The sequence below is a fragment of the Magnolia sinica genome, chromosome 9, assembly GCF_029962835.1.
Source record: "Magnolia sinica isolate HGM2019 chromosome 9, MsV1, whole genome shotgun sequence".
NCBI lineage: Eukaryota > Viridiplantae > Streptophyta > Magnoliopsida > Magnoliales > Magnoliaceae > Magnolia > Magnolia sinica.
Genome location: NC_080581.1, coordinates 85,119,276 through 85,263,454, shown reverse-complemented (window position 1 = coordinate 85,263,454; position 144,179 = coordinate 85,119,276). Strand labels below are relative to the sequence as shown.

The 144,179-nt window shown below is 40.0% G+C and overlaps 6 protein-coding genes and 1 long non-coding RNA gene across 15 annotated transcripts; 2 read left to right on the top strand and 5 right to left on the bottom strand.

Moving 5' to 3' along the window:
- Positions 1-3,161: 3,161 nt before the first annotated feature.
- LOC131255921 (uncharacterized) lies at positions 3,162-14,322 on the bottom strand. The gene is made up of 6 exons (XR_009176517.1): positions 13,408-14,322; positions 10,764-12,492; positions 5,472-5,773; positions 3,540-3,790; positions 3,370-3,435; positions 3,162-3,256 (listed from the first exon to the last, which is right to left on the bottom strand). It is a non-coding gene; the product is annotated as an uncharacterized LOC131255921 (long non-coding RNA).
- Positions 14,323-32,894: 18,572 nt separating this feature from the next.
- On the bottom strand, positions 32,895-129,424 carry LOC131255917 (disease resistance protein RPM1-like). 3 transcript variants are annotated; one of them, XM_058256860.1, is made up of 3 exons: positions 129,179-129,424; positions 108,128-110,975; positions 32,895-33,114 (listed from the first exon to the last, which is right to left on the bottom strand). In XM_058256860.1, the coding sequence occupies exon 2, from the start codon at positions 110,914-110,916 to the stop codon at positions 108,148-108,150; it is 2,769 nt and encodes a 922-aa protein (XP_058112843.1). In that variant the 5' UTR covers positions 110,917-110,975; positions 129,179-129,424; the 3' UTR covers positions 32,895-33,114; positions 108,128-108,147. The 3 variants fall into 3 exon arrangements, with proteins under 3 accessions (XP_058112843.1, XP_058112845.1, XP_058112844.1); XM_058256862.1 differs by lacking the exon at positions 32,895-33,114 and adding an exon at positions 107,692-108,033; XM_058256861.1 differs by lacking the exon at positions 32,895-33,114 and adding an exon at positions 107,692-108,023.
- On the bottom strand, positions 34,873-67,790 carry LOC131255918 (disease resistance protein RPM1-like). 2 transcript variants are annotated; one of them, XM_058256864.1, is made up of 4 exons: positions 67,403-67,790; positions 67,199-67,305; positions 66,979-67,118; positions 34,873-38,079 (listed from the first exon to the last, which is right to left on the bottom strand). In XM_058256864.1, exon 4 carries the CDS (start codon positions 38,021-38,023, stop codon positions 35,267-35,269), a length of 2,757 nt encoding a protein of 918 aa, XP_058112847.1. In that variant the 5' UTR covers positions 38,024-38,079; positions 66,979-67,118; positions 67,199-67,305; positions 67,403-67,790; the 3' UTR covers positions 34,873-35,266. The 2 variants fall into 2 exon arrangements, with proteins under 2 accessions (XP_058112847.1, XP_058112846.1); XM_058256863.1 differs by having other exon boundaries at positions 67,232-67,305.
- LOC131255300 (protein transport protein sft2-like) lies at positions 77,084-80,613 on the bottom strand. The gene is made up of 4 exons (XM_058255998.1): positions 80,494-80,613; positions 78,998-79,105; positions 78,589-78,885; positions 77,084-77,487 (listed from the first exon to the last, which is right to left on the bottom strand). The coding sequence occupies exons 1-4, from the start codon at positions 80,611-80,613 to the stop codon at positions 77,308-77,310; spliced, it is 705 nt and encodes a 234-aa protein (XP_058111981.1). The 3' UTR covers positions 77,084-77,307.
- LOC131255920 (uncharacterized) lies at positions 88,708-96,804 on the bottom strand. Of its 6 annotated transcripts, none has more exons than XM_058256866.1 (5): positions 96,295-96,804; positions 95,969-96,189; positions 92,605-92,687; positions 92,379-92,455; positions 90,238-91,235 (listed from the first exon to the last, which is right to left on the bottom strand). In XM_058256866.1, the coding sequence occupies exons 2-5, from the start codon at positions 96,011-96,013 to the stop codon at positions 91,102-91,104; spliced, it is 339 nt and encodes a 112-aa protein (XP_058112849.1). In that variant the 5' UTR covers positions 96,014-96,189; positions 96,295-96,804; the 3' UTR covers positions 90,238-91,101. The 6 variants fall into 6 exon arrangements, with proteins under 6 accessions (XP_058112855.1, XP_058112849.1, XP_058112852.1 ...); XM_058256869.1 differs by lacking the exon at positions 96,295-96,804 and adding an exon at positions 93,843-93,951 and having other exon boundaries at positions 95,323-96,276; XM_058256871.1 differs by lacking the exon at positions 96,295-96,804 and having other exon boundaries at positions 90,238-90,754; positions 91,201-91,235; positions 95,969-96,276.
- LOC131255299 (disease resistance protein RPM1-like) lies at positions 96,836-97,444 on the top strand. The gene has a single exon (XM_058255996.1). It carries the CDS (start codon positions 96,836-96,838, stop codon positions 97,442-97,444), a length of 609 nt encoding a protein of 202 aa, XP_058111979.1.
- Positions 97,793-98,976, top strand: LOC131255298 (disease resistance protein RPM1-like). Its single transcript, XM_058255995.1, has 2 exons — positions 97,793-98,014; positions 98,134-98,976. Exons 1-2 carry the CDS (start codon positions 97,793-97,795, stop codon positions 98,974-98,976), a joined length of 1,065 nt encoding a protein of 354 aa, XP_058111978.1.
- Positions 129,425-144,179: the final 14,755 nt, after the last annotated feature.

Genomic DNA, 144,179 nt, shown 5'->3' with positions numbered 1-144,179 from the left:
AGGATACTCAGCTTCAATTAGTAGGTAACGCCACGGGCACAGCAAAGTCATACATGAATGACAGTAGGGAGACTCGCTCCTACAAGTGACCTCATCACGTTTTGTGGGCCCTACTATGATGGATGTATTGTATCCACACCGTCCACCCATTTTGAGAGCTCAGTCTAGGGCATGAGACAAAGAATGAGGCAGATCCAAATCTTAAGCAAACCCCACTGCAGAAAACAGTGGGCATTGAACGACTACCCTTAAAAACTTCTTGGGGCCACAGAAGTTTTCGATCAAGCTGATGTTTATGTTTTCCCTTATTCCATATCTGTGTTAACTTATAAACAGTTTGGATCTCAAATAAACGTCATGGAGGGTCAATGAACAGGACGGATGACAAATAAACATCAATTGGGGCTCTAGGAAGGTTTCAACCATAGATGCCATTTTAATCATTTCCTGTGGTGTGGTGCACTTGAGCTTTGGATATGCGTAAATTTTGAGATCATGTACTAAAATGTATGGAAAAATGAATGGACGGTATGGATAATAACACATCGCAGCAGGCCCATGGAATTTATTCAGCACGCTATTGCATATTGAGTTACCCGGTGTACAATCGGCGTCTGTACCACGGGAGCCAAGTAGCCGACAAAGAATCTTATTATATCTTCAATTACTCAAGGGAAAAGGGATAGGTATTTTTTATTTTTTATTTACTACATAACCTTGTATGTGATTACATGAGACCCCGGATCTTACAGTGCCGTATGTGCCTTAAATTCACACCGTCCAACCGTTTTCCAAAGCTCATTTTAGGGCATGACCCTATAGGGACCCGCTTATTAAGCTTCAGTAGGATTGAACTGCCGACGGAAAGTATTAATTACTGGACGACAAAAGGATGAAAGAAATGAGGGGAAAATGATGGGCACGTTCTCACCAACAACCTATGAATAGATGAGGCAAGCAATCCAGTTCCCTCACACTATCAACCTACTTTCGACTAAGTGACGGCCTATAGCTCCTCTTATCTTAATTTTTCTTCTATAAATTCCCACCCTTATCGACCAAACAAAGGGAGTAATGGCAAGGAACCAAGAAGTGTTCAGAGAGTGAAAGCCAAAGGTTTTCCTAAGTTAATTGGTGAATCTATTAGCAATTTTTACAATGGTTGATCATCAAAGCAGCTCAAATGAAGAGGAGTATGATCAGAAGCATCTGACCATCTCTTTTCAAATAAAAATGTCTGATTTTCCCCTTCTTTCCGCCCATTCAAGCAGATCAATTCCAACTCTATACATTCTCAGTGGTTCTCTTTATTTATTATTATTTTTACTCATTTATTTTCTTTAATTTTATCCATTAGACAAATTATTACAGAATCCCTAAAGAAATTAATAAAATCATGCCAAGTAAAGACCATACAGGTGTATATGCGGAAAATGGTGTCTAATCCCCTTTCCTTTACATAACCATGACCCTCGCTTAGTATTTATGGTGCAGATCGGTATAAGAGTCATTCTAATAGAGGGTTCCTTGGACCTCTCGTCGATTCGATAATTCTATGGATTCTAGCCTACCATAGTTAAGCCACATTTTGGCTAGTAGCCACTCCAAAACATTCTAACACGCCGGATGTACCATTCTATCTCCCTTAGAAATAGCCAAGGAGGTAAAGACAAATCAAACTAATTACTCATACTTGAGCATCATTCCAAAAGTAACACGGCCCGTGAACTTCCATTCATTCTGTCCTCATCACGGACAGGACGAATGAGAAATCCGCGGGGTGGTGCACACAGAATGTGTATCAATTGGGGACGTGCTAGCCCCACTAGTCTAGGCTGATTTGAAGCATGGGGTTTTTCTAATTTCTTTAAGGTTTCATAACTTAGTTCATTCCAGTATAATAGTATTGGTCCTTGCTAACTTCCTAACATACTAACCAACTGACAATTCCAACTCACACTAGTCCCATTTCTTTTTTGTTATTCCAATATCTACTAGTCCAAATACAATTAGTTACTTTCTGCATTCTAGTAATTACTAGTCCTGTTTCATTTCCCACAATTCTTGTACTCATTTGCATTTGCATTTGATTATATTCTATAATCCAGCATATATTAGTCCCTTCATCTGCTTGCCACTTAATTTCTGTATTTGACTCTATAAAAAAAACTTCAAAATTTTTTTTAAAAAAATCAGTAAAATAAAAAAGAATGAAAAAAAACACACAAAAAAGAGAGCAAAAAAGATAACCAATTATAATAAAGTAGTGGGTCACTCTGCAACTATTGTGCCTAGAAATCAGTTGTGGGTTCGCTGCCCTGCGCAATTATTACATACTTACCAAAGAATCATTGGAATCCGCATGCAAGCATTTATATCAACCCAGAGTGACGATCATTCAGACCCACCCGACTTATCAAGACTATAAGACTTTCAACCAGCCGCATCCATTGTAACACCCCAAACTTTTCATTGACAAAAAAATAGGGCAACGCTGACGGCTAAAACCCGTCAGCAATGACCTTCCCCGACGGCTTTTCGTCGCGTCGGCGTTGCTTGCCAACGGCTTTTAGCCGTCGGTGTCTTCGACGGCTAAGGGCAACGCCCAAAACCGTCAGCGTTTTTGAAAGTTTTAGCCATCGGCCTTTTCTCATTAATTAAAAAAATTAATAATGAAAATTAATTTTTCATTGCCTAATCAACGCACACATCCAATACTAGATATACCCATTTCTCCAAAACACTAAACCAACCAACCTATTTGAGAAGTTTACAAAAGAAAATGATGAAATCAAAATCAGATTTATCATCCAAATTCTAAACATACAAAATTTGTATTTCCTTAAAAAAATGATTAGTTTCAAGTTAAAGATGAAAATGCATTTTGGCCCAAGAATACCAAAGTTTCTCTCTATTTTACAGACATTAACTATCTGTTCATATATTGGGCAATATTGTATGTGCATTCGCCCAAAACAGACGAATCTAATTGACATTCAGATCATGTTTATGAGAGTAATGCACTGCCCAAAACAAAATCAAACTGACTAATACATGCTTTGAGCAATGCATTTTTAAAATAATAATTGATGGAATCAGCAAGAGTGGAAAAACTCACAAAACCGAATCCCCTACTCAAATCCTTCATCATTAAGCATCACTTTGCTGAACTTGTTTTGCCGAAGTACCAAAAATTTCACATAATTTGTTGTCATCAATAGAGTCAACGAGGTTTTTTCACATACACGTTCAAACCCTGCAAAGTACAATATGTTTAAGATTACGACTTCACCATAAGTTTGACAACAATCACAGATCAATACAAAAAGAAATTACTCGAAACTTTAGAAACTGTTGGCTATGCCTTACCTTGAAATCGCAACTTAGCATCTGCTCTCGTTCAGCCTTCTTTTGAGCCCTTCCTACATGGAGATTCTTTAATCTTGGCCAACAAACAAAGATCCTACTGTAAGTATTCATTTGAACAAATGATCTTGCAAATTAGACAAACAGAAATAACTACAATGAACATAACTTACCCAGTTGTGCACCATTCATGGCCTACATAGCCTTCTTAGTGTCTTTTGGCAACTCGAAGCTAACAAACCCAAAGCCCTGGGATTTCCCATAATCATCCTTCATTACAATAGCATTGATTATATTCCCAAATACACAACTTTTCCCAAAGAGATCATCAGTCAACCCATTTTCCAGATTCTTTACATATAGATTAGTGAACTCAGGTTCTTGATAGGCTGATTGCTTCTCAGTCTTCATGAAAACCCAAATGCTATCATGCAAACCAAACCCTATTTTAGAAAGACAAATAAATGAAGGAAAATCTTCAAGCCCAGTTCAAACAGGAAAAATAGAATAAAATTAAATAATATAGCATCTCTTGTCATTGGTACCACACCCAGATTCATAGCTTCAATTATAAGTGTAAATGCTGTACTTTTGACATACCATTGTTATAACTGGGAAAGTGAAAAATAATTTTCTGCTTGTTGAAGGTGATGAAGGCACCACCTTTTCTTGCCTTCACATCTAGAGTCGTTTGTTTCAATTTGTGGGTGAATGAATGTGTAAAGAATTTTTTTGTAGTGATTTATTTCGTATCAATTCCTTCCTTGTCACTGGCTGATCTTGCGAAGAATGTACACACCCAAAACAACACTTTGTTGAGCCATTTCATTAAACACTTGGCAAACAACATCAATATCAAAATAATTGAGTCACCGAGCTGATTCAATTCGAGTTGAGGTTCGATCCAAGTTGAGTCGAGCTCGGGCAAGCTCAAATTCGACTCAAAATTTTTTCAAGCTCAAAAAACTAACCTAACTAGATCCGAATCCAATTTCGAGCCGAGGCGAGTTGAGCAAGCTAACCGAGCTAACTCGACTCGTGTACAACTCTAATGGCAGGCCCAAGCTTGATGTATATATTTTATATCTGCCTACTCTTTCTATTATTCCATATCATTTTAGGACACTATACCAAAAATGAAGTAGATCCAATTAACAGGTAGACGATACTGTAGTAAAAGTGGTGATTGACGATTAAGGAGCCACAAAATTTTTAGATGAAGCTGATATTTGTACCTTCATCCAGGCTTCTGTGACCTTAACAACAGATTCGTTGGCAAAGAAAAACACGGCAGAAAATGTTGAGGCATTCAGTACAACTCTTTCCTAGAGCTGGGTCTACCCAAGATTTGTATTTCTTCATTTTTGGGATCATGCCCTAAAATAATATGAAAAATACACATGCACAATTAGAATACAGAATACATACATCAAGGCGGGCCCACAATAAGGGTTGCGCTGTCCTGGGTGAGGCTGTGTTCTCACCTGATTTGATCCTCTCTATAATGCCTACCCTGATATATGTGTTTTACCACGCGGTTCATCCATTTTGCTGAATCATGTTAGGTTATAAGCTAAAAAATAAAGCAGATCTAAGGCCCATAGTGGGGGTTGAACGCCCACCATTGAAAACTTTTTGATCAAGGTCTCCTTTGTGCTGGTTTATGGGACCTTATGGACGGTGGGATCTAAAAAGGTTTGAACAATGAGTGTCATTATCAGCACTGCTACCTGGAGAAGATCCATACCCTTCTTTAGCAAAGATAGACCAATAACCAAACTGATAAGAAATTTTCTATACAGTTGGCAGATTTCTATACATATTTGGTAGAACAACTTTCTTGCATGCCATTAGTAGGAACAATTGATGTGATTAACATCAAAGCTCATGGAAGAGACATTGAAGCATAAAAGCTATAACAACATAACTTATAAGTTAAAACAACATAACTTCTTTTACATCAAGCCATTTATCTTGGAGATTCTATGCCTTGACAGCTAAGAATTCTGAGCAGGAAATATACGCCCAAAAATAACCAGTAAAATGTGATCTATGGATAACTGACAAATGAATCTAGCTTAGAAACTTTTAAATATCGTACTTACTTGAAATGTTCCTTGTGCAACACCTAATGGGCGGACCATCAATGAAGAGATTTCAAAAATAATTTGTTCACTAAGTTCACTTGGCACATAACCAGGAGCAACTTCTGATGCATTTTCAACAGAATTTTGGTCATTTGCAACTTCAACATCTTGGTAACCCATCGATTCCTGCATAGATTGCTTGGCAGCAGCTGAAAGTGTCTGCTGATTCACCCCTTTCTGTTCCATACTCGATGTACCATCCTCAAAATGACTGTTTTCCATCCGCTCATCATCGTCTTTTCTTTCTTCCATTGAGATTCCTGCCATCATGATTGTAGGAAGGCCAGCTCATGAGAGTACAATTCTCAGAAAAAAAAAAAAAGGACATGGACCAACACAAATGGTTGAGATGAATGTTAAGTGCAGCTTTCAGGCCATGCAACATCGGCATGTGGATGAGTAGACGAAATTCAGAAAATTTTGCAAAAAATGAACAGTAGCCTGGCTTATGAAAAGGATGATAACAAGGGGTTGAATTAATCTACAATAAAATGTGATTATCAGCTTATTTCCAAAACTTACATATTTTCTCCAGTTTGATAGTCAAGGTATTTGCTTGCAAGCAGAAGCACCCAATTTTTCATTAATGAATTCCTGCACATGAATAAAATTTCGGATTTAGATGTTCTCATCATAGGCATTGTCCAGACCCTTTCATGAGCTTGTCATTTCTAAGGTTGATCTTACAACAGTCAACAGTTTTATAAGCTGGATTGCTGATGGAACTTAAGCATCCATGAATCTGGCAAAATAATCAAAACATTTATGGCCTAACAGATATCAAACTTCCTAACTGATTTTGAACTACAGAATATTGATTATGACAGACAACCTGTAACGCCCTAAACTCTTCGATGCTCGAGTATCGAAAGTTCTCGCGCGTTACCATGAGAGTCAATGTAAAACGTATATGAGAATGATACCAAAATCAAGGCATCTGACCCTTGAGTTGAAAATAAGACCATGCACACGTGAACCGACACAAACTTTCCCTTAAATAAACTAGTAGATAACTCTCCATTCATAACTATTTAGACATAAGTTCTTTTATAAAAATTGTCTAGAAACATGTCTACAATCATGTGGAACCATTGGATCTCCCAAAACTCCTATATCAGAAGTAATTACGAAAACCCCATCACCCTAGACCCTTGAATTCCAAATCACATGGGTCCCATGATCCGGTTCATGTAAAATCTTATATCAAGCCTAATCATCATAAATTGAACGTACATACCAAGAGTCAGCCATTGGATCATCAAGATCGATGACTAAACATAACAATTGATGATATGGCCCACATAGGACCAGCCCTAGTTCCCCATTTCTGACACGGACCTTAATGTCAGCCCGCTAAGACTAATGAACGGAGCCAATTTACTCTAAACCACATGTGGACCCCACAGTAGGAGCAATGTACGCACATGGACTCCGCATAGCCGCGGTACACCGTAACTATAAGAGGTCAAAGTCACCTTGACCCGATTGACTCTACAAAACCTCTTCTCGCAGCGGACAATCATCCGCTGGAAGATTCGTGGGCCACCAACATCACCTTTATGGATGATCAGGACCATTCATTGCAACCAGAGGGAAAAACCAATTGGACTCTAGGTTTCTCCGCATGCCGTCCAGACCTCCACGTACGAACACAGTCTGTCGCAGATCACCATGCATCAAGAGATCTGCAAATCGGCAATCTAGGTGGGCCACCATTTCGGCAGATTTGAGTAATCTGAACCGTCTATCGAGTCTAGCTCTCAACCCCAACCAAGAACACAAGATCTAGTAGGACCCATGCAAGCCGTTGTGTGCGCAACAGCAGGTACAAAGGGGAGCCTTTTCTGTTTGAAATCTGCAAAACCCAACGCACAGGGATCAGCAACCCAACCAATGGCGAAATCAAGGTCGTTTAAACCCATCCCTAAGCGATTCCGACCACTCCAATGAAGGTCGTTCGGAAAAAGATCCCGCACCAGGGTCGCTAGACAAACCGTTTCTTTAGGCATGATCCGCGACCAACTCTCTACGTAGAAAGAGAGGCTCCGTAAACAGATCACACAGGCGGCACCTTGCGTAAGGAATATGCGCAGGAATTCCGAGCATTCCCATGCCTATAAAAACCCATCTCCCCACAGTCGTGAGAACATAGCAAAGGAGAGAGAGAGAGAGAGAGAGAGAGAGAGAGAGAGAGAGAGACTCCGTTCACCCAGACTGGCAGTCGTCCAGCAAGGAGAGGAGTGAGAAAAAAGAAGAGGAGAGAGAGAAGGAAAGAAGGAAAAGAAATTAAAGAAAGAAGGAAAGAAAAGAAAAAAAAAGAAGAAGAGGGAAACCGGCAACACTCGACGTCCGAGGTAGGTCACGTCCAATTTTCCCTTCTAAACCCCTTCTTCCCCTTCTTGCCAAATCTTGATTAGACCAGCTAACGAGTAATAACCATTCACAAGTTGTTAAACACTAGGTTAAGGGTTTAATACCTCGACACAAACCCACCTTCAAGGAGAAAACAACACTAGAGGCGAGGGTTTTATCCTTTAAGCTTACATTAATTTAAGTAGTTATATTTATCCTGCCTTTTTATGCCTTCATGTTATTTTATCCCGCCTTTTATGTAACTTTTGTCTTAATTGAGTTAATGCATTTATCTTGTTCCTGCCTTTTATCTTTTATGTTCCTTTTTATCTGTTCTCAAATTTTCATTACTTTCCCTCTGTTTTCATTTTAAATTGTCATAACAATTATTAGCCTTTTGGGATTTTAACATGATATCCATTTCAAGGAATCTTCCTGAATTTATGTGAGGCTAGGGATACGAGCCTTGCACTTGCCTTTAATCTTCTTTGAGATGGTCATTGCCACTCGTCTCTTATTTACCTTAAAGGCTCGAGCAGGTGTCTTGATATTCCTAAACTCTCATGGTTCAAGGGTTTCTCTCTTGGTGCAAGTACTATGTCGCGAATCCCTCCTCTAGCGATCGAATCAATATCGTGGGCATAATGCATTTTCGGTAGCGGCCCTATGGCAACATATAATTTCATATTTCACGGGTGATGGTGCAACAACTGGTGCATGTAAATCATTATATATGCGTGATACATCAGTTCTTTCTTTTGGGGGTTGGATGTCGCATTTAGTCGCTCCAATCCGGTCTTTCTTTTGGGGGTTGGATTTTGCATTTAGTCGCTCCAATCCAGTCTTTTAAGGGTTGGATGTCGCAATTAGTCACTCCAATCCGGGTTGCGTGATTCACCTGGTCATGTGTGGTGTTCGTCTTGGGATAACCGCATAAATCCATATTAAATGTGGGACACGCCAGTGAATCTCCGTAGTATGAGATGTAGGGCGAGTCGAACAACTATAATCGTATTCCAAATTATGGCGATCGCTAAGTGAGATAAACCGCATATACTTTGCTAGGCATGCATCTCATATAGATTGCTTGTGCATTGATACCTCTTATAGATGTGGAGTACAGGACGTATCAAAACCTTTACACTGTTAATCTTAAAGGGTAACCATCACTATGAGTAGGGCATTGACCCTCTCCCAACCGTACAGATATTGTAGGTGACGTACAAGTCAAGGACCCAGAAGACCCGACCCTGGCAGAAAACTTTACTGAATAGACTAGGAAGATTAATTTATGGTTTACTTTCTTTATAATTCCGTTGCGCAACTCAGAACTTGTATTAAGCTCCCATTGTGAGAGCATTTGATGATTTATTTGACCTTGGAATAAAGAATATAGTTAATTTTATTCTTGTGAATGTTACCTTCTTGAATTTATCTGGATGTAGTCTATAACAAATATAAGATGCGATCTCTAAAGTATCCAAGTTTTACATTATTAACACCCGGTTTTCTCGGACTTGAGTATAAACTCTGGCCATGAAAATTCAGGATGTTAAACAACCCAAGCAGGATATTTTGATGCCTATAAAATGAAAAAAAAAAAAAAAAACCTTCTGTTGTATTTGCCCAAGAGGTATTTGCAAGCTCCTTTGCATGCTAAGGAGCTTAGCTCTACAATAGTATCCTAAAAAAGAAACAGCATGACATTGCAGATGATCCGGTGCAATCCATGTAAATAACAGCTCAAGCTGCTTTCTCACAAACAGTGAAACTCCCTAGGTTGATGGTAATGCTATTTGTGCAGTTATCAGTTTTGTAATTGCCAACTAGCCAATTCGCCAACTCAAACATGCATGTTATTTCATGGGTTGCAAGTAACATGAACAAATACCAACAAGAAATTGAACATTAATGCTGAAGGAAAATTTGAAACTGCAATAAGAATATATACAGGATCTACTAAAATTGACATAGATTGACAAATTCTTCCATGAGTCCTATATTGATAATTGCAATACATGTGGAAAATTGCTGAATGGGCCATTACTAAACATGGGAGAAGTTCAACATAAGATGATCTAGCCAACATGAATGCAATAGGAAATAGATAAGCTCTCCATTTCCTCTGTGTAGCTTATCTTTAGAAACATTTGTGGACGGAAACATATACCAATACCACTGAGTTCGCCCCTCAGATAGAATGGATGAATTGATGCATGTTTCTGAATTTCAATCCACCAATACCAGATGGGCCCTCTGAATGCACATGTATCCCTTCAAAAATAATTATAGAATCACTTTCCACCTGCAGATTTCTAAGACCCAAGCTATAACAGGTACAAAGCCCATCCACTATTGCACACACCTCTGCTATACAATCTAAAAGCCCTACGGTAATGGTGGACTAAAACCTTCCAAGGTAAATTTTGAGAGTTAAAAAGTTAATTTCTGTTGTTGGATCCTTCAAGATATGCCAACAATTATATTTGCAATCTTCAAAACCTTGCCATTTGCAAACTGTCTACAACTGAGTACAAGGTACTACATGAATATATGTCAAAATGTCCAAGATAAGAACCTGTGTATGATTAAACCATACCTTAAGTTATAATTGAATTTGACCTTCAAAGACTTGTGAGAAATTTCTTAGACAAACCAAGTTCATGCATCGTGAAAGAAATTGTGAAGCTAAAAACAGAAATTAAGATAAACCTTTTGCCCTAATTAAGCACTAGAGATTCAAAAGAAGATTTAAAAAAATGCCTTGCAATAATTCCTTTTTTTCTGCCATGAAACCAAAGCATTACAATCCATGAATTCTGCAATGAAACCAAGTTCATCCATCATATATCCTAAAAAGCAAAAAGGAACAAAAAGGGGGGAAAATAAAAGGCATACGACATCCTGTGGCCCTCAAGCCGGCCATTCCTACTAACGGAATAGCAAACCCCTGCTCCCCCGTAAGCCAGGATTGGAAGCAGAAACCTCAGAGATGAACAACCCACTCCTCGTCTTGGGAGCTAAGAAACCCAGAAAACACATCAAGCAACCCCAAGGCCATAAAGCCAGCACAACAAGCATTAATAAATACTCTCTTCTCGCATGCAATAGAAAGACAATGCAAGCAAGAATGAATGCAGCAAAGAATTATCTGAGACAATGAGAGTTATTTTCAGATGGAAGGGAAGTGGCATTAGAGCTAGTGGTGCAAATGACCCACGGCTTGAGTTATTCAACTGATAGTTCCATTTTGTTGCTAATGGCGGTAGTTCACAGTTGATGCATGTGGTGATAGGTACTTCTCTGGATACAGAAATTAAATGACCAACTTTATAGAAGCGAAGACTTGAATGAGGTAGCATCTCTGTATTCAAAGCTGAACGGACAAGCTAAAAAGGAGATGATGGTTGGCGAATCCGGTGTGGTCCAGTCAATTAGGAGAGGCTAGAAAGGGGCAGCGAATGACTGGCACACTAGTAACGGAAGCAAATAAATGAGGCTGGCCATACAGCAGAGATCGTAAGAAGTTCAATGTTCAATCACCCCTGTACCAGCAATCTGCCAGTTTGAATGGGATCATGGCCCCAGTGGCATCTGCAGCTATCATGACAACCTGTTTGCATGTGCCCCAAGTTGATTCGGGTCGGTTATTCCAGCAGCCAGCAGGACTGGCCACTGTGCACTTGGGAAGGGTCAGAGGACAGAAGCTGTGGTAGGTGGGCTCCATTTTCCACCCAAAAAGAGAACATTAGTGACATGAGAATGGGACCTACTGGTTCTTCTCTTCTTTTCTTTTTTCTTGATTTTTTTTTTTCAAGTAAACTTGACACCGTTCTAGTTCTTAACCCAATATCGATTTGTGCTGCGTCCAAATGCACCCTAGTCTGGTACAACTCATCAACAAAATCTCTTTGATAAATAGCAGCCATAACTTCCAACCAAAGAGTCGTGAGATAAATACCTCTTCGATTCAATCTTCAAAAACAAAATAAATAAATAAATAAATACCACTTAGAAACTCTAGTGCTTCATCAAGCACTAGGTTAAGTAACTGATCGTATCCTTTCAGAGTCCCTGTCACTATCGGAACAAAAAGATTAGTCAGTCATGCACTTTACGTTGGATTAAGAGTAACCACATGTCATTTAAATCATATAGAGAAACCAAAAATTAAAATTTTATGCAAGCTAACCTTCTACATACCTTTCAATAAGGGTGGGTGTAAGATGTAAATAGTGGTTCCCTGTCTGAACTTGTCCTTTCAACTCTCCTTTCAAATAATATTCCTATTTGTATTGGCACATCTAATTGAAGTGTTTTGACTGTTCAGACTTTAAAGGAATTTCTTGTTGTTGCTGAAGCTGAAGTGAGGTCATTAACTTCACTTATTCTGGGGTGGTATGTATCAGTTCTTCACTTAGATGATACTAGTTAAAATTTACGAAATGTTTATGCTGTTGACAAAAATATTTGGTACCGAACATGATTTCTGGGCTGGATGTTTGACAGGGTTGAAATGCAGATGCACTGGCCATTTATTTTGGAGAAGATCCTGCTCGCTGCCCATTGGAGCAAGGTCTTTCTCATTCCAGTAGTCTTTTTATTCCCCTATTCTGCTTTTGTAAATCTGAAATCAAAAGGAGAAAAAACTTTTTACCGGTTCCTTGTGCCATCACATACAGTTTTACTTGCGTTAATAGTGCCACTAAATCATTTCCTAGCTTGGAATCATGAATTTATCTGCTGATATTTTTGAAAAAAATGATTATCAGAGTCTTTCTTGTTGCCCAAAATGCAATACATTGATCTGATGTGATATATTCTCTCGAAAATCTCTCTGGTGAAAAATTGATCCCATTGTTATTTCTAATTCAGCCATCGGTAGATGGATGGAAATTTTAAAATTGACAGACACCAGTATTGTGGTTTAGTTAGTCTCTGATGCAGCCTTGGTGAATATTTGGTGATACTCAATGATGTTGGTTCCTGGTTAAAGGTAGATATCCCAGAAATCTCTGCCATTGGAATACACTGGCCATCCACTTGGCACCACATCAGATGTGGACTGTGGGTTGTAATTCCCCACAATTATCAGATTGATAGTATCATCCGATAGGGAGTTTTTGAGGCATGCCCATCAGATGATTGGACCCACCAGATGAATGGATTAGGTTGCCAAAGACAGCCCCAGCCTGTACAATTGCCAGGTCAAAAAAAAAAAAAAACATTTCTTTCAATCGAGCATCATCTGATACTTCATTCAATTAAACATGGTGAAATACAAAGGGGCGAAAATTATTAAAAAACAAAGGTGAATGGAAAAGAAACCGAAGAAAAAGAAAAAGAGAAGAGGACCCTATCCATTAATGTCTACTTATCAATCAATCAATCAATCAATCATCATCTAAACCTTATCCCAACTAATTGGGTCAGCTGCATGAATCCTTTTCCACTATTCCACTCTATCACATAACTTCAGTTGTTTGGGTTAAAAGAAAGAAAGTAGAGTGAAGAAAAAGGACACAAATTGACAATGTGATACCTGTAAAACAGAGAAGAAAACAGAGAGAACGTAGCTGTGAAGCACCATTGACACATATATGGTACCCACCATGCTGCCAATAAATCCCACTGTGAATGGAAGCCTCCGCGAAAAAACAGCCAGAGAAGATTTCATATTAACTACTTAAAGAGAATTCAAATGGGTTTCAATTTGCAAAGGGACATGCTCCATAAAGAATGTTTTTGACTGCCATCCTAGGACAAATGGATAAATAGATGGTTGAAATTAAAGATGAATTATATGGGCCCTGCTCATCAAAAGAAATGTACATACAGGATTCCCTGAATGCAGGGCCTATGATTCAGTGATGCAAACCATTGATGTGATGACCCTAAATACGGATGAGGGATGCACCAGAAATCTGCCAGACATGGAGATCCTAGTCCATTGATCTTTGCCCTTTTCAGATTGAATGTGGACTATAGCTGCACTTTTCACCAAACCATGTATTTCTTGTTTACTGGTACATGGGTTGAGCTCATTCAAAACAGAAGATTCTTGGGCATCCATCATCCAAAGGGCCACCATATCAATGGTTTGGATCAACAGAAAAGTGCCTGACATGCAGGGACACTCCTCTAGTACCAAACTGTAAGAATGCTGATGAGCAAGACCATATAATTCCTCAAAACCCAAGCATATCGTGATTCCCTTTTCTTTTTCACCTCATCCAATGCACAAGATTCCTACAATTTTAACTGACTGTTCTCATCAACTGCAATAAGGTGGACCTAAAACCCCCTTCTTTTTTCTAAATTCACCCACGTCTTAAGTTTGCAGATAATTCAAATGAGGCCAGATCCAATACAAAGCTTTCTACATTCATATTAACGTACAAAATGCATCTAACTGAATCTAAGTCATCTAAGAACATTTTAAGTGCATCTACATAGGGACTTATATGGACATGGATGCATGTAGAGAGTGTTTTTTTTTTTTTTTGGTTTTAAATGTTAACCTTAACATACAAAGCTTTGTATTGGATACAGGCTCTATACAAACATATAGATCGATCAGTCCAACTGGACCTAGACTATTGCAGATTTTGGATAACTATTAAATAATTATTGCAATAGATTAATTAAGATGTTAGGAGGTGAGATACCTCTCTTGAGAACACGTGCAAAAGCTGATTCTTCGAGCCTTTGAGTGAGAAGAACGATCCTACGATAAAGGCACAACCGACGGTAAAATAAAGAGCAAATTTTTGAGGCATCAGCACCATGACTGGAAGGAACATGGTGAATGCGATGAAAATGAAGAAAATTCTGGCTGCCAGGAACAGCCCAAAGTACATGAGAGATTTTGCAGAAGGAATGCTGCTAGTAGCTGACTGGAAGTTGCCTGGTAGTCCCCAAACTCCTTTTGAAACCCTAGTAATATCACACTGACATACAGAAAACTAAGAAAATACTTCCACGCGGAAAACATTATATGCAGCAATTAGGGGTGTGTTTGGATGAACTATCTAATTAAATTGCATTAATAAAGTGGAACGGCCAAAGTATGATTACCATCCTTAGACAAGAAACATAGAAATACACAAGGGGGAATGAAGAGGCCCTTCTAGATAACACATTGGCTATCTCATGTGCCTCCCTACCTACATCAGCAGACGATATGTTTAATTTTGAAGGAATAAGGCAAATTTCATCAAAAGCATATTAGAGCAGGCTCTGAATGACCCTTGCTCATTTGCTCCCCAATTTATGACGTTTGAGGAGTCTCTTTCAATGATCACTAGCCTGGACCACGCTCTATTAACTTCAGCCTTTCTTTCAAAAGAAGGGCTTCCCCCTTACATTGCATCTCCCAATCTAGCTGGTCGAGAGAAACTGAAAATAATAATGTATGTTCAGAAGGCCTTGGGAGGAGACTTCAAAATTTACCTTCAGCTATCCTTCCGAAGGACACTTCCAATGTGGCACAAAATTGGGGAACGATGCTTCACTATTCACCACCAGTGACCATTTGAAATAGAAGTCCAAAGTCAATATCCCTGTAAATTCGGTGCAGCATGTGGCCTGATATGCTAGGTTGCTTTTGATTTGACAGTAATTCTCTCCACTGGTGCCTCTTTATAGTTGAATATACAGTTATTCCTGTACTACTGGATTTCCCAACACAAAGCCAACATAAGCGTTCTCCAAAATGTCCTACCCCTTTCTTTAAATAGGCCTCCTTCACAGCTAGATAGAGCAAGGCAAAGGTCCTCTCACATACCCAATTCATGTTGAAAGTATTTAGGAAGTGGTCCCATATCTTCATCGCTTGGGTCCAATGGATGAACAAGGTGGGTTGTTTCACTCCTTTCACAAGAAGGGGATGCTAGGAAGCCCTAACCCCTGATGTGTACAAATTGAGAATTGTCTGCCATTGCCATCCGAGGAAGGTTTCTTTGGGGATAAGAAGACCAAGCGCAGGGCGTGAGGAAACCTCCAAATTTTGTCAACAATAAAGAGGAATGAGCTTGAGATCTATTTCCAAATTCAAAAGCATCCTCCCTTTGGCTTTGGGGCTTGAAAATCTCACTAACCTCAAAATGCTCTATCTGGTGGATTTGCCATTTGCTTTTCTGAGAGGGCTAACAAAGGATGGGTTTAATGAATTAGTCAATTCCATTCAGCACATTCCACTCATAAGATATATAGATACTAAAAAAAGGAGTTATAGGGACTTTTCATGACTCTGAGAGAACCTTCAGTTGATAATTTTGTTCTCTGTTTTTTTTTTTTTTTTTTCTCATGTATTTTTTTTTTTTTTTTAGCATTTTTATAGTTGTACAAAGGATGGTCCCTCTTTGGGAAGAGGACCCAGCTGGTCTGGATGGTGGCCTAGGCCTATGTAGGTTAGGAGGTTATTTGTGGCAGAAAATTAAGGGCTGTTACAACTGAATCAGTGGCATGTATTAACACAAATGGACTGCCTCCTTGCCAGTTTTTTTTTTCTTTTTTTCTTTTTCCTGGTTTTATAATAGTTTATACAATAGACGAGGCCTGCCGCTTTTCGTGGAGCTTGTCTAAATGAGATTTATATCTTTCCAAATTTTCAAAGTGGTGTGCTCCTAATTTTCTAAAAAGCAAAGTCCCAGTTACAAGTGGTGTGCTCCCACTTTTCTGAAAGTTGGTAGGAAGCTGTTTAATATATAACACTATGGAGTAAGCTTATTTCATAACAACAACGTATCACGGCTCTTTTTTGGTATACCTTATCATGAAAGTCAGATGACCTGAAAGCCAGTCAAATGCAGCTGTTATTTGAGCTGTCATGTGACTTTGGAGGCTTGTGGGTAATAGCCAGTCAAATACAGCCATTATGTGAGCTGTCATGTGAATTTGGAGGCTTGTGGGTGGTGGTCGCCCGGTGAAAAGGCAGGCTACCTTGGTGACAGGTGTATCCTCTCTACCATTCTTTATTGTATGGCCCACATGAACAGTGGATTAGACTATCTTTGATCTCATGTCCTAACCCTGATGACTGCATTTGATGGACAAATATATGTTATATCCACACCGTGCATCCATTTTATGAGATTATTTTACAGCATGAGCCTAAAAACGAGGCAGATCCAATGCTGAAGTGGACCACACCACATAAAGAAATAAGAATTGAATGCCTACTATTGAAAACTTATTCGTATCAACGGAAGCTTTGGATCAAGATGATAGTTGTGTTTTCTCTTTGTCCAGGTCTTTGTGACCTTATGAACAGGAATTATTGTGCAAAATAGATGAATGGTGTGGATATAAAACATACATCATGGTGGACCCACAAAAGTTGGCAACATCCACACACCACCCAGGTCCCACATCTGCGTGACGCAGATCCAATACTCAATTAAACACATCAAATAACATAAGCTATTAGGAGTTTTGGATCAAGCTTTAGATCTACCTCGAGCTCATGTCTTCAAAATAAGTTGGCAAAATGGATGGACAGTGTAGATATAACAAATTCATCATGGTAGGCCCCACAAAGTCTGCCAGCAATCCTTCTTAGATATGAAGTAGCCACTCACCATATATTGTCAACAAGTGCCAAAGTTGTCTCCTCCCAAGGATTTGATGTGATTGCATTAAAATAGAATATAGATGACTGTATTGGTACAGGACACATACGGACTGCCATGGATACCATATCGGTCGGATATGGGTCATGGACGTCAGCGGCCTCTGTGACAATGTGAGGCCAACCCTGATATTCATGTGAAATCCACTCCGTTTATCAGGTTCACCAGATCATGTTAGCTCATGAGTCCCAAAGTGAAGGAGATCCAAATCTGAAGTGGGGCTGGCCTTAGGAAACAATAGAGATTTAAAGCCTACCGTTGAAACCTTTGAGGGACCATATAAATTTTGTATCAGTCTAACATTTGTACTGTGAGTTCATCCCTTGGAAATAAACTTATGAACGGTTTAGATGGAATATAAACATCACAGTGGGCCCACAAAGGTTTTGACATTGGGTGTTTCCATCCCTAATTTTCCTGTTGTGTAGCCAGTTTCAGTTTTGGATCGGCCTCACTTTCCGGCTCAAGTACTTTTGTGATCTGTAAAAACCGATGGACGGAGTGGATGGCCCCACATAGCTTCCACGTACTAGAACTTCCGGCAGGCAGTGAGTTACGTTCCGTGATCAAAACGGTTCACAAGTGTGTTTTTTCAAGAAGTCTCCAGAAAGAGAGAGAATCAGAATGGTAGCTCTGTATTGCAATATGAATGTACGGCTCTGGAGAACTGGCTGAAGTTTTATAACCAACTCATCTGTTTTAAATATTGGGACCCACATGCTGAGTGGACCAGATTTATTTTTGGAAAACATACAGAATGTTGGACCAATCTTATGAAGGGATTGGATGTTGCACGTGTGTGACATTCTGTCACATGTGTTGCCTTTACATTAACTTTTATTGCAGGCGTGTACGTTTACATGCCATCCATACCGTTCATTAAGGTCATTTCTACTCGGATGAATTGAAAACACAAATATTAGCATGATTCAAAACTTACGTGCCACACGAATATTTCAACTGTGGAACGTTCATTTCTCATGTTTTCGGCTCATTTGAGTATTGAATTGGCTCATTTTCCTAAAATGAACTCAGAATACGGATGAACGGTATGGATTTCTTAAAAACATCACAGTGGACCCATTTGGTTCCCGGCGAAGAAACTTCGTGCGAAAGGTTTTTTTTGCATAAATTCCGCGTCCGCATGTTCCCAAGATCCAAACCGAACGCCGGTTGCCTTCCCAGTAATTCCCGCGAAGAGAAATAATGAGGATTGAACATCCACCATTGAAACATCCATGGGCGCACAGAAATTTTGGATCAGACTAACTTTTTTCGTTTTCTGTTTATCCCACCAGGATTAACGTTATGAACGGTATGGATGGCGTAAAACATCACAGTTGAACTCAGGGTAGTTTCGACGGTGGACGTTGAATCTTCACTGTTCCTGTGGTGCGGCCCACTTGAGTTTTGGATCTGCCTCATTGTTCGGTTCATGTACTAAAATGACCTGAAAAAACGGATGGAGGGGGCAGATTTCTCACAAATATCATGGTGGGCCCCATCAAGAGCTTCAGTCGCAAGGAAGTTCCCAGGAGAGAAGCTATCGCAGACAATCCACGTCCAAGATATAAAACCCTTTTCTTAGCTTTAAAAAAAAAAAGAGGAGAAGAAAGAAGCAAGAAGAAAAGGCGTGAAAGATCAAATAGTTAGGAAAATTCGAGCCAAGACCCTCGAGAGCGTATCCAATCCTCTCAAGAAATCCGGTAAAGTCTATAATAAGAATGAGGTTAGTATGCAAGCTTTGGTTCTCTTTAATCGCCTGTCCTTTTTTCCTTCATTTTTTTTCTCTTCGATTGTAATCTCATCAAGTACTGGTTGTAAGAATTCTATAAGGTGGGCCTATTCATCAACGGTCTGAATTTTTCTAAGGGTTAGATAATGTGATCGACAATACCAGGGGACCCCACAAAATTGTGATTAATCTAGAATTATATAAGGAGTGGTGCACTACAAATATGTCACATTCACAATGTTCTCGTTGGACCCTCTAAACTAAGCCTACATATGAAGCTTCTATTCCCATCTCCCGAATTCTCTAAAGGGTGTAAGGTGTTGTATACTTGGCAATCACATACGGCTATGTAGGGGTGTACACGAACCGAGCTAACCGCTCGGTTAGCTCACTCGACTCGACTTGAAAAAGCTCGATTCGTCTCGGTTTTGGTTTTACATCCTAAAATGATCTCAAAAAAATGGATAGATGGTGTGGATTTCTCACAAACATCACATCAGCCCCACCTATGTTTCTAGTGCAGGCAGGAAATCGCCATCCATGCGGGTTTATCACAGGGCCAACTTGATGGGAAAAGGATTCGTTACTCCCTGCCACTAGACACGCTGCGAGAGGTTTTCACGGGAAGTTCCTGCGCTGGAAACCAGGTGGGTCTCACTGTTATGTTTGTGAGAAATACTTCCCATCCATCCATTTTGTGAGTTCATTTTAGGACATGAGGCCAAAAATGAACCGCATCCAATGCTCAAGTGGGCTATACTAAAGGAAAAGATGGTAAGGGAAATTCCTACAGTTGAAACCTCCCTGGGTTCGTTGGTGATGTTTACGTACCATCCATACCGTTAATAATGTCATTCCTTCTAGAATGAACTTAAAACACAAATGTTAACATGATTCAAAACTTATGTGGCCCCATGAATATTTCAACTGTGGAAGCTTAATTATAACACTTTCAGCCAACTTGAGCATTGGATAGGTTCATTTTAGCCTCATGTCCTAAAATGAACTCTCAAAATGGATGGACATGAAAGATTTCTTACAAATTGCATAGTAGGCCCCACCTGGGTTCCCAGTGCATGAACTTCATGCGAAAGGCTATTATTGCAGGGAATCCCTGTCCCCTGCTGCTAGCCAATGGCTAGTGGTTGATTCTTTGTGGACCCCAACATGATGTATGTGTCTCATCCATGCTGTCCATCCATTTTTCTAGATAATTTTACAGTATGAACCCAAAAATGAGGTAGATCAAACTCTCAAGTGGGCCACATAGTGTTTATTGAATTCTCACCATTAAAAACTTCTTGGGGCTACAAAAGTTTTGAATCAATCTAATATTTTCTTTTTTCCTTCATCCAGGTCTGTATGACATAATCTACTGGTTGGATGCCAAATAAATATTACAGTGGGCGTATGAGGTTTTTAATAGTAGACGTTCAATCACTACTGTTTTCCCATGGTGTGGTCCACCTAAGATTTTGATCTACCTCATTTATGGGATAGAGTATTAAAATGATGTGTAAAAATGGATGAATAGTGTGGATAAAACACATAGATCATGGTGGGCCCACGGGGCACTGACCACTAGCCAGCATAGCTAGCCAAACCGAATCCACCTTGATGCATATATGCTATATCTATGCCCTAGAATGAAGTACATCCAAATCTCAAGTGACCCTACCATAGGAAAAATGGGTGATTGACCATTAATAACCTCATGATCTTCCTTAAGAAATAATTACTTTGATCATGGGGAATATAATTACTCTGATCATGGGGCTCTCCGTGTTTCGAACCTAACTCTATGTATCTCATACCCACAAGGGATTTTTTTAAAAAGAAGAAGAAGAAGAAGAAGAAGAAATTACAGCTATTTAAATAAAGAACTCAAACCAAGGTGCAGTTTTAGACATAGGCTCCAACTCAAACACTCTAAAAACGTAACTTATTATAAATAGTAAACTATGTTACTTATATAGAGGAATTCTATCCCTATTGGATTGCGGTTTTTGGTAAAAAATAATAAATATCCAATTTGACCTAACTATGTTCTCCTAACTTTTTAAACCCATTTTCATATTGTACACAACTTCTATAACTCAAACTCAAAAGGATGAAAAGTTATTCTAGAACTAAAACTTACTATTTATAAAAAAGCGGAACTAAATGGACTTTTGACTATTGATACAATGGAATCTTGCATATTTGGTGTAGGCAACGTGGTGTGGCGGGGTTAGTTGTCTTAAAAAGTTCCTATCGGCCCAAAATACTATTTAATATGTTGAAAAACTCATTCCAATTTGCAAGGTACAACTGATTTAAGGTTCTGATGGTCTGGATCGTTTTTAACTCCAATTGGGCCTTCTTTGGTTCTATCTTCAATAGGAAAGTGTCTACGACCCGCTTTACATAATCTTACCAATAACTTGGATAGCAAATAAACACCACCAAACATTATGATGGGCCGTAGAATGTTTTTAATGGTGCAACATTACATCACCACTTTTTCCTTTAGTATGGTCCACCTAAGGGTTGGATATGCCTCATTTTTGGGCTCAAGCCCTAAAATAATATGGAAAAAGTAATGGCCGAGGTGGATATAGAATACATATATTAAGGTGGGCCCCACGGTAAGGCCACACCATCTTAGGTGGACAAAAATTTCCTGCCAAAGCCTTTCTGGAAGTTCTTGCACTTGAACCTGGGTGGGGCCCACCATGATGTTTGTGAGTAATCAATCCCTCCAATGGTGCATGTTCAATCCTCACTGTTCTTATTTTGCGGCCTACTTAAGTTTTGGACCTGTCTCATTGTTAGACTCACATACTAAAATGATTTGAAAAAATGGATGGACAGGACATATTTCTCACAAATATCACAGTGTGACCCATTGAGAGCTTTAGTTGCAAAAACCACCACACAAAGTGAAAGTAATGCATTATAAAAGCAGAAAATTACAAGAGATAGACATTATCAACAAGCCTCGAATCAACTCAAGCTATGCCCTTAAGACCCCATAATTAATGAATTAGAAAGCTCTGAAATACCATAAATCCCGATTACACACAGATATATAGCATATGCAAGAATCACAATTGAAATCGGAAACAAATCACGCATTTAAGCAATTTTGCATGCACGCTTAATGGCACATTTGATGGCATCAAACCCCTTCCATGGCATCGAGAAAATATCAAAACGTTTTAGCAAGAAAAGTTTTTCAATATTTTCCGATGGCATCGAGCACCTGTTTAATGGCATCGAACTCTGCTGGACAACATTGAGCAGTCTGTTGATGGTCAATTTACAGATTTAAGACATCAACAACAAAAGATAATACTATGGTATCATGTTTCCTCCATTAGGATATAACAGGCAGAGGAATGAGGGACCAATCAAAGACACATCATACAATTTGGCAAAATATAAAGAATCTAAGAGAAAGCCCACCTCATGGCATGTACAAATCCTTGTTAAGTAGTCCTTTGAATTATGGGAATCTTCTCTTACCTTTTGTGGTTGACATTGTAATTTGGGTTTAATGAAGGAAATTTCGCATGTTGAATTAGTTAGTCTGATCTAAGATATGTTCTTTATCATCATGAGACTACTGGGCAGATTTCTATTGTTGGGTTTAAAAAAAGGAAGCATTTTTCTCGGGACAACTGTGGGTCCATGTGATCACTCGTCTAGAATCTCTATTTCTCCAACCGTGGGCCTACTCATACAACCGTGGGCCCAATTGTACCCACGATGCGGAGCTGGCTTGATTCCATATTCAATAATTAAACTTGTAATATTTGAATAAGTAATAACTACTTACAACATGGCAAAAAATAAAATATTATGGGGAGTGATGACATCCGTTTTAACAAATGATAATTACCATACATTCAAAGTTATGAAGGGCCCACCTGTGATGTTTACGTGGAATCCAAACCATGCACCTGGGGTGCCTCATGTTCACCCTAGTTGCCTAGAGTCATTCAAATCCAATACCCATGTGGGACATCCCATGTTGAGCAATGTAGTACAATGAGGCCTCAAACATATTTATTTATTCAGGGAGGCCGCTATCTGAGCTTTGGAATGGCTCGTGTTTTATTAGACCCCTTCGTCTTGGTGGGGCACCCCTAATGATAACTGGTTCAGATGGTATATAAAGAATATTGTGTACCCCACATTCCATCTAGAAGTCTCTATAATCTGTCCATGTGTCTTTAACAGCCCGCACGAGGTTGGCCCGTGTGTCCACTTGGGTTGGATACCTGTTAACTTGCATATAAATAAATTCACATAATCGGCTCATCTCCTAGAACCAAGAGTAGTGCGATGGTAAGAATCAATCCTCTAACTTCTCCCAAATCTAAGAGTGGCTTTATCTAATGGTTAAGTGATTTGTTTTGCTTATTAACACAAAAATTAAAATTTTAACCATTTTAAATTTATGTTTTATGTGTCTACTTACAATACCAAAATCAAGAACATTACAGTTATTGAATGCCCACCATTAAAAAATTCCTAGGGCCCACCATGATGTTTATTTTTCCATCCATCTTGTTGATAAGGTTACGCAGGTCGGGACAAAGGGAAAATAAAAGTATCAGCTTGATCCAAAAATTTTAAGGCCCCCGATAAGTTTTTAATAGTCAAGAGATTTGGATCTGCTTCATTTTTGGTACCATGCCCTAAAATCAGCTGAAAGAATTGATGGACTGAGTTGATATATAACACATATATCAAGGTGGGCCCCACGGTTAGCGATTCACCCACTAAGCTATTACCTGGACTACCCTAATCCGTGCCCATTAAAATCTCATATGAACATTCACCAACGTAGCAATGTAAAATTGCACCTAAAAGAAGGTGCTGGGTAAGTTCGGGTTCAGTGATAGATGTATTGGTGTCTTAGAGAATTGTTGGGCTTTCAACTGGTTCTCAGTGTTAATTAATTGTGAATCAACAGGTTTCTTTTAAGTCCTCCAGAGGTTTGCGTCAGGGGGACCCTCTATCCCCAACCCTTTTCATCCTGGCTGCGGATGCATTCTCCACGAACTTCAGGAACTTGATGCTGGGAGGGTGGTGCCAGCCCTTCCAGTTGAGAACGGGCTGCCCCCTTGCATCCCATCTCATATTCGCTGATGATACCCTGCTCTTACTGAACGGGAGCAGGTCCTCTCTCCAAGCTGTTAAGGCTTTCCAGGACTTCTTCTAGCAAGCCTTGGGTCAAAAGACTAACCGCAGGAAGAGCAATTTCATTTGTTCCAAAAAACTGTCGGAGGGCAGGATTAGAAGCATTGAGCAGACCCTAGAAATTTGGAGGTCGAATGGGGTATTCACATACTTAGGCGTCCCCTTCAGTAGAGGCAGAGCTCGTGTGGCTGATTTCAACTTCTTGTTGGACAAAGTCCAGGCTACAATCAGTGGCTAGAAAGCTAGACAATTTTCCCAGGCCAGGAGAGCTACCCTTATTAGGCATGTGTTGAGTAGTCTCTCCCTCCATGTCATGGCAGCGTCAGTAGTCCTTGTTCAAACTCTTGCAGAGATGGAAAGAAGCTTTGCTAGGTTCTTTTGGGGGTGGTTGGAAGGTATACAGAAACTACAGTGGATCGCTTGGAAGAAGATTTCTTTCCCAATCGAGGAGGGAGGCCAAGGTATTAGAAAACTTAAGAAGGTAGTCAAAGCTATAAGGCTCAAAATGGCTTGGGAAGTGAAGTGTGGGGAAGAGATGGGGCCATTGGTGGGCCTAATGAAAGCTAAATACAGTGCAGACCTTCAGCCGGGGAGTGGGGCCTCCACGTCCGCTTTTGCTTCGCCGTTGTGGAAGAAAATCAGCAGGTTTTTCCCCCAGGTGGAGGAGAACAGTCTTTGGTTAGTTGGTGAAGGGGCTAGAAATCTCTAGGTGGAGAATTGGTCGGGTCTTGGCCCTTTGCTGCCGAGAACGGTCAGGCCGGTGCCTGATTCCCACCTCAACCTTAAGATACATGAGTTCCTCGGCCCCAATGGTCTTTGCCTCCGTCGGTATTTTCCTTCCTCTCGCAACCAGATACCGATCTGATTTTCCAGGGGGGTTCGCTACTTTTGAGGGTCTAGACCGCTGTATCTGGCCCACGACCTAATCAGGAAAGTTAACTATTAAAGCTGTGTGGGAATTTAATAGGCAAAGATCGGTATTAACTATTAAAGCTGTGTGGGAATTTAATAGGCAAAGATCGGTAGACAGAGCCTGGCATTTCCAGACTGGGCAATAGAATTGGCCCCCAAAAATTATTGCCAATTTCATTTGGAAGCTTCTGCAGGGGGCAGTTCTAGTTGACACTTGCGTCTAGGAGAAGGGGGTTCACCTTGCATCTAGGTGTCAATGCAGCCCAGAAAGTTCCCAGTCCAGCCCCTGTGTCGAGTCCATCATCCATCTATTCCTCCTCAGCGAGCTGGCGGCTGCAGTTTGTGCGCATTTCAACTGTATTTTTAACATTCCTCCTCTCCCCTGCCTTTCCGTTCTCGCCAGACTGAGCCAATGGAAGGCTGCCACACCTGCTGGGAGAGGATCGGTTCAACTTCGCGTTTTCTCTGCTTGTTGCATTTTGTGGGAAATCTAGCTGGCAAGAAACCGTGCTAGATTTGACCACAAGCCGGTGAGTGCAACTGCAATCGTTTCCAGGGTGAAATGGTGGGGCGCATGGTTGTTTAAGAGGCTGTTTCCTGCAGGTCCAAGGATCCAGGGTGTTTCATCTCATGCTAGGTCTCAGGAGGGTCCTCCTATTCGTAGGATGGCTATAGTCAAATGGATCATACCAAAGATGAACTGGGTTAAGCTTAATGTGGATGGGTCTGCTAGAGGCAACCCAGGGCCGTCGGGGGGCGGGGGCTTAGTAAGAAGTGCTAGCAGCGAGTTCCTTGTTGGTTTTTGGGCGTCCTATGAGATGGGATCTAACAACAAGGCATAGTTGAGAGCCGTGCATGATGGCCTGGCATTGTCCCTCAGCTCAGGCTTCTCGAATATAGAGATTGAATCAGACTCTAAAATCATGGTGGTTATTATCTCTGGGAAAGCGGCATTTGGGTGGAAATATGCTTACTGGTTAACAGAATTAAGGCCCTCATGACTAGAGGGAACATCTCCATCCAGCTCATTTGTAGAGAAGGCAATGGCCCAACAGACGGTATGGCCCAGGTGGCAAGCAAGAGTCAATCGTCCTGTGTCTTCCGCCTCTTTCGTGACCTTCCTGCCCAGATTAGGGGCCTTGTTTGTCTGGATAAAGCGGGTCTAGGGTCAGTTCGGCTAATGTAGGTGGACCCCTAAGGGCCGCTGTTATATCCTTTTGCCTTTTGTTTTGTGGGGTTCTCCCTCTCCTGTACAGTTTATGATAGGTGGGCTGCCTTTTGTTGCAAGTGGCCTCGCCCGAATGTATTCCTCTCTGCAGATCAATGGAGCGGGGAGGCCCTATGAACAAGGTCGTGCCCCTTTTTATAAAAAAAATAATAAAAAAAAATTGCACCTATAACCAAGTTTGCTTGTCAGGAGAACATGTGGCCATAGAAGAACCTATACGTTTTACTTGTTCCGCCATTGTAGAGGGACTTCAGTCACTCCAATCCAACTCCCGTGGAGCTTTAAAAAAAAATAATACAACAGAGGGGGATTTCCTCTGAATATAAGGAGTTCCTGCAACACGAAGCTCTGTGGGGCCCACTGATGTCCATTTGAAAATCCACTCTGTCCATCACAACAACAACATGAAGCACTGTGGTGCCCACTGATGTCCGTTTGAAAATCCACTTTGTCCATCACAACAAATCATGTTACCTCAAGAGCACAAAAATAAACTAGTTCCAAGACAAATCATGAGAAACAATGGGGACTGAAAGCCCACCATTGAAACTTTATCGGAGCCCATGGAATTTTTTGATAAGCCTGATATATGTGTTTTCCTTTCATTCTAGTCGGAATCATTTTTTGAATGGATTGGATGGCTTATAAACATCATGAATGTGTGGGTGTTTGCATTCTACTTTTTGGTGTGGTGTGACCCACTTGCGTCTTCTCCCTTCTACCTTCGCACTCGAGGGGCAATCTCCATCCGGCCTAAGGAAACCTTTGCACACCTCCGTTACCTTTTGAGATGCCTACATCCCATAGAAACTGTCTACCTGATATTATCCCTTGGCCCATAAGTCCCCCCTTGGAAGGAGGCCTTCACCCTCCACCTAAGCTTTGCAGGAAAGGCCCAAAGCCAATCCTAGGGAACATTAAAGCATCATAAGGTCTTTTTGTCTACGTGTGGTTGGCCCGCATCTTCATAAACATGTCTATTTCACCGACCCTCTCTCCGAGATAGTGCCCAGATCATTTTGCTTTTCGTGCGGGTCGAAACTTACCCGAGAACGAATTTTGATACCTTAGGACTGTTATAGTTATGTATAGCCACCGTTCACCGAGATTTCGGTCGGATGTCTCTCATCATAACATGAGTTTGTTAAACTAATGGACGAAGTAGATTTTACATGAAAATCGTTGTAAGCCCCGCATGGCTTGGTGTTGGAAGAAACTCACGTCAAGTAACTTATAAGGAGATGGAAAACAAACAAGGATTTCTGAATTAGAAAAAGAAGAAAAGGAAGAACTAAAGATCTCTCAATTACAAGTAGAAGAAAAATAATAGATGAAAAATTATATATGCATTACTCAAGTTATCCCTATCCACAAATTCCAGCTCCATCTCTAGAAAATAAAAAATAAAAATACTCTCATGATGCTTCAGGAGCCTACATGTATCAGACTACAATGAACTACGACCAATACGAGCAACAACATTTTTAAAACTCGAAATAAGGAATGTCATAGTGACAATGTCACTTATTGAGTTCTAAAATAGTAACTGGAGAGCTAGAATGAGAGTCAAAGAGATATGACGCTTTCGATCTTGGTGTCCATCACTAAACCACCATCTTTGTTTGCAGGTCCTACAAAAAATACAATCATATAAGAGAATGTTTCAATGGAATGCATCCATGATTCCTTGTTGGACGCAATCCTCTTCCAATAAATGTATGCTTGAAAGTAATCATGAACCAAAACATAAATGCATGAACTTAGAGGCACAACGTGTATCCCACCAACGCTTTGGACTGCACTCATTTCTGGGCAGAAGTGGATCTTGTCCGAACAATATGGTGGGCTCTTATAGAATTTTCGTGTTTTACCTTGTGCGTGTAACGGGATTTGCGGAGGATCTCTAAAGGAAGCGGATTGTGTACTGGGTAAACTTTGTGGGGTCTACCATGATTTATATCTATTTTATCCACTCCGTCCATCCATTTTAACAGATAATTTTAGTTCTTAAGACTAAAAATCAAGTATATACAAAGCTCAAGTGGACTACACCACATGAAATAGTGTGAATTGAACATCTACCGTTGAAAATTTCTTGGGGGCCACTGAAGTTTTGGATCAAGCTTGTATTTTTGTTTTCCCTTCATCCATGTCTGTGTAGTCTTATGAACAGGTTGGATGATAAATAAACATCACTGTGGGCCCTAGAAAGGTTTCAATGGTGGAAATCATTAATTATTCCAACTGTTTCCTATGGTATGGTCCACTTGATCTTTGGATATACTTAAATTTTAGGCTCAACCCCTCAAATAAGCTAGAAAAGTGGATGGACGTACGGCGTGGATAAACCACATACACCCATGTTGTAAAGCATGGACCCAAAACTGAAGCAGATCCAAAGCTTAAGTGGACCACAACATAGGATAGTGGGGATTGAAAGCCAACCGTTGACACCTTCCTAGAGTCCACGTAATGTTTATTTACCATCTAATCGCGTTGATAAGGTCAATAGGACCTGAAGTAAGGAAAAAGACAAATATGAGATTGATCCTAAACTTTTTTGTGGCATGCAAGAAGTATTTAAGTATTTTAATGGTGAGCATTCAATCACCACTGTTTGCATCCTACTTTTTGGTGTGGTGTGACACACATGTGTCTTCTCCCTTTGCCTTTGCACAATCTCCATCCGGCCCAAGGAAACCTTTGTAGGCCTCCATTACCGCCCCATAGAAACTATCTACTTGAGATTGTTTTTTTTTTTTTTTTTTTTCAAAAGGATGATTGTATTTCACAAAAGAGGAATTTACAGGGCCTTTGGGCGGGCATCACAAAAAGGATGATACCTCACCTATCATATAGGGAGCATGAGCTAAATCCCTCTCAATTATCCTAAGCCTACTCTATCCAAAAAGAGAAGGCCTATAGCAATATCTGGAAGATCGGTTTTGGCTGAAAAGGTGGAGTTGGCTTGTGAGGCACTACTTCTCCTAGCCAGGTGGTCGGCTACCGCATTCGGCTCCCTAGGAGTACGTGAAAAGGAAATGTGTAAGAGGCCATATAAAGCTTTGACCCTCGCGCACCAATACCACACGGACCACGCAGGACTAGAGTTGGCTGACAGGATTTGAATAGTTGATTTGGAGTCGCTCTCCACCTCGATCCTAAAAAAACCCAGCTAAGCACATCTCATTAGACCTTCCCAGATGGCCCATAGCTCAGCCCGAGGGCTTGAGCCATTACCATAACCCAACAGGCAAAAATAAATTTGCCTTCCCAATCTCTACCCAGATCACCTCTGCCCGATGGCCCTAGGTTACCCAGCGCCGACCCGTCGACATTGATCTTGATCCAGCCACTTCTAGGCCTCTGTTGAGGGTCAAATATTACATATTAGACCCCATTTATTACCTGGATTTACGGGTATGATACTGTTTAACGCTCGGTTTTAATTGTGTTTTGTTGCAGGATGCAATCAGGAGCTTAAACTGAAATTGGGTATTAAAAGCGTGGATTCGGCACTCCGATGTCACAAAAACAGGGGACGGACTCCTGGGGATTGGGATCGACGATTTTACACAGCCGAGATCCGAAAAAATCAAGAAACTGAAGCTCAAGTGGCCCGAAAGTCAACCAGAATGCAAGATCATAGGTTTCTCACCATCCGTTTGTCCCGAAATTTCATACACGGCCTGAAGAACATAAATTAACCGTACATGTAGAATTTCGGCCGTTGTATCCTGGTGGAAGTGGCCTAATGGATAGATCATCCCTCAGAATCATGATTCTGGGCCCACCTGCTGTTTGGATATGCTTCATCTCCGGTCTCCACGGTCTAAATGATGTGACAGAATGGATGGACGGAGCGGATTTCATATATACATCATGATGGACCCCACAAGGAGCATGCGAGTGCATAGACGGTGCACTCCTGTGGTGCACCGAATTCCTACAAAGGGTCAGCCACCGCTGACCCGCGTCCTCTTCAAAAACGCAACAGCGTTTACACGGCCAACTCCGGTTTTTGACTGTGGGACCCATCCATCATATATGCTGAAAATCTGGACCGTCCAAGGTGATAAAAGGGGGGTAATTACCCTCGCCTAGGTGTCAGAAACTCAGAAGAAAGTGAGAATTGCAATCCAACTGTCCAAACGGAAGATGGACGGCAGTGAGAAAACTCTTGTGGGCCACGCATAAAACAACCAAAACCGTCCATCTCCAACCAGAATTCCGAGGAGAATCCAACTGACGGAGTGGATTTCCTCTCCAGCATCGTTCATGGCCTCCACCAACATCCCAGCGCAAGCCCTGTTGCGCGCAGCCGGGACTTCCGGGCCGTTCCCTGATCAAGACAGTGATCGGATCAGCAATCCAAACCGTTCATTCTCATCAACAGGGAGCCATGACCACCACCAAGAAGGCCGATTTTGATTTTGGACGATCAGTCGTCCAAAATCTCAAGCCAAACGCGGGTTGATCACGAGTCCTCCGCCTGTCGCTGCGAAAACCGTTTCAGTCCGACTCCAACACGGTCTCTGGTGCGTAAGACTTCCGCATGGAGGACGGAAATTGGGCTCGGACGACAGTTCTGTATAAGAGGACGGAAGAAAGAAGAGAAGGGGGTGCTCGGTTTGGTTTTGAACGTGAGAAAAACAGAGGTCGGCTGGAGTTGGGGTCGGTTGTGGGTTTTCTGCTGGAGTTGGGCTCGGTCGTGGGTTTTCTGCTGTAACAGAGAGAGAGCTGCCGGAGCGTCAGGGCTGAAAACGAGAGAGAGGAAAGATGAGAGGTTAAAGATAAGAAGTTTTTTTTCCTTTATTTTTCTTCTCTTTTTCGTTTTCTTTTTCTTTCTATTTGTTTGGGGTTTAGGCCAATCATGAGTGGCTAAACCTCTTAGCTAGGGCTAAGAGGTGAAGCTTGTGGCGAGATGGGAGATACTATTTCCTGCTTTTCATTCAACTGAAGTTGATTTGTATTAATGGAATATTTTTTTAGTCTTTAAATGGTCTGTTGTGACTGAAATTACAATGGGTCTGCAACGGCTTTGAATATCTCTTTTTCTTTCTTTTTTGGATGTTTATGACGTCAGGAAGCCCTGTTGTTCACCATCGTCTCCTGGGCATGGTTGGATGATTGTACCCTTCCTAACTTTCATGTACTTTTGATTGGTTGGTAATTAGTTTAATCCTGTTATTTGCTTCGTCCCCTGGGCATGGTTAGATGATGGAATCCATTCTAATTCATATACCTTTCATCTCTTGAAAACCAGATCAAGTAAGTTCAGTTTAATTTCCATAATCCTTAATGCAGGCATAAGATCTCCCTGATCTCTACAAGTGGATCCTCTGAATCCCTAGTCTCTTCCTCTGAATTCCTTAAAGTTTTAGATAATTATTCCACAACTATTCCTTAAATTTCTATTTGGTTAGATCATATCTTAGTCTAGTTCTATTTCTACCTAGTTTCAGGAAACGTACAAGTTTCAGTTCCTGTGGATTCGACCTCGGTCTTACCGAGTTTATTACTATATCACAACCCTATACTTGGGGAGTGAACAGCCTCAGCCATTTAACCACTCGAGGGGAGGGAAGCTTGGAAGGAGTGATCATACACAGCTGCGCGAGGAGCGAAGAAGATAATTGATTGAGGGACCTATGGAGGGGAAGCGATGGGCTGATCATCTACTTGAGATTGTCCCTTGGCCCGTAGGTCCTAACACAAGGTTAGAATTCTAACTCTTCTAGAGTGGTATCTTATTGATGGCTCAGGCTACTCGGAAGGAGGCCTTCTTCGCCCTCCACCTAAGCTGTGCAGGAAAGGCCCAAAGCCAATCCTAGGGAATAGTAAAGCTTCTTAGGGTCTTTTTGTCTAGGTGTGGTTAGCCCGCATCTTCATAGACATGCCTATTTTATCGAGCCTCTCTCCAAGATAGTGCCCAGATCATTATGCCTTTCATGCGGGTCAGAACTTACTCGATAAAGAATTTCGGTACCTTAGAACTGCTATAGTTACGTTCGCCGTTCATCGAGATTTCGGCCAGATGTCTCTCATCATAACATGAGCTTGTAAAACTATAATAGATGAAGTAGATTTTACATGAAAATCACTGTGAGCCCCACATGGCTTCATGTTGTTGTAGGAAACTCATGTCAAGTAACTTAATTACAAGGAGATGGAAAACAAACAAGGATTTCTAATTAGGAAAAGAAGAAAAAGAAGAACTAAAGATCTTCCCGTTACAAGGAGAAGAAAAATAATAGATGAAAAAGTATGCATTACTCAAGTTACCCCATCCACGATTTCCAACTCCATCTCTTAAAAAATAAAATAAAATAAATACTCCCATGGTGCTTTAGGAGCCTACAAGTCTCATGCCACAATGAACTACAACCAATACAAGCAACAACATTTTTAAAACTAGAAATAAGGAATGCCAAAGTGACAATGTCACTTATTGAGTTCTAAAATAGTAGCTAGAGAGCTAGAATGAGAGTCAAAGAGATATGACGCTTGCTCTTGATGTCCATCACTATCCACCTTCTTTGTTTGCGGGTCCTACAAAAAAAATAAAAATACAATCATATAAGAGAAAGTTTCAATGGAATGCATCCAATCCATTGTTGGACGCAATTCTCTTCCAATAAATGTATGCTTGAAAGTAATCATGAACCAAAACATAAATGTAGGGGTGTACATCGAGTAAAACCCTCAACTCGACTCGGCTCGGCCACTAGCTGACCTTAGCTCAAACTTGGCTCGTCTCAGTCCTTGAGCCTGACTGGCCAGCTCAGCTTGGTTCGGTCAGTAGCTCAGGCCAATTCCAGCCGATTTTGATCCAAGGTCAAGCCGACTTTGCCTGTGCAGCATTTCCACAAACACCTGGACTGCACCTTCAAAATCCCATTGTTTGTAAAACAACAAAAATGGTTTTACAGGTATTTTATCAAACACCTTTTAGACAACATAAAATCCAGGAAAAAATGGGTATTTGTTTCATGTACATACCTTCCTTGCCACCAGCCACACTTCGTTGAGTCATTTCATCAAACAGTTGATGAGCAACATCAATATCAAAGTAACCGAATCACTGAACCGGTTCGATCCGATTTCAATTCGAGCTGGGTTCAATCCAAGTTGAGTCGAGCATGGGCCAGGTCGAACTTGGCTCAAACTCATTTTCACGCTAAAAAAATCAGCTCGACTTGGCTCGAACTTAGCTTCGAACTGAGTCGAATCAAGCCTTTTCAAGTCGAGTGAGCTAACCGGGCTAGCTTGGTTCGTGTGGACCTCTGCATAAATGCATGAACTTAGAGGCACAAGGTGTGGCCCACCAACGCTTTGGACTGCACTCATTTTTGGGCACACAAGAAGGTGCACCTGTTAAAGAAGTGGATCTTGTCCGAACAATATGGTCGGCTCTATAGAATTTTGACGTTTTACCTTCCGCATGTAACAGGATCTGCAAAGGATCTCTGAAGGAAGCGGATTGCGTACCGAGTAAACTCTGTGGGGTCCATGATTAATGCATTTTATCCACTCTGTCCATCCAGTTTACTAGATAATTTTAGGTCTTAAGACTAAAAATGAAGGTATATGCAAAGCTCAAGTAGACTACACCACAGGAAACAGTGTGAATTGAACGTTTGCCTTCCAAAATTTCTTGGAGGCCACAGTAGTTTTGGATCAAGCTTGTATTTGTGTTTTCCATTCTTCCATGTCTGTGTGATCTTATGAACAGGTTGGATGAGTTTTCCCATCATCTATATCTGTGTGATCTTATGAACAGGTTGGATGAGAAATAAACATCACTGTGGGCCCTAGAAAGGCTTCAACGGTGGAAATTATTATTTCAACTGTTTGGTATTGTATGGTCCACTTGATCTTTGGGTATTCTTAAATTTTGGACTCAATCCTTAAAATAAGCTGGAAAAGTAGATGGACGGCATGGATAAGCCACCTACATCCACTTTGTCGAGCATGACCCAAAAATGAAGCAGATCCCAAGCTTAAGTGACCATAACAGAAGAGAGGAAATAGTGGTGATTGAAAGCCAACCGTTGAGACCTTCTTAGGGTCCACGTAATGTTTATTTATTATCTAACGTGTTGATAAGGTCACATAAATCTGAACGAAGGGAGAAGACAAATATCAGATTGATCCAAAACTTTTTTGTAGCTTGCAAGAAGTATTTTAATGGTGGGCATTCAATCACCACTGTTTACTGTGTGTGGTCCAACTAAACTCTTGATCTACTTAATTTTTTGGCTCATGCCTTAAAATGAGCTGGCAAAACGGATGAACGCAATCGATAGAACACACAAATCAGGTGGACCCCACAGCGCCCAACACCACCCAATCCGCTTCCATGTTAAATGTGCATACCATCTGACCTGTGCATCAAGTAAAAGAAACCCATGGTGATGGGATGCCCCAGGATCATGCCTATCTAATCACCTGGAGGGGCCATGCCCTAAAATGAATGGTCAAAACGGATGAATAGCTTAGATATAAGGAACATACAAAGCTTACTCCTTGTAATTTTAGAGGAACCGGCCTCCCTGAAACAACAGTAAAAATTTCATTTAAAAAAGAAAAGATAAAGAAATGCAATTAAAAAAAAAAAAGAAAAAAGAAGAAAGAAAAGCAACAGACAGAACAAAAATATAAAGTGTAAATAGGAAGGAGGGAATCCACTAACTCTTCAGAATCATGACAAATCCCGATAAGTATTTGTCTGAGTGTCTATATATCGTATGAGTGGGATGTGGCGAATGGAATCCACTAACTCTTCAGCTCCATCCTTTCTGAGCCCCTTCAAGAAAGCCTCCGACATACCACACAGGTAGAGTTCTTTGAGGTTAGTGACGTGTTCGAGCCACAACGGCGCCTCCACTAATTCTTCGCAACGTCTAATATATAGCTCTTCAAGGCTAGACATTGCTCCCTTCTCCACCCTCACATTCTTCAACCCGCTCAACTCAAAGAGCCATAATTTCTTAAGTCTTGGATATCCCCTACCCTCGCAACATAACTCTTTTCCATCATAAGCTCGATCTAGATAGAGTTCCACCAAATTGGGCAGAGATTGAAGGGCTTTGAGTGGATCATCCCTCAATTCGGACCATCTCAGACAAACTATTACCAGATTATGAAGCGAGGCAATCCATTCAGGCAACTTCTCCAAACGCCCTTTCAAATATAGACGTTGAAGAGGTAGCGGAGGATGCGATAAAGAATGCAGGTTGATAACCTCTTCCTCATCCATTGATGTCACAGAAAAGGATTGAAGGTGATTCATTTTCTCAATGGAAGTGCATAAATCATTCCCATCTTCCACTCTTAGCTTGTTAATGCATAACCTCCTCAGTTGGGTGAGATTCCCCAGCTCTCTAATGATGCCACTCTCTGCCTCTATGAATGCCAATTTCTGTAGGGATCTCATGCTCCCGATTCCAGCAGGCACCTTAATTCCATCTACAGTATTATATGGCAAATAAAACCCGTGACAATAGCGGTAAACCAGAAGGTGGCATAGGCGCTTGAGCTTGAGAACCTCAATGGGCAATTCACGTATGAAAGTGCCCTTAAGATTCAATGTCTCTAAGTTCTTTAGCCTCCCCAACGAACTAGGAAGCTTCTTGATCTTTGTATTCTTCAAGCTTAAGTATCTCAAATGCAACAAGCTCGTGAGATCATCAGGAAAGATTTCCATGGACGTGTTTTCAAGATCAACCACCTTCAACAACCTTAAGCCGGAAAATGAAGTGATTGCAGGGGCATTAGATAGTCCTTCCGCACCAAAAATGAACAACGAGCGAAGGCAGGAGAAGGCATCAAATTTTGGAAATTTCTCATCTTTATAAATGGACAGACGCCGGATTCTGTTATATGGCATTGTGTTCTCTTCAACAGAAGATGCAAAGAAATGCTCCTCCCTGAATTTTGGAATAATCATCTCCCGCACAAGATCATGGATGCGACAAGTGACCACCTTCCCATATAATTTCCGTTTTGCCACTTGAATGAGATTTCTAGCGATGAGCTCATTGAGGTAACCTTCAGCAACCTCTTCCTTTGACCTGCCTACTTTTCTTTCTACAAAACCTTCGGCTATCCATAGGCGAATTAGTTTCATACGCTTAATCGGATAGTCTTCGGGGAAAATACTCAAATACAAGAAGCATGATTTCAGGTAGTAAGGCAAGTCATTGAAACTGAGCAATAATATTTTCATCATTCTTCTAAGACTGTTATCGCTTTCAAACTCTGGCGCAAGGCTACGGTAAATCTTCTCCCACGCAACATACGTCTTGTCCTGCATTGACAGAAGACTACCCAATGAAACAAGCGCAAGAGGCAGTCCTCGGCATTTTTTGACGAAACTTTGAGAAAGCTTCTCCAATTCCTGAGGACAGCTGTTCTCCTCGTTTGATTGGAACGCCTTCCTGCAAAAGAGGGACCAGGCATTTTCTGGATGCAGTGGCTGAAGGTTGTAGATGTGATTGGAGGGTCCGATGGAAGAAGATGATGCAACGTCACCTTTGCGTGTGGTGATCATTCCCCAGCTACCATATTCGCCAGTGGGCAATGCATTGCTTACGAAATTCCATACATGTGCATCCCATACATCATCAAGAACAAGCACATACCTTTTTTTCTGCAAGTAGCTCCGTAGCACTTGTATGAGCTCGACCTGTGTCATCGCGTCTAATCCTTGTGGAGATGGATCTTTCTTCCCCTCGAAGAATTGCTTTATCATTCTTCGAAGCAGTTCCTCCGGTTTGAACGATTGGGAGACGGTGATCCAAGCATATGTGTCAAAACGTTGTTTCACCTGTTGGCTATCATAGACTTTCTTTACTAGAGTGGTCTTACCTAGGCCACCCATCCCGACCACTGAAATCGTTGAGAGTCTCGAATCTCCATTCATTAACCATCTGATCAACTGACTCCTTGGCATGTCGATGCCCACAAGATCAGCTTCCTCAATGAAAAGCGCATTCAATCTAGGATCATACCATTGATCACTCATGTTGTTTGAGCTTGAACCTTGCTCTATTCCATTGAGAGTGTAAGCATCTTTTCTTTCTTTAATCTTACTAACTCGGGTTTTGATATCTCGTATCGATGATGCAGTCTTATGGCGCACCATAGGCTGCCTGATGAGGATATGAAGAAAATCGATGCATCTCCGAGCACCCTGCTGCTCTTGTGCTTGGCCGAGCATGAACTCGTCAAGAACATCCTCAACGTCATAAGCCACTTCTCTTATTTGTTTCACCCATGTCTTGAGGCCTTCATCGGTATCTTGTCTTGCATCGGCATCCCTTAAGACGGATCTGATGCTTTCAAACTCATTTATGAGTTCACGGACTTCTCCGCGGACCCCCTTCAACGACTGCACTTCATTCACCAGCAAAGGCCCCAAGTATTCTATTAAGAAGTTCACAGCACTCTCTGCCATTTCTTTTTCTTCTCTCTGATACTTCACGTTTCCTTAGCTTTCAAAGTCCATCACACCTATTGGACAAGGAAAAGGAAAACTATCTTCAATTATTTAACAGGATGGCATCGTCCTCTCAATCTCTACTTTTTCTTTTATTAACATTTAATACTGGCTCATGAATAGTATGGAAAACCTAATGGATGGTCAAGATTGATGAATATTTGACTAGACTATCATGTACGGAAACGGATTGGCTACTCCCCATGCCACCAGCCAATGGCTGGTGGTCGGTACTTTGTTGGCCCCACCATGATGTATGTGTTTCATCCATGCCGTCCATATATTTTTATATATCATTTTATGGTATGAATCCAAAAATTAGGTATATCCCAATCTCAATTGGACCACATTACAGGAAACAGTGTTGAATGAACATCGACCATTAAAAACTTTTTGGGGGCCATAAAAGTCTTGGATCAAGCTGATCTTTGTTTTATCCCTTCATCTGGTTCTATATGACCTAAACAACAGATTGGATATCAAATAAACAGTACATTGGGCCATATGAGGATTTTAATGGTGGATATCCAATCATCATTGTTTTCCTGCCGTGTGGTCCACCTGAGATTTATATCTCTCTCATTTTTGGCATACAGCCCTAAAATGATCTGTAAAAATGGATGAAATTCATATATCATGGTGGGTCCCACAGAGCACCGACCATCAGCCACGGGAGATCTGCTCCCATCATGTACGCTGCTGGCGCACATTAGTGTTCCTGCTTTTCACAATATATTGCCATACGTTGACATAATCAAATGTATCCGGATCCTCTGCTTGCCAGCTTGCCACCAATAGGAAATCTGATTGAACCAAGTCATCACATACTGCGTTTAATGCAGCAGTGCTGATCATGTAAGCGATGATGTGGAACAATCGGGATGAAGGACAACAGAAATTTACGGTCCGTGACAAGCAGGAGAACCTGACTGTTATCCAATACGTGTTAAATAATCAATGTGCTGAAGGCACAGTAAGTCCTAAGCAGCCACTTCTGATTGATCCACGTAGTTCTCAAGAAATTCGGTGGCTTGAGTACCTCCAATGCTCAAATGCGCCACACTAGAGTAAATAGTGAGAATTAGATGCTACTGTTGAAAACTTCTTCAGCCACGTAAGCTTTGATCAAGCTGATATTTGTGTTTCCTGGTATTTGTAACCTTAGGAAGAATTTAGATGGAAAATAAATTTCATGGATTTGATATTTTGCCACTACAATGGTGTAACAAAAAGGCATGAGCAATCCAATCCTAAGACTTTATAGTACAATGGTGTACTAGAAATAATGAATCTCACTATTTTACATAGAATCAGGTATATGCTTTAGCATGTCAAATTACCAAAATTATTTTAGAAAGAAGCTGTGTTTCGCTTGATACTTAATTAATCTATTTCTTTCAGCTCTTTTAAATAGAGATGTTGCAAAAAGCATATAGATCATAAAATATGTTTCCTATGAACACTTAAAAGGCGTTTAGTTGCCTATCATTTGTGCATGTTCTAAAATATAAGCGGTCCAAACTTGATGACAAGGCAAAACAGTGTATCTTCTTGAAATATACAAATGAAAATTTTGGCTAAAAAAGGTTATGGGATCCAATTGACAAGAATGATCAGAAGCAAGGGACATGGTTGTAACGTTCTGTAAAATTTTGCATAGAAACTCTAGTACATAAGCAAGTGAAGCCGTCAGATGGTCGTAGTAGTCCAACTTAGTTCCTTAATTATACTATAAATGATGGATTTAAGGAAATTGGAGTCTAACAATCGTTCCTGCACATCACAAATAGGTGGGTGGGTGAATTTAGACAATTCCTCCACTTGTTGACACCCACAAGGAGTCTCGGGAGTTAATATACTCCATAAAGACCCAAGTTAACTAAATTAGGGCTACAACACATGTTCTAATCTATTGGTCTCAAAATTATAAATTAGCATTTGTTTTACCATACTTAATGTCCATTGCGAATATTGAGCCAATGAGACACCTCGGATCGCTCAACTTCAGCCTACAAGTCAGGCGTATGAGTTGTGCGGTTACCTTAGTTAATTGCCTAGATTTAAGTGAAATGATCACCTGACCCATTTTATCAAAGTTGTGAACTTTGGACCGTCAGATCATGGCCAAACATGGAGCGTCGACTTAAGATATTCCCCTACGCATATCTGTATAGCTGCGCCCTCGATCAACCTATGGTGATTGTTGAACTGATTTTGGGACCTTATCCATTGATCAGCATGTCCGATCGTCAGATGACTATGTCCAAACATAGATCCCCTAATGGGGCACCTGTCCCCTGATTTGGATCGACTTGCGCACTTTCCTGTAGGCTCTCATGGTTCGAAACCACCCCCATAGGGTTAGTATAATGAAGACTTAGCATTTGGAGCCATTTGTGTACATTCCGGTATTATAAATACCCTTTTTATTCACACCCCCTCTCCTCATACGAATTTTCATACCCTAGCCTTGGGGAGGAGAGAGAGAGAGAGAGAGAGAGAGAGAGAGAGAGAGAGAGAGAGAGAGAGGAGAAAGGAAAATTGCATGTGAGAGGGAGACTGATTGTGAAGGTTGCTTCTTTCCCGTCCGATTAGTGATCTAGCCATGACCAAATCTACGTTGGATCTCTGTTCGCAATCATTGAAGGTAAACTTCGAACCTAGATCCCCAAATCATGATGTTAGGGTTGAGTTTTTCTAAACAGTACAAGGCTTGTTCAAATCATTTAGGTTTCGATGACTCTTTTCAAAATCCTACCTTCAGGAACAAATCCAAGTCGGGCGAGCTCACGCAAGGTGCAAATTATTTTCCTAGGTTTCTATTTATCAACCCTTGAGGGTGATAGACTATGATCCCTTTTGATTTTGTAGAAATCCTTAAGTCAAGTATGCCTTAAATGCTTTGCTATAGAAATCATTGTCTGTGTTTATAACAGCTCGTACATTTCAGTACTCGGGTGTTACCGTGTGAGCTAACTTAGTATAAATACCAACCTAACTTACTTGGACACTCACATTCATTCCAATCTAAATTTGACCATTGAAAGTAATCTCCATCCATATATTAAGTCATTCATCCATTGATCTTCAAGATAGATCATCGAGTCATCAAAGAAACCTAATTTAGGATTTGAACCACCCTGTAGGCAATTTAACTGCATAGTGTCTATCACAGGCATTAGATCATGTGGTCCACTATTTGTTCATCTTATATCATGGTCATTAACAATCTACTTAAATTTGTACAAATCCAACAATACAATTATAAGACCAATCACTAATTTAGATTAGGAACCTATTTAATCGCGAGCTCAACCATCAAATCATTCGTCCTAGATTTAAGAGTCTAAACAACGAGATCTACAATGTTTCGTCGATCATTCCCACACTTGATTTCCCTAATTCAACCACCAGGTTATAAAATCAACCTTTAGGTCGCAATTAGACAGCCCTAGAAACCATTGAAATTGTTCAATGTGGACTATAAAATGCCTTAACCTTAGATCAACTTAAATTAAGATCCAAATCACTAGATCCACCGTTTATCAAGCCATGTCATTCAATGTTGAAATCCATTACATAGGCAGATAATCCAACCATCTGATTATAGTAACAACCATTAGATTTCTTCTAGGATCGACTAAGAACCCTTAGGCACCGTGAAGGTTGGATCTGAAGATGACTCGATCGTCGGATTGACGAGAATCTGCAAATGGGGCCAAAATCAAGTCACGGGGCCCACCTAAGTTTTGGATCTGCCTGGTTTTTGGTCAGAGGCCCTGGTGGGGACCCTTAAAGCAAATAGATGGAGTGAATTTCGTCCAACATCATTGTGGAGCCCACAATTGGCTGTGTAACATAGTGAGTGTGCACCTGTGGTACACCAGACTATAGGCATGGTCAAACCGGGTTTGACCCATGGTTTCCCGTGAAGAGAAAGAATTCCTCCCTCTTTCGTGTTTTCGCCAGCAAGCGAACGAATGTTGTTCAATCGTTAAATGGGCCACTTTCAAGGATAAAGAGGATGATCCAAACCGTTCATCTTGTTGGCCATTCAAATCCGACCAAACCCTCGCCCTTCCTGCACATCGAAACCCATGTGCATGCACACGATTTTCAGCCCAAACCAGACTTGCGTGTGGTCGTATTTTTGAAACTGGAAATCTTGTTTCGTCTGCTGCCAGCTATTGCGATCTGCATGCCTCTACTCCTTTCCATCTCAACCTTCCATTTTAGACCATCCCAGCCCCCCATTCACTCCGCACTATGGGGTTTCCATTGCAATAAGAGAGTCACCGTAGAATGTTGAAACCAAGATCCATTAAGTGAAAATGCTAATAACTGCACATTTGGTGGGTCCCACAATGATCATGGGACAAATCCACACCATCTATACGTTACTAATTATAAGATCAACCACTCGATGATGACCCACCATTAACAGTTAGGTCATCTTCTTCGTTTGATCAGGAAACCCATTAGCTGTTGGTAAGGCCCATTCATTGATTTAAGACGTTCGTTAGGGTGGCCATGGTCTTAGAAATTCCTCCCTGGTGACTAATAGGGGCCACGCAATCAGAAGCCACAATCATTGTCTCAAATTCGATCGGTTGAGAGCCGTTGGCTCATAGCTAATCTGACGATTAAGGGCATCTAGAAATGGATTAGTATAGCCTATATAGGCTACCCTTTTAGGGATTTCCTTCTCAGAAATAGAAACCAGAGAGAGAGAGAGAGAGGGTCATCGCTGCGTCGCATTAGGGCAAGACAAGTCGTGGTCCGAGTTGGGCCGAGCCTAGCTCCGTCCTGGTTCATTGACAGGGTGAGAAAAGGGAAGGAGCAGGAAGGAAATAGATGCGAGTGAGAGAGAGAGAGGGCAAGAAGAGGAAGATAGGGAAGGTGGTGAGACACAGAGAGAGAGAGAGAGAGAGAGAGAGAGAGAGAGTGTGTGTGTGTGTGTGTGTGTGTGTGTGTATGTGTGTGCGCGCGCGTCACCACACCAGCTCAACTCGAACTAAGTCATGAACTCACTCAGACTCAGCTGGGTCAAGTCCGAACCTTGTTGGTCGTTATAACAAAAGAAGAGGAAGAGAGGAAGGAGAAAGAAAGAAGAGGGAGAGGGAGAGAAACGAGAGAGTAAGGAGAGTGGATCGAGCTGCTAAGTGGGGTGCAATTCACATCGAGTCGAGTCGAGTCAATAGTTGTATGGCTGACTTGCTCAACTCAGTTGAGTCGAGTTAAGATGTTGGATATGGGTTGGGCCTAATCTAGCCCATCCACTCTATTGGGCATAGTAGGAAAGAAAAGAAAAGAAAATGAAATGAAGAAAATAGAAGGAAAGAGAAAGAGAGGAAGAAAAAGTAGAATCGAAGAAGAAGATGAGAGAAGATGTTGGCTTCGGCTCCTAACTGAGTCGAACCGATTCCAATCCTTGTATAACTGAGTTAGTAAGTTACGGACTCAATTTTGAGTGTGTTTTGCTTTAGGTCTGGATCATCAAACTCAATAGTTAGCAGGGTGTTTCTCCCTCAAACCCAATAGACCGATGTTGTGATTGTCGGGTCGATCCGAGTTGGGGGAGCATGAGGTGAGTTGACCCGGTGGGCTAGCTGAGTTCAATGACATTGGAGTATGGATATCAAATTGAGGTCAAGTCAAGTTACAAATTGGATTAACGCGGTTGATTTGATTCTAAGGGTGTGCACACTTCCTAGCGATAATGTAGGCGATTCAAAACATAAAGTGATGAATTTTTCCCTTAAGCTTTCATCTTCAATGTTATTGGGTATTAAATGTGGACACATGTAAATTCTGACCTACAATTGCATATACATTTATTATTTGAGATAAGTTTGAAACCCTGTTGATGTCAAATAAATATTATATTACTGATTTCATCATATTAAGCTATGATAGGAAGAGGTCGAGCCCTTCTTAACCTTGAAAACAAGGGATGATCAACGAATCTACCCACCCCGACTCATGTAGCTGACTAAGGCAGAACTTAGACAATTGACAGTAGTTGGAGCTACATGGCTTACTTGCACCCAATGTCGGTTTATCTAGGGTTCTTCTTGGACAATCAGATTAGTCCCTTGCATGGCCCGATCGCATGTATGATTAATGTTTGAGACACATTGTGGAATCTGGGATACCATGTCGGCCGTCACCAAAGAGTGAGGTCATTCATGACCATTAGTGTGATATGGTTCGTTGAGACTTGGGGGCCAGACAGTGGTATGACACACTGTACTTGGGCTGTCGGCATACACTAGGGCGATGAGGTTGCCACATTGGTTAAACATTGGGTGACGAGCCTCCCTGTAGTGACCGGCTGGCACGTAAGAAGTACACGACCCTGTTATGATATTGATGATACGAGTGGTGTGCCTTCTACACATTGAGGTCAGGTGACGACCTTTACCCTAGTCGTGGCCGTCTCCGAACGATTAACCCTACTAAAAATCCGATTTAAGTATATAGAATTGATATAATGGAAACCCAAAATGGATTAAGTGATACTGGTGAGGAGCTGCGTAGTGCCGCAATGACCCATGTAATTCGGATAGAAACCTGAGATTCGACGGTGGTATCCTAGCTTCATCAACTTGCTATTTGAACTAAACATTAATAAACACTCGACTAATCATGCACTCCATAACATTTGTTGGGTTGTGCTTCGGGCCAACCATTACGCATATGTTGACGTCCTCACTAGTGATGGTGTTGACGTGGTTCTATATTGGTATAATTAAACCTCAGGTCATGCATACGCATTTCATGTTATTCATGTATTTAAATAACCAAATATAGGACTTTCATGTCATTCCTGTATCTATTTGATAACATATGAAACTTAAGTAAATAATAGCATTGAATTGATCACTCACCCCAACTCGGGACAATGTTTTAAAACACCAACCAAACGATTTCGTTGATGCAGGTGCCCTAAAAGAGGATACGCACGTTGAGTATATGGACTATACCGAGGAGTTCTTATACTTCCTGTGTGCGGACAACCAAATGTAAAGTGACGTTTTAGGACTACTAGTTTGGTTTCCTTTTGAGGACAAGGTCGCTTATTGCATTTTATGTTTGGACATGTATATTGAGTCTCTAGCTGGGTGCACTCTATAACTTAGTTGGATGTATGTATGCATGTATGGGACTTTTTTTTTCCTCGTACACTTGTGATAACCATGATATGCATTGTTTAGTTTACTTCTTACGCATGATCATGATACAATTGGTAGATGCTTAACCAAATGACATTTGTGAAAGGCTTAAGTGATACTCGAAATATCAGGGATCAAGTATGAACTCAACTCCTGAAATTTGGAACATCACAAGTTGATATCAAATTATGAGTTTGAGATTAAACTGAATCGTGGGCTAAGGCCTTACCATAATGAATACGCTGACATAGATATGATTTTAAAAATTAGTTATATTGAACCCTAGGAACCAACCCTAGATAATTGACTAGTGTGAACTCATGTGTAGAAAATTTAAACTTGGGACTTCCCTAAATTGATGTAATCTGGCCCGTAGGAGCATTAGTTGCTAGAGACCAATCATGGACTAGTACTGGAGTGAGTGGACTGAGGGGAATGAGGAAAGAGATTTCAAGTCAGAGAAATCCGGTGAGAGGTTGTTTGGTGCAAATTGATTGGGTAGGATGAAAAGTACGTTTAATCCATGAGTAATTCACGTGGGCTTTTTGTTAAATGCACCACACATGGGCCCACATTGATGCATGTGTTTATCCAAGCTACCTAATCGTGTTTCACCTTTCACGTGACATTCTGATCATATACATTTGTTAGTAACCGAAAATCAATTAAGATTAGGTAGTTAATTCCAACTATGTGGCACACTAAGCAAACAAAATAATATTAATAATAAATAATAAATTAAAATAAATGTCTGAAATTGAGACAGTGGATCATCTGGTTGACCCCAAGTCACTAGGGATGACCTGTTGACCTCAAGTTACTGACCAATGGGGGACCAGGGTGACCGGGTCAACCTTGTTACCACCCCGTCCAACTCGGGTTGCTGACCAATGGAGGACTAGGGTGACTCGGTCAACCCTGTCACCGTCTGAGTCGACCCTGGATGGCTGGCCAAGAAAGTGGGACAGGGCAACCCGGTCAACCCTTGCTTGACTTGGTCGAGTGGGTCCACATTAAAAATAAAAATAAAAAATTCTTTAAAAAGGGAAAGAAAGATGAGAAGGGAGGTCTTACATGCGGGGGCTGGTGTACCGCACACCAGCTATTTAGCTGGTGTATTGACGTCAGCAAGTTATGTGGGTCCCATCATGAGGTATGTATTATATCTGAACTGCCCATCTATTTTGCGAGCTCGTCTTAAGTTTTAAGACTAAAAATAAGACAGATCTAACGATCAAGTGGACTACATTGCAAAAAGAAGTGGAGGATTGAACGTCTACCATTGAAACCCTTTCAAGGTTCCTGATGTTTCAGATCAATATGAAATTTATTTTTCCTCTTATCTTTGTGACCTTATGAACATATTGGATGGAAAATAAAAGTTACGGTGGGCCCTATGAAAATTTTAACGGTAAAAATCATTATCTCCGCTGCTATTTGTGGTGGGTCCATTTGATCTTTGGATATGATTATTTTTTGTATTTACTATAAAATGACCTTGACAAATGGATGAACGGTGGATATAATAAATACATCACCGTGGGGCCATGTAACTTTGATCTCCTTTGAACGAAAACGGATTGGCTACTCCCCCTGCCACCAGCCGGCTGATGGTCGTGCTCTGTGGGCCGCAACATGATGTATGTGCTTCATCCATGCTGTCCATCTATATTTATAGATCATTTTATAGTATGAAAGAAAAAATGAGGTATATCTCAATCTCAAGTGGACAACATTACAGGAAACAGTGTTGAATGAACGTTGACTACTAAAATTGTTTTGGAGGCTATAAAAGTTTTGGATCAAGCGGATATTTATTTATTTTCCCATCATCTGGGTCTTTATGACCTAATCAACAGATTGGATGTTAAATAAACAGTACAGTGAGCCTTAGGAGGATTTTAGTGGTACATATCCAATCATTATTTGTTTCCTGTCGTGTGGTCCACCTAAAATTTATGTCCCTATCATGTTTTCTATCAAGCCTAAAATGATCTGTAAAAATGGATGAATGGAATGGATGAAACACATAAATCATGGTGGGGCCCACAGAGCACCAACCACCAGCCACAGGGCTAGTGTCAGGGGAGTAGCCAATCCGTCTCCCCTCTTAACCATTCGTACAACTCGGAGCTCGGGGAGCGTCACCGCTCGTCTTCGCACGACACGTACCTACACCAGCTATACAGCTGGTGTGCGGTACACCAGCTAATCCGTTTCCTTTGCAAAAGGGGTTTAAGACCCCTTCCTTGCCATTTTCCTTCACCATTCACACCCTTCCTCTTCCCAAATCAAAGCCCACCTTCCCCAAAAGCTCTCCAAAACTCCCAATCTGATGTAGAGCGGGTCGCGGATAGTTTCATGTGCAAGATGGATCAGAAAAGGCCTAGTCGACGACATAAGTGATCCGAGCCGTCGAACCCTAGATCGGGCGTATCTCACAATCCGGAATGAGTTATCTGACGTAAAATATAGGATTTTAGGGTAGAACAAGCTACTTTAGCCAACCAACCCAGCTATGCCAGGTTGCGCAGCCTGGAATTGCGAAAAGCCCCTGGATCGACGGTCGTTTCCCTGTTTTAATTTCGTTTTTACTATAAATAGTAAGTTTTAGTTTGATTATAACTCTTCATCCGTCGGGCTTTAGGAGTTGCGCCCAACGTGAAAATAGCTTAGAATAATTAGAAGAACGATTTGGTGAAGCCAAATAGGACACTTACTATTTTTGGCCAAAAACCTTGCGCACTAGTAGACATCATGATCGTTTATAAATAGTAAGTTTACTATCTATAGTAAGTCGTGGATTCTAGGAGTTTTAGTTGTAGTTTGATTCTGATTTCTTTTTCATTGGTTCGTACCCCTATTTAAAGGGTTGTGAACTCGCTTTTATTCATTCATTAATCAAATTCGAATTTATTAGAATTTAATTCTATTTCCTGCTTTCTTTCCTCGTGGATTCGAGAAGTCTCTGTGAGGAGTCTAGAGAAGTTCCGTGGATTCGGAATAGTTATCCTCTTGAGGAAGATGGTGCTCGACCTCATGTCCTCCCCTGTGTCAAAATCCCTTGGAGGATTGCAACTCCTCTTCCACTGGCAATACCATTCAAATCGGTGGATAACATATGATCTACCTGACCATGTTCACAGGAAGTAAACCGTTTTATGAGAAAGTTCACATCCTGTGTTGTATGTGAACGTTTAGATATTAGGAGTCTATGGTATGGACAAAGATAATTGTGGTAATTACTTTTATGAGAAAATTAGAATGTTCACCTATGAATGTTATTCGGTGGATTCCAATATGAAAATCTTGTGTTGAATCATGAAGAAGGAAAAAAAAAAGCCGCACCTTAGCTGTCAGCCATTGAAGTTATCTTAAGCTTTGTTGGATGAAGAAGATGAATGTCTCTGCGTAATTCATTAGTTCATAATGAGGTATTCATGCTTCCTCTCTCTGTTTCATTCCACGCTGCTACTTTAGGTACGCGGAAAGCAAAGGATAGGATACTCAGCTTCAATTAGTAGGTAACGCCACGGGCACGACAAAGACATACATGAATGACAGTAGGGAGACTCGCTCCTACTGAAGTGACGTCATCACGTTTTGTGGGCCCCACTATGATGGATCTATTGTATCCACACCGTCCATCCATTTGGAGAGCTCAGTTTAGGGCATGAGACAAAAAATGAGGCAGATCCAAATCTTAAGCGAACCCCACCACAGAAAACAGTGGGGATTGAACGACTACCCTTTAAAACTTCTTGGGGCTACAGAAGTTTTCGATCAAGCTGATGTTTATGTTATCCCTTATTCCATATCTGTGTTAACTTATAAGCAATTTGGATCTCAAATAAACGTCATGGAGGGCCAATGAACAGGACGGATGACAAATAAACATCACTTGGGGCTCTAGGAAGGTTTCAACCGCAGATGCCATTTTAATCATGTTTCCTGTGGTGTGGTCCACTTGAGCTTTGGATATGCTTCAGTTTTGGGATCATGTACTAAAATGTGTAGAAAAATGAATGGACGGTATACATAATAACACATCGCAGTGGACCCATGGAATTTATTCAGCACGCTATTGCATACTGAGTTACCCGGTGTACAACCGGCGCCTGTACCACGAGAGCCAAGTAGCCGACAAAGAATCTTATTATATCTTCAATTACTCAAAGGAAAGCGAAGGAGCAAAGGATAGGTTTTTTTTTTTTTTTTTTTTCTTTACTTCTACGATGGAACCTTTTATGTGCAGAAAATTGACGGTACTCACCTCGAAGTTTGGGTTAATTACCTCGATAGCTACAACACTTTATATGTTTCAATGGCTATACCTTTTTTACGCGTGGGCAAGGAATAAACTCATGGGGCCATATTGATTTATTGTATAATCCATGCCGTCCATCCTTTTTACCGTGTCATTTTAGGGCCAAGGCCTAAATATTAGCCTGATCCAGAACTCGTGTGGGTCAGATAATAGAAAATAATGGTGACAATGGAACCCGTTGTTGAAACTTTCCAGGCTCACCGTGATATTTGTTAGAAGTGGACACTGCCTAAGTCAGGACTTTTTGGGCTCACGCCGAGCTGGGCGATAAGATGGACGGAACGGATCTCCCTATTGTTGGCCTCAGACTATTGTACCAATGACTATCCTTTCATTTGGTAGTAAAGGAAGTGAATATGTAACAACTGCGACCTGGGAAAACTACGACCCATATAACATGATAACTATGACCCTTACTATATTACATTCACGACCCTTACCACATTACAACCACGACCCAGGTATGGGTCGTGGTTGCCATGTTATATAGGTCGTGGTTTTCATGAGGAAAGGGTCGTAGTTGTTATGAGGTAGGAGTGTGGTTGGCCTGTTTTTCTTTCTTTCCCAATGTAAGTTGCGCACGAGAGAGGAAATCGGATTACTCGGTTGGGCCTACCTTAAATGTATGTGGTCTATCCACACCATCCATCCATTTTTCCATCTAATTTAAGGGGTTTAGCCCAAAATTGAAGCATATCAAAATATCAATTGGAGTATACCATGACCTTAATCTGTAGCCTTCGATCCATTTACACTACCAAAAATGGATCGTGGTTGTCATGGGTCGTAGTTGTCATGTTATATGGGTCATGGTTGTTATGTTATATAGGTCGTAGTTATCATAGGTCATGGTTGTCATGTTATATGGGTTGTGGTCGTCATGGTTGTGGTTGTCATGTTATATGGGTCGTGGTTGTTATGTGGTAAGGGTCGTAGTTGTCATGGGTTGTGGTTGTCATGCTATATGGGTTGTGATTGTCATGTTAAATGGGTCGTAGTTATCATATTATATGGGTCATGGTTCTCATGTTATATGGGTCGTGGTTGTCATGTTATATGTTAGATCTGTCTTATTTTTCATATTAAGCCTTAAGATGAACTCACCAAATGGATAAACAGTTTGGATATAACATATACCTCATGACTAGACACACATAACTTGCTGACTTCAATACAACAGCTATATAGCTGGTGTGAGGTACACCAGCCAATTCGCTTCCTCTGATCCACGTCCGTATTCAGGACGAAAACGGATTGGCTACTCCCCGCTGGTAACAACCCCGTGGCTGGTGGTCGGTGCTCTGTGGGCCCACTACGATGTATGTGTTACATTCATTCTGTGTTACATCCATTCCGTTTATCCATTTTTACAGATTATTTTAGAGTTTTATGCCAAAAATGAGAGGGATATATATCTCAAGTGGACCACACCATAGGAAAACAGTGCTAATTAGATAACCACTACCCATGACAACCACAACCCATATAACAGGATAACTACGACCTATATAATATGAAACCTGCGATCCATATAACCGCGACCCATATAACATGAAACCTGCGATCCATATAACCGCGACCCATATAACAGGATAACTATGACCTAAATAACAGGACAACTGCGACCGCGACCCATATAACAGGATAACTACAACCCATATATTAGGATAACTGTGATCCATACAACTGTGAACCATATAAAAGGACAACCGCGACCACGACCCATATAACAGGATAACTGTGACCCATATAACAAGACAACTGTGATCCATACAACTGAGACCCATATAACATGAAAACCACGATCCATACAACTGTGGCCCATTTGGGTCATGGTTTGCATGGATCGTAGTTGCCATGTTATATGGGTCATGGTTGTCATGGATCATGGTTTTCAACGTGTTCAATTTCTTTTATATCAAACCATTGTTATCATAGCTTAAGGCCCACAATGGGGTGATCTGATCCATCCACCTTGTCGGCCAGCTCAGCGTGGGCCCAAAAAGTCCTAACTTGGGCAATTTCCACTTCTAATAGACATCATAATGAGCCTAAAAACTTTCAACAGTCACCATTATTTTTTATCGTGGGGCCCACATTAATGTATATGTATAATCTATGCTGCCCATCCTTCTTGTCGTGTCATTTTAGAACTAGGGCCCAAATATCAGCCTGATCTAGAGCTAGTTTAGGTCACATAATAGAAAATAATGGTGACAATGGAACCCACTGTTGAAACTTTCCAGGCTCATTGTGATGTTGGTTAGAAGTGGACACTGTCCAAGTTAGGACTTTTTGGGCCCACGATGAGCAGACCGATAAGGTGGACGGAACAGATCACCCCATTGTAGGCCTTAGGCTATTGTACCAATGGCTATCCGTTCATTTTGTATTAAAGGAAGTAACATGTAACAACCGCGACCCATATAACATGAGAACCACGACCCACATAACATGATAACTACGACCCACGACAACCACAATCCATGAGAACCACGACCCATATAACATGAGAACCATGACCCATATAACATGAAAACTATGACCCACGACAACTACGACTCATGACAACTACGACTTATATAACATGACAACCACGATCTATGATAACTTTTGAACATACATCGAGGCCCACATTGATGTATGTGTATAATCCATGCCGCCCATCCTTTTTGCCGTGTCATTTTAGGGCTAGGGCCGAAATATCAGCCTGATCCAATGCTCATGTGAGCCACATAATAGAAAATAATGGTGACAGTGGCACCCAAGTCAGGACTTTTTAGGCCCACAACGAGCAGGCCGACAAGGTGGACGGAACGGATCACCCCATTGTGGGCCTTAGGCTATGATACTAATGGTTATCATTTCGTTTGGTAGTAAAAGAAGTGAACATATAACAACTGCGACCTATATCACATGAGAACTACGACCCATATAACATGATAACCAAGACCCACGACAACCACGACGCATATAACATAATAACCACGACCCTTACCATATTACAACCACGACCCATATAACATGACAACCACAACCCATGATAATTATGACCCATATAACACAACAACCACGACCTATGAAAACCACGACCCTTGTAACTTGACAAACACGACCCATATAACATGACAACCTCGACTCTTACTACATGACACCCACGATCCATTCCTAAGGCCCACTGTACTGTTTACTTGACATCTAATTGGTTGATTAGGTCATAAAAATACAGATGAAGGGAAAAAATAAAAATCAGCTTGATCCAAAACTTTTATGGCCCCCAAAAAGTTTTAAATGGTCTATGACACTCATTCAACAGTGTTTCCTGTAGTGTGGTCCACTTGAAATTGAGATATACCTCATTTTTGGTCTCATACAGTAAAATGATCTGAAAAAAATATATAAACGACATAGATGAAACACAAGCATGATGGTGGGGCCCACAAACCACCAAGCATGGTGGTCCATTTGCCCATTCGGGCTAGAGACTGGCGGGTGGTAGGACGCAATCTGCGTCCGTCCCGGAGACGGACGCGGGTTAGATGGAAGCGGATTGGCTGGTGTACCTCACACCGGCTATACAGCTACGGTATTGGCGTTGGCATATTTTGTGGGTCTCGTCATAAGGTATGTGTTATATCCAAGCCGTCCATTCATTTGATGAGCTCGTTTTAAGAACTTGGACTAAAAATAAGAAATATTTAATTGTCAAGTGGACCACACTGCAAAAATCAGTAAGGGATTGAACTTCTACCATTGGAACCTTTTCGGTCCCGAAGTCTTGAATCAATATGAAATTTGTTTTTCCTCTTTATTCAGGTCTTTGTGACCTTACGAGTAGATTGGATTGAAAATAAACGTTATGGTGGGCCCTATGAATTGCTTTTCCTCTTTAACGGTGAAAATCATTATCTCAGCTGTTATTTGTGGTGTGGTACATATGATCTTTTTATATGATTCATTTTTAAAATAATAATCTAAAATGATCTCTAAAAATAGATGAACGGTGTAGATATAATAAATACATCAGTGTAGGCCACGTAGCTTTGATCTACCTTGAACCATTCGTACAACTCAGGAGCTCGAGTAGCGTCTCTGCGTCAGACTCCTCGCACGGCGAAATCGGATTGCGTACTGAGTTACTCAGTACACTTTTATCGTACTGAGTAAACTCAGTTGGACCCACTGTAAATGCATGTGGTTTATCCACACCGTCCATCCATTTTTCCTTCTAATTTGAACTGTTGATCCCAAAATCGAAGTAAATCTAAAGCTCAAGTGGACCATACCACAGGAAACATTGTGGAATAATGATTTCCACCGTTGAAACCTTCCTAGGGCCCACAGTAATGTTTATTTGTCATCCAACCTGTTCATAAGATCACAAAGAAATGGATGAAGAGAAAGAACAATCATCAGCTTGATCGAAAACTTCTGTGGCCTCCAAGAATTTTTCAATGGTAGAGGTTCAATCGCACTGTTTCCTGTGGTGTGGTCCACTTGAGCTTTTTATACGCTCCTTTTTTGTGCTAAACCCCTAATATTATCTGTTAATATCGATTAATGGAGTGGATAAAATAAATAAATAAGGGTGGATCCCACAGGGTTTACTCAGTACGCTACGGGTACTGAGTTACTCAGTACGCAATCCGCTTCCCTCGCACGGCACGTCTCTGCAGCAGTAGAGACGTATGGGCTACTCCCCCAAGACTGGTCGGTCTCTGTGGGCCCCACTATGATGTATTTGTTTCATCCATGCCGTTCATCCATTTTTACATATCATTTTTTGGATAATGGTCAAAATGATCTCTAAAAATAGATTAACGGTGTAGATATAATACATCACTGTGGGGCCATGTAACTTTGATATACTTTGAACCGCTCGTACAACTCGGAGCTGAAGGAGCGTCAGTGCTCGTCCTCGCACGACACGCACCTATTGTCCTCGCACGACACGTACTTACAGCAGTTATATATAGCTAGTGTGGTACACCAGCCAATCCGGTTACGCGTCCCTCGCGTATTATATGGACGCTGGGAACCCAGGTGGGGCCCACTGTGATGTTTATGAGAAATCATCACCTTCCATCCGTTTTGTGAGTTAATTTCAGTACATGATGCAAAAAATGAACCTTATCCAAATCTCAAGTGGGCCGTACTAAAGGAAAATGTGATTAGGGAAATTCTTACCGTTGAAACCTATCTGGGTTCGACAGTTATGTATACATGCCATCCATACCGTTAATAACTTCATTCCTACTGAGATGAACTGAAGTCGCAAATATTAGCATAATTCAAAACACTTTTGGCCCACGAATACTTCAACTGTAGATGCTCAATTATCACGTTTTCGGCTTACTTGAGCTTTTGAAACGTTTAATTTTTGGCAACATGTCCTAAAATAAACTTACAAAATGGATAGACGGGGAGGATTTCTCACAAACATCACAGTGGGCCCCACCTGAGTTACCAGTGCAGGAACTTCACGTGAAAGTCTTTAGCAGCATATGCAGAGACAGGTTGAGTAGCGAGACTGGCTGCGGAAGTGATGTCACCAATTTCCGTGGGACCCACCATGATGTATGTGTTGTATCCATACCATCCATCCGTTTGGAGATATCATTTTAGGGCACGAGACAAAGAATGAGTCAGATCTAATCTATAGTAGACCCCACCACATAAAACAATAGGAAGAGTGACTCTCACCGTTGAAACCTTCCTAAGGTTTACTATGATGTTTATATGAGATCCAACGTGTTCATAAGTTAAGACAAACATGAAAGAAGGTAAAACACAATTTTGACTGAAAACTTTTGTGGCCCTTATAAATTTTTAATGGTGGACGATACTCTCTCCACTGTTTTCTGTTGTGGGGTCCACTCCAGCTTTGGATCTGACTCATTATTTGGTTCATACCCTAAATTTATATTACCAAATGGATGGACGGTGTGGATACAATACATACATCATGGTATGTCCCACATAACTTGGTGACATCATGATCGTTGCTGCATGACAACCACGATCCATTCCAAGGGTCGTGGTTCACATGTACAATGGACTGTGGTTTTCATCGACAAATGGTCATAGTTGACAACAATGATCCATAGTGAATGTGAACCACTACTATTCGAATGGATCCTGGTTGTCGACGAGTAAGGGTAGTTTAGTACATGGTTATCAGGTTGATGTAATCAATAACTTGTTTATTTTTAAATATTAGGAGTCGAGGCCCACTAGTGTGACTTTATTTCCCTTGGTGCGGTCCACTCTGGACTCGGATTTATCTTATAGCATGAAATAATATGGAAAAGGTGGTGAACGGCGTGGATTAAACATATACATCAAGGTGGGGTCCACATCACATGGCAAGCTCGACCCTTATGAACTGCACATGTCACATTACAACCATGACCCTTATGAACTGCACAAGTTACAGTACAACCACGACCCATATAACATGATAACCACGACTAATATAACATGATAACCATGACCCATGACAATCACGACCCGTATAACAAGATAACAACGACCCATATAATAGGACAACTGTGATCCATACAATCGCGACCCATATAACAGGACAATTACGACCCATATAACATGACAACTGTGACCTTACATCAACTAGCCCTAAAATGACACGGCAAAAAGGATGGGCGGCATGGATTATACACATACATCAATGTGGGTCGTAGTTTGCATGGGTCGTAGTTGTCATATAACATGCAACCATGACCTATATAATATGACAACCACGACCCATGTAACATGACAATCACAACTCATATTACATGAGAACCACGACCCATATAATATGATAACTATGACCCATTTAACATGACAATCACGACCTATATATATAACATAACAACCACAACCCATGACAACTACGACCCTTACCACATAACAACCAAGGCTCATATAACATGACAACCACAACTATTACGACCACGACTCATATAACATGACAACCATGACCCATGATAACTACGACCTATATAACATAACAACCATGACCTATATAACATGACAGCTACGACCCATGACAACCACGATCCATTTTTAGTAGTGTAAATGGATCGAAGGCTACAAATGAAGGTCATGGTATACTCCAATTGATCTTTGGATATGCTTCAATTTTGGGCTAAACCCCTTAAATTAAATGGAAAAATGGATGGATTGTTGCCAGATGTCTTAAATTTGGGGTTTTTTTTTTGCGTGCACGACTGGTTGAGGGTCTGGCTCGACCGGTCGTGGGAGCGGTTCGACTAGTCGAGCGCTGCTCGACTCAAAGTCCAGCAAGATCAATTCTTTAGTGTCCGGGCTGCTCGACTGGTCATAGGGCTTGCTTGACCGATCGTAGAGGTCCTCGACCGGTCGTGCAATCGGCACGACCAGTCGTGGTTACACAGATTCGTTCCGCGATTTTGTACGGATTGCGGATTTGAGTCGTTTCGCAACAAGGATGTAGAAGGGAGTTTCCTAAAACTATAAATAAGGGTCCCTGGGGCTATTCTAAATTATTAAAAAAAGCTTTCAAAAGGGTTCTAGGGTTATCAAAGGGTGTAGCAAGGGTGAGATTCGAGGTTGTTCGAATCAGGTAAGTCCTTTCTCTTGTAATTTCTATTTCATAGTGGATTTCTGTCGCTTTGTGCCGTGGTTTTTTCCCGCAAGGATTTTTCACGTTAAATCTGTGTGTTCTCTTGTGTTTGCTTAGTGCCATTGTATTGCTATCCTAGATCTAGATGTGTGTGATTCTGCAGCACAAATCCCCAACAAGTGGTATCAGAGCAATCGTTGGGGCACAGATCTGAATCTGTAGGATTAGTAATAATGGGAAACGAGAAGTTTGATATTGAGAAGTACTCGGGCAAAAATAACTTTGAGTTATGGAAGAATAAGATGATTAGTCTGTTAACCAAGCAAGGCGAGATTATGGCTCTTGAGGAGTGAAAATCTACCATGAAAGATGATGAATGGGAAAACCTTGATAGTAATGCTTTAGCCTCTATCCATTTATATCTCACGGATGAGGTTCTCTACAACGTCATGAGGGAGAAAACTGCAGCTAAGTTATGGGTGAAGTTTAGAGGATGTCTATGCGAAAAAATCCTCTGAAAAACGCCTGCACTTGAAGCGGCAGTGGTATAACTTCAAGATGGCAGAGGGTGGAGATTTGGAGGCTCACATCAGCAACTTTAATAAATTGGTTTGCAAATTACTAGATATAGAGGAAGTGATAAAAGATGAAGAACAAGCATGTATGTTGCTGAATTCTCTTCCGGCGTCTTATGAGTCATTTAAGGACACAATGTGCTTAGCGAATAAAACCCAGAGTGTCGACACCGTTATCTCGGCCCTTCAAGGGAAGGCCATAAGAAAGCTCAACGTCGACATGAGGATATCTTCTGATGCACTATTTACAGGGGGTAGAAATTCTAAAAAAGGTACAAGTCCTTCAGGTTCTAGATCCAAATCTAAAGGCATGATCAAAGGAAAGGTAAAGTGTTGGAATTATGGGAAGGAAGGACATGTGAAGAAGGATTATGAAAATCTTAAATCGAAGAGAGAAGATTCTGAGGCTTCATACAGGGAGGCCAATGCTGCCACATCAGATGGATCGAGTGGATGTAATGGTAATGTTTTGTCTGTGTCTACTATCAGGCAACCATACGATGATCGTAAGGATGAGTGGATGCTAGACACAGGGGCATCTTTTCATAAGACTAGGTTAGTTTGCTTGATGTCGTTCTAGGTTAGTTGGTTTTATGCCATTAGGTTAGTTTGTTTTCCTGTTGTTTTATGATAGTACTTTACTCTTGTGCTGACCCGCTCACACGCTGCGATCTTTTTGGTAAAAGCTTCTTAATTCCTTCGTCCAGGTACCATCTTCCCATCACTTCTCATTTACTTTCATTGTCTCATGTGCATTGCAAGCTCATATCTTTTACATTGAGGACAATGTAGATTTTTGGTTGGGGGTGGGAGATTAGGATACCTAATCAGTGTTTGCTTGGTCTTGAGCGAAAGTTGTGAAAAATTTTCAAATTTTTCTAGACTTTCTTGTGAATTCGAAGTGATTTTGAAGGATAGTCATGATTTGAGAAGTATAAGATACAGAATGTTAGTGATTTACTACTCGTGGATTTAGTTATCTGTTAGATTTCACAGTTACATTCAAATTATTAATCCATGATTAGAAGCTGTAAACATTGATTGAATCATGATTTCACACGTCACATCTCACTTACACATTGAAGTCTCAGTTCGATATTGAAGGAATAATCTGGTAGTCCTTAAGCATGAAAGGGTTGGGCGAATGGTCTTCACCATAGGTTTGCTCCTTATAAGTGAAGGTTCGATTTCCCAAGGTTGACATTCGGAAAGGGATGGGCGATTGGTTTTCACCATCGGTTTGCTCCTTATAGGTGAAGATTTGATTCCCCTCTTTAGCGTTATTTTTAATGGAAAAATCAAAAGATGATAAGAATGAAAGGATGATCTATGAGGAAAGTTTTGGTTATCATGAATTCTCTTGTTGGTTACCAATGATATCCTGAAATAGAGAAGTGAATTTTAATAATGATAAGTCGAGATTAGACTATACACCCATGGAACTCAATGTCTAGAATTGTTTTAATTGATGGATTAATACTTTGAACTTGACTATGAAGTTTATCGTGCGCTTGAGGCCAGGAGAAAATAATGGCCAACATTCATGATTCTTAGCATTCTAGTATCTAGATTGTTTTTTCAAAAATTACTCTAGCTTATAGAAATTATCCTGTAATTCTCAACTTACTTTTCGCATACTTTGCTCAGGACTAGCAAGATGCTGGTTGGGGGTTGTGTTGAGGGTCAAATATTACTTATTAGACCCCAGTTATTACCGGATTTTACGAACATTAGTTTAACGGCCTATTTTAATCATATTTATGTTGTAAGGTGGATTTATAAGTGTGGACCGAAAAAGATGCTAAATGCATGGAATTGACGCTCTAGAATCACCAAGGTAATGGATGGACTCCAAAGGACCAAGATCGACGGATTTACACGCCAAAGATCTGAGAAAATCGAGAAACTGAAGCTCAAGTGGCCAGAAAGTCAGCCAGAATGCAAGATCACAGGATTTCCACTATCCTTTCGGCTCGAAACTTCATACATGGCCTGAGGACCATAAATTAACTGTACATGTTAAAATTCAACCATCGGATCCCTACAGAAGTGGCCCAACAGACAGATTAACCCTGAGAATCATGATTCTGGGCCCCCCTGATATCTGGATGTGCTTCAATTTTGATCTCAACAGCTTAAGTGAGGTGAACAAATGGATGGACGGATTGGATTTTGCATATACATCAAGGAGAGGCCTACTTTACGTAAGAGGATTGCACAGAAGTTGTGCACTCGTGGTGCACCAAACGGACCAAGTCGGTCAGCAGGTGCTGACCCGACTTCCTTCATCAAAACGAAAATCTCCGTTTCCTGCGGCTTAAAAACTGCAACAGAGAGTTGTGGTTGACATCAGGTGGGCCACCATCATCATACATCTTGCTGATCTGAACTGTCCATTCATTCCAGAGGGCCAAAACGACCGTACAAATGAAGCTTTTCCAGACCCATGCTTGCGCACACAGGAAAATCTTGATCAAACGCAGGTCGGACAGTAGAATAGGAACTCTGGTGGGACACATCAAATTCAATCCAAAAACATCCATAGCCGAATGGTTTTTCGACACGAATTCAGTGGACGGACTGGATTTTCCATCTGACGCTGATCAGGGGCCCACCGACTTCAACAGCGAACCCATCTTAAGCAGGCCCTGTTTTTCGCGTACGGGATTTGCGGGCACTAGTGGGTCACGATCGTTAATCAGATTCATGATCCAAACCGTTCACATGATGGAAAAGGGGGTCTAGACCACACTCAAGAAGTCGGACCACATCGATGGACGGTCAACAACTCCAAAACAAGGGTCCAACGCAAGGCTGCTAACAGTTTTCTTGCGCACGCGGCTGTTCCTACGGAAGTTTTCCTCCGCACCGACTCCAGCTGCGCACTGACTTCTGTATGCACTCCTCTGCACCGCCCTTGGCACCTATAAAACAGAGGGAGAGAGAATCTTCTGACGTGAGAGAGAGAGAGAGAATTGATTAAGAGTTTTTATTTCTTATTTGTTTGTTTTTATGATTTTTTGGAAATTTATCCCACTCATGTCGGGCTAAACCTCTTAGCTAGGGCTAAGAGATGAAGCTTATGGCGTGATGGGACTGATTCTACGACTTTGATTCATGCCATGAACTATGTTGATTCTAGTTTTGAATAATAGGAATATTTCCAGTTTTTAATGGTTTGTTGTGACTGAAATTACAATAGATCTGTGATGGCTTTAAGTATTCCTGTTCTATTGTTGTGATTACGCAGTTAGGAAGTCTTGTTGTTCACCATCGTCTCCTAGGCATGGTTAGATGACGGCATCCTTCCTACTGTTCATACATCACTCAGATTGACTGTAAATTTGTTTAATTCTATTGTTTGCTTTGTCTCATGGGCATGGTTTTGTGATGGAATCCATTCTAATTTACACCCGTCTGATCTCTTGAAAACTAGATTAGATGAAGTTCAAAATTGGTTTTCAGGTTATATCTTCCAACTGGATAAAGATGGGACTCGAAGTCCAGTTGAGTTCATGAATCGGCCGTAGATCTCCTTGATCTCTACAAGTGAATCCTCTGAATCCTTAGTTTTCTTCCTCTGAATCCCTTAAGTTTTAGATTAATATTTCACTATTATTCCTTAAAATCATTCGATTTAGATTTCATCTTAATTTAGTTCTAGTTCTACTTAGTTTCAGATAATGTACAGGTGGCAGTCCCTTGGGATTCGACCTCGGTTTCACCGAGTTTATTACTACATCACAACCCTATACTTGGGGAGTGAATACATGACTTCTCATCGGAGTTGGTTCATCAGCTACAGGAGAGTGCGATGGTAGACAGGTATTTATGGGCAATGATATTGCCTGTAATGTTGTGGCTGTTGGTACGGTGCGTATCAAGATGTTTGATGGGGTGGAGCGTACCTTGATTGATGTCAGGCACGTTCCTTATTTGAAGCGGAATCTAATTGCTCTTGATGTCCTTGAGGTAAAAGGATGTAAGTACACAGGTATTGATGGTGCTCTTAAGGCACCAGTAATCATGAAAACGCAATGACTCAGTAACATGTACAGGTTGATCGGGAGCACTACAAAAGGTAGAGTTGCAGTGGATGTAGCGGATTTTACTTCTGCACGTGCGTGGCATGCTGGGCATGGCCACATGAGCGGGCAGGGTAGAAAAACTGAAACGTGCGGACAGGGATATAGAGCAGGTGGAGCAGACACCTGTGAGAAGAATCACACGGCATGATCGTAGGATATCGGCGAGGTACATAGATGACTCTAATATCGTAGGGGATTCATCTTCTATTCAGATGGCTCTAGGTGAGCCTGATGCTGAGAAATAAAAGATGATTATGGGCGATGTGATGCATTCGTTGTACCAGACCGACATATGGGAGGGGGTGGAGCTTCCAATGGGCCAGAGAGCAGTTGGATGCAGGTAGATCTTCAGTAGGATACAACATAGATACAGGGCGAGGTTGGTAGGAAAGGGTTATGCTCAGAGAGAAGGGATTAGCTTCTCAGAGATATTCGCACCGACGGTATAACAGGTGTCTACTAGATCCGTGATTGACACTAGTTGGCCAATGTGATCTTGAGCTGGAAGGATGGATGTGGAGTCTGCACTTCTGCAATGAAAAGTAAAGAGCAGATCTACATGAAGCAACCAGAGCAGTTCAAAGTTAAAGGGGCTGAGAAAAGACTTTGCAAGAAGTCGTGGTTCGACCTGTCGCATAGGCAGTGGTTTTGATTCCTTCTTGATGAGTCAGGAATTGATGACATGTATATTGCCAATTATGACATGTTTGAAATCAATGTACTGAAGATTTGGTTAAGTGGGACATTCAGGATGTAGGATCGGGGGCTGCAAAGATGGTTCTTGGCGTTGAGACTGAAAGAGGAGTAGACTTTGGTAATCGCAGGAGGAATATCTTGTATGTAGGTATTGATCAAGGAAATGATAGACCATGTAAAGCCGGAGAGCGTTCTCTACGCATCTCTCCTCAAGTTTTCCTCAGGACATGTCCCATAACAGATGAGGAAAAGCAGGATATCTCATGAGCCTTATTCGAATGCGGTTGACAGTGTATGCCATGGTCTAGAATATTAGACCGGTTATTTCACAGGCTATCAGTATTGTGAGCAAGTACCCCGGCAAGCAATATTGGGTAGTGGTGAGATGGTAAGAAGACTACGTTTTTCCTTTTGAAGAAGACATGAGCAAATGTGGTTGAGCACGTGGATTTTGATCCGGCAGACATGCTCACCTAGATCGTTCCTGCAGAGAAGTTCAAGTTCTGTGTAACTTCTCTAGGCTTGGCGATAACATAAAAGAAGGACGGAGTGTGCACAAGAAGCTATGATGTGATGTAGAGATAAGAGAAGAGGTCAAGAAGCTACACAGTTGAAGATTGAAGACATGGTGGAGATTGTTGCCAGATGTCTTAAATCTAGGATTTTTTTTTTGCGTGCACGACCGGTCAAGGGTCTGGCTCGACCGGTCGTGGGAGCGGTTCAACTAGTCGAGCGCTGCTCGACTAAAAGTCTAGCGAGCTCAATTCTTTAGTATCAGGGCCGCTCGACCAATCGTAGGGCTTGCTCGACCGATTGTGCAATTGGCACGACCAGTCGTGGTTACGCAGATTCATTTCGCGATTTTGTGCGGATTGCAGATTTGAGTCCTTTCGCAACATGGATGCGAAAGGGAGTTTCCTAAAACTATAAATAAGGGTCCTTAGGGTTATTCTAAATGATTAAAAAAAGCTTTTAAAAGGGTTCTCGGGTTATCAAAGGGTGTAATAAGGGTGAGATTCGAGGTTGTTCGAATCGGGTAAGTCCTTTCTCTTGTAATTTCTATTTCATAGTAGATTTCTGTCGCTTTGTACCGTGATTTTTTTCCGCAAGGGTTTTTCACGTTAAATCTGTGTGTTCTCTTGTGTTTGCTTAGTGCCATTGTATTGCTATCCTAGATCTAGATCTGTTTGATTCCACAGCACAAATCCCCAACATGGATGGCGTGGATAGACCACATACATTTAAGGTGGGCCCAACCAAGTACTCAATCCGATTTCCTCTCTCGTGCGTAACTTACACTAGGAAAGAAAAAAAAATAGGCTAACCACATTCTTACCTCATGACAACCACGACCCTTTCCTCATGAAAACCATGACCCATATAACATGGTAACCAGGACCTATACCTAGGTCATGGTTGTAATGTGGTAAGGGTCATGATTGTAATGTAGTAAGGGTTGTAGTTCTCATGTTATATGGATCGTAGTTTTCTTAGGTCGTGGTTGTTACATGTTCACTTCTTTTACTACCAAATGAAAGGATAGTCATTGGTACAATAGTCTGAGGCCAACAATGGGGAGATCCGTTCCGTCCATCTTGTCGACCAGCTCGGCGTGGGCCTAAAAAGTCCTGACTTGGGCAGTGTCTACTTCTAACAAACATCACGGTAAGTTTGGAAAGTTTTAAGAGGTTCCATTGTCACCATTATTTTCTATTATGTGACCGACACAAGCTCTGGATCAGGTTGATATTTAGGCCCAAGCGCTAAAATGACACGGTAAAAAGGATGGACGGCATGGATTATACACATACATCAATATGGGCCCCACGAGTTTAGTCCTTGCCCACGCACAAAAAGGTTCCACACACATCACTTTACTGGCATTAAATACTACGTAACTTCTTAGTCCCTAGAAAACCGTGCAACCACTGAACCAAGGTCAGTGGTATTTTTGTTTGAAACGAAGTTCAAAAGCTATCAAAAGGCCCTTTAGGGAATATATGGAGTGTCGTAGCGATCGAGGTAAATGACCGAAACTTCGAGGCGAGTACGGTCAATTTCCCTTTATGTGCCGAAGAGGATTACGTGAGACCCCGGATCTTACAGTGATGTATGTGCCTTAAATTCACACTGTCCAACCATTTTCCAAAGCTCATTTTAGGGCATGACCCTATAGGACCCGCTTATTAAGCTTTAGTAGGATTGAACTGCCGACGGAAAGTATTAACTACCGGATGACAAAAGGATGAAAGAAGTGAGGGGAAACCATTAATAAATAAATGTTGGGCACGTTTTCACCAACAACAACCTATAAATAAATGAGGTAAGCAATGCACTACCCTCCTACTAGTAATCTAGTTCCCTCACACTATCAACCTAGTTTCGTCTGATGGCCAATAGCTTCTCTTATCTTAATTTTTCTTCTATAAATTCACACCCTTGTTGAACAAACAAAGGGAGTAATGGCAAGGAACCAAAGTGTTCAGAGAGTGAAAGCAAAAGATTTCCCCAAGTTAATTGGTGAATCCATTAGCAATTTCTATAATGATTGATCATCAAAGTAGCTCAAATGAAAAGTAGGAGTAATTTCAGAAGCGTCCGACCATCTCTGATTTTCCCCTTCTTTCCGCTTGTTCAAGCAAATCAATTCCAACTCTATACATTCCAAGCGGTTCTCTTTATTGATTATTAGTTTTACTCATTTATTTTCTTTAATTTTATCTATTTGATAAGTTATTATAGAATCCCTAAAGAAATTAATAAAATCATGCCAAGTAAAGACCATACAGGTGTATAGTCGGAAAATGGTGTACGTCTAATCCCTTTCTTTTCCATAACCATGACCCTCACTAAGTATTTATGGTGCAGATTGGCATGAGAGTCATTCTAATAGAGGGTTCCTTGGAGTTCTCGTCGATTCGACAATTCTACGGATTCTGTCCGACCGTAGTTAAGCCACAATTTGGCTAGTGGCTACTCCACAACATTCTAACACGTCGGATGTGCCATTCTATCTCCCTTAGAAAGGTATTGCATAGCCAAGGAGGTAAAGAAAATTCAAACTAATTACCCATACTTGAGCATCATCCCAAAAGTGACACGGTATGCAAACTTCCATTCATTCTTTCCTCATCACAGACAGGACGATTGAGAAACCTGCCAGGCGGCGCACACAGAATGTATATCTACTGGGGACGTGCTAGCCCCACTAGTCTAGGCTGATTTGAAACATGGGGTTTTTTCTAATTTCTTTAGGGTTTCATAACTTAGTTCATCCCAATATAATAGTATTCGTCCTTGCTAACTTCCTAATGTACTAACCAACTGACAATTCCAGTTCACACTGGTCCCATTTTCTTTTCTGTTATTCCAGTATCTACTAGTCCAAGTACAATTAGTTACTTTCTGCATTCTACTAATTACTAGTCCTGTTTCATTTCCAACAATTCTTGAACTCATGTGTCTTTGCATTTGATTATATTCTATAATCTAGTATATATTGGTCCCTTCATCTGCTTCCCACTTAATTTCTGTGTTTGACACTAAAAAAAACTTTAAAAAATAATAATATTAAAAAAAAAATCAGAAAAATAAAAAAGAGTGAAAAAAAAAAAACACACACAAAAAAGAGCAAAAAAGATAACCAATTATGATAAAGCAGTGGGTCACTATGCAACTATTGCGCCTAGAAATCAGTTGTGGGCTCGCCGCCCTGCGCAACTATTACATACCAAAGAATCATTTGAATCCGCATGCAAGCATTAATGTCAGCCCAGGGTGACGATCATTCAAACCCACCCGATTTACGAAGACTATAAGACTCTCAACCAGCCGCATCTGTTGTAACACCCCGAACATTTACTACCAAAAAAAAAAAACATGGCAACGCCGACGGCTAAAAACCGTCGGCAATAACCTTCCCTGACGGCTAAGAGCCGTCGGACAGTCCGTCGGGAAAGGGGGTGACGGCATTTTCGGCAGCTTTCTCATTAATTTAAAAAAATTACAATGAAAATTATTTGTTTATTGCCTAATCAACACAAACATCGAAAACTAGATATACCCATTTCTCCAAAACACTAGACCAACCAACCTATTTGAGAAGTCTACAAAAGAAAATGATGAAATCAAAATCAGATTCACCATCCAAATTCTAAACATACAAATTTTGTATTTCCATAAAAAGGAGATTAGTTTCAAGGTAAGGATGAAAACACATTTTGGTGTGAGAATATTCTCTCTCTATTTTACAGACATCAACTATCTGTTCATATATTGGGCAATATTGTATGTGCATTCGCCCAAAACAGACGAATCTAATCGACATTCAGGTCATGTTTATGAAAACAATGCACTGCCTAAAACAAAATCAAACTGACTAATACATGCTTTGAGCAATGCATTTTTAAAATAATAATTGATGGAATCAACAAGAGTGGAAAAACTCACAAAACCGAATCCCCTACTCAAATCCTTCATCATTGAGCATCACTTTTGATGAACTTATTTTACTGGAAGTACTGAAAAGTTCACATAATTCGTTGTCATCAACAGAGTCAACGAGGTTTTTTCATGTACACGTTCAAACCCTGCAGAGTACAATATGTTTAAGATTACGACTTCACCATAAGTTTGACAACAATCACAGATCAATACAAAAAGAAATTACCTTAAATTTTAGAAACCGTTGGCTATGCCTTACCTTGAACTGGCAACTTAGCATCTGCTCTCTTTCAGCCTTTTTTTGAGCCCTTCCTACATGGAGATTGTTTGATCCTGGCCAACAAACAAAGATCCTGCTGTTAAGTATTCATTTGAACAAATGATCCTGCAAATTAGACAAACAGAAATAACTACAATGAACACAACTTACCCAGTTGTGCACCATTCATGGCCTACATAGCCTTCTTAACATCTTTTGGCAACTCGAAGCTAACAAACCCAAAGCCCCAAGATCTCCCATAATCATCCTTCATTACAATAGCATTGATTATCTTCCCAAATACAGAGAACTTTTCCGAAAGAGATCATCAGTCAACCCATTTTCCAGATTCTTTACATATAGATTAGTGAACTTAGGTTCTTCATAGGCTGATTGCTTCTGTCTTCATGAAAACACAAATGCTATCATGCAAACCAAAACCTATTTTAGAAAGATAAATAAATGAAGCAAAATCTTCAAGCCCAGTTCAAATAGGAAAAATAGAATAAAATTAAATAATATAGCATCTCGTCATTGGTACCCATGCTGTAAGTGTAAATGCTGTACTTGTGACATACCCTTGCTGTAACTGGGAAAGTGAAAAATAAGTTTCTGCTTGTCGAAGGTGATCAAGGCATCGCTTTTTTTTGCCTTCACATCTAGAGTCATTTGTTTCAATTTGTAGGTGAATGAATGTGTAAAGAATTTTTTTTTGTAGTGATTTATTTCATATCAATTCCTTCCTTGTCACTGGCTGATCTTGCGAAGAATGTACACACCCGACACAACACTCTGTTGAGTTATTTCATTAAACACTTGGCGAACAACATCAATATCAAAATAATTGAGTCACCAAGCTGATTCGATTCGAGTTGAGATTCAATCCAAGTTGAGTTGAGCTTGGGCAAGTCAAATTCGACTCAAAATTTTTTCAAGCTCAAAAAACTAACCTAACTAGATTCGAATCTAATTTCGAGCCAAGGCGAGTTGAGCAAGCTAACCGAGCTAAGTCAACTCGTTTACAACTCTAATGGTAGGACCGAGCTTGATGTATATATTTTATATCTGCCTACTCTTTCTATTATTCCATATCATTTTAGGACACTATCCCAAAAATGAAGTAGATCCAATTAACAGGTAGACAACACTGTAGGACCAGTGGTGATTGACGATTAAGGAGCCACAAAATTTTTAGATGAAGCTGATATTTGTACCTTCATCCAGGCTTCTATGACCTTATCAACAGACTGGATGGCGAAAAAAACACAGCAGAAAATGGTACGGCATTCAGTACTATTTCCTAGAGCTGGGTCCACCCAAGATTTGTATTTCTTCATTTTTGGGATCATGCCCTAAAATAATATCAAAAATACAGATGCACAATTAGAATACAGAATACATACATCAAGGTGGGCCCACAATAAGGGCTGCACTGTCCTGGGTGAGGCTGTGTTCTCACCTGATTTGATCCTCTCTATAATGCCTACCCTGATATATGTGTTTTACCACACGGTTCATCCATTTTGCTGAATCATGTTAGGTTATAAGCTAAAAATTAAAGCAGATCTAAGGCTAAGGTGGGCCCATAGTGGGGGTTGAACGCCCGCCATTGAAAACTTTTTGATCAAGGTCTCCTTTGTGCTGGTTTATGGGACCTTATGGACGGTGGGATCTAAAAAGGTATGAACAATGAGTATCAATATCAGCACTGCTACCTGGTGTTATTTTACCCAGGTTATACCCTTTTCCTCCTCTTTTCCTCCTGACTCTATCCGTAAGGAATCTGGAGATGATCCATACACTTCTTTAGCAAAGATAGACTAATAACCAAACTGATAAGAAAATTTCTAAACAGTTCGCAGATTTCTATACATATTTGGTAGAACGACTTTCTTGCATGCCATTAGTAGAAACAATTGATGTGATTAACATCAAAGCTCATGGAAGAGACGTTGAAGCATAAAAGTTATAACAACATAACTTATAAGTTAAAACAACATAACTTGTAAGTTAAAACAAAACTTCTTTTCCATCAAGCCATTTATCTTGGAGATTCTATGCCTTGACAGCTAAGAATTCTGAGCAGGAAATATATGCCTAAAAATAACCAGTAAAATGTGATCTATGGATAACTGACAAATGAATCTAGCTTACGAACTTTTAAATATCGTACTTACTTGAAATGTTCCTTGTGCAACACCTAATGGGCGGACCATCAATGAAGAGATTTCAAAAAAAATTTGTTCACTAAGTTCACCTGGCACATAACCAGGAGCAACTTTGATGCATTTTCAACAGAATTTTGGTCATTTGCAACTTCAACCTCTTGGTAATCCATCGTTTCCTGCATAGATTGCTTGGCAGCAGCTGAGAGTGTCTGCTGATTCACCCCACTCTGTTCCATACTCGATGTACCATCCTCAAAATGACTGTTTTCCATCCGCTCATCATCGTCTTTTCTTTCTTCCATTGAGACTCCTGCCATCATGATTGTAGTAGGAAGGCCAGCTCATGAGAGTACAATTCTCAGAAAAAAAAAAAAAAAGACGAATGGACCAACACAAATGGTTGAGATGAATGGTAAGTGCAGCTTTTGGCCATGCAACATCGGCATGTGGATCAGTTTACGAAATTCAGAAAATTTTGCAAAAAATGAACAGTAGCCTGGCTTATGAAAAGAAAAATGATAACAAGGGTTTGAATTAATCTACAATAAAATGTGATTATCAGCTTATTTCCAAAACTTACATATTTTCTCTAGTTTGATAGTCAAGGTGATTTGCTTGCAAGCAGAAGCACCCAATTTTTCATTAATGAATTTCTGCACATGAATAAAATTTCAGATTTAGATGTTCTCATCATAGGCATTGTCCAGACCCTTTCATGAGCTTGTCATTTCTAAGGCTGATCTTACAACAGTCAACAGTTTCATAAGCTGGATTGCTGATGGAACATAAACATCCATGAATCAGGCAAAATAATCAAAACATTTATGGCCTAACAGACATCAAACTTCCAAAGTGATTTTGAACTTCAGAATATTGATTATGACAGGCAACCTGTAACGCCCCGAACTCTTCAATGCTCGAGTATCAAAAGTTCTCGAGCATTACCGTGAGAGTCAATGTAAAACGCATATGAGAAGGATACCAAAATCAAGGCATCTGACCCTTGAGTTGAAAATAAGACCATGCACACATGAACCGAAACATAAACTTCCCCTTAAATAAACTAGTAGATAACTCTCCGTTCATAACTATTTAGACACAAGTTCTTTTATAAAAATTGTCTAGAAACATGTCTACAATCATGTGGAACCATTGGATCTCCTGAAACGCCTATATCAGAAATAATTACGAAAACGCCATCACCCTAGACCCCTAAATTCTAAATCACATGGTTCCCATGATCCGGTTCATATAAAACCTTATGTCAAGCCTAATCATCATAAATTGACCATACACACCAAGATTCAGCTGTTGGATCATCAAGATCGATGGCTAAACATAACAATCAATGATATGGCCCACACCCTAGTTCCCCATTTATGACACGGATCTTAATGTCAGCCCACTAAGACTAATGAACAGAGCCGATTTACTCCAAACCACACGTGGACCCCACAGTAGGAGCAACGCACACACATGGACTCCGCATAGCCGCGGTACACTGTAACTATAGGAGGGTCAAAGTTACCTTGACCCGACCGACTCTACGAAACCTCTTCTCACAGCGGTCGATCATCGGTGGATGATTCGTGGGCCACCAACATCGCCTTAATGGATGATCGGGACCGTTCATTGCAACCAAAGGGAAAAACCAATCGGACCTTAGGTTTCTCCGCACACCGTCCAAACCTCCATGTACGAACGCAGTCCATTGCAAATCACCATGCATGGAGAGATCCACGAACCGACAATCCAGGTGGGCCACCATTTTGACAGATTTGAGTAATCTGAACCGTCTATCAAGTCTAGCTCTCGACCTCGACCAAGAACATAAGATCCAGTAGGACCCATGCAAGCTGTTGCGTGTGCAACAACAGGCACAAAGGGGAGCCTTTTCTGTTTGAAATTTGCAAAACCGAACGCACAGGGATCAGCAACCCAACCGATGGCGAAATCAAAGCTGTTCAAACCCATCCCTAAGGGATTCCGACCACTCCCATGAAGGCCGTTCGGAAAAAGATCCCGCAGTAGGGTCGCTAGATGAACCATTTCTTCAGGCGCGATCCGCGACCAACTCTCTACGCAGAAAGAGAGGTTGCGTAAACAAATCATGTAGGTGGTACCTTGTGTAGGGAATACTCATAGGAATTCCAGGCATTCCCATGCTTATAAAAACCCATCTCCCCAGAGTCGTGAGAACATAGCGAGAGAGAGAGAGAGAGAGAGAGAGAGAGAGAGAGAGAGAGAGACTTCAGCCGAGCGGCAGCAGAGAGAGAAAGAGACTCCATTCGCCTAGACTGGCAGCTATCCAGCAAGGAGAGAAGAGGGAGAAAAGAGGAGAAGAGAGAAAGAAGGAAGGAAAAGAAATTAAAGAAAGAAGGAAAAGAAATTAACGAAAAAAAAAGAGGGAAACTAGCAACACCCGACGTCCAAGGTAGGTCACGTCCAATTTTCCCTTCTAAACCCCTTCTTCCCCTTCTTGCCAAATCTTGATTAGACCAGCTAACGAGTAATAACCATTCACAATTTGTTAAACACTAGGTTAAGGGTTTAATACCTCGACACAAACCCACCTTCGAAGAGAAAATAACACTAGAGGTGAAGGTTTTATCTTTTAAGCTTACATTAATTTAAGTAGTATTTATCCTGTCTTTTTATGCATTCATGTTATTTTATCCCGCCTTTTACATACCTTTTGTCTTAATTGAGTTGATGCATTTTATCTTGCCTTTTACGTTCCTTTTTATCTATTCTCAGATTTCCATTACTTTTCCTCTGTTTTCATTTTAAATTGTCATCAACAATTATTGGCCTTTTGGGATTTTAACATGATTTCCATTTCAAGGAATCTTCCTGAATTTATGTGAGGCTAGGGATATGAGCCTTGCCCTTGCCTTTAATCTTATTTGAAATGGTCATTGTCACTTGTCTCTTATTTAACTTAAAGGCTTGGGCAGGTGTCGTGATATTCATAAACTCTCATGGTTCAAGGGTTTCTCTCTTGGTGCAAGTACTATGTTGGGAATTCCTCCTCTAGCGATCCAATCAATATCATGGGCATAATGCATTTTCGGTAGCGGCCCTGGGGCAACACGTAATTCCATGTTTCACGGGTGATGGTGCAACAACTGGTGTATGTAAATTGTTATATATGTGTGATACATCAGTTCTTTCTTTTGGGGGTTAGATGTCGCATTTAGTCGCTCTAATCCGGTCTTTTTTTTTTTTTAAGGTTGGATATCGCATTTAGTCACTCCAATCTAATCTTTTGGGGGTTGGATGTCGCAATTAGTCGCTCTAATCCGGGTTGCGTGATTCATCTGGTCATGTGTGGTGTTCGTCTTGGGATAACCGCATAAATCTATGTTAAACGTGGGATACGCCAGCGAATCTCCGTAGTATGGGATGCAGGGCGAGTCGGACAACTATAATCGTATTCCACATTGTGGCAATCCCTAAGTGAGATAAACCGCATATACTTTGCTAGGCATGCATCTCATATAAATTGCTTGTGCATTGATACCTCTTGTAGATGTGGAGTACAGGACGTATCAAAACTTTTACACTGTTGTTATAAATCTCTTGAATTACTGTTAATTTTAAAGGGTAACTATCACTATGAGTAGGGCATTGACCCTCTATCAACCGTACAAATATTGTAGGTGACATATAGGTAGAGGACCCAAAAGACCCGACCCTGGCAGAAGACTTTACTGAATAGACTAGGAAGATTAATTTATGGTTTACTTTCTTTATAATTCCGTTGCGCAACTCAGAACTTGTATTAAGCTCTCATTGTGAGAGCATTTGACGATTTATTTGACCTTGGAATAAAGAATATAGTTAATTTTATTCTTGTGAATGTTACCTTCTCGAATGTATCTGGATGTGGTCTATAACAAATATAAGATGCGATCTCTAAAGCATCCAAGTTTTACATTATTAACACTCGGTTTTCTCGAACTCGAGTATAAACTCTGGCCATAAAAATTCGGGATGTTAAACAACCCAAGCAGGATATTTTGATGCCTATAAAATGAAAAATAAAAAATCTTCTGTGGTATTTGCCAAAGAGGTATTTGCAAGCTCCTTTGCATGCTAAGGAGCTTAGCTCTACAATAGTATCCTAACAAAGAAACAGCATGACATTTCAGATGGTCCGGTGCAATCCATGTAAATAACAGCTCGAGCTGCTTTCTCACAAATAGTGAAACTCCCTGGCTTGATGGTAATGCTATTTGTGCAGTTATCAGTTTTGTAATTGCCAACTAGCCGATTCGCCAACTCAAACACGTTATTTCATAGGTTGCAAGTAACATGAACAAATACCAACAAGAAATTGAACATTAATGCTGAAGGAGAATTTGAAACTGCAACAAGAAAATATACAGGATCTACTAAAATTGACATAGATTGACAAATTCTACCATGAGTCATATATTGATAATTGCAATACATGTGGAAAATTGCTGAATGGGCCATTGCTAAACATGGGAGAAGGTCAACATAAGATGATCTAGCCAACATGAATGCAACAGGAAATAGATAAGCTCTCCATTTCCTCTGTGTAGCTTATCTTTAGAAACATTTGTGGATGGAAACATATACCAATACCACTGAGTTCACCCCTCAGATAGAATGGATGAATTGATGCATGTTTCTGAATTTCAATCCACCAATACCAGATGGGCCCTTTGAATGCACATGTATCCCTTCAAAAATAATTATAGAATCACTTTCCACCTGCAGATTTCTAAGACCCAAGCTATAACAGTTACAAAGCCCATCCACTATTGCACACACCTCTGCTATACAATCTAAAAGCCCTACAGTAATGGTGGACTAAAACCTTCCAAGGCAAATTTTGAGAGTTAAAAAGTTAATTTCTGTTGTTGGATCCTTCAAGATATGCCAACAATTATATTTGCAATCTTCAAAACCTTGCCATTTGCAAACTCTCTACAACTAAGTACAAGGTACTTCATGAATATATGTCAAAATGTCTAAGATAAGAACCTGTATATGATTAAAACATACCATAAATTATAATTGAATTTGACCTTCAAGGACTTGTCAGAAATTTCTAAGACAAACCAAGTTCATGCATCGTGAAAGAAATTGTGAAGCTAAAAACAGAAATTAAGATAAACCTTTTGCGCTAATTAAGCACTAGAGATCCAAAAGAAGATTTTTTTTAAAAAAAAATGCCTTGCAATAATTCCTTTTTTTCTGCCATGAAACCAAAGCATTACAGTCCATGAGTTTTGCAATGAAACCAAGTTCATCCATCATATATCCTAAAAAGCAAAGAGGAACAAAAAGGGGGAAAAGAAAAGGCATACAACATCCTATGGCCCTCAAGCCGGCCATTCCTACTAACAGAATAGCAAACCCCTGCTCCCCCGCAAGCTGGGATTGGAAGCAGAAACCTCAGAGATGAACCACCCACTCCTCGTCCTGAGAGCTAAGAAACCTAGAAAACACATCAAGCAACCCCAAGGCCATAAAGCCAGCACAACAAGCATTAATAAATACTCTCTTCTCGCATGCAATAGAAAGACAATGCAAGCAAGAATGAATGCAGCAAAGAATTATCTGAGACAATGAGAGTTATTTTCAGATGGAAGGGGAGTGGCATTAGAGCTAGTGGCGCAAATGACCCACAGCTTGAGTTATTCAACCAATAGTTCCATTTTGTTGCTAATGGCGGTAGTTCACAGTTGATGCATGTGATGATAGGTACTTCTCTCGATACAGAAATTAAATGACCACCTTTATAGAAGCAAAGACTTGAATGAGCCAGCATCTCTATATTCAAAGCTGAATAGACAAGCTGAAAAGGAGATTATGGTTGGCGAATCCAGTGTGGTCCAGTCAATTAGGAGAGGCTACAAAGGGGCAGTGAATGACTGGCACACTAGTAATGGAAGCAAATAAATGAGGCTGGCCATACAGCAGAGATCATAAGAAGTTCAATGTTCAATCACCCCTGTACCAGCAATCTGCCAGTTTGAATGGGATCATGGCCCCAGTGGCATCTGCAGCTACCTGTTTGGATGCGCCCCAAGTTGATATGGGTTGGTTATTCCAGCAGCCAGCAGGACTGGCCACTGTGCATTTGGGAGGGGTCAGAGGACAGAAGTTGTGGTAGGTGGGCTCCATTTTCCACCCAAAAAAAAATAAAATAAAAACAGTAGTGACATGAGAATGGGACCTACTGGTTCTTCCCTTCTTTTCTTTTTTCTTGATTTTTTTTTTTTTTCAAGTAACTTGACACCGTACTAGTTCTTAACCCAATATCGATTTGTGCTCCGTCCAAATGCACCCTAGTCTAGTACAACTCATCAACAAAATCTCTTTGATAAATAGCAGCCATAACTTCCAACTAAAGAATCATGAGATAAATTCCTCTTTGATTCAATCTTCAAAAACAAAATAAATAAATACCTCTTAGAAACTCTAGTGCTTCATCGAGCACTAGGTTAAGTAATTGATCATATCCTTTCATAGTCCCTGTCACTATTGGAACAAAAAGATTAGTCAGTCATGCACTTTATGTTGGATTAAGAATAACCACATGTCATTTAAATCATATAGACAAACCAAAAATTAAAATTTTATGCAAGCTAACCTTCTACGTACCTTTCAATAAGGGTGGGTGTAAGATGTAAATAATGGTCCCCTGTCTGAACTTGTCCTTTCTACTCTCCTTTCGAATAATATTCCTATTTGTATTGGCACATCTAATTGAAGTGTTTCGACTGTTCTGACTTTAAAGGAATTTCTTGTTGTTGCTGAAGCTGAAGTGAGGCCATTAACTTCACTCTATTCTGGGGTGGTATGTATCAGTTCTTCACTTATATGATACTAGTTAAAATTCACGAAATGTTTATGCTGTTGACAAAAATATTTGGCACCAAACATGATTTCTGGGCTGGATGTTTGACAGGGATGAAATGCGGATGCACTGGCCATTTATTTTGGAGAAGATCCTGCTCGCTGCCCATTTGAGCAAGGTCTTTCTTATTCCAGTAGTCTTTTTATTCCCCTATTCTGCTTTTGTAAATCTGAAACCAAAAGGAGAAAAAACTTTTTACCGGTTCCTTGTGCCATCACATACAGTTTTACTTGTGTTAATAGTGCCACTAAATCATTTCCTAGATTGGAATCATGAATTTATCTGCTGATATTTTTGAAAAAAAAAAAAAAGATTGTCAGTCTTTCTTGTTGCCCAAAATGCAATACTTTGATCTGATGTGATATATTCTCTCGAAAATCTCTCTGGTGAAAAATTGATCCTATTGTTATTTCTAATTCAGCCATCGGTAGATGGATGGAAATTTTAAAATTGACAAACACCAGTATTGTGGTTTAGTTAGTCTCTGATGCAGCCTTGGTGAATATTTGGTGATACTCAATGATGTTGGTTCCTGGTTAAAGGTAGATATCCCAGAAATCTCTGCCGTTGGAATACACTGGCCATCCACTTGGCACCACATCAGATGTGGACTGCGGGTTGTAATTCCCCACAATTATTGGATTGATAGTATCATCCGATTGGGAGTTTTTGAGGCATGCCCATCAGATGACTGGACCCACCAGATGAATGGATTAGGTTGCCGAAGAGAGCCCCAGCCTGTACAATTGCCAGGTCAAAAAAAAAATAAAATAAAATTTCTTCCAATCGAGCATCATCTGATACTTCATTCAATTAACCATGGTGAAATACAAAGGGGTGAAAGTTATTAAAAAACAAAGGTGAATGGAAAAGAAACCGAAGAAAAAGAAAAAGAGAAGGGGACCCTATCCATTAATGTCTACTTATCAATCAATCAATCAATCATCGTCTAAACCTTATCCCAACTAATTGGGTCAGCTGCATGAATCCTTTTCCACTATTACACTCTATCACATAACTTCAGTTGTTTGGGTTAAAAGAAAGAAAGTAGAGTGAAGAAAAAGGACACATTGAAAATGTGATACCTGTAAAACAGAGAAGAAAACAGAGAGAACGTAGCTGTGAAGCACCATTGACACATATATGGTACCCACCATGCTGCCAATAAATCCCACTGTGAATGGAAGCCTCTGCGAAAAAACAGCCAGAGAAGATTTCATATTAACTACTCAAAGAGAATTCAATTGGGTTTCAATTTGCAAAGGGACATGCTCCATAAAGAATGTTTTTGACTGCCATCGTAGGACAAATGGATAAATAGATGGTTGAAATTAAAGATGAATTATATGGGACCTGCTCAGCAAAAGAAATGTACATACAGGATTCCCTGAATGCGGGGCCTATGATTCAGTGATGCAAACCATTGATGTGATGACCCTCAATATGGATGAGGGATGCACCAGAAATCTGCCAGACATGGAGATCCTAGTCCATTGATCTTTGCCCTTTTCAGATTGAATGTGGACTATTGCTGCACTTTTCACCAAACCATGTATTTCTTGTTCACTGGTACATGGGTTGAGCTCATTCAAAACAGAAGATTCTTGGGCATCCATCATCCAAAGGACCACCAGATCAACAGAAAAGTGCCTGACATGCAGGGACACTCCTGTAGGTACCGAACTGTAAGAATGCTGATGAGCAAGACCATATAATTCCTCAAAACCCAAGCATATTGTGATTCCCTTTTCTTTTTCACCTCATCCAATGCACAAGATTCCTACAGTTTTAACTGACTGTTCTCATCAACTGCAATAAGGTGGACCTAAAAACCCCCTTCTTTTTTCTAAATTCACCCACGTCTTAAGTTTGCAGATAATTCAAATGAGGCCAGATCCAATACAAAGCTTTCTACATTCATATTAACGTACAAAATGCATCCAACTGAATCTAAGTCATCTCAGAACATTTTAAGTGCATCTAAATAGGGACTTAAGTTAACGTCATGTATTTAGAAGCAGTAAAATGCACTTATATGGACATGGATGCATGTAGATAGTGTGCGTGTTATTTATTTATTTTTTATTATTATTATTTTATTATTATTATTATTATTATTTTTTGGGGGTTAGGGTTTTAAATGTTAACCTTAACATACAAAGCTTTGTATTGTATACAGGCTCTATACAAACATATAGATCAGTCCAACTGGACCTAGACTTTTGCAGATTTTGGATAACTATTAAGTAATTATTGCAATAGATTAATTAAGATGTTAGGAGGTGAGATACTTCTCTTGAGAACATGTGCAAAAGCTGATTCTTCGAGCCTTTGAGTGCGAAGAACGATCCTACGATAAAGGCACAACCGACGGTAAAACAAAGAGCAAATTTTTGAGGCATCAGCACCATGACTGGAAGGAACATGGTGAATGCGATGAAAATGAAGAAAATTCTGGCTGCCAGGAACAGCCCAAAGTACATGAGAGATTTTGCAGAAGGAACGCTGCCAGTAGCTGACTGGAAGTTGCCTGGTAGTCCCCAAACTCCTTTTGAAACCCTAGTAATATCACATAGACATACAGAAAACTAAGAAAATACTTTCATGTGGAAAACATTATATGCAGCAATTAGGGGTGTGTTTGGATGAACTATCTAATTAAATTGCATTAATAAAGTGGAACGGCCAAAGTATGATTACCATCCTTAGACAAGAAACATAGAAATACACAAGGCGGAATGAAGAGGCCCTTCTAGATAACACATTGGCTATCTCATGTGCCTCCCTACCTACATCAGCAGACGATATCTTTGATTTTGAAGGAATAAGGCAAATTTCATCAAAAGCATATGAGAGCAGGCTCTGAATGACCCTTGCTCATTTGCTCGCCAATTTATGACGTTTGAGGTGTCTCTTTCAATGATAACCAGCCTGGACCACGCTCTATTAACTTCAGCCTTTCTTTCAAAAGAAGGGCTTCCCCCTTACATTGCATCTCCCAATCTGGCTGGTCCAGAGAAACTGAAAATAATAATGCATTTTCAGAAGGCCTTGGGAGGAAACCTCAAAATTCACCTTCAGCTATCCTTCCGAAGGACACTTCCAATGTGGCACAAAATTGGGGAACGATGCTTCACTATTCACCACCAGTGACCATTTGAAATAGAAGTCCAAAGTCAATATCCCTGTAAATTCGGTGCAGCATGTGGCCTGATATGCTAGGTTGCTTTTGATTTGACAGTAATTCTCTCCACTGGTGCCTCTTTATAGTTGAATATACAGTTATTCCCGTACTTATGGATTTCCCAACACAAAGCCAACATAAACGTTCTCCAAAATGTCCTACCCCTTTCCTTAAATAGGCCTCCTTCACAGCTAGATAGAGCAAGGCAAAGGTCCTCTCACATACCCAATTCATGTTGAAAGTATTTAGGAAGTGGTCCCAAATCTTCATCGCTTGGGTCCAATGGATGAACAAGGTGGGTTTGTTTCCTCCTTTCACAAGAAGGGGATGCTAGGAAGCCTATCCCCTGATGTGTACAAATTGAGAATTGTCTGCCATTGCCATCCAAGGGAAGGTTTCAACCTTTGGGGGATTAAAGAAGACCAAGCGCAGGCGTGAGGGGGAAGCCTCCAAATTTTGTCAACAATAAAAAGGAATGAGCTTGAGATCCATTTCCAAATTCAACCATCCTCCCTTTGGTAAGACTTCATTCATATCCTCCAACAACTGAGAAAAGTCCATTTCATCGTCAATGAGATTTTCTTCTCAAGGTGATGTTCCAAATGATCTTACCCCCCAAGACTTTCGAACAACCTTGCATGAAGGATCCCTTTGTTGTGGCCACTATATAGAGGCAAGGCAAGACTCTCATAAGTCATAAGAGGCTCTTCACTCATGCTGATGCACATCTCTTCCCAAATTTTCACATTTTTTTTTTTTTTTTTTTGAAGACACAGGGTGTCCCCACCTCTTTTTTGAAGTGAGACTAATCCCTGCAGATACACGCAATCACCCACAACCACGTGTATCGGGTAAAGCGAAGGAGGGGAATCGAACCCTCACCTATAGGGAGCAAACCTATGGTGAAGACCATTCGCCCTTTTACATTATCACCCTTATAAACTTTGATTCTAGTTCTTTATCTCAAAGTCTTTCCTACATCCTTCATTTGTTTATGGTGTTCCACATATACCCAATTCTTACCCTCCAAGACTTTAGAACAATCTTGCATGAGGAATTCCTTTGTCGTGGCCACCATATAGAGGCAATGCAAGACTCTCATGAGAGGATCTTCACTCACGTTGATGCACATCTCTTCCCAAAATTTCACATTATCACCCTCATAAACTTTGATTCTAGTTCTTTATTTCAAAGTCTTTCCTACATCCTTCATTTGTTTATGTTGTTCCACGGATACCCAATTCTTCCCTGTCGTTACCTGGAATCCACACCTAAATTGCAATTACGGCATTTTCAAGTTGGAGTTGAGACAAGTGTGAATACAATTTGAGAGGCTACTTCCTCATCATGAATCCAAGAAAATATGTAGGCACAACTTGGTAATTTCCTCTTGTTTAAACTGATTATTCTCAATTCAATTCTAGTCCATCCAAAGTGGCGATTTGGATGAACAAGATAAGCTAAACATCATAGTTGAACATCATTGAGATTGCCAATTGAGGGAAGGAAAAATATCAAGACTACCTCAATACATTTTCTATTAGGTGAGAAATCACCATATAAGATGTTCATATATAAATACCAATGTTATTGCTTGAATCTGGATGAACAGGTGCGACGCTTGTAGATGCATGTATACCTGTATCAATAATATGCAAAGGGCAACAGGGGTGCTAATTGTGGCCAAGGACCCTACGATCCCTAATTTAGGTGGGTAGACTGAGAGGAGAGGTGGGACTTGAGTTAGGGTTTTTGGTGCTTACATTTCTCCAATTGCAGTGGGTTTACTTATAGGATGTTTATGCGGCTTCAAGACTTGCATATCTGGACACGCTGGATTTGTTAGCGGGTCCTTATTTGGCTGGGGATTTACTTCTCAAGTATCGCTGAGCCCGCCTCGGTCAGCGTGGTCCTTAGATAGAATCATATCAAATCTTTCTTTTCTTGATTTGAAGTGGAATTCTCTATGGGTTTTGCTGTCCCTCCAGCTCAGGGGTCAATCTAGTCGAGTCGGGAGGTGGTTCCCATCACTGAGCTCTGCCTTTAAACAGCTCAATTCAAGGTAGGGCTATACATCGAGCCGAGTCGAGTCAAGGTGGGCCAAGCTCGGCTTGACTCGTCCATGCTACACTCGAGCTCGAGCTAGCCCTCGAGCTCAACATTGAAGTTTGGCTTGTTTGTCAAAGTTTTCGAGTCGAGTTCGAGTCGAGTCGAGTTTACCTTAGTGGGGTAAGGGAAAGAAAAAAAGGAAATGAGGACGGGTAGGGTCGGGTAGGGTTTTTTAGTAAAAACTTTTAAGTTTTAACTTCTTTTTAAAAAAACTAATATATATATATATATATATTATATTTAATATTAATATAATATATATAATATATATTATTAAAATATATTACTCGAGCCGAGTTGAGTCGAGTCGAGTTGAAATACATCATGGTCGAACTTGGCTTGAACTCAACTCGAGCTTTAGTAAACAAGCGTGACTCACCTTGAGTCGGCCTTTCAAGTCTAGTCAATCCGAGCTGAGTCGAGCCGAGTCGAGCGAGCTTTTCGAGCTAGCTTGACTCGTGTATAGCCCTAATTCAAGGTTGACGCAGGGCTCATCCCTCTGTCGGTGCTCTTTCAACTCGGCAAGTCTATCATGATATTCTAATTGGCCCAGCTCTAAGGCGTTCCTACCATGATTAGTTGTATTTCCAGTCAGCAGGCCAGTTCGGTTATATCCATGACAATCAATATGGGTGATTCTTTTCATGGGAAAAACACAAACAAAAGTTTCTCAATCTCAAATATGTAAGCTGTATTACTATTACCCAACAGTGGGATAGTGGCAGGACAATACATTGATTAGCAGTGACTCATGAATTCAATAGTTGAAAACACAACAAAATCAAGAAGATTATCAGATGATTTAAATACAATGAAAAGAATAAGCAGATCACTCAGAAAATCAGTAGATCCTTATCTTTGAGCCTTCAGCATTCCATTGAAAGTGTGAAGCAAGCACATTCAATGCTTTGACCTTGTAAAGTGCATGCCTGTTTCACTGTTTTTGGGGTTGGCCACAATTATCCATTTGGAGGCCGATTTACCAGTTCGTCATGAACAGGGAGCTTTCCTGTTTGATACCAAATCTGTGCACATGGGACCCATACTTGGTTTCTCACCACCAGTCTCCCAGCTTTCCTGTTTGATACCAAATCTGTGCACATGGGACCCATAATTGGTTTCTCACCACCTGTCAACCACCAATCTCTCGGTATGATACTAAGTTATTGCAATCCCATCTTTTTGCCAATCCGTCGCATGTGTAGGACAATCAGGCCATTCAAAAAGGTGGGCCCCACCAAAAGATCACTTGGCATGAAAATAGGCCAATCCAGTCATCAAGGAAGTTGCGGTTTGAATACTAGCACCTCAATATGAATACTAAAGGAATTCTAATTTGGTCATCTCCCAAGACCTCCCGCTCTAATACCACTTACTCTAAAAACTCGAACTAATAAAACATGGCGAATCAATCTCTTTATCTTATAGCCCATGCCCCACATCCCATGGGTTAGGTTCTCGGCCGAACAGCCTCGTGGGCCCCACATCACATGGGTTCCACCTCACACATGTCACCCGCCTCACACGGGTGGGGCTGGCCTCACATGAGGTGCCCTTCTCACATGGGCCGCCCACCCCGAGTGTGCCCCTGCATCCCATAGGCCACCCCACTCGAGTCCGGTGTGAAAATGCCCCTGCATTAGCAACCAAACACACCCTGAAATCTCACATATTTGTACCAAAAAAAAAAAGAAGTAACATAACCAGATATCAGACAATATAAACCAAATCAAAACCAATAATTTAACATCAGATCCCACACAGGGATAGAATCAGAACCGTTGGATTGGGAGTCCACAGTTTGAATCCCCACAGCAAACAGCCGTAATTGAATCCCCACCATTAAAAATGGATTCCACCGAAATGTTTATTTGCCATCCAACCTGTTGAGAAGGTAAAAACACCATAATGAAGTGGCCACACAAATATCATCTTGATCTAAAGCTTTTGTGGCGCACGAGAAGTTTTAAATGGTCAATCACCACGGTTTCCTATAGTATGATCCATCTGAGATTTAAATTGCTGCATTTTGTTTATGCCGTAAAACAAGCTTTCAATACGGATGGATGGCCTAGATGGCCTAGATGTAGTCAGATACATCACAGTGGCCACACAGTTAGGGTCCCACCCATCTCGGTTGATCCGGGTCTTACCTAATCCGTTCCGGGGAATGTATCCGAAGCGGATTGGGCCTTAAACCCGTCTGGACAAAATCCGTCCAGACAGGCTACGTGGAGCTCACAGATATATATGGGTTTTATTCATCTCGTCCTTATTTTTTTTCAGATCATTTCAGCATAAGCCAAAAAGTGAAGTGGACCACCACCGTGATGTTTATTTGCCATATTACCTATTCATAAGTTACTATAGACATGGATGAACGGAAAACAGCTCGATCCAAAGCTCCCAATAAGTATTTAATGGTGAGCATTAAATCCCAAGTGGGTGGTCCACTTGAAGGTTGGATCTGCCTCCTTTTTGGATTGATAGACTAAAATAATATTGTAAAATGGGTGGACGGAGTGGATAAAACTCATACATCAGGGTGGGCCCTACATATCCCTACGTGGACGGTGGCAGGATGCAATCCGACTCCGCTGGTTCCCGTGTCAGGGAGTTCCACTAGGACGCGAATTGCGTCCAATCCTCTGCCAGAACGGACATCGGCCTAACAGGGACTATGTGGGGTCCACCCTGATGCATGTGTTTTATCCATATCATCCATTCATTTTGACAGGGACTATGTGGAGTCTACCCTGATGCATGTGTTTTATCCATATCATCCATTCATTTTAACCAATCATTTTTAGCATGAGCCCAAAATATAAGTAGATCCAACCTTCAAATGGGCCACACCATTAGTCCCTTTAATAATTTGAAATTGACTATTTTTACTAAAAAAGAATTATAACCATCTTTATTGAAACTTTTTTAACGATAGAAATTTCATTTACAAGTTGGGTACATAGTGCACAATAAAAATTATTCGTGTGATACCATCAAATATAGTAATTATGATATCTCCAATTTTCATAATTTTACATGTAATATTATCACTCATGTAAACTATATCACATCACATGACTGATATATGTAGAAATAACTTCTATTTAGAATCATATGTAATGTAGTACTTAGATTTAAGATCCATGGATGGCTCAGAATTTCTCATGAAATTACTAAAAACAATATTTCCCAATTATCGAATGAATTGTATTTTTCAACTAGATTGTATTGGGAACTATTTGAATCTTGTGTGTGATCATATGAATTAGATTTGTAGGTTTTTTTTTTTTTTTTTTTACTTTCTTATGTCTATAATTTTTACTTAAGTGCCTATTTTTTCCACAATTACAACACTTACTTGTTTTATGCCCTTTCGACTTAGATCTCGTTTGATTTCTCCCACCAGTACCTTTCTTAGTAGATTTTCTTTTGACCATCATAATATCACTTACAGATTTTGCATGTGTTTTTCTACAAGACTCTTCAATAAGCAATATGAACATAACCAACTTCATAGTGAGATCTAGATTGTTACTGAGATTCGTAATCATAATCAAACCATCTCAAAAATCTAGCATCGAATTGAGCATAAGTGCGATATTTTCTTCATCGTCAATCTTCACATCAACCACCATTAATATGTTAATCAAGATATTAAGCCCATTAAAGTATTTTTGCAAAGAGAATCATTTATTCATCTTTAAGTTATATAGTTGTTGTCAAAGAAATATCTTGTTTGATATAGATTTTCCATCTTATAGGTTTCGCAATTTATCCCATAAATCTTTTATAGTGGTTTGATCAAACACATTGAACAATACTAAATCATTTAATGCAAAAAAATGTCCAAAACGGCTAATTGATTCTTCTTGTCAAATACCTCATCTTTCATTTCTTCGGTTTTTTTTTTTTTTTCTTTTCCTTGAACTGCAATTGCACATTCTTCCTTTACCAACACTGCATTCATCTTGAATTTCCATAATGAGTAATTGAATCTATCAAACCTTAATACTTTGAATCTGGTAGAACTCGATCCAACTATCTGAAACACAATTACAAAACAAATGTCAACACCAATCTTATGCAAAAAAAGTTTTTTCAACCTTTCACTTTGATACCAATTATTGCAAAAGAATACCCGCATATGATTAATATAGTTAAAGCCAAAACACAAATAATAATAATAATAAAATAAAAATGGCCAAACAAAAGCCAAAAGAATTAAACCAAAACAAGAGACAATAGTTACCAAAATTTATGTGGTTCGACAATATATTTACTCCCTAGACAATAATATAACTTTCTTCTTCACTAGAAACAAAAAAAAAGAAGCATAAATACAAAACTTACTTATCTCTCACCGGTACAAGGAATTAATATTACATAAGATAAAAATTATGAAATGCCACACTCGAACTATGACCCTTAATATATGGACCACCACATAAGAGCACCTAGAGAGATAACTAGGAGAAATATGCTTCATCCATACAATTAATCATACAAGAGGTAGAGAGAGAAGGAAACAAAGGAAGAGAGACTCTCGGGAAGAGACCTCGTCTCCACCGCCACAACATTATATACAATCTTAGAAAATTATTATTAACATGGTCATCACAGTTTTCTTTCAAGGCTTGTAAAAACTTCAATATAGGAGATTTCTACTGTGTTCCGCTCTTCATGGATGATCTTGTCATTTTAACGGTTTGGACCATGGGGAACAATACATATGCAAAAATCGATCCATACCACTAGTACGGGGAGCCACAGGTAAAATACCAAAGGATGATAGTAAATGTGTTAGGGCCCACTTGAAGATAAGATACATTGACTTTGGGCAATCAATGCTTTCTACTTGCAAGGTGCTCCATGAAAATTTAATTAGAAAGACAATTTGTAGTGCTCTGAGAGCACTATATCTTTTTCAGTAAAATATAGGGTTTGAAAATTTGCTTTATTTAAAAAATAAATGGGTGCTAATATCTACCGAGCCTAAGAGTAAAAAAAATAAAATTCAATAAATAATGTGAAAGAAATTTTAAAATGAAGAAAAGAAAGAAATTAAGAAGTAAGAAAAATAAAGCCAAGCTCCTAAGAAGTACCCATATTCAGGCTACCTGTGTTCAGGTCTTGCTGGGTTTGGGTCCTTTTGGCCCGAGTTTCATGTTTCTTATTTTAAGACCTGGACCAAGATTTAATTGAGTTTGGGTTTTGGTTATGAAGAGCAGACCTAGATCCAATTGGACTTGGGCCTAGTTCTTGAAGAACAAGATTTAGTTGGGCTCAAGGGTTTTTGGATCTACTATTTGCGTTGGGATTAGGACAAATAAGTGCATTCACATTGCTCACAGGTGTTTGTAAATGGGCTCTCTTAGATGTTTGCTTGGAAAACCTTGTTTTATTGCTATAATTACCAATATATTACTACTAAAACTAGCTGGACCTCCACCCAGAAAATTAGATTCTACCCAACTTTATCCGGTTCATCACATGGACTCAACCCAAACCCGATTAGGCTGATTTTTAACCAAGTACAGGTCCAAAATGTGAGTCCCAAATCCAACCCAATTTCGTAATGGGTCTAAAAGATGGGACTGGTATCCGATTCATTACATGGACTTAACCTAAACCCGACCAGGCCCAATTTTTAACTGGGTCCAGTTCTAAAAGGCGGGACCCAAATCTTTCTTAATGGGTCTAAAAGATGGGACCAGTGTATTAGGTTCATCACATGGACTCAACTCAAATCCCAATAGGCCTGATTTTTATCCAAGTACAGTTCCAAAAGATGAGACTCAAATCTAACCCAATTTCCTAATGGGTCTAATAGACAGGACTTGTATCCGGTTCATCACATGCACTCAACTCAAACCTGACCAGGCCCAATTCTTAACTAGGCTCAGGTCCAAAAGGCGAGACCCAAATCCAACCCCATTTCTTAATGGATCTAAAAGACGGACCGGTCATCACATATGGACTCAACCCAAACCCCTAAGGCCCTAACAGGTCTGATTTTTAACTAAGTCAAGGTCTAAAAAGCGAGAGCCAAATCCAACCCGATTTCCAAATGGGTCTAAAAGATGGGAGCTGGACCCATTCAAATTGGTTCACGACTTCCATATTCTTCCTTTATTTCTATGTGTGTATAAACTAACCGTTGCCTTCAAGTTGGAATTATAAATGGCCCTTGAAAAGTTTTGAAAGTAACATGCTGACATGGAACCTTTCTAGAAGTTACTTAGATGGGTTAACTACCTAACTTCAACAGGCTTCCAGTCCCCGCACATGGTCCATTCATTTGACTGGACTGAGTAGCCTGAAAACCATCCGGGTTGTTGGTTTCAACAGTCGCCATTTCCATCTACTATTGTCACGAGAGGGAGAGAGAGAGAGAGAAAGAGAGAGAGAGAGAGAGAGAGAGAGAGAGAGAGAGAGAGAGAGAGAGAGAGAGAGAGAGAGAGAGAGAGATGGCGGAGGGTGTCGTGAGCTTCTTGATAAAATACTTGGGGGCTTTGCTGGTGGAGGAAGCGCAACCGTTGAAGGTGGTTGATGGAGAATTCTGCGAAGTTAGAGATGAGTTAGAAAGCATCAGATCCTTCTTACGGGATGCCGATGCAAGACAAGATGCTGATCAAGGCCTCAAGACATGGGTGAAACAAGTAAGAGAAGTCGCATATGACATGGAGGATGTTCTTAACGAATTCATGCTTGGCTTAGCACAAGAGCAGAACGGCTCCCATGGATTCGTCGATTTTTTTCATAGACCCATCAAGTAGTTGAAGGCACGCCATCAGATTGCATCATTTCTATGAGATATCAAAATCAGAATCTATAAGATTATGGAGAGAAAAGATGCTTATGCTCTCAATAACAAGGACGCAACAACAAAATGGGTCTTTCTCGCCGGTCAAAACCGCCGGCAAATATCCAAAAACTGCCGGTAAAGATTTTACCGGCTGTCAGGCAACAGCCAGCAAAGGCTCGGTCGGTAAAGGTTTTACCGACGGCCAGTATATTTTACCGGCGGTTTTAGAGGCCACCAGGAAAATGTAGAAAGCTACGGATAAAATCTGTAGCAATAGATATGCCTTTTGGATTTGATTCGTAGCCATAGAGCAGAAATAATAGTGAATATTATAGGAAATCTGCTATCCAAACTATTGAACCTCTTTTCATTCTACTTCCTGTTGCGTTTATGAATGGTTTGTTTTTTTTTTTTTTTTTTTTTTTAAACGTTGCTAGTGATTTTTCAAGTGTACAAAGGTGGCCATTAATGTGAGAAAGATAATAATATTTGGAAGCATTCGAAAGCTAAAGGTCACCAGATTCACCGGCCAATCCCGTTCTGTCGTCCCAACATGGCATGCACAAGCGTGAGATCCAGACAGTCCTTAAATTCCTCAACTCTTTTCCAAGCAGCCTGAAAAAAAAAAAAAAAAAAAAAAAGATTAACAAAGTAAGGAAAAACAGAATTAGAAAAAGAAGAAGCTGATTAAGAAAAATGTGAAACAAGAAACAATCTGGAGGGGGATGCAACGGTATGGATCAGCTCTACATATGTAAATGCGTGCCAACAAAGAGCTAAAAGAAAAAAGAAGAAACGAAGAAAGAATCTAAATCTGTCTACGAAAACTGCAGTTAATGGGCTAGCTTTACATAGATTCAGATTTAATTTCCCATTGAAAAAATATTGGTATTATAAGCAACTCACTATCATCAATTTATCAATTAAAACCGAAAGATAGCTTCAAATGATCAAACACCAAAACAGTACTTTGATTGCTCTTTATTTCAAAATAACAAGAAGATAACATCTGCAGGGATACAAAATCGAATTAAAGAATATAGAGAAGAAATGATCGAATTCCAAAACAAATTCCCAACGTGCCAAATCACTAGACAACATCAATTCTCCAACCATGCACGAGAACAAAAATCCTCAACAAAGCAGAAAAGCTGTCCAAAAAAAGAAAATCAAGACGATGAAAACAAGATTCAGCAGAACATTCTACTGGGGAAAAAAACTAGTGGACATTCAAAACCATATGAAAATAAATAAATAAATAAATAAATAAATAAAATTACCAGATGAAAAGCCTGGATTACAACACTGGGATGATCTTATTCGAAGAAAGGAGAACTTACCAGTTTTAACTCTGCCAACGATCAAGTAATATCTCCACCTAATGTGATCTTGAATTGTGAATTCTCTCTGTATCGAACTCGAAAGTGGGAAGTTGGTCTTTGTGATTTCAATTTCTATTTTATACTTTGGTGAGAAACTAAAGAAAAAGATTAAAAATGAAAACCCACCAGGGAAGGGAGGTATGCTTTTGGCAGAGAAAGAGATGCAAAAGGTTAGATGGAGAGAGAGAGAGAGAGAGAGAGAGAGAGAGAGAGAGAGAGAGAGAGAGAGAGAGAGAGAATATAGTCTATTAGCAGTGATGGATAGTCTTTCCAGAGAGAGAGAGAGAGAGAGATTATAGTCCATTTGGTGGGGAGGTATGCTTTTAGCAGTGATGAATATAGTCTTTCCAGAGAGAGAGAGAGAGAGAGAGAGAGAGAGAGAGAGTTCCTATATTCGATTGGTTTGAAAGTGAATAGCAGTGATGTCAAGCACCAACATTGAGAGAGAGAGAGAGAGAGAGAGTTCCTATATTCGATTGGTTTGAAAGTGAATAGCAGTGATGTCAAGCACCAACATTACAACTGACATCTGACAATAGCCTAACCAGGAAAAAGAAAAAACGAAATTCAACAAGTGAAGCCAGCCTGACAACTGAAACTCCCCACCAATTGGAATTCTAAAAAAAAAAAAAAAAGTGTTCTTGAAAAGCTTAATGCATGCTGATAGGATTTATCTATTAAGAAGCGATATGCATCCAAATCAATGAAGGTCGATGGATGATCTTTACTCAATCAATGAAAAGATTTCTCAATTAGTACTGTCCGCTCCATTAGGAATGGAATCAGCACAGGATTCCCACTGCAATACAGATTCAGCAGACTGAAATAAAATCTGGGATAGCAGCAGTTCAAACACTACTAGAGCTCATGAAGAATGCAAAAGTTATTTACTACTAGAGCTCATGAAGTTTCAGATCAATCAGAAACTAAACTACTTCTAGTAGAATCCCATGCTTCTTTACACTGTCAACCTAAAAACAAAACATCCCATTTAGTATCATTTTAAGAAGGTTTCTAATACATAGAAGAACAAAAAATCAGTAACGGTGTATTTGGGTGCACTAAATATCATGAAATTTCATAATATTTCATTATTAATCAGTCTAGTTTAGTGCAAAACATCAAGAAATTTCATTATATTTGGTGCAACCAAATGCACCCTATATATAAACAACTTTTTGGAAAATCAAAAAATAGAAACACTGAATATTTCTCTCTTCTAATTCAAATTCCCAACACAAAACCAAATGGTATTCCAGGTTACTTGAATAGCGGCTTCATTCTTACAAGCATCATTTTTTCACTAGGATAGTCAGTTTCAATCCTTAGAACATGTAATCAAAGACAGAAACTTTGTAAAGAATTTAAGCTCTCTAAGAGATTTGAACACAAAGTTATAAAATGAAAAAAAGCAAACCTCCGAGTCATGATTCAATTCACCCCAACAATCATCTGATAAAGCAAGAAATTGTAGATTTGATTAACCATCATTCAATAATGCAAGTAGTTTTTACAAAACAATAGTGCATCCAAACACACCCTAAAACAACTGGAAAACACTTGCGTTCCTCGCAACTCTAAATTTACATGATATGGCTCCCCTGAGTTTCGGAATACCTGCAATTTTTTGTCATTCTTTCATCCTGATGAGTCATATCAGATAAATGGATTGGATTGCATCTAAACACCAAGTGGGCCCAACAGAAAACTAATGGGGGCATCCATGCCAACCACAGGAAACAGTAGTTATTGAAAGCCCACCATTAAAGACTTTCTAAGGCCCACTGTAATGTTTATTTGCCATCCAACTTGTTGTTAGGTCATACAGACTAGGATGAATGGAAAACACAAATATCAGCTTGATCCAAAGCATTTAGCCTGATGAAGGTTTTAATGGTGGGAGTTCGATCACCACTGTTTCTCATTCAACTTGATATTTGAATGTGCCTAATTTTTGGGCTAATTCCCTGAAATGATTTGAAAAAAATGGATGGACAACATGGATGGGTCCACTTATAACTGAATTGATGGGTCCACATATAACAAATACATCATGATGGGTCCACATATAACAAATACATCATGATGGGTCCACATATAACTGAATTGATTAAGTACTTGTAAGTAAAAAAGTTACTTATAACTAATCATAAACAAAACTTACTTATCTGAAATAAGTTACTTATCTACCGCTGTAAAATAGAAAAAGTAACTTGTTTGGCAGTATCCAAACAGGGCCTTAATCATAAATTCATACTTGCCAAAGAAAAAAGTATAATAGATTTGAAGTGTGTAAGAGAAGTTGTATTCATTAAGTATATGCAGATACAACTATCTGCATATCCTATCTTTTATCGAAATTCCTTTCAAGGCAACATAGGTCGTGCTGCTATATGATTCAAAACCATCCAAGATTTTCAAACTTAGTTTCTAGAATCCAAACATATACAACAAACTATCACACTATACACATACATGATCAACCATTATCATAGTAATGAAACACTCTTAAGCATAAGAAAATAAATACATAGCGAAGAAGGGAAAGACTCACCATTTCTACTTTCTTTCAATTTATGTTTGGGAATTTCTAACCTCCAAAGCACCTGAGGATCTTCTTCGGCACATGCCCGGTATCACTCATCTGGTGTTTTTTCAGCAACATGGCCCATCTGCATTGGGTCAAAATAAATGAATGGCCTGGATCTTGTACAAGTGCCCCTCAAGTAAGAAGATTGAAGGCTTGATTAACATACTTAGCTATGAGTGTTTAGCATTGGATCATTCCTCTACATCTAATGAAAAAGCATAACTTTCTTACCTCTTATCTTTTTTAGCTGAGCTTCCACAGAAGCCTTCTTTGTGTTCTCCCACGATCCGATCGCCGACAGCTTCTTCTGGGCCCTGTTTAAAAGAGTTAGCACGTTCAATACCCCGGCATTGAGGAATGATCAAATCACTTCAACTCAATAAACAAAAACACAAACAGGAAAAGCTGGAGAAAAAACTAGAATCTGTAATGAACGTTATAGTAATAACCTGGGACTGACTGTTGCAATTGAATTAGGTTTTATCAACATCATGTAAATGTAATTTTCCAACATTTTCAATTTCATCAGCTTAAGGTTTATAGTAACACACCCACATGAATGGCCTAAAGCTCAAGCCGAATGTGTAGGAAATGTAGATATTTGAGTGGACTGTCGTAGGTCTTAAAAATTATTCAGCTACTCCTCTAAATATAAAACATAAGCAACTTAAGAAATGTGTAATAGGAAATGTCCATTTTGATTTTGAACTCGATGACGCGTGGTGCTGCAGCCTAGGAGTTGGTTCCACAAAAGCCCAGGAGTGGGCCCCACAAGCTGTTTGATCAGAGATTAGGGGGCCCTACAATAACAATCCAATACAGAGTTGAGTAATTGGTCAGGCTTTTTTGTATTAAAAAATCTTATGTGGTCAGACATTTCAAGCAATTGATCAACATTTCAGATAACCAATTTCCACAAAATAAAATAAAATAAAATAAAATCTGACTTGAGGTGCTTCCATGAGGTAATGCTTGGGGAAATCAACTTGGAGCTGGTACGATTCATTGGTGAGAAACAGAGTCTGGTTGAGGAATTTCGTCAAACATGTAGAATAGCATGAAATTCAACCTACACTGCATCTTCCCTTCACAAACCCCCATGCTCCAATTTTTCATTTATGGCATGCACTTACTTTTTGTGCTCAAACACAATAGCGATAGTTCTCTAAAATTTCAACTAACCTGATGATGCATCGGACCCGAAGTTTATTCATCTCTATGAAGTTTTAAAGTACAAATTCCATAACATCATTAACAGTGTTAGCAGCCCTATAGGAAGACAATGGACAGGGTATGGAGCATTTTATCAGCGATCTATAAAAAGATATCATTCATTTATCAAGATATCTACACCATATATCACATAAGAACCTTAGATCTGACAAGAAATCAAGGAAAATCAAAGTAGAAGGGCAGAAAACGCAGACATCGCAGGAAAAAGATCTCAGATCTGAGGAAAACTCACTGACCTGGATGTTTAGATTTCCAAAAGGCATTGTTCTGGAAATTGTGTAAATACATTCTAAGACTAGTGAATCAGATTTCAAGATTGAAGTACAGCCATAGTTGTCTTGTCATCTAGCAACAAAACAAGTCAGTAGACTAAAATGAAACATAAACAAAATGAGTTGGGAGAAGTAAACTAAAATTCCATTCATCATTCGGTCATAGAATTACATGCATATATACTTTTTCCCAAGCAAATTAACCCTGATTTAGTATTAAGCATTCTTCATTCTAATTAGGATCATCCATTTTAACAAAATATTTTTAAAATGACAAATTATCTAAATCCCATCATACTACTCTTACCTAATTCCATCATAATAGTTCATTTAAATGATATCAAAGTCACATGTAAGAAAAATGACATAAAGAGTCCATGATATTTGATTGTTTGAGAGCTATATCAATAGGCTTTCAAAACAGGACCATTTTTTTTGTCATTCAGACATCATCTGGGGCCCACAAAATCGTATGGATGGTTTTTTAGAACACACATGTCTCCCTTTTATAAACATTTTAAAAATGACCTTTGGGGACGATTTGCAATCCCTGGATTTTGTAAGCCGTTAAATACGTGAATTTATAAATCAGGATTTGAACACCCCAAAATCCAGGTTGCCAGACATGAGAATAGGCCCTGCAACTGTGCTGAAATCCCAGTTACTAAATTGACAAACAACCCTACGCATCTGATCAGGACAGAAACACAAAACAGAGTCCCATCCATCTATAAAACGGACATATTATTAAAACTCTAAAACAGAGTCCTATCCATCTATATTTTGTTATTTAGCGGTTCTCCTCATGTGGCTAACCTATTATAACGATTTCACATTCACTTAATAGGTTGGAAGTACTTATCCATTGGGTAGACCATACATTGTAGGCTGAACAATTAGACTTAAAACCTCCTCTAAATAAGAAGGTCTCAAGTCCAACTCCAACTGCTCGGACTCTTTAATTACTTTCAAAAGGGCACACAGCTTAAAAATTACAAAGCATTATTTGCCTGATTTATTAGTTCCATTCAATCAGTATTATTCACCTTTCTTAAGTCCTTTTTCAAGTAATCCACATATAAAGCAATCTGATATATGGATCAGTGAGGATTATCAATTTCTATGTTCTAAATTGTCTTTGAAAGTTTTTATTATCTATATTTTATTGATAAAGACATATTTAAGTCAATTTTTTTAATTGAAAAAGACATTTAATTTCAAAACATATATAGTTTTAAACCTTTTTTAATTACACAGGTTCCTTTCAAAATGGAGTTCTGTTAATCTAGCAAATTTTCTTATTTTTGTAAAAGGTAGGGTACACCCCTAAGAAATTTTATTAAGACAGAAAAGAATGCTTTACATCCGTTGAAGGAAAAAAAAAAAACTGGGTCACACCCATCACATATCACCTAGCCACAAAATATATACAAAGGCAGCTTACATATATTAATTGCATGCATGGCTACTTGCCTCCCCAGCCATACAACCATGCTGAACCAACCACAAAAATCCGCAAGCTATGAAAATATTTAAACACCCCAAGACCCAGAGAAAGAACACATCCAGCACAGAATCCCTAAAAACATCATATGATCCTTAAGCAAGCCAACCAGGACACTTGAAGAGAAAGCTAAGACCTACGAAACAACCGATTAGAAATAAGAAACATAGGCGATCACAGATACCCACCGACACCCAAGTAGAACCCAGCCAATAAAACAAAAACTTCAGCCAATCTAGGCCTTTCCAGCATCCTTATCATTCATGCACCTGGCCGAAAGCTTCATGCTGCAACTATAACAAGGTCATTGCTTTGAATGCAGGGAAAACTTACTACAGTGAAGGCAGGAGAGCAACAACAACAGAGAGAGCTGCCGAAGGAGCTGGGGACTGGCATTCTCAACATGTCACAGCATTTCCCAAAATACTTCTACCAAATTATCTATATCAGAAGAATAATGCAATAGAGAACTAAAAGATTTTCCTTTTTCTATTGATAACTAAAAATTGCATTTTCACTCACCAGATTTTGTTTCCGCTAGTGTACATTTCAATTAAATACAAGAAACATGAAACCAGGAGATCACCCTCATGAGTCGATGCCAAGCTATCATAAGTAATGATGACTTCATATGTTAGAATAGCTGGGTCTTACTTCAATCAATATGTTGTGCTTCTCCGCTACCATATAACAAGACAGAAAAATCAAGTGATGAAATTGCAAGATCTGGAGAAATCGGAAGAGTTCGATTCGTTCTACCTTAGATAATGAGACACGAGATTCACGAATCCAGATTTCTCATTTTCACTGAAAAAAAAAAAAATCAAATCTTGTTGAGCCATTTCATCAAATAGTTAGCATTCATGAAATCCGAAAGAGTGACAGAAAGAGACAGAGAGGAAGAGATCAAACCTGCAGAGAGGAGCTTTAAATTCCTTCGATTTTAAGAAATGCCACAAAATTTTGAAAATGGGCTTTCGAATGGTGCATGGTTCCTTCGAGCGGCTGCTGCAATGGAGATCCGAGCAACAAGATGACGTAAGGGAGATAGAAGAGATGGTGGAGATGCGTTGGACAGAGAGAGAGGGAGGTGAATGAGAGAGATGGAGCAGGTGAGAGAGAGGAGAGAGGAGAGAGGAGAGGGAAATGGAGATCGAGAGAGAGGATGAGGGAAAGAGGAGAATATGGAGCGGAGATCGGAAAAGAGAAAGAGAGGGAAAGAGGAGAATCAGGAGAGAGGGAGAGACGAGAATGGGGGCGGAAACAGAGAGAGAGAGAGAGAGAGAGAGAGAGAGAGAGAGAGAGAGAGAGAGAGAGAGAGCAAATGAAGGGCCAATTAGGGTTATTGATATGTTTGGCACCCTTTGCCGACAGTGCGCGTTCGGCGCCCAAAAAAAAGGGTTGGTAATGCCGCACTTTGTTGTAGTGGGAGCAAATTTCAAGCTCCAACAACATGAGTAATCAATGGTATGATCCTCGACTCGATGCTCTTTTCATTGAGGAAGCTGATCTTGTGGGCATCGACCTTCCAAGGAGCAAATTGATTGGATGGCTAGTCAATGGAGATTCGAGACTCTTGAGGATTTCGGTGGTTGGGATGGGTGGCCTTGGCAAGACTACTCTAGTAAAGAAAGTCTATGATAACCAACAGGTAAAGAAATGTTTTGAAACATATGCTTGGATCACTGTCTCGCAATCGTTCAAAGTGGAGGAACTTCTTCGAAGCATGATAAAGCAATTCTTCGAGGAGAAGAAAGATCCATCTCCCCAAGGATTAGACGCGATGACACAAGTCGAGCTCATCCAAGTGCTACGGAGCTACTTGCAGAATAAAAGGTATGTACTTGTTCTTGATGATGTATGGAGCACACGTGTATGGAATTTCATAAGAAATGTATTGCCTGCTAGCAATTATAATAGTAGGGTAATGATCACCACACGCAAAGATGATGTCGCATCATCTTCTTGCGTTGGAATCTCTGATCACATCTACAATCTTCAACCTCTGCCTCCAAGAGAGACTTGGTCTCTGTTTTGCAAGAAGGCATTCCATTCGAACTAAGAGAATTGTTGCCCTCCTGGATTGAAGAAGCTTTCTCAAAGCTTTGTAGATAAATGCCGAGGATTACCGCTTGCGATTGTCGCATTGGGTAGTCTTCTATCAATCAAGGACAAGACATATGTTGAGTGGGAGATGATTCACTGAAGCCTTGGATTGGAGTTTGAAAGCGATGACAATCTTAGAAGCATGATGAAAATATTATTCCTCAGTTTCAATGACTTGCCTTACTACCTGAAATCATGCTTCTTGTATTTGAGCATTTTCCCCTAAGACTATGCGATTAAGCGTATGAAACTAATTCGGCTATGGATAGCCGAAGGTTTTGTAGAAAGAAATGAAGGCAGGTCAATGCAAGAGGTTGCTGAAGGTTACCTCAATGCACTCATCGCTAGAAATCTCGTTCAAGTAGCAGAAAGGAAATCATATGGGAAATTGATCACTTGTCACATCCATGATCTCGTGCCGGAGATCATTATTTCAAAGTCCAGGGAAGAGCATTTCTTTGCATCTTCTGTTGAACAGAACAAGATACTTGTAATAGAATCCGGCGTCTGTCTATTTACAACAATGGTGAGAAATTTCCAAAATTAGAAAGTTTCTGCCATCTTCGCTCTTTTTTCATTTTGGGGGTGGATGGACTATCTATTGCTTCTGCAATCACATGTTTTTCCAGCTTAAGGTTGTTTAAGGTGGTGGATCTTGAAAATGTTTCCATGGATAGCTTTCCTGATTCTTTGACTAGTCTGTACCACTTAAGATATTTGAGCTTGGAGAATACAAAGATGAAGAAGCTTCCTAACTCATTGGGAAAGCTTAAAAACTTAGAAACATTGAATCTTAAGGGCACCTTTGTATGTGAATTGCCAATTGAGATTCTCAAGCTCCAAAACCTTCGCCACCTTCTCATTTATCGGTATGCTAGAAAGGGGGTCTACTTGCCATTTAATGCTGTGGATGGAATTAAGGTTCCTACTGGAATGGGGAGTATGAGATCACTACAGAAGTTGGCGTACATAGAGGCGGAGAGCAGCGTGGTTAGAGAGTTGGGGAATCTCATCGAACTGAGGAAGTTCGGCGTTATCAAATTAAGAACAGAAGATGGGGATGATTTGTGCACTTCCGTCGAGAAAATGAACCACCTTCAAGCCTTTTCTGCGAGATTGATGGATGCGGAGGAGCTTCTTGACTTGCATTCTCTGTCATATCCTCCACCTACTCTTCAAAGGTTGTGCTTGAGTGGGCGTTTGCTCAAGTTACCTCAATGGATTGCCTCACTTGATAACCTAGTCTCTGTTCGTTTGAGATGGTCTAGATTGAGGGATGACCCTCTCAAAGCCCTTCAATCACTGCCGAATTTGGTAGAACTCTTTCTTGAGCGAGCCTACAACGGAGAAGAGTTATGTTGCGAGGCGGGAGGATATCCAAGACTCAAGGATTTAAGCCTTCTTGATTTGAAGGAATTGAAGAAGGTGAGAATAGAGAATGGAGCAATGTATTGCCTTGAAAAGCTAAGGATGGTTGTGAAGAGTTAGGAGAGGTGCCTTTGGGGCTTGAAAATCTCACTAACCTCAAAATGTTCTATCTGGTGGATTCGCCATTTGCTTTTCTGAGGGGGCTAACGAAGGATGGGTTTAATGAATTAGTCAATTCCATTCAGCACATTCCACTCGTAAGATATATAGATACTAAAAAAACAGGAGTTATAGGGACTTTTCATGACTCTGAGAGAACCTTCAGTTGATAATTTTGTTCTCTGTTTTTTTTTTTTTTTTTTTTTTTCATGTATTTTTTAGCATTTTTATTGTTGTATAAAGGATGGTCCCTCAGGAAGAGGACCCAGCTGGTCTGGATGGTGGCCGAGGCCTATGTAGGTCAGGAGGTTATTTGTGGCAGAAAATTAAGGGCTGTTGCAACTGAATCAGTGGCATGTATTAACACAAATGGACTGCCTCCTTGCCAGTTTTTTTTTTTTTCCTGTTTGTATAATAGTTTATACGATGGACAGATGAGGCCTGTCGCATTTCGTGGAGCTTATCTAAATGAGATTTATATCTTTCTCAATTTGCAAAGTTATAAGTGGTGTGCTCCTACTCTTCTAAAAAGCAAAGTCCCAGTTACAAGTGGTGTGCTCCCACTTTTCTGAAAAGTGGTAGGAAGCTGTTTAATATATAACACTATGGAGTAAGCTTATTTCATGACAACAATGTATCACGGCTCTTTTTTGGCATACCTTATCATGAAAGTCAGATGACCTGAAAGCCAGTTAAATGCAGCCATTATTTAAGCTGCCATGTGACTTTGGAGGCTTGTGGGTGATAGCCAGTCAAATACAGCCATTATGTGAGCTGCCATATGAATTTGGAGGCTTATGGGTGGCGGTGGCCTGGTGAAAAGGCAAACTACCTTGGTGACAGGTGTATCCTCTTACCATTCTTTATTGTATGGCCCACATGAACAGTGGATTAGACTATCTTTGATCTCATGTCCTAACCCTGATGACTGCATTTGATGGACAAATATATGTTATATCCACACCGTGCATCCATTTTATGAGATTATTTTACGGCATGAGCCTAAAAATGAGGCAGATCCACTGCTGAAGTAGACCACACCACAAAAAGAAATAAGACTTGAATGCCTACTATTGAAAACTTCTTTGTATCCATGGAAGCTTTGGATCAAGATGATATTTGTGTTTTCTCTTTGTCCAGGTCTTTGTGACCTTACAAACATGAATTATCGTGCAAATTAAATGGATGGTGTGGATATAAAACACACATCATGGTGGACCTACCAAAATTGGTAACATCCACACACCACCAAGGGCCTGCATCTGCGTGAGGCAGATCCAATACTCAATTAAACACAAAAAATTAATGACAGAAGTTACTAAATGCCTACCCTTGAAAAACTTTTCAGGTATTATAGAAGTTTTGGATCAAGCTTTAGATCTACCTCATGTTTGGGCTCATGTCATCAAAATGACTTGGCAAAATGGATGGACAGTATATATATAACACATTCATCATGGTGGGCCCCACAAAGTCTGCCATGGATAATGAAGTAGCCACTCACCATGTATTGTCAACAAGTGCCAAAGATGTCTTCTCCCAAGGATTTGATGTGATTCCATTAAAATAGAATACAGATCCTGTATTGGTGTAGGATACAAACGGACTGCCAATCATACCATATCCGTTGGATCGGGGTTATGGACGTCAGCAGCCTCTAGCTGTAACTATGTGAGGCCAATCGTGATATTCATGTGAAATCCACTCCGTTCATCAGTTTCACTAGATCATGTTAGTACATGAATCTCAAAGTGAAGGAGATCCAGAGCTCTAAGTGGGGGCAGGCCTCACTAAACAGCGGAGATTTAAAGCCTACCATTACAACCTTTGTGGTGTGAGTTCATCCCCGTGGAAATAAACCTTATGAACGGTTTAGATGGCATATAAACATCAGGGTGGGCCCACAAAGGTTTTGACGTTGGGTGTTTCTGTCCATAATATTCGTGTTGGGGAAGCAGGCATGTACGTCGGGGAAGTGGGAACATTAGCCTTTATTGAAGGCGTGCATGTTTAGGGAAGCACTAGCAATGAAAAAAAATAATAATAATAATAACAAAAAGCTAGAATACGTGCATTAAGGTGGGGTTTTATTACAGGGCCCACCTTGATGCATGTATGTTATATCCATACCCTAAAATGAAGCAAATCCAAATCTATCTCAGGTGGGCCGTACCAGGTGATGAATGATTAACAACTTATAATGGACTACTTCAGTTTTCTATCAAGCTGATTTATTATTATTATTATTTTTTTTCTTTTAAGTTAGATTTTTGTGACCTTATTAATAAGTTGGATGGCAAATATACATCATAGAAACATTATGGTGGGCTGTAGGAAGTTTTTAATGGTGGAACATTACATCACCACCTTTTTCTTTAGTATGGTCCACCCATCATAGAAACATTACAGTGGGCCATAGAAGTTTTCAATGATGGAATGTTACATCACCACTTTTTTCTTTACTATGGTCCACCTAAGGGTTGGATATGCCTCATTTTTGGGCTCGAGCCTTAAAATAATGTGGAAAAACTGATGATCAGGGTTTACATAGAATACATATATTAAAGTGGGCCCTACCGTAAGGTGGCACCATCTTGTGTGGACGCAGATTTCCTGCTAAAGCCTTTCAGGAAGTTGGGTGCCGATGGTGATGTTTGTGAAAAATCCATTCCGTTAATCCATTTTGCACGCTAATTTAGGACTTGTGACCGAAAATGAGCTGGATACAAGGCACAAGTGGGCCATACAAGAGGAAAATGGGGATTGAACAACCATCGTTGCAACATTCATGCAGCCACAAAAGTCTTTTATCATGATAACCTTTTTGTGTTTTCAGTTCATCCCATTAGAAATGACCGTACAAACGGTTTGGATGGCATATAAGCGTATAGGTGGAGCCTAAGAAGGTTTCAGCCGTAGGAATTGCTTTCCCTAGTTTTTCATCTGGTATGCCCACTTGAATTTTGGATCTGGCCTAAATAAGCACTCAAAATGGATGAATAAGGTGGATTTCTCACTAACATCATAGAGCACCACCTAAGTTCCACAAAGGAACTTATACCTGCAAAAGGCTTTAACAGGAAATCCACATCCGTCTTATGCCAAATGCCTACCGTTGAAACTTCCCTGAGTCGACAGTGATGTTTGCATGACATCTATACTGTTCATAAGGTCATTGGGATGAATAGAAAACACAAATATTAGAATGATTCAAAACTTATGTGTCCCAACGAATATTTCAACTGTGTACGTTCAATTCCCACGTTTTCATTCAAATGAGTATTGAATCCAGTTCATTTTTGGCATCATGTCATAAAATGAACTCAGAAAACGGATGAAGGGGGTGGATTTCTTACAAACATCACAGTGGACCCCATTTGGTTCCCAGCGTAGAAACTTCAAAAAGGCTTTGGCATGAAATCCGCGTCCGCACGTTCCCAAGATCTAAACCGAACGTGGATTGCCTTCTCAGTAATTCCCGTGGAGAGAAACCGCGATGATTGAACATCCACCATTGAAACATTCATGGGGCCACAGAAATTTTAGATTAGGCTAACCTTTTTCTGTTTTCAGTTCGTCCCACCAGGAATAATGTTATAAGCAGTATGGATGAATGTACGGCTTCCGCTGTATTGCAAGATGAATATACGGCTTCGGAGAACTTGGCTGAAGTTTTCTAATTCATTCATTATTTTAAATATTAGGACCCACATGCTGAGTGGACCAAATTTATTTTTGGAAAACTTATAAAAGGTTGGATGAATCCTATAAATGGACTGGATGCACGTGTGTGCCATTCTATTGTCACTTATGTTCCCTTTACATTAGCCTTTATTGCATGTCGTGTGTGTTCAGGGAAGCACAAACAATAAAGAGAAAAGAGAGAAAAATAACAAAAGAACATAATACATGCACGAATTAGTGCGGCTTTATTATAGGGCCAACTTGATGGGAAAAAGGATTGACTACTCCCCAGCTGCCACTAGCCAATGACTAGTGGTTGGTGCTTTGTGGACCCCAACATGATGTATGTGTCTCATCCATGCCGTCCATCCATTTTTTCAGATAATTTTATGATATGAACCCAAAATTGAGGTAGATCAAAATCTCAAGTGGGCCACACAGGCTTTATTCAACTCTCACAATTAAAACCTTCTTGGGGCTACAAAATTTTTGGATCAAGCTGATATTTATTTTTTTACTTCATCCAGGTCTGTATGACCTAATCTATAGGTTGGATGTCAAATAAACATTATAGTGGGCCCTAAGAGGTTTTTAATGGTAGACATTCAATCATTATGTTTTCCCATGGTGTGATTCACCTGAGATTTTGATCTACCTCATTTATGGGATAAGTCATTAAAATGATGTTTAAAAAAGGATGAACGGTATGGATAAAACACAGATCATGGTGGGTCCACAGAGCACCAACCACTAGCCACAGCATCGCTAGCCAAACCGCATCCACCTTGATGCATATATGCTATATCTATGCCCCTAAAATGAAGTAGATCCAAATCTCAAGTGACCCTACCATAAGAAAAATGGGTGATTGACCATTAATAACTTCACCGTCTTCCTTAAGAAATAATTACATCATCTTACTCTGTTCATGGGGAAAATAATTACTTTGATCATGGGGCTCTCTGTGCCTCGAATCTAACTCTACGTATCTCCGACCCACAAGGGATTAAAAAAAGAAGAAGAAATTACAGCTATTTAAATAAAGAACACAAACTAATATGCGGTTTTAGACTTAGACTCCAACTCAAACACTCCAAAAAGGTAACTTACAATAAATGGTAAACTCTATTATTTATATATAGGAATTCTATTCCTATTAGATTTTGTGGTTTTTGGTAAAAAATAATAAATATCCAATTTGGCATTAAACCCATTTTCATATTGGACACAACTTCTATAACTTCAAGGATGAAAAGTTATACTAGAACTAAAACTTAATATTTATAATAAAAGCGAAACTAAATGGACTTTTGACTATTGATCTGATGGAATCTTGCAAATCCGGTGTTGGCAACCTAGTGCGGTGGGGTTGGTTGGCTTAAAAAGTTCCTATTGCCCTAAAATCATATATAATATGTCGAAAAACTCATTCGGATTTTTTCGATAACATGATCGTGCAGCTATTCGATGGCATCGAACAATCTGTCAATGATCGATTTACAGATTTAAGACATCAACAATAAAAGATAATACTATGGTTTCGTGTATCCTCCATTAAGATAACAGGCATAGGAATGAGGGACCAATCAAAGACACATCATACAATTTGGCAAAATATAAACAATCTAAGAGAAAGCCCACCTCATGGCATGTACAAATCTATGTTGAGTAATCCTTTGAATTATGGGAATCTTCTTTTGCCTTTTGTGGTTGAACATTGTAATTCTGGTTTAATGAAGGAACTTTTGCATGCCGAACTAGTTAGTCTGATCTAAGATATTTTCTTTATCATCACGAGGATACGGGGTAGCTTTCTATTGTTGGCTTAAAAAGGAGATGGTAAGAATCATTAATCCTCTCAAATCTAATAGTGTCTTTACTAAATGATTACGTGATTTGTTTTTGTTATTAACACAAAAATTAAATTTTTAACCATTTTAATTTATGTTTTTATGTGTCTACTTACAATATGAAAATCAGGAACGTTACTATCAATAAACGCCCACCATTTAAAAATTCCTAGGGCCCAGCATAATGTTTATTTTTACATCCAGCTTGTTGATAAGGTTGCACAGGTCTGGACCAAGAGAGAATACAAATATTAGCTTGATCCAAAACTTTTGTGGCCCACAATAAGTTTTTAATGGTCAAGAGATTTTGGATCTGCTTCATTTTTGGGACCATGCTCTAAAATTAGCTAGAAGAATTAATGGTTTGAGTGGATATATAACGCAAATATCAAGGTGGGCCCCATGGTCAAGGATTCACCCACTAAGCTGTTACCCGGACTCCCCTAATCTATGCCCATTAAAATCTCATATGGGACACACCAACTGCAGCAATGTAAAATTGCACCTAAAAACCAAGTAGCTTGTCAAGTCTCTCTGTATTTCTTAATCAGTCTGAATTTTGTACAATCCCTCCAACTCGTTGAGTTATTGTTGAGAGCTGGTTTAACGAATGGTGCATACACATGCACAAAATTATGATTAGCATGTCATCCCCATCGTTCACTTTGGTTTAGATCACATGAGTTGTGTATCTGGGAGATCTTAGAATCAAGGATCACAACCAATGCACAGTGGATTACACGTATAAAACATGTGGTCACAGAAGAACTTGTACGTTTTACCTGTTGCGCTATAGTAGAGGGACTTCAATCACTCCAATCCAACTCCCGTGGAATTCTTAATGCACGATAGAGATTTCCTCAAGAGAGGAAAGCGACAAAAAAAAAAAAACGACAGAGAGATTTCCTCCTAATATAGGGAGTCCCTGCAACACGAAGCCCTGTGGAGCCCACTGATGTCCGTTTGAAAACCCACTCTATCCATCACAACAAATCATGTTACCTTGAGAGCACAAAAATAAACTTGTTCCAAGACAGACCACAAGAAACAGTAGGGACTGAACGCCCATAGAATTTTTGGATAAGCTAGATATATGTATTTTCCTTTCGTTCTGGTCAGAATCATCTTTTGAATGGATTGGATGGCTTATAAATATCATGATAGTGTGGGTGTTTTCATCCTACCTTTTGGTGTGGTGTGACACACCTGCGTCTTCTCCCTTCTTCCTTTGAACTTGAGGGGCAATCTCCGTCCGGACCGAAGAAACCTTTGTATGCCTCCATTACCTTTTAGAAGGCCTACACCCCATAGAAACTCTCTACATGAGATTGTCCCTTGGCCGGTAGGTCCTGACATAAGGTTAGAATTCTAATTCTTCAAGAGTGGTATTTCACTGATGGTTCCCCCTCCCCAGAAGGAGGCCTTTTAAGCCCTCCAGCTAAGCTGCACACGAAAGGCCCAAAGCCAATCCTAGGGAACTATAAAGCTTCATAGGGTCTTTCTGTCTAGGTGCGGTTGGCCCACATCTTCACAAACATGTCTATTTCATCGAGCCTCTCTCTGAGACAGTGCCCAGATCATTATGCCTTTCGTGTGGGTTAGAACTTACCTAAGAAAAAATTTCGGCACCTTAGGACCGTTATAGTCACGGCTGCTGTTCACCGAGATTTCGGTTGGATGTCTCTCATCATAACATGAGATTGTAAAACTAATGGATGAAGTAGATTTTACATGAAAATCGTTGTAAGCCCCACATGGCTTGGTGTTGCAGGAAACTCCCATCAAGTAACTTATAAGGAGATGGAAAACAAACAAGGATTTCTGAATTAGAAAAAGAAGAAAAGGAAGAACTAAAGATCTCTCAATTACAAGGAGAAGAAAAATAATAGATGAAAAAGTATGCATTCCTCAAGTTATCCCCATCCACAAATTCCAGCTCCATCTCTAGAAAAAAAAAAAAAATACTCCCATGATGCTTCAAGAACTTACAAGTATCAAACGACAATGAACTACAACCAATACAAGCAACAACATTTTTAAAACTCGAAATAAGGAATGCCAAAGTGACAATGTCACTTATTGAATTCTAAAATAGTAACCAGAGAGCTAGAATGAGAGTCAAAGAGATATGACGCTTGCGCTCTTGATGTCCACCACCATCTACCTTTGTTTGCAGGTCTTAAAAAAATACAATCATATAAGAAAAAGTTTCAATGGAATGCATCCAATCCCTTGTTGGACGCAAGACGCAATCCTCGTCCAATAAATAAATGCATGCTTGAAGGTAATCATGAGCCAAAACATAAATGAGTGAACTTAGAGGCACATGGTGTGGCCCACCAACGCTTTGGACTGCACTCCTTTATGGGCACATGAGAAGGTGCACCTGTTATAAAGAGCTTGTCCGTACAATATGGTGGGCTCTATAGAATTTTGGTGTTTTACCTTCTGCATGTAACGGGATTTGTGGAGGATCTCTAAAGGAAGCTGATTGTGTACTGAGTAAAACTGTGGGGTCCATTTATGTATTTTATCAACTCCGTTCATCCATTTTACCAGATAATTTTAGATCTTAAGGGTAAAAATGAAGGGTATGCAAAGCTCAAGTAGACTACACCACAGGAAACCATGTGAATTGAACGTTTGCCGTTGAAAATTTCTTGAGGGCCACTGAAGTTTTGGGTCAAGTTTGTATTTGTGTTTTCCCTTCATCCATGTCTGTTTAGTCCTATGAGCAGGTTGGATGATAAATAAACATCACTGTGGGCCCTAGAAAGGCTTCAACGGTGGAAATCATTAATTATTCCCACTGTTTCCAATGGCATAGTCCACTTGATCTTTGGATATTCTTAAATTTTGGGCACAACCCCTAAAATAAGCTGGAAAAGTAGATGGACGGCATGGATAAACCACATACATCCACTTTGTAGAGCATGGACCCAAAATTGAAGCAGATCCAAAGCTTAAGTGGACCACAAAAGAGGATTGTGGTGATTGAAAGCCAACCGTTGACACCTTCCTGAAGGTCACGTAGGACCTGAAGGAAGTAAAAAGACAAATATCCGATTGATCCAAAACTTTTTTGTGGCGTGCAAGAAGTATTTAAGTATTTTCATGGTGGCATTCAATCACCACTGTTCACTGTGTGGTCCACTAAAATTCTTGATTACTTCATTTTTGGGCTCATGCCTTAAAATGAGCTGGCAAAATGGATGGATGCCATGGATGGAACACATACATCACGGTGGACCCCACAGAGCCCAACACCACCCAATCCGCTTCCAAGTTAAATGTGCATACCATCTGACCTGTGCATCAAGTAAAAGAAACCCATGGTGTTGAGATGCTCCAGAATCATGCCTATCTAATTACCTGGAGCGCCATGCCCTAAAATGAATGGTCAAAGCGGATGAATAGCTTAGATATAAGGCACATACAAAGCTTACTCCATGTAATTTTAGAGGAACCGACCTCCTTGAAACAACTTTAAAAATGTCATTTAAAAAAGAAAAGAAAAAGAAAACGCAAGTAATAATATAAAAAAAACATGAGAAAGAACAAAAATATAAAGCATTCACCTGACAACTGCTCTTCAGAATCATGACAAAACACTAGTAGTATTTGTCTGAGTGTCTGTATATTGTATGCGTGGGATGTGGCGAATGGAATCCACAAACTCTCCAGCTCCATCCTTCCTGAGCCCCTTCAAGAAAGCCTCCGACATATCATACAGGTCAAGTATTTTGAGGTTAGTGACGTGTTCGAGCCACAGCGGCGCCTCCACTAATTCTTCGCATCGTCTAATATCTAGCTCTGCAAGGCTAGACATTGCTCCCTTCTCCACCCTGACATTCTTCAACCCGCTCAACTCAATGAGCCGTAATTTCTCTAGTCTTGGATATCCTCTACCCTCGCAGCATAATTCTTCTCCATCATAAGCTCGATCTAGTTGGAGTTCCACCAAATTGGGCAGTGATTGAAGGGCTTTGAGTGGATCATCCCTCAATCTGGACCATCTCAGACGAGCTTGTACCAGATTATCAAGTGAGGCAATCCATTCGGGCAACTTCTCCAAACGCCCTTTCAAATATAGACGTTGAAGAGGTAGCGGAGGATGCGATAAAGAATGCAGGTTGAGAACCTCCTCCTCAGCCATTGATGTCACATCCAAGGTCCGAAGGTAGTCCATCTTCTCAACGGAAGTGCACAAATCGTTCCCATCTTCCCTTTTTAGCTTGATAATGCCTAACCTCCTCAGTTGGGTGAGATTCCCCAGCTCTCTAATGATGCCGCTCTCTGCCTCTATATATGCCAACTTCTGTAGGGACCTCATACTCCCCATTCCAGCAGGCACCTTAATTCCATCTATACTATTAAATGGCCTGTAAAAGCTCTGCCTCATATAGGAATAAGCCAGAAGGTGTCGTAGTTGCTGGAGCTTGAGAATCTCAACCGGCAATTCACATACGAAAGTGCCCTTAAGATTCAATGTTTCTAAGTTCTTTAGCCTCCCCAACGAACTAGGAAGCTTCTTGATCTTTGTATTCTCCAAGCTTAAGTATCTCAAATGCAACAAGCTTGTTAGATCATCAGGAAAGATTTTCATGGACGTGTTTTCAAGATCTACCACCCTCAACAACCCTAAGCTGTAAAATGAAGTGATTGTAGGGGCTTTAGATAGTCTTTCGGCACCAAAAATGAACAAAGAGCGAAGGCAGGAGAAGGCATCAAATTTTGGAAAATTTTCATCTTTATAAATGGACAGACACCGGATTCTGTTACAAGGCATTGTGTTCTCTTCAACAGAAGATGCAAAGAAATGCTCCTCACTGAATTTTGGAATAATCATCTCCCGCACAAGATCATGGACGCGAAAAGTGCTCACCCTCACCGTCCAACCAGAAGATTTCCATTCTGCCACGTGAACCAGATTTCTAGCGATGAGCTCATTGAGGTAACCTTCAGCAACCTCTTCCTTTGACCTGCCTACTATACTTTCTACAAAACCCTCAGCTATCCATAGGCGAATTAGTTTCATACGCTTAATCGGATAGTCTTCGGGGAAAATACTCAAATACAAGAAGCATGATTTCAGGTAGTAAGGCAAATCATTGAAACTGAGCAGTAATATTTTCATCATGCTTCTAAGACTGTCGTCTCTTTCAAGCTCTGATCCAAGGCTACGGTGAATCATCTCCCACTCAACATACGTCTTGCCCTTCATTGACAGAAGACTACCCAATGCGACAATCGCAAGAGGCAGTCCTCGGCATTTTTTGACGAAACTTTGAGAAAGCTTCTCCAATTCCTGAGGACAGCTGTTCTCCTGGTTTGATTGGAACGCCCTCCTGCAAAAGAGGGACCAGGCATTTTCTGGATGCAGAGGCTGAAGGTTGTAGATGTGATTGGAGGGTCCGATGTAAGAAGATGATGCAACGTCACCTTTGCGTGTGGTGATCATTACCCAGCTACCATATTCGCCAGTGGGCAATGCATTGCTTACGAAATTCCATACATGTGCCTCCCATACATCATCAAGAACAAGCACATACCTTTTTTTCTGCAAGTAACTCCGTAGCACTTGTATGAGCTTGACCTGTGTCATAGCGTCTAATCCTTGTGGACATGGATCTTTCTTTTCTTCGAAGAATTGCTTTATCATGCTTCGAAGCAGTTCCTCCGCTTTGAACGATTGGGAGACAGTGATCCAAGCACATGTTTCAAAACGTTGTTTCACCTGTTGGCTATCATAGACTTTCTTTACTAGAGTGGTCTTACCTAGGCCACCCATCCCGACCACCGAAATCGTCGAGAGTCTCGAATCTCCATTCATTAACCATCTGATCAATTGGCTCCTTGGCATGTCGATGCCCACAAGATGAGCTTCCTCAATGAAAAGAGCATTCAATCGAGGATCATACCATTGATCACTCATGTTGTTCGAGCTTGAACCTTGCTCTATTCCATTGAGAGCGTAAGCATCTTTTCTCTCCAAAATCTTACGGATTCTGGTTTTGATATCTCGTAGCAACGATGCAATTTGATGGCGTGCCTTCAACCGCTTGATGGGTCTATGAAGAAAATCAACGAATCCATGGGAGCCGTGCTGCTCTTGTGCTTGGCTGAGCATGAACTCGTCGAGAACATCCTCAACGTCATAAGCTACTTCTCTTATTTGTTTCACCCATGTCTTGAGGCCTTCATCGGTATCTTGTCTCGCGTCGGCATCCCTTAAGACGGATCTGATGCTTTCGAACTCATTTATGAGTTCACGGACTTCTCCGTCGACCTCCTTCAACAACTGCACTTCATCCACCAGCAAAGGCCCCAAGTGTTGTATTAAGAAGTTCACAGCACTCTCTGCCATTTCTTTTTCTTCTTCTCTCTGATACTTAACGTTTCCTTAGCTTTCAAAGGCCATCACACCTATTTGACAAGGAAAAGGAAAACTATCTCCAATTATTTAACAGGATGGCATCCTCTTCTCAATCTCTACTTTTTCTTTTATTAATATTTAATACTGGCTCATGAATACTATGGAAAACCTGGATGGTCGAGATTGATGAATATCTGACTAGATTATCATGTACGGAAACGGATTGGCTACTCCCCATATGCCACCAGCCAATGGCTGGTGGTCGGTGCTTTGTGGGCCCTACCTTGATATATGTGTTTCATCCATGCCGTACATATATCTTTATAGATCATTTTATGGTATGAAACCAAAAATTAGGTATATCCCAATCACAAGTGGACCTCATTACAGGAAACAGTGTTGAATGTCGACCATTAAAAACTTATTGGGGGCCATAAAAGTTTTGGATCAAGCTGATCTTTGTTTTTTCCCTTCATCTGGATCTGTATGACCTAATCAACATATTAGATGTCAAATAAATAGTACAGTGGGCCATAGGAGGATTTTAATGGTGGATATCCAATCATCATTGTTTTCCTGCAGTGTGGTCCACCTGAGATTTATATCTTTCTCATTTTTGGTATACAGCCCTAAAATGATCTGTAAAAAATGGATGAACTGAATGAATGAAATACATACATCATGGTGGGTCCCACAGAGCACCGACCATCAGCCACGGGGCTGGTGGCAGCGGAGTAGCCAATCTGTTCCCATCATGTACGCTTCTGGCGTACATCAGTTTCCCTGCTTTTCACCGTATATTGTCATACATTGACATTGTCAAATGTATCCGGATCATCTGCTTGCCAGCTTGCCACAAAAAGGAAAGAGAAATTGATCGTACTTGCCTTGAAGTTTGGGCAAATTACCTCGAACGCTACGACACTTCATATATTCCCTAAAGCGCCTTCTGACATGCTTTCGAAAATTACTTGGATCAAAATGCCCTTATCCTTATTTCAGTAAGTGTACATTTTCCAGGGAAGAAGAAGTTACGTCGTATTTAATGCCAAGAAAGTAATGTGTACGAAACCCTTTTTTGCGTGCAAGCAAGGACCAAGCACGTGGGCCCACATTGATATATGTGTATAATCCATGCCACCCATCCTTTTTGCCATGTCATTTTAATGGTTAGGGCCCAAATATCAGCCTGATCAAGAGCTTGTGTGGGCTACATAATAGAAAACAATGGAGACAATGGAACCCACTGTTGAAACTTTCCAGGCTCACTCACTGTGATGTTTGTTAAAAGAGGACACTGCCCAAGTCAAGACTTTTTTGGGCCCACACCGAGCAGGCTGACAAGGTGGATGGAATGGATCACCCCATTGTGGGCCTTAAGCTATTGTATCAATGACTCTCCTTTCATTTGGTAGTAAAGGACGTGAACATGTAACAATTGCGACCCATATAGCATGCGAACCATGACCCGTATAACATGATAACTACGACTCATGACAACTATGACTCATGAGAACCACGACTCATATAACATGAGAACCACGACCCATGACAACTACGACCCTTACCACATTACAACCATGACCCTTACTGCATTACACCCACAACTCGGCTATGGGTCGTGGTTGCCATGAGGTAAGGGTCGTGGTTGTCATGCTATACGAGTTGAAATCTGCATTTTATAGGCCTTGGCAAGGACCATCTAGTGGGGCCTACATTGATGTATGTGAATAATCCATGCCGCCCATCCTTTCTGTCGTGCTATTTTAAGGCTAGGTGGATGGATCGGATCACCCCATGTCAGGATTTTTTGGACCCACGATGAGCTGGATGACAAGGTGGATGGATCGAATCACCCTATTGTGGGCCTTAAGCTATGATACCAATGGTTTGGTAGAAGATGAAGTGAACGCGTGGATACCACGATTCATGAAACATGACAACCACGACCCATATAATATGACAACTATGACCCATACAAACAACGACCCATATGGGCCCACATTGATGTATGTGTATAATTTATGCCGCCCATCCTTTTTTGTTGGGTCATTTTAGGGTAGCGTCAAATATCAACCACGATCTATTATGGATAAAAATCACGATCCATTGTGCATGTGAACCACGACCTTTTATATGGATCATGGTTGTCATGTGGCATGGATCGAGGTTGTCATACTATATGGGTCGTGGTTGTGAAGTTATATGGGTTGTGGTTGTCATGGGTCGTAGTTACCAAGTTATATGGGTCGTGGTTGTCATGTTATATGGGTTGTAATTGTCATGGGTCGTAGTTACCAAGTTATATGGGTCGTGGTTGTCATGTTATATGGGTTGTAATTGTCATGGGTCGTAGTTGTCATGTTAACAGGTCGTGGCTGTTAAGACCAACTAGTGGGGCTTACATTGATGTATGTGATAATCTATGTTGCCCATCCTTTTTGTCGTGTTATTTTAGGGCTAGGTTCCAAATATTAGCCTGATTCGGAGCTCGTAGGCCCCATCCTTTTTGTCGTGTTATATGAGCCATAGTTGTCATGTTATAGGGGTCGTGGTTGTCATGGGTCATAGTTGTCATGTTATATTGGTCGTGGTTGTAATGTGGTAAGGGTCGTGGTTGTCATGGATTGTAATTATTATGGGTCATTGTTGTCATGGATTATAGTTATCATGTTATATGGGTCGTAATTGTTATATTATATGAGTCGTGATTGTCATGTTATATGGGTTGTGTTGTATTGTGGTAAGGGTTGTAGTTGTTATGGGTCGTGGTTGTCATGTTATATGGGTCATGATTGTTATGTTATATGGGTCGTGGTTGTCGCGGGTCGTAGTTATCATGTTATATAGGTCGTGGTTCTCATGTGATGTTTGTTAGAAGTGGATAATACCCAAGTTAGGACTTTTTGGGCCTATAATGAGCTAGCCGACAAGGTGGATGGATCAGATCACCCCATTGTGGGCCTTAAGTTATGGTACCAATGGTTGGTAGAAAATGAAGTGAACACGTTGCAAACCGCGAATCATGCAACATGACAACCACGACCCATATAACATGGCAACTACGACCCATACAAACCACGACCCAAATGGGCCCACATTGATGCATGTGAATAATCCATGCCGCCCATCCTTTTTGTTGTGTCATTTTAGGGGTAGGGTTACCACGACCCTTTGTGGATGAAAATCAAGATCCATTGTGCATGTAAACCATGACCCTTCGAATGGATCGTGGTTGTTATGTAGCAAGGGTTGAGGTTGTCATATTATATGGGTCGTGGTTGTGAAGTTATATAGGTCGTGGTTGTCATATTATATGAGTCGTGGTTGTTAAGGGCCGTAGATGCCAAGTTATATAGGTCGTGGTTATCATGTTATATGGGTCGTGGTTGTCACCCGGTTCGTAGTTATCATGTTATATGAGTTGTGGTTGTCATCTTATATGAGTTGTGGCTATCATGTTATAGGTCGTGGTTGTCATGCCCTACAAGGTTTTCAATTTCACTGCTTTCTATGGTGTGGTCGACATGAGCCTTTAATATACCTCATTTTTTTGTTCATTCCTTAAAATGATTTTTCAAAATGAATGGACAGCATGAATAAAATATATACATCACAAGGGGCCCAATAAGACCATTCATCTCTACATATATTGGGATGCATAAGTCGAGTAATGTGAATTACTAAAATAGCTTTTGGTCTCGGGAATTCGGACTCCTCCAAGACTCTTGCAGCTACACGTAAGTCGAGTAACTTTTAATCCACGTCAGAAGCGGATTGGCTGGTGTACCACCGTAAATGTATGTGGTCTATCCATGCCGCAGTTTGTTTTTCCATCTTATTTTAGCGGTTGAACCCAAAATTTAGTCATACCCAAAGATCAAGTGGACATTACCATAGGAAACAGTTGGAATAATGATTTGCACCGTTGAAACCTTTTTATATGATCACAAGGACATGGATGAAGGGAAAAAAATAAATATAAGATTGATCCAACACTTCTATATTGTGGTCCAGTTTATCTTTAGAACTGTCATATTTTTTGGCTCAAATCTTATGACAAGCTCGTAAAATGGATGGACGGTTTGGATATAACAAATACATCATGTGACCTACAGAACTTGCTGACGTAAATACACCAGCCAATCCGTTTTCCAATCCCGTCGGATTTCCTGCGGAAGCCTTTTAGCAGGAGGTTCCTGCGCTGGGAACCAGGTGGGGTCCACTGTGATGTTTGTGAGAAATCCTTCCCTTTTATTCGTTTTGTGAGTTCATTTCAGGGCACCATGCCAAAAATGAACGATAACCAAACCTCAAGTGGGGCATACTAAAGAAAAATATAGTTAGGGAAATTCCTACCGTTGAAACATTTATAGGGCCCACCATGATGTATTTTTGAGATCTGACCTATTCATAAGTTAATACTGAGATAGAAGAAGTGAAAATAAAAATATCAGCTTAAGCAGAAACTACTATGGCCCTAAGAAGTTTTGAACAATGGATGTCACTGTCCCCACTATTTTCTATGGTGGGGTACACTTGAACTTTAGATCTATCTCATTCTCTGTTTAACGCCATAAAACGATCTCTACATATGGTTGGACCGTATGGATACAACACATGCATCATGGTGCGGTCCACAGAACACGTTACTTCACTAGCGATTTGGCTACTGATATAGGTGCGTGTCAAGATGGGCCACGCACCGTGTATACAGCTGCAGGAAATCGGATTGGGTAATGAGTTACTCAGTACGCTTTTATGGTAATGAGTAAACTCTGTTATGCCCACCGTGAATTCATGTGGTTTATCCATGTCTCCCATCCGTTTTTTAATCTCATTTTAGCGGTTGAGCCAAAAAATGAAACATATCCAAAACTCAAGTGGGTCATGCCACAGGAAACAGTGGGAATAATGATTTCCACCGTTGAAACCTTCCTAGGGGACACAGTAACGTTTATTTGTCATCCAACCTGTTAATAAGATCACAAGAACATGGATGAAAGGAAAAAACAAATATCGGCTTGATCCAAAGCATTTGTCTACCCAAATTTTTTTTCAACGGTAGATGTTCAAGTCACACTGTTCCATGTGGTGTGCTCCAGTTGAGCTTTGTATATGCTTTATTTTTGGTCCCATTTATTAAAATTAGATTATAAAATGTATCTACGAGTGGATAAAATAAATACATCATGTTGGGCCCCACATAGTTTAGTCAATACGCTTAGGCCAGTTTGGGCGGTGGGATTAGAACGGATTAGGTGGGATGGGATCCAAAGAACATAATTATTACCCATGGCAGGGATTGTCCTCCGTTGCCATGGGATAAGATTAATGCCTTGCTTTGTTGATAATACGGTGGTACATTAAATGGATATACCCACCATCATTTGAAATTACCAAGAATAACACACATGTGTTATATCTAAACCGTTCATTTGTTTTGTAACCTCATTTTATAGCATGAGCCTAAAAATGAGGTGGATCCAAAACTTATGTGGCCCCAAAGAAGTTTTCAATGGTAAGTATTCAATCTCTATTACTTTCTATGGTGGGGTCCACTTGAGCTTTAGATTTACCTGATTTTTTGGCCCATGCTCTAAAATAATCTCGATAAATGTGTGGACAGTGTGGATATAGCCAACACATCATGGTGGGACCTACACAACTTGCTAACATTGAGTGAAATTGGCACAGGACCCAATGCAATTCCATTTAATGAAATTCCAAGCTTTTCCATGAATCCTATCCCACCTAATCCCTTCTAATCCCACCGCCCAAACAGCCCTTAGCGTACCGAGTTACTCAGTATGCAATCCGCTTCCTAGCTGCAGTAGGTAGGTGTCATGTAAGATTGCTATAGTTACATGACGTGTAAAGATGAGCACAGTGAGCTTAGAAACTTTCAACAATCACCATTATTTTTTATTATGTGGGCCACATGAGCACAGGATTGAGCTGATGTTTGGGCCCTAGCCCTAAAATGACATAGCAAGAAGGATGGGCAACATGGATGAAACACATACATGGTGGTGGGTCATAGTTGTTATGTTGTATGGGTCATGGTTCTCATGAGGTATGGGTCATGGTTGTCATGCAATTTGGGAGCAGGAAATGAGAACCACGATCCATATCACATGAAACCACGATCCATTTAACATGAGAACTACGACCCATATAACACGAGAACCACGACCCATATAATATGAGAGAAAAAGATATCCTGTGGTGTATTCCACCTTAGATTTTTATCTACGAACCTTACCTCATGGAAACCACGACCCTTACCACATTACAACTACGACCATCGCGGTTGTCATGTTATATGGGTCGTGGTTCTCATTTCCTGCTCCCAGATTATATGACAACCATGACCCTTACATGCACATAAGATCCTTACCGTCCATCAAAGTTAGAAAAGTAACGTGCCCCTCCGTAAATAAGTTAGTCTGGCATTTTTCAAATATGATATGACTATTGATAGACTGCAAGAGCAGGAAATGCAGGCTATATGGGTCGTGGTTGTCATGGCGTAAAGGTCGTAGCTGTCATGTTATATGGGTCGTGGTTGTCATATTATATAGGTCATGGTTGTAATGGGTCTTCGTTGGGTGCCGTTGAAGAGAACTGTTATTTAACCCTGTAGCTCAATTACAGAAATGGTATGCCCCTAGTCATCAATGAGAAATCTCATGGGTCGTAGTTGTCATGTAATAAGGAGTCGTGGTTTTCATGTGATATGGGTCGTGGTTGTGATGGGTCGTCGTTTCCATGGGTCATGGTTGTCATTATATATGAGTCATGGTTGTCGTGTTAAATGGGTCATGATTGTCATGAGGTAACGGTCGTGGTTGACACGATAAAAAGGATGGGCGACATAGATTATTTGCATACATCAATGTAGGCCCCACTAGTTGGTCCTTGCTAAGGCCTATAAAATGAAGACTACAACCCGCATAACATGACAACCACACCCTTACCTCATGACAACCACAACCCTTTCCTCATGAAAACCACAATCCATATAACATATCAACCACGACTCATACCTGGGTCATGGTTGTAATGTGGCAACGGTCGTGATTGTAATGTAGTAAGGGTCGTAGTTCTCATGTTATACGGGTCGTGGTTGTCATGGGTCGTAGTTATAATGTTATATGGGTCATGGTTCCCATGTTATATGGGTCGCGGTTGTTACATGTTCACTTCCTTTACTGCCAAATGAAAGGATAGCCATTGGTACAATAGCCTGAGGCCAACAATGGGGAGATCTGTTCTGTCCACCCTGTCGGCCAGCTTGGCATGCGCCCAAAAAGTCCTGACTTGGGCAATGTTCGCTTCTAACAAACATCACTGTGAGCCTGGAAAATTTCAACAGTGGGTTCTATTGTCACCATTATTTTCTATTATGTGACCCACGCGAGCTCTGGATCAGGCTGATATTTGGGCCCTAGCCCTAAAATGACACGGTAAAAAGGATGGACGGCATGGATTATACACATACATCAATATGGGCCCCACGAGTTTAGTCCTTGCCCATGTGCAAAAAGGGTTCCGTACACATCACTTTACTAGCATTAAATACTACGTAACTTCTTAGTCCCTAGAAAACCGTGCAACTACTGAACGAAGGTCAGGGGCATTTTCGTCTGAAACAATCTCCAAAAGCTATTAGAAGGCCCTTTAGGGAATATATGGAGTGTCGTAGCGATCGAGGTAATTGACCCACTTCGAGGCGAGTACGGGCAATTTCCCAATAGGAATTTTGATTGAGCCACGTCATCACACACTGCATTTACTGCAGCAGTGCTGACCATGTAAATGATGATGTGGATCAATCAGGATGAAGGACAACAGAAATTTACGATCCCTGACAATCAGGATGTGCTGAAGGCGCAGGGAATTCCTAAGCAGCCACTTCTAATTGGTCCACGTAATTCTCAAGAAATTTAGTTGCTTGAGTAGATCCAATGATCAAGTGCGCCACACTAGAGTAAACAGTGAGAATTGATGCCTACTGTTGAAAACTTCTTCAGCCACATAAGCTTTGATCAAGCTGATATTTGTGTTTCCTGGTCTTTGTAACGTTGTGAATATTTTAGATGGAAAATAAATCTCATGGATTTGATATTCTGCCACTACAATGGTGTAACAAAAAGGTAGGAGCAATCCATTCCTAAGACTTCATAGTATAATGGTGTAGTACAAATAATGAATCTCACTATTTTAGATAGAATCAGGTTTATGCTTTGGCATGTCAAATTACCAAAATTATTTTGGAGAAATGTTGTGTATTGCTTGATGCTTAATTAATCTATATCTTTCAGCTCCTCTAAATAGAGATGTTGCAAAAAGCGTATAGACCAAAAAATATGTTTCCTATGAACACCTAAAGGTGTTTAGTTGCCTATCATTTGTGCATATTCTAAAAGAAGAGCGGTCCAAACTTGATGACAAGGCAAAACAGTGTATCTTCGTGAGATATGCAAATGAAAATTTTGGCTAAAGGTTATGAGATCCAATTGACAAAAATGATCAGAAGCAGGGGACATGGTTGTAACGTTCTATAAAATTCTGCATAGAGACCCCAGTTCATACGCGAGTGAAGCTATTAGATGGTCGTACTAGTCCAACTTAATTCCTTAATTATGCTATAAATGATAGATTTAAGGAAATTGGAGTCGAACGACCATTCCTGCACATCACAAATAGGTGGGTGGGTGAATTTAGACAATTCCTCCACTTGTTGACACCTACAAGGAGTCTCAAGAGTTAACATACTCCATAAATACCTAAGTTAACTAAATTAGGGTTACACCACACGTTCTAGTCTATCGGTCTCAAAATTATAAATTAGCATCCGTTTTACCATGCTTAATGTCCATTGCGAATTTCGAGACAAGGTGACACCTCGAATCGCTGAACTTCAGCCCACAAGTTAGGTGCATGAGTTGTGCGATTATCTTAGTTAATAGCCTAGATTTAAGTGAAATGATCACCTGACCCATTTATCAAAGTTATGACCTTTGGATCGTCAAATCATGGCCAAACTCGGAGCATTGACTTAAGATATTCCCCTACGCATATCTATATAGCCGTGCCCTCGATCAACCAATAGTGATTGTCAAACTGAATTTGGGACCTTATCCATTGATTGGCATGTCCGATCGTCGGATGACTCTGTCCAAATATAGATCCCCTAATGGGGCACTCGTCCCCTAACTTGGATCGACTTGCATACTTTCCTGTAGGCTCTCATGGTTCGAAACCAGCCCCCATAGGGTTAGTATAATGAAGACTTATCATTTAGAGCCATTTGTGTACATTCTGGTATTATAAATACCTTTTTATTCACACCCCCTCTCCTCATACGAGTTTTCATACCCTAGCCTTGGGGAGGAGAGAGAGAGAGACAGAGAGAGAGAGAGAGGAGAAAGGGAAATTGTGTGTGAGAGGGAGACTGATTGTGAAGGTTGCTTCTTTCTCGTCCAATTGGCGATCTAACCATGACCAAATCCTTCGTTGGATCTCCGTCCACAATCATTGAAGGTAAAATTCGAACCTAGATCCCCAAATCATGATGTTAGGGTTGAGTTTTTCTAAACATTACAAGGCTTGTTCAAATCATTTAGGTTTCGGTGACTCTTTTCAAAATCCTAACTTTAGAAACAAATCCGAGTTGGGCGAGCTAACGCAAGGTGCAAATTATTCTCCCAGGTTTCTATTTATTAACCCTTGAGGGTGATAGACTATGATCCCTTTTGATTTTGTAGAAATCCTTAAGTCAAGTATGCCTTAAATGCTTTGCTATAATAATCATTGTTTGTGTTTGTAATATCTCGTACTTTTCAGTACTCCGGTGTTATCATGTGAGATAACTTAGTATAAATACCAACCTAACTTGGATACTCACAGTCATTCCAATCTAAATCCGACCATTGAAAGTATTCCCCATCCATATATTAAGCCATCCATACATTGATCTTCAAGATAGATCATCAAGTCATCAGAGAAACCTAATTTAAGATTTCAACCACCCTGTAGGCAATTTAACTGCACAATGTCTATCACAGGCATTAGATCATGCGGTCCACTATTTGTTCATCTTATATCATGGTCATTAACAATCTACTTAAATTCATACAAATCCAACCATACAATTATAAGACCAATCACTAGTTTAGATTAGGAACTTATTTAATCGCGAGCTCAACCATCAAATTATTCATCCTAGATTTAAGAGTCTAAACAACGAGATCTACAATGTTTCGTCGATCGTTCCAACACTTGATTTCCCTAATTCAAACACTGGGTTATAAAATCAACCTTTAGGTCATAATTAGACAGCCCTAGAAACCATTGAAATTGTTCAATGTGGACTATGGAATGCCCTAACCTTAGATCATCTTAAATTGAGATCCAAATCACTAGATCCACCGTTTATCAAGCCACGTCACTCCATGTTGAAATCCATTACATAGGTAGATAATCCAACCATCCGATTACAGTAACAACCATTAGATTTCTTCTAGGAGCGACTAAGAACCCTTAGGAACTGTGAAGGTTGGATCTAAAGATGACTCGACCGTCGGATTGAAGGGAATCTGCAAATGGGGCCCAAATCAAGTCGTGGGGCCCACCTAAGTTTTGGATATGCCTGGTTTTTGGTCAGAGGCCCTGGTGGGGACCCCCAAACCAAATGGATGGAGTGAATTTCATCTAACATCATTGTGGACCCCACAATTGGCTGTGTTCCATATTGAGCGTTCACCTGCGGTACACCAGACCATAGACACGGTCAAACCGGGTTTGACCCGTGGTTTCCCATAAAGAGAAAGAATTCCTCCCTCTTTCATGTTTTCGCCAGCAAGCAAACAAATGATGTTCGATCATTAGATGGGCCACTTTCAAGGATAAAGTGGATGGTCCAAATCGTCCATCTCATTGGCCATTCAAATCTGACCAAACCCTCGCCCTTCCTACACATTGAAACCCATGTGCATGCACACGATTTTTAGCCCAAACCAGACTTGCGTGCCATCTTATTTTTGAAACTAGAAATCTTGTTTCATCTGCTGCCAGATGTTGTGATCCACATGCCTCCACTCCTTTCCATCTCAACCTTCCATTCTAGACCATCCCAGCCCCCAATTCACTCTGCACTATGGGGTTTCAATTGAAACAAGAGAGTCGCCGCCAAATGTTGAAACCAAGATCCATTAAGTGAAAATGCTAATAACCGCACATGTGGTGGGTCCCACAATGATCATGGGACAAATCCACACCATCTATACATTACTAATTATAAGATCAGCCAGTCGATGTTGACCCACCATTAACAGCTGGGTCATCTTCTTCATTTGATCGGGAAACTAATTAGTGGTTGGTGAGGCCCATTCACTTATTTAAGACATTCATTAGGGTGGCCATGGTCTCAGAAATTCCTCCCTGGTGACTAATAGGGGCCATGCAATTAGAAGTTACGATCATTGTCTCAAATTCGATCGGTTAAGAGTCGTTGGCTCATAGCCAATCTGACGATTAAGGGCATCTAGAAATGGATTAGTATAGCTTATATAGGCTACCCTTTTAGGGCTTTCCTTCTTAGAAATAGAAACCGAAGAGAGAGAGAGAGAGAGAGAGAGAGAGAGAGAGAGAGAGAGAGGGGATCACTGCTGTGTCGCACCAGGGCAAGACGAGTCGTGGTCCGAGTTGGGCTGAGCCTAGCTCTGTCCTAGTTCGTTGACATGGTGAGAAAAGGGAAGGAGCAGGAAGGAAATAGAGGTGAGAGAGAGAGAGGGTAAGAAGAGGAAGATAGGGAAGGTAGTGAGAGAGAGAGAGTGTGTGTGTGTGTGCGCGCGGGGGCGTCACCAGACCAGCTCAACTTGAGCTTAGTAATGAACTCACTCTGACTCAGCTAGGTCATGTCCGGACCTTGTTGGTCGTTATAGCAAAAGAAGAGGAAGAGAGGAAGGAGAAAGGAAGAAGAGGGAGAGGGAGAGGGAGAGAAATGAGAGAGTATAGAGAGCGGATCGGGCTACTGAGTGGGGTGTAATTCACATCAAGTCGAGTCGAGTCGAGTCAATAGTTGTATGGCTGACTTGCTCAACTCAGTTGAGTCGAGTTAGGATGTTGGATATGGGTTGGGCCTAGTCTAACCCATCCACTCTACTAGGCATAGTAGGAGAGAAAAGAAAACAAAATGAAGAAAATAGAAGTAAAGAGAAGGAGAGGAAGAAAAAGTAGAATCGAAGAAGAAGATGAGAGAAGATGTTGGCTTTCAGCTCCTAACCGAGTCGAACCGATTCCAATCCTTGTATAACTGAGTCAGTAAGTTACTGACTCAGTTTTGAGTGTGTTTTGCTTTGGGTCTGGATCATCAAACTCAATAGTTAGCAGGGTGTTTCTCCCTCAAACCTGATAGACCGATGTTGTGATTGTCGGGTCGATCCGAGTTGGGGGGACATGAGGTGAGTTGATCTCGATGGGCTAGCTGAATTTAGTGACATTGGAGCATGGATATCGAATTGAGGTCAAGTCAACTTACAGATTGGATTAATGAGGTTGATTTGATTCTAAGGGTGCGCACACTTCCTAGCAACATTGTGGGCGATTCAAAACATAAGGTGATGAATTGTTCCCTTTAAGCTTTCATCTTCTATGTTAGCTTAAGTGATAGTTCAATTTTAATTTTAATTGATAACTGACATCTTTAATTCATGATTACTTATGTTAGTTATTGAATCTGATTAGCAAATTATATGCTCAACATTTATCATGTATGAATATCTATATGTTGTATTGTATATCTTCTCATACTTAAGGATTGTTGTAAAACTTGAATTGCTATATTTATTAGGTAGGTCTCCCCCTCCACACACACACACATACATTTTGACTTAGGTTGTAACTTAATTGAGTGCAATTATAATGGACCCTCAACTTAGTGGCTACTTTGACTGATGGATTAAATGGAATATCGTTGCGGGCTTACCATCCATGGATTACTGTATATTTGCCCTAAGCGGCTTGATGAATTATTTTGTATAACCATGTGATGGTAAGTCTTATTTGTTAAACTATGATTAGCCACTGGTTGACAAGGACACTCTTAAACATCCTAAGTTAGAGTCTTATTAGACAGGGATTGTGGTATGGGACACTATGCCCGAGCTGTCAGCCTATGTTGGGTGACGCCCCCCTCCCCCATAGTAACCTTTGAGCTTTCTTAAATTGGCTGCTTATAAATTGGAATACTAATGGCTCGACTAATCATGCATTCATGGCACTTGGGCGTTATTAGGTGTTTGATTGACTGTTTGAAAGATCAGTGCACCATTCGAACGACCCTTTTTGTATTTTGAATGGACTAACTGTTAGAAAGGTTCATTCTCTTACATGAGCATGTTAACTATTTGAAGGACCCGGTCATTGGCAATTGAATGAATCGGCTGTTTGAAAGACTCATTCTATTGCTTAAATGAGCCGACTGTTTGAAAGGCCCATTATATTGCTTAAATGGACTGATTGTTTGAAATGTTCATTCTCTTACGTAAGCGAGTCGACTATTTGAAAGACCCATTCCTTTACAAATTGAATGAATCGACTGTTTGAAAGACTCGTTATCTTGCTTAAATGAAATAACTGTTTGAAAGGTCCATTCTCTTACTTGAGCAGGTTAATTATTTGAAAGATCCATTCTCTTGCAAATTAAATGAGCTGACTGTTTGAAAGGCCTATTCTCTTGCGTGAATGGATTGACTATTTGAAAGGTTTATTCTCTTATTAAGAATGGGTCGACTGTTTGAAAGACTCGTTACAATGCATGAATGAGATGACTGTTTGAAAAGCTCATTATTTTGCATAAATGGATTGACTGTTTGAAAGGTTTATTCTCTTATTAAGAATGGGTCGACTGTTTGAAAGACTCGTTACAATGCATGAATGAGATGACTGTTTGAAAAGCTCATTATTTTGCATAAATGGATTGACTGTTTGAAAGGTCCATTAATTTGACCAACTAGATGTGCATCCCCAGTTAATTTACAGTCACGCACCCATGCATTTAAATAAGATCGCATTATCGATTGTTTTGTATGTTTTCTTATTTAAAACTATGCTTAAATAATGTGGTGGTGTGTAATCTTAAGGAGAATTTATACTGAGTTGGCCACCCATTCCTCGAATATATAACTGTACAGGTCCTGCAGGTGGTTTAAATGATATTCATGTCTAGATTGATGAGGAATAGGGTATAATATTTATCAGGAATGCATGGCTGCATCTGCCAAGAGAAGCTACGTGATTTTATAGCTTAAAAATAGTTACAATTTTTTTTATTTTATATGTTAAATTATTTCATTTTGTAATTGTAAGTATTAAGATATTAGCTTGTATAAGCCTTATGGGCAGTCGCTTATATATTTTAAATGTATATGTGAATTTCTTTAATGTCGATTTGTTTTTCTTCCATTAAACTACTAACTCTGAAAAAGAAAGAAAAGAAAATTACCTGAAATTTGGCTGTCTTTAAAGTTTAACACTCGAGTTTTCATAAAATGATTTATATAGTCAGGTTTTGAAAACCGGGCATTAGAGTATTATTATTGGTAGATCATATGTATGATGAAATGCATGCTCATTTTAATGCTTACTTTGTTGGTGGTTGATTGGGTTTGTAGATGGCAATGGTAGATTTCAAAGGATTTTTTTTTTTTTTTAATTCTTTTATAACTTTGGGCATGTTATTTGCATATTTTGTTGGGTATTGAATGTGGACACATGTAAATTCCGACTACACTTGCATGTACATTTTTTATTTGAGATAAGTTTGAAACCCCGTTGATGTCAAATAAATATTATATTACTGATTTTGTCATTTTAAGCTATGATAGGAAGAGGTCAAGCCCTGCTTAACCTTGAAAACAAGGGATGGTCGACGAATCTACCCACCCCAACTCATGTAGCTGACCAAGGTAGAACTTAGGCAATCGACGGTAGTTGGAGTTACATGGCTTGCTTGCATCCAATGCCGGTCTATCCAGGGTTCTCCTTGGACAATTAGATTAGTCCCTTGCATGACCCGATCGCATGTATAATAAACGTTTGAGACACATTGTGGAATCTGGGATACCATGTCGGTCGTCACCAAAGAATGAGGTCATTCATGATCATTAGTGTGATACGATCCGTTGAGACTCGAGGGTCAGACATATTGGTATGAGACACTATACCTAGGCTGTCGGCCTACACTGGGGTGGCAAGGTTGCCACGTTGGTAAAACATTAGGTGACGAGCCTCCCTGTAGTGACCGGCTAACACGTAAGAAGTACGCGACCCTATCATGATATTGATGATACGAGTGGTGTGCCTTCTCCACATTGAGGTCGGGTGACGACCTTTATCTTAGTCGTGGCCGTCTCCGGACGATTAACCCTACTATAAATCCGATTTAAGTATAGGGACTTGATATAATGGAAACCCAAAATGGATTAAGTGATACTGGTGAGGAGTTGCCTAGTGTCGCAATGACCCATGTAATTTGGATAGAAACCCGAGATTCGACGACGGTATCCTAGCTTCATCAACTTGTTGTTTGAACTAAACATTAATAAGCACTTGGCTAATCATGCACTCCATAACATTTGTTGGGTTGTGCTTCAGGCCAACCATTACGCATATGTTGACGTCCTCACTAGTGATGGTGTTGACGTGGTTTTATATTGGTATAATTAAATCTCAGGTCACGCATACGCATTTCATGTCATTCAAGTATTTAAATAGCCAAATATAGGGCTTTCATGTCATTCCTGTATTTGTTTGATAACATATGAAACTTAAGTAAATAATAACACTAAATTGATCACTCACCCCAACCCACCATGACGTTTTAAAACACCAACCAAACGATTTCATCGATGTAGGTGCCCTAAAAGAGAATACACTTGTTGAGGAGTATGTGGACCATACCGAGGAGTTCTTATACTTCCAGTGTGCAGACTACCAAATGTAAAGTGACATTTTAGGACCACTAGTTTGGTTTCCTTTTGAGGATGAGGTCGCTTATTGCATTTTATGTTTGGACATGTATATTGAGTCCCTAGCTAGGTGAACTCTATAACTTAGTTGGATGTATGTATGCATGTATGGGACCATTTTTTTTTCCTTGTACACTTTTGATAACCATGTTATACACTGTTTAGTTTACTTCTTACGCATGATCATGATACAATTGGTAGACACTTAACCAAATGACATTTCTAAAAGGCTTAAGTGATATTTGAAATATCAGGGATTGAGTATGTACTCAACGCTTGAAATTCAGAACATCACAAGTTAGTATCAGATCATGAGTTTGAGATTAAACTGAATCGTGGGCCAAGGACTTACCATAATGAATATGTTGACATAGACATAATTTTGAAAATTAGTTATATTGAACCCTAGGAACCAACCCCTAGATTATTAACTAGTGTGAACTCATTTGTAGAAAATTTAAACTTGGGATTTCCCTAAATTGATGTAATCTGGCTCTTAGGAGCAACGGTTGCTAGAGACCAGTCATGGACAAGTACTTGAGTGAGTGGACCGAGACGAATGAGGAAATAGATTTCAAGTCAGAGAAATCTAGTGAGAGGATGTTTGGTGCAAATTGATTAGGTGGGATGAAAAGTACGTTTAATTCGTGAGTGATTCATGTGGGTTTTTTGTTAAATGCACTACACATGGGCCCACATTGATGCATGTGTTTATCCATGCTTCCTATTCGTGTTTCCCCTTTTCACGTGACGTTCTGGTCATATACATTTATTAGTGACCGAAAATCAATTAAGATTAGGTAGTTAATTCCGATTATGTGGCACACCAAGCAAACAAAATAATAATGGTAATAAATAATAAATAATAAAATAAATGTCTGAAATTGAGACAGTGGATCCATCCAGTTGACCCCAAGTCAGTGGGGGTGATCCAGTTGACCTCAAGTTAGTGACCAATGGGGGACCAGGGTGACCGGGTCAACACTGTCACCACCCGGTTGAACTCGGGTTGCTGACCAAAGGGGGACTAGGATGACCCAGTCAACCCAGTCACCATCCAGTCGACTCAGTCGACCCTGGATGGCTGGCCAAGAAAGTGGGACAGGGCAACCTAGTTGACCTGGCTCGACCCGGTTGACTGGGTCCACATAAATTTTTTTTTCTTTAAGAAAATGAAAGAAAGATGGGAAAGGAGGTCCTGCGAGTGGGGGCTGGATGTACCGCACACCAACTATATAGCTGGTGTATTGATGTCAGCAAGTGCTGTGGGTCCCATCATGAGGTATGTATTATATCCAAACTGTCCATCTATTTTTTGAGCTCGTCTTAAGGCTTAAGACTAAAAATAAGACAGATCTAATGATCAAGTGGACCACACTGTAAAATGCAGTGGGGGATTGAACGTCTACCATTGAAACCCTTTCAGGGTTCCCTGATGTTTTGGATCGATATGAAATTTATTTTTCCTCTTATCTTTGTGACCGTATGAACATATTGGATGGAAAATAAAAGTTACAGTGGGCCCTACGAAAATTTTAACAGTGAAAATCATTATCTCCGCTGCTATTTGTGGTGGGTTCATTTGATCTTTGGATTGATTCATTTTTTGTATATTACTATAAAATGATCTCAACAAATGGATGAACGGTGTGGATATAATAAATACATCACCGTGGGGCCATGTAACTTTGATCTCCTTTGAACCGTTCGTACAACTTGGAGCTCGAGGAGCGTCACCGGTCGTCTTCGCACGACACGTACCTACACCGGCTATATAGCTGGTGTGTGGTGCACCATCTGATCCGTTTCCTTTGCAAAAGGGGTTTAAGACCCCCTCCTTGCCATTTTCCTTCACCATTCGCACCCTTCCTCTTCCCAAATCAAAACCCACCTTCCCCAAAAGCTCTCCAAAACTCCAAATCCCTTGAGGATTGCAACTCCTCTTCCACTGGCTATACCATTCAAATCGGTGGATAACATATGATCTACCTGACCATGTTCACAGGAAGTAAACCGTTTTATGAGAAAGTTCACATCCAGTACTGTTGTATGTGAACGTTTAGATATTAGGAATCTATGGTAATGACATGGATAATTGGGGTAATTACTTTTTTCTAGAATGTTCACCTATGAATGTTATTCAGTACTGGATTCCAATACGAAGATCATGTGTGTTGAATCATGAACAAGAAAAAATAAAAAATAAAATAACGTACCTTAACTGTCTGCCATTAAAGTAATCTTCAAGCTTTGTTGGATGAGAAGATGAATGCCTCTGCTTAATTCATTCGTTTATAATGAGGTATTGATACTTATTCTCTCTTCTTCATTCCACGAAAGAAACGCTGCTACCTTATGGACGCGTCAAGCAAAGGAAACTCAGCTTCAATTATTGTACGGAGAGCTATGGCCACAATAAAGTCATACATGAATGACAGTCTGGTAAAATATTTATCATTCCTCGCCAGCCCTGCTTTTCGTGGGCTACTGTTAAAAATAAAATGTGAAAACGAATATTGGCTGGAGGATGCTTATGTTTCCTTATGTTTTCAATCGTAGATGCCATTTTCCTAATGTTTCCTGTGGTGTGGTCCACTTGAGCTTTGGATATGCTTCAGTTTTGGGATTATATATTAAGATGTGTGGAAAAAATGGATGGACGGTATAGATAATGACATATACATCGCAGTGGCTCCGTAGAACTTATTCAGCACACGATTACACCCTGGGTTTCCCGGTGTAGAATCGTTATAGCCAAGTAGCCGACAAAGAATCTTATCCATATCTTCAATTATTAAAGGGAAGGGGCCCTCATCCTTTACCGGTGTAGTAGAAATTGCACAACAATAGCCAAAGGATAGGTTTTTTTTTTTTCTTTCTTTTTTCTTTTACGACAAAACATCCCAAGTGTGGAAGAGGATTATGTGAGACCCGAGCTACATCACACAACCTTCTAAGTGTGGAAGAGGATTAGGTGAGACCCCGGAGCTTCATCACTCACAGTGTTGTAGGTGCCTTAAATTCACACCGTCCAACCATTTTTAAAGCTCATTATAAGGCATGACGTGATGAGATACACCTTATTAAGCTTTAGTAGGACTGAATTAACGAGGCAAAGTATTAATCAGCGATGACAAAAGGATAAAAGGAGCGAGGAGAAACCATTAATAAATGAAGGGCACATTCTCACCGACAACCTATACGCTACGCTATGAGAGGCAAGTAACGCAATACCCTCGTACTAGCAATCTAGTTCCCTCACACCATCAACCTAGTTTCCTCTCAGTGACAGCCTATAGCTCCTCTTACCTTAATTTTTCTTCTATAAATTCCCCACCTCATTGATCAAACAAAGAGAGTAAGGGTAAACAACCGAGAAGTGATTAGAGAGTGAAAGCTAAAGATTTTCCTAAGTTAATTGGCGAATCTATTAGCAATTTTCACAATGGTCGATCATCGAAGCAGCTCAAATGAAGAGTAGGAGTACGGTCAGAGGCGTCCGGCCATCTCTTTTCAAATAAGAGTGTTTGATTTTCCCTTTCTTTCTGCCTGTTGAAGAGAGATCAATTCCAACTCTATACATTCCAAGCAGTTCTCTTTATTTATTATTAGTTTTACTCATTTTCTTTCTTTAAATTTATCAATCTGACAAATTATTATAGAATCCCTAAAGAAATTAATAAAATCATGCCAAGTAAAGACCATACAGGTGTATGGGTGGAAAATGGTGTCTAATCCATTCCTTTTCCATAATCATGACCCTCACTCAGCATTTATGGTGTAGATCAGTATAGGAGTCATTCTAATAGAGGGTTCCTTGGACCTCTCGTCCATTCGGCAATTCTGTAGATTCCAATTGACTGTAGATTTTGAAGTCACAATTTGTCTATTAGCTACTCCAAAACATTCTAACAAGTAAGAAGTGCCTTTTTAACTCCCTTGGAAAGGTATTGCACAGCCAAGGTGGTAACGCCAAATCAAACTAATCACCCATACTTGAGCTTCATCCCAAAAGTGACGTGACATGTGAACTTTCGTTCCTTCTGTACTCATCACGGGACGGGGCGATTGAGAAATTTGCAGGGCAGCACACACAAAATGCAACTCTACTGGGGACATGCTAGCCCTACTAGTCTAGGCTCGACTTGAAACACTATATTTTTCTAATTTCTTTGGGGATTCATAAACTTAGTCCATTCCAGTATAATACTGGTCCTTACTAACTTCCTAACCTACTAACCGACTGAAGATTCCAGTTCACACTGGTCCCATTTCCTTTTCTATTATTCTAGTATCTACTGGTCCAAGTACTTAGTTACCTTCTACATTCTAGTATACACTGGTCTTGTTTCATTTGCAACAATTCTTGTACTCACTAGCCTTTGCATCTGATTATATTTTGTAATCCAGTATACACTGATCTCTTCATCTACTTGCCACTTAATTTCTAAAAAAGACTCTAAAAAAAAACTAAAAAAAAAAAAAATCACAAAAATAAAGAGTAAAGATAAAAAGGAGAAAAAAAAACACACATAAAAAAAAGACCAAAAAAGATAACCAATTATGAGAAAGTAGTGGGTTATTCTATAACCATTGTGCTCAAAAATCAGCTGCGGGTTCGCTGCCCTACCCAACCATTACATATCTACTTACCAAAGAATCATTCGAACTCGCACACAAGTAGTAATGTTAGCCCAGGGTGACGATCATTCAACCCACCAAACTCACCAAGACTACAAGACCCTCAATCAACTGCATCCACTCCCTCAATAACCGACATGGCCCTCAACTTGAATAGGTTAGAGAACATGGTAAAGCACCTTTACACGGGAATTACAGCACTCATCCATAACATACGACAACCTATATAGCATCGACATACGTCTTTCATTTTTAACCGCCTATCAGTTTTAACCCATCCCCCTTAACGGGAACCAGGTTCACTTTCAAACCCCACCAGTCACAGCCATTCCAACTCTAGCACACCCTCCCCCTAACAGGAACCAACGAACACATTCCATTTAATCCCAGTCCGATCAATTCCAGCAGCGTCCCCTAACAAAAATCTATTCCAATCTCAACCTAGTCAACCACAACAATTACATGTTATTCCTGGATATCAGTCCAACCAAACTTGCCCTCTCGGTAGGACCGCATTCCTATTCCCTCATCCTAACATGCATTAAAACCCTCCAACCGAGGAGCACAGTAACATCAAAGAAATTGACCGTTACGAAGAAGAGCCTAACTGAATGTCGCAAGGGGTACGACCTCCTTTGGCCCAACAGAATGAACTCGATCGACTTCGGGAATACTTCGAGGACCAAATAAGGCCCATGTGAAGCGAGTTTCAAAAGAAACATGGGGTGGAGATTCCGTTCACAAAAATTAGGGATCTTTATCTGTAACGCCCCGGATTTCGCACTTGGACCCCATATTTTCGGGTGCTACGTGTGCCCTATTGGGCTCCTGAATTTGATGCATTGAGTGTATTTCATAAGCAATGGAGAGTTTAGTAGACCATGAAGCATAAATCAACCATAGAATAATACCAAGTGCAACTATATATATATATATAATATCCATGTCTAAAACTTAAGGTAAAGTAGAGGTAGAAGGGACTAGTCCCACCCATACATCATCCCTAAAATCAGTAGGACCTTAGCCCGTGCCCCACAGTCATCCTTACAGCAGAGTACGTGGATCCACTGAAGATCTGAAAGTATGATAGCTCCCCCTCCTCGTCCACACTTGCTCTATCAAGCACGTCCAACTCCATAATCCCTACATCTAAGATAATTTCTGGTTGGTGTTTTAAAACACCGTCCTAGAGTAGGAGTGAGTAGCTAACTCAGTTGTAACATCCTGAATTTTTTACCAACTTGGAGATAAACGTTCTTAGGCAATGGGTCGATCATAACACCCTAGTGACTTCTCAAAAACTCAATCCCAAAGTTTAAATTCCCTTTTCAACCCATTCCCCTCAAAATCTCACCTTTCACCACCTTATTCTTCAAAATTTTCAAAGTACTTTCATATTAGATACTAATCCTAAAGTTTAAATGATGAAGAACAATAATTAAACTAAAATTTACTATGAATAATAAATTTATAAATAAAATAGATTTTTTATCATTAAACTTATGAAATCTTATATAATAAATAGGTTATTTGGATAGATCAGCTTCTCCTACCCCAAATTCATATATGGCAAGTCGCATAACTCATTCCGGAGTGGACGATATGCCCTTTTCAAGGAAACGAGTGGCAAAACTACCACCAGGCGAGCGCGGCGGCACCGCCCAGACCGTGGTGGCACCGCCTACAGTCCAGTGGACCACGGTGGCACCGTGGTGCACCGAAAATTGGTGAACCCTCGCTGCAAAAATTCTACAGTTTTCATTCGACTTCAAAAAGTAATATCTCCCTCGTTAGAATCCAATTTAGGTGATTCAAAAGCCATATTGAAGCTTGATAAGTCTAGTTTCATATAAAAATAAGTGAAAAATATAATAAAAATTTTAATATAGTTAAATATAGGTCGTTGTGACAACTATCTGAAAATCATTAGTTTGGACAGATGCTGCTTTTATAATTTTTAGAATTTTTCTACAACACGAAATCTCATGAAATTTAGTGGAGACGAAGTGAACTTATGGATGAACTACTAAAAAAATAATTAAAATAATATACTAACTAAAAGTATCAAAAAGGGGCATAGAACTGTCATAAGACCTTATTCTATCGTAATTAGGGCGGAATTTGGTTAAGTACTAAACTAAACAATCGATGGATTTAGCTTGAACCACTTTCTATATGAACTGTAAGACCTAAAACTATTAGAATCACTAACCCAACATTATCAAGAAATCTAGGATCAATCTCAAAACCCAGTTGCTCTCGGGAACATCAAATCTGGACCCTGCATCGAAAGTTCGATTACTGCAAAATTATAAGGTTATAACCGCCTTACTGGGCTTGACAACCATCTCAGAAATTAAGTCCAAATAGTATCCTGAAATGCACAATTTGAGCCCAGATCGAAGTGTGTGAGAAACGCGAATATCTTTAGGAAATGAACTAAAACTTAAGTGATTTAGGCCGTTTACTTGCAGGCCAAATTTAAGGTTTCAGGCCGTCAGATTCTAACCCAATTACACCCTCAGATCAGGAAATATTTTTAACATATGTTAGTGTACTTGTGGCCCTGATCGAGTAACGATGACCGTTGAACTGAAACAGGTCCTCCACGGTCGATCCACTGATCCGATCAGACCAAAATCTTAACTTGACCTATATCCGATGTCAGAGAACTTTTCCCAGACCGTATGCAGGAAATGGGCCTCCAGATGAGCTCCATCAGCCTGAAACAGTCAACTTTTGGCTATAACCTAAGTATACCATGGCCCTAGGGCCATTACCATCAATTCTAGGCTCATATAAGGGCCTAAACCCACCTCATTTCTATTCCATACGATTTTTCAAACCCTAGGAGAGAGAAGAGAGAAAAAGAGGAGGAGAAAGTGAGGAGAAGTGAGAGAGATCTGGAGTTAGTAGCCAGGATTCGTTCCCACCGCTCCACGTATCGAATCGTTTCTTTCGTGTCGCTACACCATCGCTTTCAACTCCATTTTTGGGTAAGAAATCCTAACCCTAATCTGTTTTAGGTATCCAAATAGGTAGATCGGCGAAATAGCTAACCTATTTCGTGATTCAGGTAGCCGTTGTGCCATAGACAAAGATGTAGTGTTCAAACTGAGCTCGGTACGGGTTTACCGATGAAAGGTGCAGACTATAAACGTTTAAGTTATAGTTTCTAAAGCTTTCAATGTCAATTAATGATTTATGACTAACTTGATTGCTATCACATATGTTTAGATATGATGTTTTCCGCGTATTACATATATATATATATATATATATATATATATATATATATATATATATATGAACTATGTTGAAATTAATGCATTCCATGTGTTTGTTGAAATGTTCAAATGAAAGTGAAACTATGATTTATGCTTACCATGACTATTGACCTAGAATACAGGGTTGTTACATGTATGACAATCCCCTTGTGAAAGGATTTGTCATAATATATGCCATAACTAATTTAGTTTATATATGTAGTAATGTATAGTCTAAGTATTTGTTGAAATGTTTGAATGGACTTGAAATTATGATTTGTACTTGCCATGATTGTTGTTTGAGAATATATGATTGTTGTACATGTGACAACTCCCTTGTGAAAGAATTTGCTATAATATACGTTATAATTAATTTATTACATTTACGTTGATATGTGTAGTCTAAGTGTTTGATAAAATGCCTGAATATGCTTGTTGAAATGTATTTAATTGGGATGTTGAGATATGATTCTCAACTTCCTTACCTATAGTTACAATTACCTTCATATAACCTACTTACTACTACGTGCTTTATGGATGAAATGCTTATGTATGACATCGTGTGTATTATGTATTTGTTAAAATGCTCAAATGAGATTTACATTTGAATTGGTTCTTAAATGTTGCTTTCACTATCACATATGAATGCTTATTGTGTTTGAGTGTGATTAGGACTACTACGTAGTCCAGGCAATCAGTAACAGGTTCCGACCGAGTGGCTGTCTCAGCTTTGCCACACGGACACGTTCGAGGAATTCAAGTCATATGCTGATAGTCGACAGTGGTTAGGTCACACGGAGTGCTTATACATTCTATGTCGATTACTTCAACGTACGCTCGTACCAGTCGAGCATGTCAAGTAATCCGATTGGCCTATTGTATGTTCACTATGTATGGATGCTACTGTTTGAATCTAAGGTACCCTTTACCAATGTAAAGACCTGTTTTGACTATGATACCTTGATTCGCTAAGACTCATGAGCCGGACATGGTGGTATGGGACACCGTGGTCGAGCTGTCGGCCTATGCTAGGGCGACGAGCCTCCCTGTAGTGACCAGTGAACAAACTAAACTCGTGAGCCGAATATGGTGGTATGAGACACTGTATTCGAGCTGTCGGCCTACGCTAAAGTGACGAGCCTTTTTCGTAGTGACCTCGAGTATATACTAAGACTAGGCTAAGGTGACGAGCCTTGCCGTAGTGACCTTGAGTATAAAATAGGCCTATCCCGGCGTAGCCTGGCTGTGGTCCCCAGTCGAGTTGGTGACGAGCCTTTAAAAATAGACTGCCAGTTGGTAGGGCGTTGGTGGTAGTGACCTTGAGTGTGAATTAAGCCTACGCTGAGGTGACGAGCCTTCCGTAGCAACCTATGATATAAACTCGCGAACTTGCCTATCGTATGTGATTAACTAGAATTGACGACCCTAGATGGATCATTGTTTGGGTTAATGATAAAAAGAGAGGTACCTTAGCTTCCCAAACATGCTGTTTGAATAAACTTAATTTAGAACTTTACTAACACGATCATGCACCGCATTGTATGTGCTTTGGCGAGGAAGCGCACGTTTAGGGAGTTTGCCATGCGCGATCGTGAGATGATGTCACTGAGGGAGTGTAGGCGAGGGCATGCATCATTAATACATATCATCCTTGCATTAACAAGAGTAGTTAGGACCTGATTGTTGTACTGCTTTGTTATTCTTGACTTAATTGATAACATGTTAACCTTTGCTTTATAGTTCCATTGAATTAGCTACTCATTCCCACCTGGGATGGTATTTTAAAACACTACCCAGATTCTGTTGTAGATGCAGGTAATGATGGAGTCTATGCAGCTGAAATGGACTTCATGGATTAGGAAGAAGAATTCTCCTATATTTACCTCGAAGGCGAGTCTATGTAGACCCCGTGTTGATTTAACGGGATTATATGGTTACTTGGGCTAGTTGGACATTCACAGTTGATATTTTGTAAATTTTGATCCAATACATGTATATATTCAGCCTGGAAACATACTCATACTCTGGAGATTATGAAACACTTATATACTTTATATATCTATCTCAGTCTTCCGCTTGCCAAGTTACATTAACTCTGGAGTATGATATGCTGTTTTAGTATAATCCTACTCATGTTTAAATGCATTAATATGGACAACATTCAAAAATCATTATTTATATTGCATAATGATGTTCTGAACCTCGGGAGTTGAGCTCTGCTCGACCCCCGATTTTCAGGATGTTACATCAGTGGTACCATTAATAATAAGTTACACATGTTATCATAGGCAAGAATAAATTTCGTGAAAGGCAGACATTCAAAGAAATCTAATTACTCTTGTTAATGCAAATGCATGTTTCAATGAAATGATGCATGACCTTTCCTCCAACATTCCCTCAAGTGACAACATCCAATGATCGTAATGCCCAACACTCCCTCAATGCAACCTCGACTGCCGAATCGTCAATCCTAACTAATGCAATGTGATGGTGAGATGTTAGCCGATTATTTAATTGAGTCCGTTCATCTGGTGAGATTAGGGAAGCTGAAACACCTTCATTTAATCAATGACCTTATCTAGATCACTTGGCCCAGGGCAGCCGTAACAGCTTTGAGCCTGCGATCCATGATCCAAATTTAGGTATCATCCATCTGTCTCATAAATCAATAATTTAATATATATATATATATATATATATATATATATATATATATATATATATATATATATTCTCAAGATACACCGAATACTGAAACCCTAATATGGAAAGATAAGTCTAGTCCATCGGCAACTTGTAGTTATAAAAATTCCAGTTTCAACACTTTTATCATTAACAATGTATTTGTCACTTTTAGTTACAAACATATTATTTATTTATTATTAAGATTACTTTTATTTTACAAAATTTTTATTTCGTTTTAAGTTCCATAAATATCATAAAAATTCCACAAGTACCGGTTGTCCAAAACCAATGATTTTCTATATGATTCCATAATGCCTTTATTCCTTGTAACATTTTCTATATTTTTAGTTAGTGAAATATTTTAAAATCTTTTTTATAGTAGTTTATCATTAATTTTAAAGTCATTCCACAAATTTTCAATTCATTTGGAGTTGTGAAAAAATTATTAAAATTCTAGAAGTAATAGCTGTCCAAAACAAATAATTTTTGGATAGTTATCAAAACATCCTAAAATTAACTACATTTTAATTTTTATTTAATTTTTATTTAATTTTTAATTTTTTTTATATGAAACTAAACTTATTAAGCTTCAATCTGGCTTTTGAATCACCTAAATCGGAGTTATATTGAGGGAGATGTGATTTTTTGAAGTTAGTCCAAAAAGACAGAAAATCGTAGAAAATTCTGATGGTGACCTGCCTATCAAGCAGTGGCTCCGCCACCCGCTGTGGTGGTCGGCGGTGGCCCGTAAATCCATCGGTGGCCCCACCACACACTGTGGTGTCTGGCAGTGGCGCGTCGTTTTGGCAGTGGCTCTGACACTCTTTGTTGAAAAATGCCATATCTTGCAAACTAGAATGAGTTATTTGACGTGTCATATATGATTTTGGGGTAGGAGGAGCCACTTTATCCAAAAAACTAAGTTCCTTCATGACATTACATTAGGTTAATGGTAAAAAAATCCATTTTATTAACAATTTTACTATTTATAGTAAAATTTAGTTTAATTATAGCTCTTCCTCCCTTGAACTTTAGGAGTTGTGTCTAATATGAAAAATATTTATAGAAATTAGAAGTATAAAGTGGTGGAAGGTGAGATTTTTGAAGGAGATGTGTTGGTAGGGGAGATCCTAAAAGTTAATGGGTTTGGGATAGAATGAGATTTGAAAAACTAGCTTGCAGAGGGGACTTCTTATAGAAAAAAATGGATTTGAAAGAGAGGGTTCATGGGTTTTGAGAAAGAGGGGCTTAGGAAAATTCGTTTCTAAGGGTTTGGAGTTGGAATGAGATGAGTGTAAAGAGGGAATAGGGTTAGAATGAGCTTAAAAGGGGGCCCCTAGGGCTTTTAATGGCTAGGAGGGCAAGAGAGGGAGCCCCACATGTGGGAGGGCCTACCCGAGTTCAGAGTTAGTGGCGGCCTGGCGGTGGCCTTGCCGCCCGTCAGAGGGATAGGCAGTCGTGGCCTTGTCACCCTCTTGAGGGGTCGGTGGTGGCCCGTCTTTTCCTTGAGCATTTCTTGGGCTATGGGGTAGGGGGTGACCCCTTCCTTTGTCGCGATGAATAAGGGGTGGTGGCGGCACCGCCGATTCAGCAGTGAAACCTCCAACTACTGTCCATTTTTTTGTGGTGGCACCTCTTGGGATTGTCCAAAAATCTATTTTTTTGGCAGTGGCACCACCGGGGTCGGTACATGCTCTATAAAATTCAAATTTTTACTCTTTTCGACGATTTTGGCGGATCCCACATAGGTTTGAAAGTTGGGAGGGTTCAACCCGACCGACCTGTGACCGACTTGACGTTGGGTTGGGCTTGGGAAGGATATATCGGGTCCGATCTCAAGCTCGGGCTATACAAACACCAATCCGATAAAACTTGGGTTGGGCTTGGGTTGAGGTCTCGGGTTGCTCGACCCAACCTGACCCAATCAATATATAAGTTACTTATAAATTATAATTGAGTGTGGATCGTTTGTGTCGAAGGCACACTAGTGATGTCAGGTCTCATTTGTCCACGTCATTTCCAAGGACTCAAGCTAACAAGTATGCCGGATTTTTCTCTTCCAAATACATTGCATGCTATGCTACATGACTTTTAAATGAGTTGTTGTCTATATTTTAGCTTGTTTTTTTAAAGAAAAAAATGAAGTTCTTTATGATGAATAATCACATATATAATTAATAAAATCATAGAACAAAAAATAAGTCCTATATTGAAATATAATAAACTAATGTAATAACAAAAATATTAGCACGTATATACCCGACCAACCCGATCAACCCGACAGAGCCCACTTGGGTTGAGCTTGGGTTAAGAATTCCCAACCTGAGATTAGGTTGGGTTGGGTTAGGGTTGAGGTATAGGAACCTTGGGTTGGGTTAGGGTTGAGCACCAACCTGACCCAACCTGCCCAACTTTCAGCCCTAATCCCACATCACTCATTTTCGTCTTAAACATGTATAAATGCATGCACAGATATGCACACCAATCGATAAATCAAATGTAACGCCAAGGACGTCTAATTCCCAAGTTGGCAAAAATCCGAGACATTACATTAAATAGACTATTAACTATTTTGTTGGTAATGTGCTAATTTTTTTTGTCTTGATGAATGTTAAATAGGTAAAACATGTACAGGTGAAAAACTTGATTTAGCCTCAATTGTTGAAAATGAAGGTTAAAAACTAAATTTAGTTTCAGTTGATGATAACATAAGCTAAATTCATCTTTAGCCTTGGTTTTTCCTCGGTTACCTAAACTGAGGCTTCAACTCCGGTGATTAAAGGATTTAGCCTTAGTTGTTGAGAACCTAAGTTAAAAAATATATTTATCTTTAGTTAGAGGCAATCAAGTTAAAATTTGGATTTAGTCTAGATTGGAAACAACATAAGCTAAAAACTTAAATTAGCCTCATTTCTAGACAACCGAAGTTAAAAAGCATTTTTAGCCTCGGTTGCTAAAAGTAAAGTTTAAAGCTTTTAGCCACAAGCCTCTGTTTAGATAACTCAAGTAAAACCGGGGTTAAAGGCTCTATTGTCGGTTTTTAACCTTTTTTGCCACAATTTTAAACTAAAGCTAAATGTTTTTTTAAAAAAAATTTATTTATTGTAGTGGTAGTGGCACGTAATTATCATATGGGGCACTTGGTACGGAAGTGGTTATTTCCTCAAAATTTTCCTCATTTCTTGAAAATGATGTCTCTTAAGTGTGAGCAACGAAATGAAAAGGGGCATTTTTCAGGAAATAAAAGGAAAATGAAAAACGGTGTTTCCAAACAATTAATGAAAACCTATTTTCATGGAAATGACATTTCTTGAGTTAATTTTTTACCCAATCCAAGCATGCCCTTAGAAAAAAAAAAAAAGTCATCAACAATGGCTGAACCTATCTATTTAGTAGGCTCTCAGCCATTACTATGACATTGACCTTGCTTGGGCTTCATCCTCCCCTCCGGGTCACATTTTATAGTTCCTTCTTTGAAGGCATCAAGAAAGCCTGGATGCAGCACATTAGAGAAAGATGAGTTCTAATATTTATATATAAACTTTCGTAACAATATTGCTTTCTTTGCTGTGCAAAATATTCATCTGGGCAGAAAATCAAATCAATCCACTCATCAGACCATCTATGCCATTGACATCAGTGGACAACTGATGGTCTACCTAATCATAAGTTCAGCCCATCAAAAGTGTCAATTAATCCGATTTCTACAAGGGTCGTACGCTCATCATGAGTGACATGTTCTTGGTAAATAAAGCGTTTACATGAATAATTGTAGTGAATATGTTTTTTAGCATAGGATACGGAGTGGATATCCTATTTCTCACTAGACTAAGTGTAATGATTACTACATGGTCCTGACTGTTCGATTTGAATTTTAGAATAATAAATAAAAAATCAACGCCCATTTTCAAGTCATGTGGTGATTGGGAGGTTTGGATATAGTTTGGTGGCACCTACTAATGAATGGTTCAGATCCTTTTCACCTCTGACACGTATTCAGGGAAATCAGAGATGCTTACGGTTTGCTACTACCGAAAACAGAAATCGATGACTTGCTGGAGATTAAACTTGCTGGAGAAAATAATAGTAAGTTGCTAAAGATGACCCTAAAACCGCTAAGTACGTACCTTTACGGTTTTTAATCGGTCTGATTTTTGTACATTCCCTTCTACCTGGTGAGTTACACCTAATGAGTTGGTTTGATGAGAGGTGCATGACAGGGCAGCGCACGCATGCACACCATCCCCATCCTTGTGGTTTGGCCTACCTGAGTTGTGTACATGGGAGTTCCAAGAATCGAGGATCACACCCGATGGGATGGACGGAGTGGATTATAGTGTTTCACGTGATGCGCTATTGTTGGAGATTTTGGTCACTCAGGTCTAAACTCCACCTAGATTTCCTCTTAATATAGGGAGTTCCTGCAATACGAAGCCCTGTGGGGCCACTATTTGAGCAGAAAATAGAAATAAAAATCGAAGAGTCGAACCACATAAAACTGTGAGAACTGCATGCCCACCATTGAAACTTTATTGGCTGATATTTGAGTTTCCATCATCCTGGTGCAGAGAGGGACGTAATGAGGTCGATCATCTTCTTCTTCAAGGGATAACTACTTCAAATCCACGAAGCTCGCTGTATTCCTTACGGAACTTCCTTGAATCCACAAGGACAAAAGCAAGAATAATTCCTAATAAATTTGAAATAACTTGATTAATGATAAAAACGAAAACAAAAACTGAAATTACTACTCTTTAAATAAGGAACTCAAACTTAGGATGAAGTTTTAGACCTAGACTCCAACTCAAACACCCTAAAAACGTGACTTAATATAAATAATAAACTTAGGCCGTGTTTGTTAACGCTTAATTTTTGCACTTAACGCGGAATGAGAAAAATTTTCCGTGTTTAGTGGTGTTTGTTAATGAGTTGTTAATGCGTTGTTAACGTGGAATGGGGAAAATCTCAAGTGGGCCACATTACAGGAAACAGTGTTGAATAGCGTCGACCATTAAAAACCTTTTGGGGACCATAAAAGTTTTAGATCAAGCTGATCTTTGTTTTTTCCCTTCATCTGGGCCTGTATGACCTAATAAAAAGATTGGATGTCAAATAAACAGTACAGTGGGCCTTAGGAGGATTATAATGATGCATATCCAATCACTATTGTTTTCCTATGGTGTGGTCCACCTGAGATTTATATCCCTCTAATTTTTGGGGTGAAGCACTAGAATGATCTGTATAAATGGATGAACGGAATGATGAAACACATACATCATGGAGGGGCTAACAGAGCACCGACCATGGTGGCCGGGGAAGTAGCCAATTCGTTTCCGTCTTGGACCGGACGCGGATCATTACCCTGTTGCTATTTTTGGTGTGGTCCATTTGAGTTTTGGATATGATTCATTTTTTGGATAATGCTCTAAAATGATCTAAAAAAAATTGATGAACAGTGTGGATATAATAAATACATTATTATAGGTCCATGTAACTTTGATGTCCTTTGAACCGTTCGTACAACTCAGACATGGAGAAGTGTCGGCACTTGTCCTTTGCACGACAGAGATTTACACCAGCTATATAGCTGGTGTGTGGTACAGAAATGTTATAGTGGGCATATATTTTTGTTTTCCCTTCATCCATGCCCTTATGATATAATGAACAGGTTGGATGACAAATAAACATCACTGTGTGGCCTAAAAAGGTTTCAACGGTGGAAATCATTATCCCCACTGTTTCGTGTGGCAGTGGGAGTAGCCAATCCATTTTCCGTGTGGTACACTAGTCCATGGACGTGGATTCCATGAGAAAGCCTTTCGCAGGAAGTTCCTGCGCCAGAAACCTATATGGGGCCCACCCTGACTTTTGTGAATAATGATATTTTAAATTTTTATTAAGTACTTTATAGTTTATTTGAATTAAATAGAATAATTGTATTTTCATTTAATAAAAAATAATTTATTTATAATGTAAAATATTTCGAAACAGGAGATAGGGGCAAATGTGTCAAATTAACATATTTTAGCCATTTCAAATGTTTGTTAACAAACAAATTATTTCAAATTCAGTACTTAATTTTCAGACTTCAGCCATAATTACCAAACAAGTTTTTCAACTTCAGATTTCAGATTCAGACTTTAGACTTCAGATTTAACAAACGGGGCGTTACTATTTGTAATGGACCATCCATGTTATTCTCCTAACTTTTCTTAAGCCATTCTCATGTGGACCCAACTTCTACAACTCAAAGGATCAATGGTTATACTTGAATTAAAACTTATTATTTATAGTAAAAATGAAATTAAATGGGATTTTTGACTATCGATCTGATGGAATCCTTCAAATCTGGCGTTGGCAACCTAGCGCAGCAAGATACGATTGATTTAGGGTTCTGATGGTCCGAATAGTTTCCGCCTCAAAACCACACCATCCACAAAGTTTACTCAGTACACTAGAGCAAAATTCAAATTGGCTACTCATCTCAACACCCACCACGTAGCTGGTCTCAAAACTTGGTGGGCCCCACCATAATATATATGTTTTAATCAAACATCCATCAAAATTTTCAACTCATTTCACGGTATGAGACTAAAAATAAGGAAGATCCAAACCTCCGGTACAC

Excerpts from the sequence above, each read along its gene's own strand:
- LOC131255298 (XM_058255995.1), top strand. The coding sequence starts at position 97,793 with ATGCAAGAGGTTGCTGAAGGTTACCTCAATGCACTCATCGCTAGAAAT. Across the intron at positions 98,015-98,133 it reads TCTGTCTATTTACAACAATG|GTGGTGGATCTTGAAAATGT; the intron begins GTGAGAAATTTC and ends AGGTTGTTTAAG.
- LOC131255918 (XM_058256864.1), bottom strand. The coding sequence starts at position 38,023 with ATGGCAGAGAGTGCTGTGAACTTCTTAATAGAATACTTGGGGCCTTTG.
- LOC131255917 (XM_058256860.1), bottom strand. The coding sequence starts at position 110,916 with ATGGCAGAGAGTGCTGTGAACTTCTTAATACAACACTTGGGGCCTTTG.
- LOC131255300 (XM_058255998.1), bottom strand. The coding sequence starts at position 80,613 with ATGTGCATCAACGTGAGTGAAGATCCTCTCATGAGAGTCTTGCATTGC. Across the intron at positions 79,106-80,493 it reads TCTTGGAGGGTAAGAATTGG|ATATCGTCTGCTGATGTAGG; the intron begins GTATATGTGGAA and ends TCAAAATCAAAG. Across the intron at positions 78,886-78,997 it reads ATGTTTCTTGTCTAAGGATG|TTTTCTGTATGTCTATGTGA; the intron begins GTAATCATACTT and ends GTATTTTCTTAG.
- LOC131255920 (XM_058256866.1), bottom strand. The coding sequence starts at position 96,013 with ATGAAGTCATCATTACTTATGATAGCTTGGCATCGACTCATGAGG. Across the intron at positions 92,688-95,968 it reads CTTGGCATCGACTCATGAGG|GGCCCAGAAGAAGCTGTCGG; the intron begins GTGATCTCCTGG and ends TCTTTTAAACAG. Across the intron at positions 92,456-92,604 it reads TCAGCTAAAAAAGATAAGAG|ATGGGCCATGTTGCTGAAAA; the intron begins GTAAGAAAGTTA and ends GACCCAATGCAG.
- LOC131255299 (XM_058255996.1), top strand. The coding sequence starts at position 96,836 with ATGAGTAATCAATGGTATGATCCTCGACTCGATGCTCTTTTCATTGAG.